Consider the following 144,179-nt stretch of genomic DNA (forward strand, 5'->3'; position numbering starts at 1 on the left):
TTTCGAAAGGGATATCCACGAATGCTAGATCTAAATAACTACGACTGAGAGTTACTTAAAAAAAAAAATAGACCTGAACAACATTAGAATAGTTTATTCAAAAGTTGTCTGGGATCAATGGGCATTAACATTGATTTCTACTTTATTAGCTTCTCTCTCTCTCTAAAGTGCAAATAATGCTTTTCTAGTTCATTTTTCTGCGTCTGAGCTAAATGGATGGCATTTATTGAACTGCTCCAATTAGGTGTGACAGGAGGGGTGAGTTTTGGGGATCTGCTGCTGCTGACGTCATAGAGGAGGAGGGATCGCCCCCATAGCGCGCAGCATGAACGCTCCGCGGCAAAAGGATGTGTGAACAAGCAGCGCGCTACTGCAGGGACGGTGTCCAAAAACTGCTCCACAAAGAACAAGCCAAACTCCGGGCACAGGACAGCAAAGACCAGCCCAAACCCGGGGCTCAGGACAGCGAGACAGCGACGGCTGCACAGTCCGGAAACAGCGGCACTCAGCCCGGTGGAATTGACGGGCTCGTCCGCTGGATAGTCACCAAGATGAGCGACAATAAAAGCATCTCTACTCGGGAATATGAGAAGGAGGAGGCGGCGGTGGCTCAGGAGCAGTTCTTTGCACCGGAGCCCCGAAAGGGCATCTCTGTCATTTTGGATGTAGGTGTTTGATATTTTATTAATGCAGCATGTTAAAAAGAGATATGAAATGCATGCACTCGTTTACAAACTTTATTTAATTGTCTTAATTAATTAAACAGCTCCAGAATGGTGTTGAGTAAACCCATTATAAGACAAATAATATCAAATTGATAACTCGCCAACCTTTGATACTCGATTACAGCAATTATGCATTTTTGACATCGACCTACTTAACTTTTTATGCAATCCAGCCATTTTGCATAATTTGACACTTAACTATCATCCCTGTGTAATATAGCCTACTTTATTACACAATAAAAATATAAAGTAATATAGCTTACTTTATTACACAATTCTCTGGAGTACTTAATTCTGAATGGCTAATCGTGGGCAATCAATTTTTGTATAATAAACGAAATTATAGCCTGTATTGTGCCGTTGGCGACACACCGGCGTTTCTCTCGTGCATGGTTCCGCGCACTCCATGGCTAGATTTTTGGCGCCACCGTACGACTCGAAAGGCTTTCGTTTGTCGCGTGCAATAAAAATGGCCTGTCTTAATTTTAGTAGAGTCCTACATTGTGAGCTTACAACCTTTGAAAAGTAAAGAAACAGAACCGCACGAGAAAGCTACAGTTGTGTCTAAATCATAGATATCTATAAAAACAGGTACTTTTAGTATAATATATTGCTGCAGTGTTATAATGTAGCTATATGTAATGAACTGCTTTTCTTAGTGGAAGCTTTAATATGATCTACAATAACTGACAATGTAGCATAAACTCAAATCAATATTCGCAAATATTGATAATAATAAGTGGGACAATGTATCTACAGCCAGATGGAGAGTATTGCAAAATAACACTGTTCAGGATCTGACAAAGTACTTACCACCATAATAGGACACGTACATACACAGTCATATCGACATACTGTTGAGCTTTTTGATATGTGCATCGATAATCCACCTATAACTGTAAAATAATCTAAACATACTCTAGATTCTCTGGTATGAAACAGCAGCTGAACCTTTCAGCACCTTAAGGTTACACAACAGTTCTTTCGCACAGATTTTAGGGCCGTATCTCCGAGAGAAGCATACTTGAATCTAAATAATTGATTGTGCTTCTCCTGTGAGCCCAGCCAGTTGTGCTTTGTGGTTGGCTGCTGTGGCGAGGTCTCAGCAGTATTGATTTAGTAGGTCAAAGTATTGCCTCAGTATTGTTCATCGGTGCTGGATAATTATGTGTATCTGGTGGTCAAACCTCTTGAGATTTAGGGGGAGAAGTTAAAACATTTAAGAGAGTGATAAGTAGTTCAGTCCCAGACCCAGATACAGTCTCAGGTAACCAGACTATAAAGTAGAGGGGACAAAAACTAATTTAAAACCTCAGAAAAAGACCAGAGGCATCCTAGTATAAATACACAAGTGAATGTGGAGGAAATGAATAAGGGAGGGGTTAAGCAGATAATGAGGTGCTGTAGAGCATTTGTCTTTTATGGAGATTGAGCATGTGCACACGATTTCTCCCGGAGACTTCGGTACGGAGCGCAGGTGCTTGTAGGGGAATTGATTTCCCCTAAAGCTTTGTGAGAGAAATTCATTTCTCAACTCAATCTATCTCTATCTCCAAATAACACGTCTGCTGCCACGTCTGTTCCAGGATCAGCCATCAGCCCTGACCGAGCTTTATAACTGCACTGGTGAACAACAGAGCCATAAAGCGCCATCCAGCATGCAATTGTAAAGACCCCCGTTTGCATTTCAGAAAGCTTTCGATTCACCGGCTAGACCGGTTATGGATTCAGGGTGTGTTGAATTCTCTCAGCACGGCTTCCCCAAACCTGACAGTGAAAAGTGGAGCACTAACAAGCTGTCGTGAAGAAGGCTAAGTGTGTTTCCCAGATCACTATATTTAATTCTTCCATCATCATGTCTCAGGTCCCAGACCTCATCTGGCTTAAGGGAGTAATTAAGTGAATTTAATGTTTTTTTAACATTTCTTTTCCACTGGGGTTTAATGCTGTGCACTAAATTGCAGTAGCGCTCTAGTTCACGCTTAAAAAGTGAGGATGCCGGATGTGTGAGAACAGATGATCAGATGGTCACCGCACATGACATTTACAGTACTAAAGACTTCATTGCACTATTGATTTGAACTTCAAAATACAAATATATTTGCCATTTGTTCAGTAACTGGATTTGAGCCAAAGCATGGAGAATCAATCCAATTGACTTAGCAAGTCTAAATCTGAGTCCACATATTAGTGCCTATTAAACAAGTCCATTCGTTGAGTCACACTCTCTCCATTCTTTATAAATCTTTATCTCCTTTTGTCTTAACACCTCCTCTCTTTCTTTGTTCCATCTTCTTTTGTCAACACAAAGACTGTGTTATTAAGAGTCTTTTAGGCTTTATGGGCCAAAGATGAAATTTGGGAACAAGCTTAATTGTCGTAAAGCAGACAATTAAGCTATTTTATCCTGTGTTGTCTGGATTTGGTCCAGTTGCAGTATTTGATTTGATTATTGTTCTGGATAGATAGTAATTTGGTTCATTTGCTCTAGCTGTTCTTTGTTTTGTAGCTGGTTTCTCCTAACTGTATTTTTCTAAGCAGTTTATTTTTTGTATTCAAAGATATATTAACTGTGAATATGTCTATATATATTAACTAGTAATTATTTTGTTTCTCCCTGTCTTTTATCAACTTGTAGCTTTGTAGTTCACACTGCACACTTTAGATCTTTTGGTGGCTGTCCCCTTTTCCTGTCATACAGAGATATATCTTCTGAGGTGCAAACAAACTGGGTCACCTACATTAAGTGACTTCATATTGTCAGACCATATAAATACCTCATACCTTTAGTGCATCTGCTTGATTCTCAAACTCTTCGAGCAGACAATCACAATGAAGAAAGAGTGATGTAACTTCCAGCTAATGGTGGTTCTGTTTTTATTTTTTAACAAATGTTAACACATCTGGTATTATCTGCTACTGTTACTGTGATGTAGTTTTGTATTCTGTCGTTTAGTGGTTCTCAGCTGGTTTTGGTTTTGTGTACAAAAGGAAACAAAAAATATGTTTCTTTAAAGTATCATATGGACCACTATTAATAATACTAACATGCCATACCATTAATAATCCCAACATTATGTCCAAAATAGGCACAAAAGTTATTAACATGACATAAACTACTATTCAAATGTTTGGGGTCAGTAAGATTTTGTTTTTCTTGAAAGAAATTAATACATTTGTTCATGAAGGACAAATGAATAAGTCAGAAATTATAGTAAAGACTAAATTGTTCAATTAAAAAATTAAGAATCTTGAAAAATAAAAAATTATTACGTTTTCTACAAAATTATTAAGCAGTTTAATTATTGTTATTTATAATAATAAGAAATGTTTCTTGGGCAGCAAATCAACAGAATGATTTCTAAAGGATCATGTGACACTGAAGACTGGAGTGACGGCTGCTGAAAATTTAGCATTGCCATCACAGGAATAAATTACATTTGATTACAGTTATTTTAAACTAAAATATTAATTCACAATATTTGAATATTGTTTTCACCGTTTCACAACATAAATATACTGTACACACTAAAAGACTCATACAAAAACAGAAATACTGTAAACAAACGTAATAAACAAAAAAATAATAATATAAAAATCATGATTAATGACAGAAAACTGGTCTAATTCTAAACCTAATTCTATACAAATTTAAGGCAGAGGTGAGCCCCTCTAACCAAGTAGAATATTTCTATTGTATTTTTGATTAAGCCTCAATGAGCATAAAATACTTTTTTCCAAAAACATAAACAATACGTCTGACCTCAAAGTTTTGATTCATATTCTGGGCCGCCAATTATTAATCACACATTATTATCCTTGTTGCAGGTAAACCTCAATTTAATAGAATCTGATAATCCCAGTTGTTAATCTGTAATCCAGTTTATTTTTATGTATTTCAGTATACTTGGTTTTATTATTTGTGTTGTTTTTCTTCTTCTTTGCAATCCACAAAATCCGAGCAAACCAATATTTGGGTTATGACCCACCAGTCGAGAACTGTTACTGGCGGTTAATGCTGCAGACACTTTTGCTTTAAGATATAAAATGGCTAGGAAGATTGAATACCAATAGTGCTTCTCAAGCGCTTTGTAAAATACATTACAGTATTGATCGAACATGGCTAATGTCACTGTTCCCACAGTCACTCTCCTCTTTAAATGGTTGCGAAATATAAGCCTAGTTGAAAAGAATGAAAAAACCTCATTGTTGTTCTGTTGCAGATGTCTCAGTAGTTGTCCCGATGTCCATTTATCCCTTCTGTGTGGCTTTTGCGTTTGTTCTGTGATGGTGAAGTATCCTGACAGGTGGAATGCTGTTAGCTGTCAGGATTGAATAAAGCAGCTGGCTCATCCCATTGAGAAGTGATTTAGACCGTCAACAGAAAGTGATTACTCATATTGAAGCAAATCAAATTGTGTGCTGTCAATATGGGATGTTCGACACACGCTCCCCCTTCGAGACACAAACATGCATGTCCAATAATAAACATGCACCTCTATTCTTGTTTGTGCAGCGTGGACAACATGATCTGATCACAACAATTCACGCTTCACTGTATTTATTTATTTAGAAAATGAGAAAGGCTGGAAGGATCGACTGCTGTAAAATTAGCCCGTAGCGAGTAACGCTTCCCAGCCCATTCTATTGACTGTGATTTTCCTCTGCTACCGGAGAGTCTTAAGTGGTCCATTTCACATCTGACTGGACCGTGTGATCAAGTTGCTCTTGAGCACCTTACTCAATCTCTCACAAGTTCAACCAATATACAAATTTCTTAGTCTTGATTAAAAAAAAGGATCTTAAAGGTTGTAATGTCATTTGTGCTGGTGGTGTTCTGAATGCAGTGTAAGGATTAATCATTGCAACATGTTAGAGGCCGAGATTTCATGCAATTGCAATGCAGTCAGCCTTTCTGTAGAACCAATGTCTCCTTTAATAGCATTTCTGAGTAGGCTGAGTGACACTGAACTTTACAGAGAGGAGCTTTTTTAATTACTTCTATCCTTCTTTTTTTTTGTACTTCAGTTTTCTACAGCCAGTGTCTAATAATAATTGTTGTATGTACATTTTAGATTAGACAGCTGTTTAATAATAAGTTCGGTTCTGAAATCAAACAGGTTTCTGTTAACAGTCAAGTTTATTTAAGAGATTACACTGTAGAGAATCCTGGAGACTTCAATTCTAATGATAACGTGAATTTAAAATGAATAATTTGTATTAATATATTGTATTTCTGTATGTGTGTATGATTTCAGATTTTCCGGAGAGCTGATAAGGATGGTGAGTTTAATCTTATTTATGTGTTACTAAGACTCTGTTATCTATGTTTTGAAATAAATGTTTCATTCATCTCGCCTGCACTAGAGCTCAAAAGTTTAAGGTTTGTAAGAAAAGAAGTTTCTTATGCTTGCCAAGGTTGCATTTGTTTAATAAAAATACAGTAAAACATATGAAATATTGTGAAATATTTTGACAATTTAAAATAACTGTTTTATATTTTGATATATTTTAAAATTGTAATTTATTCATGGGATTCAAAGCTGAATTTTCAGCAGCAATTATGCCAGTCTTTAGTAACATGATCCTTCTAGAATAATTCTAAAGCTGTCTTTACACAGCCAAGTTAAGGTTGCTCTCTGCCTGCTCAAAAGTTTGTGTAAAGACACAATGCCTCATAAAGGCCAGACTAAATTAAGCTTGCTCTGTGTCGAAAAGTACAAAGTCGAATTGGTGTGTAAATGCATTCATGCCACCTCTGAGCAGCATTGAACAGTATGGAAAGATGCCTAAATGCCATTTCAGAGGCACTTCTGTGCCACCTGTGCAGTTCAATATGCTGATTTGATTCTCAAGAAATATTTTTCTCATAATGTTGAATAAAGTACAGTATTTATTTGAAATAAAGACCTTTTGTAACATTATAAATGTCTTTACTGCCACTTTCATCAAATTAATGTGTCTTTGCTGAATAAAAGTAATATTTTCTATCAAAAGAAAAAAAAATACTGACGCCAAATTTGGGACGGTGGTTTGCATCATTGCATAATATAAAATCTATATCTATTATAGCTTTTACACAGAACTTGACCATCTGTCCTCACACGTTTCTGACAGCTGAAAAGACAGGCCGTGAAGAAACATTCCAGGAAAGGCAATGGAAATGTGCTGCCTTGTGCATAATCTTTTAAATAATTCCCATTTGTGAGGCTTATTAGAAGTTCAGGGGTTTTTTTTTTGTTCTCAGATGCCTAACCAGTATGATTTCTGCATGGTATTATATTAGTACAGTTTTTTCCCTATATTGTAATTCAAATTAAATTGCAGCAAAAAATTCAGATGTATTTGCTAATTGATTTTAGATTAGTGTCATTATGCAAATTAGCCTCTTTATTCATATTCATATCCTGTGTCTTCAAGACAATTATGATTATGAAGAAAGGATCTGCTACATATAAATTCATGAATGAGAAGATGCATATTACTCTACAGTAAATTTCATCCAGTTGTATTTTAATGTATTTTCTGTATGATTTCCGGTTAGCCTTGAGCTGTTGAACATTATTATTGGCACAGGCCTGGTCTCATCTAATCAAAATTTGGGATTGCGATGAAACTTACATGAAACTTTTTTTCTTTATTTTAGCTTTTTAAAAAGGAAAACTCCACTCTTGTACCTGGGCTCAAAAGAGAATCGATACAAATAGAAGAGAGAGAAAACCTGCAACAAACATTGTTAAAGGGAGTAGTGGCTATTTGATGTGTGGTGCTAGTGCAATTTGTGTTATTTTTAAACTACTCCCATGGGATCAACTTGGTGACCGTTTTAATGAGAGAGAGAGAAAGCAAGAGGGTGGAGGAAGAACAAAAGCATGAGTCGGGACCACAGGAGATGGGTGCCATGTTTTTCAATCACAAAACTGTCTAACAAGAAACCGAGCACAGCGGGCTAATTTGGAGCTAAACTCCTGGAAGTGAAACATTATCATTCTTTCTTTTCGAGCAAGGCTGCATGCATAAAAGAGACGGTTCTTTGCAAAAATGAATATTTTGACATCATTTACTTAACCTAATGTAATTTTAAACCTATACTACTTTATTTTTTCCTTTAAACACAAAATAGAAGTGTTCTCATTTCTGATAGTTTAATCATTACCACAACTGTCAAGCAACTATATAATATAATAAGCTACAGGTCAGAAAGTTTGGAATAATTGAGATTTTTAAATGTTTTTGAATATGCCGACTAAAACTTTTATTTGATTAAAAACACCGTAAAAATAGGTAATATTCTGAAATATTATTAGAATTTATAATATATACTTCAGTCTTCAGCGTCGTGTCTTTCTGAAATCATTTTAACTGAGGATTGATTGAGAAGTGACAAAAAAGACATTTATAATGTTACAAAAGTTTTCTATCTCAAATAAACAGTTTTCACCAATGATAATATTAAGAACTAGAATTCGTATTTAATTACCAATAATAACATAATAATTGAGCACAAAATCAGCATATCTGAATGATTTCTGTATGACACTGAAGACTGTAATTGCTGCTGAAAATTCAGCTTTACATCAAAGGAATAAATTACATTTGAAATACATCAAAACAGTGAACAGTTATTTAAATTTACAATGTAAAAAAATTATCTAAATAAAAGTACATCACATGACTGATGCACATATCAATGCCTTGTAAAGTTTAAAACAATATGGTATGTGAATAATTAAAATTTTGTAAATGGACTTTCTTTGAAATCATGGTTTAAGGATCAATTTATCTTCCAGAGTAAACCATCATATTGAGCACAAACAACACACAGAGTGTCATGCCACCCTGCTACATGTCTCATACTGCAGAAGTGATTGGTTACATCATGTGTGGAGCAGGCAGAGAGAATCATTAGTGTCTTTTTTATAGAGGAAATGACATGCTCTTTTGACCTAAGAGCCTTTATGCAAGCTTGTTCTGGCAGGCTCATCCTCCTGCTTTTTGATTACCTGGTCTGTGACCATACGTCTGCAAGGGCAAGTGGATCACGAAATAAAGATAGATGGCACTGCTGCATGATTTGCGTAGTATATAAATAATTTAGTGTATTATATGTGTGTGTATGTATATGGGGCAGACATACAGTCTATGGTGGCAGGATGGCAGTACCATCTGCTGATCAAGCAGGGTAAAAAAACTAAATGGAAAAAAAAATTATATCCGGGGAACGCTGCGGTACGTCGTCACGTCAAGACCATGGAGTCAAATGAGGTCGAAATTGAGGACGGAAAATCTTTTTTGATATCGTATCGTGACGTATCGTATCGTGACCCTGGCATATCGAGGTGCATCGTATCGTGAGTTTAAGTGTATCGTCCCATCCCTAGTTGCAATGTTACCCAAACCTCACAGTCAATTCAACCTTACAAGTAGGCCTAATACTGTATGCAAACAAATACATTTTTTACAAATATTTTATATATAATATTTGAAATATATTTTTGTTAGCTGAACCTCTTTCATCTAAAATATTTACAGTGATTTTAGGTTAATATTTTAATAATTTAACAACCCATTTGCATGTCCACAGTTCTCCGATTTTGGTTAATTGTCATATGCTATGCAGGTAAACAAATTAATCTTCTTCATAATGTGTTTTATTTCAATTTCAATTTCTTTCATTTTTTTTAATTATTTTTATACTGTAGGCCCGGTTTCACAGACGGGGCTTACCTTAAGCCAGGACTAGACCGTAGTTCAATTAGGATTTTTAAGTAATTTTTATAAACATGCCTAGCAAAAGCTTCTCTGGTGTGCATCTTGAGACAAAACAAGGGCACTGACACACGTTAAGATCAAACAGTGCAAGTTTCTTTCAGTTGAAACAGCTCAGACTTACATATCAGTCGGGGACTATAGACTTGAGCCTTGTCTGTGAAACCGGGGGGTCATTTTTAGCTTTAGACTCTGACTCCATTCATTCAGAAGACATCAACAGAGAGTTTGTTGCGTCAAAAACAACTCGATCGTGTATGATCCTCAGTTGTTTAGTGTTTGAGACCCAGTTTTTTCTTTAACCATTTACAAAGTCAGAAATTTTTATGATGATTAGGGTTTTAAAATCTATTTAGGTTGTAAAAGTTGTGAAGTGTATTATAGCCTTGTTTCACACTGACTCCTGAGCAAACAAGTTTGAGATTGTGAATCCTTTTTACTGATTCATTAAAAAGAATTCGGTTCTTAAGAGCCATTTGTTCTAAATCAGACGTTCCTCTGGTGTTTCAAGAGAAAGCAGAGATTTGGAGAGAGAGTTTGTATACAGTAACCAATTATCACGCTTAGATTTCACTGAAAGCGCTAATTAGTGGGTTTGAATGTATAAATACAAGCTCCTCTCCTCTCTATACTCTCCCCCTCTCTGCTCTAGATCTGCGGGTTCTCACTGGCAGTAAATGAGTGTTTGTGTGTGTGCTCACTGAAAATAAACACGCTGACAGCAGCCTCCTGCACAGCATGCAAGCATCAAGACGTCTCGTCTCTAGATCTTATGAATCTTTAAAGTTGTAAAAAGGCCATGATGGGTAAATAATGTCTCCGGTTAGTTTTCAGTCATGAATATTCCTGGTAATAATCTTGTAGATCTTGTTCCAGTATGTTTACTGGAAAGTGTTGTGTACTGCTAAATAGTAAAGTCCTGAAGGATTTGTTGATGAGAATGTAGATTTGTTTTACTTAAGTTTAATGCTTAGTGCAGTCCTGCATAACCTCATTAATAGTAGAGCTTTTGGACACTCTTTAGATCGATAGATGCATATTGCATGGTGTTCTTTGATATTTCATCATGCTTTACTTGTTAGTGTGGATGAGCAGCTTTGTCTTCATGCAAAAACAAGGAGAATGCATGTGCCATTTAGTGTGATTAAGCTTCAGTTAATTCAGTCTCATGTTTATTTGGTCCCACCCAGAGTGCTTTATTAAATTACATTAACGTTTGTGCTGTTTGATCCAGGGTTATTACTGTTAACTAAAACTAGAACTAAAAATACATATATTAAAAGAAAAATATAAATGTATTTCAGTTTATTGCCAAGGCAACATTTCAATTTTTCATTTAGTTTATTTTGAAGCACCAACTTTACTAACTAGAAATATATAAAAACAAAAACTAAAAATGTATGTAAAAATAATCTTAATCAAAATAGTAATTTTACAAAAACTATTATAAATGATTGAAAAAAAGCACATAACAAAATGACTAAATATTTAACTAAAATAAAAACTGTAAGTATAAAATAAAACCTCATACAGAATTTTTATAAAAACTACTAATAACACTGCTGATAAAATAAAAGCTGAAGTCCAGTTCATTTTTTTTTTCCATTTTCATATTAATTTTAAAGTTTTAATTTTTTGGTGTGTGTTTTTATCATTTTAAGTAGTTTTTCTTTTTTAAATAGTGTATATATAAATATAGGCCTGTGTCTGTATAGTTTTTATTCATTTCAGTGTTAGTTATTTTAGTACATTAAGTTAAACTAAACTAAATCTTTTTTTTAAAAATGATTTTAGTTTTGGTTTTAGTTTTAGTTAACCATGATAACCCTAAACTGGGAACATTGCTGTCACTGTCACTGTCACTGTTGTATAGTATATTAGAATGTAAAAACGAATTAAATGAGTGCATTTGTTTTTGCTTTAATGTCTATTCCTGTCTTTAAGACCACTGGACACACAGCAATACACATACAGTATTTTGTTGTTGGAATGTACTGTGTGAGGGCTCTTTACACACTAGGCAGGGCCATATATTATTTAGCCATATTTGCGATGGCATTTTTGACATGCTGCTAAAACAAGAAATGCACACCTATGCTGATTCAGACTTAGGCAGAGTGGCACATTTTAAGTCAGCTCTGAAACAGAAAAACACATGTAGATGTGGCTATATCATACCATAAATTCTGTGATGTTTTATGCCTATATGAGGTCAAAATACTCTTCTTTTAATGTATCACCTCCATTTACATAAACTCATACTGTACACTATAGGTTTGCGTTTCCATGGCAAATAACTGTCAAGCATTGGTATGTGCTGCACTATAAATACCTGTCTTAAACCAAAAACTTGCTTAGATTGAATTACTACTCTTGATGCTCCAGCAAGTTATGTGACGCCATGTCCTAGACAAATCGTGTCACTCACGTTGAAATACAAAAAAAAAAACAGGACTTTATAGTTGAATACTTTAGTTGTGCAAATCCTCGGTGTGCTAGACGCATAAATCTGTTAATATACTGTATGTATGTACTATATTGTTTGTGGTCAGTAAGTTTATTTTTAAATGTTTTTGAAAAAGTTACTTATTTTCACTGAGGCTGTGTTTATTTGATCAAAAATACAGTATTATTGTGAAATATTACAATTTAAAATAATTGTTTTCTATTATAAAATATAACCGCATTTACTTGAAGTAGAAGTCTTTTCTCTCACTTTGAATAAATTAAACGCATCCTTGCTCAATAAAAGTATTAATTTCTGTAAAAGTAAACAAATAATTCCTTAAGACCTTTATAATATAAAATAAATAGATTTTCAAAACCATAATGCATTATATTGTGTGTGTGTGTGTATATATATGTATATATATGTATATATATATATATATATGTGTATATAAGTGTGTGTATATATATATATATATATATATATATATATATATATATATATATATATACACACACTTATATACACATATATATATATATATATGCGTGTGTGTGTGTGTGTGTGTTATCTATACTATATACACACAAATAATATTTTATGTAGATTTTTTTTGTCATTTACAGCATTTATTTAACTTTTATTATAGTTTTGCTGGCTGTTGTTGTCAGTAGGTTTAAAGGCCATCTGTGTACTAAACTAAAAGTTAACAAAACAAATGTCTATTAGATATAGTTTTTAAATATATAACAATATTTATATTTTAATATATATTTAAATGCTCTTAATGAGAACATCCTCTTTCCTTTAATGGCAAGTAGAAAATTGTGTTTATTGCATGAAATAAATGCTATTGGGCTTTAAAAAGAAAAGTGATGAGCCTTCGGTTATGTCCTACACTTTCTGTCAACAGCTGTGCTCATCTTTTAAACTGGATCTGGGTTTATCACTCAGTCTGTAACAGATGAGTAGGAAAATGTCATGTGCCAAAGTCTATATAGCATAATTATCCTGATGTAGGACACAGACAGGTGTAAGCATAGCTAATGCTTTTCACAGTGGGCACCATCCCATTTATGAATGCATTTACAAATAGCCAGCTCATACATTTTCCTCAGGATGAACCCTGCTTTGATGGGAGCTGGCCTGAGATCTAAGACTCCTCCTGTTCTCACTCTACTAATTAAAGCCTGACTGGGACTTCTGGACAGATTTCTGCATTAAAAGATGTCCCTCTGAACTGCAAAACACAGTCTGATGCCAGCTAGCTGCTGCCTTAAAATGGATCTGGAAGATAAATGAATATCCCAAGCCCATATGCTTCTCTGGGCACACCGTGTCAGTCCTCACAGCAGTCAAAAACAGCTCCTGAGAGGCAGCAGGTAGAGAAGGTTTAATTAAAGCACAGAGGAGTTTACAAAGCATCTCAGTCACTGTGAGTTATGAAGGTAGTGCTTTGTTATCTTTGTTTTAGATGCATTTTTCTGGCTCTCTCTTACAAGCTGCTTGCAAGTTTTTCTGAAATGTTTAGCACATCTAAACGGCGTTGCTGAAGATTTTCCATAATGCTTAGATATATTTTTAGAGAAGTTTTAAAGTCACTAGAATTCATTGAGAGAAGAATTTTCTTTGCTAAGATCATTCAGTTGAAAGTGCAACATTAAGTGAAGTCGGCAGGGAATCTTTAGTATTTGAAGTATTTGAAAATGTGTTCGGTTCCCGCAGGTCTGTTCAAATCACAACGTTCCGTCCCAGGTGACTCTGCCTAATTAAAAATATTCAAGGCCTCCAGCTAAGAGATTTGGTTTTGTTCCCATTCTTCCATTGTTTTGTCTTCCACCTCCATCCCACGTTCACTTTTTTACCCCGATCCACTTCTGTCCTTGATGCTAAAGCCAAAGTTTGACTAATTGAGTTTGGCTAAAATTTTTGACTTTTTAAAGCCCTCCTGTTGTGTTCCACTCATAATGACCCAGAGAGGATTTCCTTTTTCTCAAATGCTAGTTAATTTCTCACATTGCTCTAAAGCTTACTGACTTACTGCCTACACAGGATATAATAACTTTCCAAAAACATCCTTTTCTGGGACTTTCCCCCACCTTGTTACACCTGTGGTATTCCAGGTTCAAAAATGACCAACCTTAAAAAAAAAACATTTCTTGTTATAAACAAATATTGGGTTCAATGTTTTTATCAACGTGTTATCTCGGTTGTCAAAGGTTTTGTATTTCTTTTTTAAACTTAGTGATTGTGGCCTTCATTGATCTGAGCTATGCACCTCGTTTTCTTTATGCAATTATCCACAAATAATTATTTTTTCACTCAAAACTGAGGTGCGTAACTCAGATCGATGAGGGCCACGATCAATCACTTCCAAACAGAAATATAAAACCTCTGCTAATTTACAAAAATTTGACAAAAAGATTGAATCCAAGATTGGGTGATAATGTAACCTAATGTGAGATTTGCACCAATTGAGGTAAATGATTTTCAACATAACACAAGGGTTAAAGAAGTATCTGATTAGTTTCCACTTTTTCACATGTAGAGAAAATGAAAAACAAATATTGAATGTGTGCTAGTCTTTAAATTAAAGTAGATAAGCACATACTGTGCCCAGTTGAGGAAGCGGTTGCAGTACTTTGTTCGGTGTGAACTGAGGGTTTTTCCCCACATTTCTCCGTCTACCCGATCGCACGCTGCCACATCAAAGGAAACACTCTCTTTAATGCTTAAGAAAGCGCCGCAGTCACAGGACTGCACTGCAGATAGGGAAGCAGCATGCCAGAATTGTTTTTAGGGAATCCTAGTGCTTTCAGAGGATGTCCCAAGGCATTATGGGAGAAAGTGGATTGGATCCGAGGCAGTGGAGATTGGCTGATTTTTGATGTTAGCGGAGACTCGGGGGAGTTCACCTGGCTGACCTGGCGGCCCACGCTTTGTGCTAAACTTGGCTGCCTGACAGAGAAGTGTTGACGTGGCATGTCAGGGTTTTTCTACAAAATGTCTTAGGCTTTCGTTTTGCTGAGCATTAAGGGAATCTACAGTTTTTATTTACAAAAAAAGGACTACAGTACAGAAGCAGTGTTCTTGCTATGTTATTAGTGGTCACACAATACACAATAAGCATAGCATTTCCTCCTTTCTTAGTACTGTAAAGTCATTGCTGTGTACCAAAAGAAACATGTTAACTGTCACTCTTAGCAGTTGTTTCACAAGGGAGATGCCAGTTGTAACACAGTGGTGCAGCCTGCCAGGAGAACATGGACAGAATGCTGACAGCATTATCAGTTTGCTTCCACAGCAGCGGGAGTGAGATGGCGATCCGGTGGGACTTATTTGAGTGGAGAAGGTGCTCCATATGAATCATGTGCTATCATATGCATTGGGGAATTAAAATGGGACAAGGGGTGCATGATTTAATTGTTTATACACCCCAGGTTTAGAGAGGTAAGGTATTTGTGGTGCATGGACATTATGGGAGATCTTTGTTCAGCATCTGGTGCCAGGCAGTTGACTGTAGTTGTGAATTGTGGCAAAATGATTGGTGTGCATGATGGGTGCAGGAGAAGGAGACTGAGTTGGGGTTACACCTTCCTAGGTACCGTAAAACAGATTTCAAAGGAGTTTTTTTCAAAGACCTTGTCAAGCCTTCATTCAAAGTTTCCTTTGTTGAATGTTCCTTTTCTAATTAAAAATTATTCGTATTGCACTTATGATTTTTTAATTCAATTTTGCTTTAAATTCAGTTTCAAACTGCAATTACGCATGATACTTGCTACGTCAGTTGTAATTACATTTCAATTAAATTGTAATTTAAAAAGCATTCTAATTCTGAATAGTTTGCAACCCTGTTGGATGCAGCACCATAATCATTTTTATTCTCAGTTCTGTAATTTCTATTTATTATTTATGGAAAGCAGCAGAAATCTCTCCTTTCAGCCATTAAATATAAAGTCATAATGGGAGCGATTTGCTCATGTCAGAATTAGCATTGGTATACAGAAACAAACTGGCAAATACATGCAAATAACCTCAAAATGGTTTCATTTTGGAGTGTTTTCAATTTCAAACTCTTGTCTAATTATTTGCTTTTTTAACATTTATTGGAGATAATGTTGGCTGTTCAAGAGTCCCATTGCAGGAATTAGAAACCATTATTGTTTTTAGTTATTCTCCTGTTGTCTCATCTTTGTTTCTCTCCTGTTTTCACAGCCCTCTCAAAGACCAGCTGCTCACCAGAATTTGTTGGGTTTTGGAAGTTGGTGTACTGTTATCTCCACTAATGTCTTAACTAGCTTAACTAGTGAGACTGGCTTGGTTAACCAGCCTTAGACTGTGTTGGTTTACAAGCATTATAGCTGGTGAACAGCATAACTTTGCTGATTTGCTAGGCAAAAGACAGATATAAACCAGCCTGAATCAGCAGCATCAATGTTTTTTTGTTTTTGTTTTTTTCGGGCAAAGAGCTATCACATCTTATGCTACACTATTATTTATTACTATTCTATCACTATTTTATAACATTTATTAATATAAATTAGGTATTATTTTCTATATTCAGTGTTCATATTAATTTTAATTTAACCAATTTTATTGATTCAAATTTAATGTTTTTCCACCATTTTTATTTTTAGAAGTTGAGAAATTGTGATTTTGAATAGAAATATTACCAAATGTTAAAATTAGACACTGACAATATGCCAAAGATAACAGTAAAAATAAAAGAACTATCCAACCTCATGCGCAGATGTGACGTGGGAAGTGGAATAGTAAAAACATGCAAGACAATTAGAGTGAACTTCTTTTAACTTTAGCGCCGCATTTTTAAACTGGCGTTTCATGCATGAGATGCTGCAAGAGTGCAACAGTCAAACACATTCATGTTTACATAGAAGAACAATGGAAAAGCAACACAAGAATTAAACAAAAAAAAAACAACTACTGCATGTCTGATATTTCATGTTTGCATCATGGTGACGGACATGGTTTACAGTAAATGTATAGTTAATAATTATCTACATACCTGCAGTCATTTTGAATTTTAATTAGCTACTTTGACATTTTAGATTTTTTTAGGCACTTTCCTCGTATTATTTCTGAACATATAATATGTATAAGACAAGTTTGTAGAAGAAATAGTTGTATAGAAGATATAGTTCATGCATCTTTGCTGTAAAGATATTTAACAAGTGATTTGTTTTACATTGACATGTTGACAGCGCACCTGTGGTGAACTTGGAATAGAACTAGAGAGTTAATAAAGAAAAATGACTTGAATCATGTTGTAGTTACATTAATTTCAAGTTGAGTAGTAAAATAAATAAATAAATGTCTGTGCCTGTCTGTGTCAGGATCATGTACGAAGCTCTTGTGCTTGTGTTCATGTTGCAGTGAGGTGTAGCACTGCAATCTCATGAGGGATGCAGTTTTGAGGGACTATCTTCCCCAGGCTTACCTAAAGTAAACCCACTTCACCCACTATTCTTTGTAGAAATTCAGTTAATTCAGCTTGTGACCGCAGCTTTTGAATGAAAAAAAGGACATTTACTTTTAGTATGCTTGCATGATGTGCATGTATTGCCTGACTCAAATCACTCAGAACTTCACAGCAGTAGCACATAGCCTGCATACCTATTGGAGATTATTTCTTTCCCCCTCACAACTTGAGTCTTTAGATGCTATTTTCAGAAAGTGCTATCTGGTCTGCACGACTCCAGTGTGTAAAGTGTAAAATGTTGGACTGAATCATTGACCTGACCTTTCCGTTAAAACCTCTCTCCACATGGATGTCACCTCTGACATTCATAATAATGAACCAAATACACAAAACCAAGCACACCGCTATTAGAATCAGGGGTGAACTCTATGCTTCCGTTTATGGAAAACTGAAGACTTAAAGATGAGTTGAATGAAACAGCAAGCAGAATCTCTGTTAATCAGTAATAATCACAACTGTACCTTTGTTCATAATCCAAGTCTCGGTCTCAAGCACCTGCTGATCACCTACCACCATGATTATGACTGCATACACAGCCTTTGAACAGGTGTTGATACGATGTGTGTGTGTGTGTGTTAGTCAGTAATTGCTTCGAGTTCACTATAACTTGTTTTCAATTCTCAACTGCTCACTGCAGACCAATGAGTATGTGATTCATTTGTGAGTCATTTTGAGTGATTCCTTAAAAGAACCAGCTGATAAAGTGTCATTTATTCTCGAATCAGACAACAGTGATTTAGTTACATGCATCTACTTTAGACAATGCTATAAAACATGTTATGTATTTTTTCTCTCTTCTTTATCATGTCTGGTAGCTCTCTTATCACCTTCAGTTGATAAAGCAAGCTCAAAATTCAGCTTAAGCATCATTCATTTTTGTTGCATTATAGAAAACACTTTGTGTCAGGATTATTTTACTATAGTGACTTTTGTTTTTGGCATTACTGCAAAATTGCAACTGCAAATTATGCAGTTTATCTTAAAGCAGGGCATCTAATTTATTAATGAATACATTTTTATGATAATATCACACTGGTTGTTCTAGCGATAACTACCATAATAACGGTATCCTGCGTGCATATGTGAATTTCTGGCCTTTCTCTGTTCTAATTAATGACAGACAGTTAAGCTGTTAGTAATATGGCAGACTCCAAATGTGCAGCTATAGGCTTGTGATATCGTTGTTAAATAGCATTTAAATGTCAGCTAATTAGTGCCTTTATATACAGTATGTTAACAAGGTGTATTGTATGTTCCTGTATGAGTGTCTTTTGAAAGTTGACCAGCGTATGATCTGAACAAGGGTCTTTTCTTTCTTCTGTGGAACATAGAAGATATTTTGATGTTTTAATTACACTGTGTAACACTGTGTTGATATCTCCCAGATTGTTCCTATTGTAGCTTCCAGTGTTGTGATTCTTGACTACAAATAGGGTGAATTCCGTTTTTCCACTTTTGATAGTCAGGGCATCAAAGCCACTATATAGGAATGTTCTCGAGCACATTTAGCAGAAATCAGCAGGTGTGTAATATATACAGTTTTTCCCTACCAACCTCCGTGTAGCCAGTTACCCATGGTTACAGCAAACTGTGATCCCTATATCCCATTTGGCCTCTGGCTTCCAATGTTGCCATGGTGCCATCATCATCTCCCTAAGCTTGTTTCCTCAGATGCCTGAAGGATTTAATCAAATGGAAACCCAATATGGGGTCACATCCATGTCTTCATCTTTTTCACGCATCCTCTGAGCCCTTAAAGGGATAGTTCATCCAAAAATTGATGTTTATCTGCTTACCCCCAGGGCATCCAAGATGTAGGTGACTTTGTTTCTTCAGTAAAACACAAACCAAAATTTTTATCTCAAACCATTGCAGTCTATCACTCTTACACTTATCTTGTAAGTGGATGGGAATCACGGCTAAAACAACTTCTTGCTTTATGGTGGATTGCAGACTTATAAGTGCATTACCGCCGCCTATCTCTCAAGTGGACCATTGACACTCCTAATTGAGATCGTAGATAGAGTGTCAATGGTCCATTTGAGGGATAGTGGCGGTAATGCACTTATAAGTCTGCCATCCGCCATAAAGCAAGAAGAAGAAGAAGATGCCTAATGTGCCTGCTGCTGAGGCCCTGTCCCAAATGGCACACTCCGGACTTATTATTATGTTTGAGATATCAACCACTGCTCGATGACCATAATGTTTGTATAAACTGTAGGTAACAAGTGGTAAAATGTACACCTAGGTCATAAAAACTGTAATGAAACACTTAAATATTTTCTTCTCACCCATGTCATCCATTGCTCTTGAGCGAAATCTCCTCCCATGCGTTGTCTGATTGGCATTTCTGGAGGGTTCCTGGGTAGTTAAAGTGTGTGGAGCCTGCATCTATTCGGGCTTTGCGGAAGACAGCTTCTAGGGTACAAAGGGGGCGCTGCTGAGCACACTTCAGAGTGTTAAAATCCTGAATGGGATGGCCTCCAGACTCGTAGACTCGGCGAGCATGCGCAATTTAAGTCCACGAGACCGAAAGTCCACATGAAGTACGCAGTTTGGGACAGGGCCTGAGAACGCCCTCAGGAGGATGCACCCAGAAGAGTTTTAACAATTCGGACATTGTGTGAATCAGAGGTAAAAAAACAATATAAATACTGTTCAGTTTCTTGCGCAGACCGATCATTTTGTGTCTTTACACATCAATGTATCGTCACGAAACGCAAAGTTTAATTTGGTTTTGTTTGTGTATGTTTTTTTGTTTGTTTTATTGTGTTTTAACCGTGATTCCCATCCAGTTACATTATAAGAGTGATAGACTGCAATGGTTTGAGTTAAAAATCTTGGTTTGTGTTCTACTAAATAAACAAAGTCACCTACATCTTGGATGCCCTGGGGGTAAACATCAAATTGTCATTTTTGGGTGAATTATCCCTTTAAGTCGGCTGACCCAGAAGTGTTCAATAATGTTAAATGTCTATAAAATAAAAGACAAATATTTATTCTTAGGCTCCCACCCAAAGCCAGATCTTACGTCCCTTGAAGCATAAAACAGTGAAAATTAATTGAGAATTTCCAATCCTCAGTGGAAATAAGACAGACTTGCTTGATTGCTACAGTTGAATGTGGGGGTGTGAGGCGCTACTTGCAATGAACTCTCTTCTCTTTCTCTTCTCTTCTCTTCTCGTCTCGTCTCTTCTCTTCTCTTCTCGTCTCGTCTCGTTTCGTCTCGTCTCTTCAATTAAAATGCATAGTATTTATTGAATATCATTATAAGATTTTTGTGTATGCACAATAAGACAGTATTGCAAAATATACTGTAATAATAACAATAAACTTTCAGTTCAATGTGAATTTCTTAAACAGTGAACTCTAGTTATTGTATAGCATAATATAACTGCATAGAGTAATATACAATAAAATTAGACATGTCAAAGAGACCCAACTCCTTGCAGTTAACAAGTGAGCAACAGCACACATTAGCATACTAAATGTCACTTTTCTTTTTACCATATGAAAAATATGACGTTGACGGGAGGCACAAAGAATCACTGTGCTGGCATATGCAGAGTAATTGCTTTTGATTTAAGCAACATCCCCCTCCCAAGATTTTAAGAATTTCAAAAAATACTCTCACCATTCAACATCACCCTCATGTCATCCCAAACAACATGGTTGACTTTCTTTTATGGAACACAGAAATAAGATATGTAGAAAAATATGGTACAAAAAAGTTTAACTATTCTTTCTATAGGGCCCAATTAAATCTATTTTTTTCCCAAGTTCCATTTTCTTTTTTCATTTGTAATTTCTCTGGATGCGGTTTTTTTTCTTCTTCACATTTTAAGTTTTCTGGATTTAGTTTTTTCCAATAAAAATTTTCTATACTCTGTTTTAATAATTAAATTAAATTAAATTAAATTAATCAAAAAGCACATCTAATTAATTTAAATCATGAAACTTAACAGAAATGTATTAAAAGTTGAACAAAAAGAAAAAATTGAAGCCCTATGAAACACTTTTTTCCCCCTCAAATTCTGTTTTCCATTAATTTTATGAATTCCATTTCAGTGGATTTTCTGTATGTTTTTCTGTGTGGACTCAGAATAACAACTAAACATTGCACTTCTGTAAAATAAAGCAAACAGGATGCGCTTTCTTCCATCTCGGTCATGTGAATTTGCATGAGAAACTTCAAAAAAATATATCTATAGAGTGAAAAATGTCTACTTTAAATTGAAAAATAGAAAATATGGTGTTTTGATGAATGATTTAAATGAAATTTAATGTGTGTGCAGTACACACTGTGCATTGTTTAAGCTGGCTTTCAGTTCAATAAAATAATAAAAAACTACATTTTGGATTTTTATTCAACTAAAGTGGGCATACTGCAATTTGTACTGTATTTTTTTTTTTTTTTTTTTTTTTTACTGTAACTGACAGATTCCGTCCAAAAAATAATAATCCAACACGTGAGTGAAAGGGAATGGGAGTAATTCTTCTGGGATTGGGACAGGATTTTACCCCAGTATTTTTGTGTGGTTGATACGGGACTGAATTTTTTATGTGTGTGTGTGTTGGAAGTAAGAGGTTTGAAAATCCCCTCGCGTATCACCCTCTAGTGTAGTGTGTATACTGCAAAACATCAGAAAAGTATAAGTATGCAATTTGGGATGCACCTCATGTTTATGCATTCATCTTTATATTGATGTGACAGAGGCTAAAAACTCTCAGGATTCATATTTAAATAGCCTTTGCAGCTAAATATTCACAGACACTAGTCCATATTGTGTTTTGATTTAAGTGTACTAAACTATTTATTCATCCACAATTTGGCAAATTTTACGAGAAATGACTATTTAATTCACTTACTAATTAATTCAGTGCAATGTTACTTGCCATTCTTTGTCATTATTTGTGAAATGTAGTTAAAAACAGTGAAAATTGTTTAAAAGTAAATCCTACACTACAATTTTTTTCTGTGCATGCTGTAAACTGGAAATCAGTTTCAGTAATGCTATATATTAATTCCAGCCTAAATTATTTATGTAGTCTCAGTGCAAATGCATGAAGTAAACCTCTGTTTTACAAATTTAAATGGATTGAGTGCAGTTAAATTAAGTTGTGACAGAATGCTGAATAGTTGTGTTGCATTAGCTCAGTTTAATTAAGTAAATTGAGCAAGTAGCACAACTCATTTTTAAGTGCAGGGATGAATTTATTTTCCTAACCTCCATTCAGCTGGTTGGTGGGAATAGCTGTGATTAGTTAGCTGTAAGATAGAGCTTGTAGATGTAAGATGTAACTTTTTATAAGTTCATCTTGGATAGTCTCCCTGTACCAGTACTGCCTCTTTTTAGAACCTTTTTTTCCTCCTTTAATTTAATAGCAATTCTATTAATAGATCTCTGAAGGAAAGTACTCAGAGGTTTCCTCCCTCAACCTTCTTTCTCCAAGCAAGCTTTCAGAGCAAAACCCCTCCAGGATACCTAAAAAAGACATGTTATGCATTCCCAATGAAATATACACAATGGAAGGGATAAAACACCTACTGACTTTATACCCAATTCTATACTGATGCTGAATGTTGAAGAGTGAATTTCAGTCTGTGTCTGCTTTTAAAATCCAGATGGCTTTCCTCCAGATTGAACCTCTGAGTATATCAAGTGGACAATTGCCAGTGCCACATATTGGTGCAATGCAGATGTCTTTCTAAAGATAAAGAGAATAATTATGTACTTCCATTAAACCAAACATTGCACTTTTTTCTGATTTGTATTAGCAAGCAGATCCATTTAAACTAATGCATTTTAATAGGGAAACCCCCGTTATAGTTGCTACTTTTTGGGTGGGTGGGGTAGGGTTGCTTTAAGTCAGTTGTTTAATTTTTTTTTAATGGTCCCTTAGCATTTCTGGTGATCACAGTCATGAATCTGCTCTCCTAATAATTAGTCAATTGCAGCATTGAGCTGCATATACATCATACTGCAGTATGCATTACATTAGAGATGGGATTCATGAACTTTATTGACCACAAAACAGGCTGAACTTACATTAGTCGCTTGGCAGACTCTTCATCCTTAACTGATGGCATTGCTTTGAATGGTGCAGTACTAATAGAGCCCCACCCATTTTCCACTCGCCCACATATACACTCACTCATAGACATACTCAGACAAGCTCCACTTTGAAGCATGCATCTAACACTCATCTGAATTTGCCCTTTTGTCTGAGAGGCAGAAAACTATGCTTTCTGTACTTATAACAGGCTCTCCGGTTCCAGTTTGAAGAGTTTGTCGATTGTAAAATAAGAATGAGACAGCAAAGCTTATTAAAACAAATCCATTGAACCTAAATTATATATTTATCTCACTATCCTTAGCCCTCCACATTAAGTGTTAGATAACTTGTAGTCTCCTTTTTTTAATTGAAGCATGAAGTCTCTGCAGTGAATAGGTGCCACCAGAATGCGAGCCCAAACAGCTGATGAAAATATCACAGTAATACAAAAGTAATCCATTTGATCAGTTAAACATCTGGTGAAGTGAAAAGCTGATTGTTTATAATAATCAAATCATTCTATAAGAGATCAAGCACCTTTTACAAGTGAAAACCAGTTCTAAACAAATATGTTTGTGGATTTTTATGTGATAAGTTTATTATGGGTTTTGGACACATTTTGAACAGAAACAATGATTTAAAGTTAAAATACATTAATGATGGATTTGTTTCCTACAAACACAGCTTTTGGCTTCACAAGATGCTGATTGGTGGATTATTTCGATTATTGTGATGTTTACATCAGCAGTTTGGACTCTCATTTTGATGACACCCATTCACTGTTGAGGATCCTTTGCGCAAGTAATGCAATGCATCATTTTCCCAAATCCGTTCTGATGAAAAAACAAACTCATCTACATCTCGGATGACTTGAGGGTGACTGAAGCTATGGATGAACGATTCCTGCTGATTTTCAGATAGTGCTCACCAGTTTTGTGTGAAATATGCATCAGACAGTGAACAAACTGTGGGTGGTCTGTGGACAAAGCTCTAGAGACCGAAACTCATTTCTACATGGCTGTTTCTCTTGAGAAGGTCATTGGTTTGATGCAGAGCTACAGTCTTTCTGAGAGTGTTGCTTTCGAGATTTGCAGATTTGTAGCCCTCGCTTGTCTCTGCTAATGCACTTTTCTGGTGGCTGGGTCACACTAATAGGATTTCCACGTGAAATGCCCACTCAGGCAGCTGAGGTTAATGACTCATTTGAATGAATTGTGATTGAATCAGGTTTGTTAGATGAAGCATTAATTGATTCTGTCAATGGAGCTGGGGATTAGGATTCACTCTTATTCAATCAGATTCTGCTATACTTATCTTCTCCACAGAGATAGAGTGTGGTTGGCTTTTACATGTGCTGTAGTAGCGGATGTCTTCATAATGAGAAATTTAAACATTGCTCCTTAATAGTTTGCATGTCATTTGTTTGACTTATAATAGTTGAGATATTGTTTTGAGTTATTGTGTAATGTCTATACATTCCATTTGACCATAAGTGCCCTACAAAGTGGACTTTACAGGGTATTCCATCATCTTTAGTCAAGATTCCAGTGTTCAGTTTGTAGGGCCACTCTGACCAGCAGGGATACATCATTTCACAGGAAGCAAAGAGGAAAATGTACCCAATAGTCATTGCACATCACTAAAGCACTTAAAGAAATTTGATTCCGTGGATGAAAAAAAAGTTGAAGTTTTTTTTAAACATTTTTTTTTAGTTTAATTAGTCCCATGTGTGTTTTGTACATGGTTGTTAGCTGGTATAAAATGTTACAGTGCAAATCTGGTTAAATATGCTAAAATATACATATATAATATAATGTAATATAATCAAATTAAGTTTATTTTCATATTAAAAATGGCATCAGACATTTATCAGTCAGGTGTGCACTTTTAAATATGACAGTTTAATTTAATTAAATAATAACTTAAATAATTTATTCATTTATAAGATGTGCTTTAGCCAGATCATTTTTAATCGCCTTTTAGCACTTTTGGTAAACAAAACCACATGTGTGGTCGAACCAAACAAGACTGGTGTGAAAACACCCTAATCCTAAACAATTAGTCTGGCCAATGGGACATTATTGTAGAGTGCCTCCCATCCAATTAATCACAATAAGCTTTGTTACTTTTGATATGAAGCAAAATCTCAGATTTCAAATTCTGTCCATTTTATAACAAAATTCTAACAATAAATACCATTTTGGCACTGTTTAACGTGGATATAGTCTATTTGCCAACAGGATTTATGAGTAGCAGAGAAAAAGCTGAAAGACTTGGCAGAAGGATTTAAACGCCAACTATCCACCAATGAGCTTGAGGTTACACATTGCTGAAGTCTGTCAGAACAAAAAGTTTGAGAGTGTGATTCCTTTGGTCAAGATCTATCTAGGATATGTGCTATATGCTATTCTCCACTATTGTTTTAATATATGAAAGAAATGATGACATCTGTAACACAACCTTGTAAATGTTGTTGTTGTAATGCCAGGTTTCACATTATGCTCATTTGAGTTTGCTCCGTGAGATTGTTTTCTTCTTTCTTCTCTTTAGTTACAGTAGGATACCGCCCAAGAGCCTGAGCATGTCGTACAGTCTCAGTAACACCTATTTGTATTTTGGCTCACTGTTACACTGTTAGCAAAACATGTCAGTGCTGGAGACATATGGAAGTGGGAGGATGAGTTGAGTAAATGTTTGGCATGTGCTTATGGATCCTCTCAGGTTTCCATCCCACTGTTCGGACATATGGCTGAATCAAATCCCAACAGACTTCAAAGGTACTGGTGTCCACCTCAGACGGGCAGACACACAGGCAATCTGAAGGCAGATAGATTAAATGATGCTTTGAAAGACAGGCTTTCAGTGCGACAGGCAGGTAGGGCTAGCTTTTTTCCATTCTGATCGATGTTACTGAGCAAGAGAAACTGACAGGCCTGTGAAAGGCTCTTTTACTGTTCATCCATCATTACTCTCAGAGTGGTGTCTTTGGGACGGGCCAGAGGGAGTGTGCGACTTTCATATTAGTTTAGCTTTTGCGTTATTTACTGTTCTGGTAATGGAGAGGGGGGCTGGGCAGTGCAGAGTTTATACAGTCTTCTGCAGCAGAATCTCAACAATCTCCAGCATCATTACACTAGGGTCACAATATATGTGATGATTTGGGTGATTGTTTTAGATGGAGGTTGTTTATAACCATGGGCAGAGTCGCAATGACAAAGTGAGCTTTGGCAAATGAAAAATAATAAATACTTTTCTTCTACAAGGTGATTTGAAAATATCTATCTATCCATCTATCTATATATCTATATATCTATGTATTTTTTTTTTTTTTTTTTTTTTTTTTTCAGAATAATCTTAAAGTTTTAGAAATAAGCGTATGGTATTGTTATTATGTTATGTTGTTATTTTAATAAGAGTAAAAATGCTTAATGTTTACAAGCATAACAATTTGGATATAAGATATTAAAATATTTTGCTAGGTTTCTTGTTTTATTTTATGTAGGGATGCACAGTATGTGTGTACGTGTGTATACCAGTTGGTATTTAATTGTTTACACTGATTTCTCCTATTTTATATTTACATTCTTTACCGTCATCTAATACTCACCTAAAGTTATTATTTTAATAACACTATTCATTCAATAACACTGTTAATAGCACTGTACATGGAAATAATAGTATAGAAACAATTATTACTCTGAAATTGCTTGTAATTTTTTCAAAGAATTACAAAGAAATGGCAAAGTAACACATTGGATTAAACTAAAATAGTATTTTCTTGTAAAACAAGCATCAATAATGTTTTTTCACAACTTTGAAAAATTTATTTTACATTATAAATTAATCTTTATCTAAATTTAAAAGAACAACCAGTTTAATGCTGTAGATAATAGGGTTGTGATATCTACATTTACTTGTAGCATTTAAATGACTGATTGTATTTTTTTGTGACTTATTTTACATTTATGTAGAAAAAAATATAGATAATTTTAATAGCAGCCTTTTATCAGTGCTAAAATGAAAATAATTATAGATTTTTATTGTATCTGCTGTCATTTTATTAAGTAAATTTAGTTTAATTGAATTGTAATTCATTTTAATATGATTACAGAAGTCAACCACATGCCGCTGATGTGGATCGTAGGAGAGGACAGGTGAGACAAGGAGATAAACACAATGAAAGAGAAAAAAATGAGAGTGAGCGTATGTACGATTAAGACATCTCAGATCCCAGAGGTCTGCTCCTGTTCTTTTGGTTACCATGGCAACATGTACCCCAGTTCTTCCCCGAAATGTGGCTTGAGTTGTGAGAGATGGGAAGAGACGTGTTTGCAAGGAGGTGCTAAGATGTGCTGGGGCCATTGGTTGTGAAAAGTGCTAATTGCCTCTTTTTCATGGGAAGTAGGGATGACTGTGACGGTGTCCAGTCCCTGCAGACTCTTGCCTTCCTACACACATTAACTAAACTTCACCTCTTGGTCCATTTCCACCTCTCAAAACCAGTCTCATCAGTCCCTTATCCTGCTCCCAAGGCTGAGCAACAATCGAGATGCCGGTTTGTTTTTCTCACCACCAAATTAAACTTTGCACTCTTTATTCGTACTGAAATACCCATATGTTATCTAGAAGGATGAAGCATTTCTGTCAATCAAGCAGCATCTCTGGAGAATATAATGGTGACAGAGAAAATATGAACAGAAAGAACATTATATAGGGTCATCATTACATGAAGTACAATCCATTCCTTTACACTGCAGACAGAGGCATATTCTGTAGAGGGAACATGTTTGCCTTGCCCAGTGTTCTGTAACAGTGGTCAATAGCTGTCCATCAACTGACTAGTTAGTGGAAAAACATTTTACTGTCTATATATATATATATATACATATATATATATATATATATATGTGTGTGTGTGTGTGTGTGTGTGTGTGTGTGTGTGTGTGTGTGTGTGTGTGTGCGTGTGTGTGTGTGTGTGCCTGAACCACAAAACCAGACATAGAGGTCAAGCAAAATTTATTCAAGAATTTGAGTGAACTTCAAGGAATGGACTGAGGCTAGGGTCGAGGCATCAAAAGCCACCACATGCAGACGTGTCAAGGAATTTGGCTACTGTTGTCGTATTACTCTTGTTATGCCACTCCTGAACCACGGACAATGTCAGAGGCTTCTTACCTTTTCAGATGAGAGCAAGTTTTGTATTTTATTTGGAAACCAAGGTCCTAGAGTCTGGAGGAAGGGTGGAGAAGCTCTTAGCCCAAGTTGCTTGAAGTCCAGTGTTAAGTTTCCACAGTCTGTGATGATTTGGGGTGCAGTGTCATCTGCTGATATTGACCCATATTGTAAATTTTGGAGCACTTCATGCTTCCTTCTGCTGACCAGCCTTTTGTAGATTCTGATTGAATTTTCCAGAAGGATTTGGCACCTGCCCACACTGCCAAAAGCACCAAAGGTTGGTTAAATGACCATTGTGTTGGTGTGCTTGACTGGCCAAAGAAACTCACCAGATCTGAGCCCCAGAGAGAATCTTTGCGATATTGTCAGGAGGAAAATGATAAACAAGAAACCAAAAATTGCAGATGAGCTGAAGGCCACAGTCAAAGAAACCTGAGCTTCCATACCACCTCAGCAGTGCCACAAACTGATCACCTCTATGTCACGCCGAATTGAGGCAGTTATTAAAGCAAAAGGATTCCCTACCAAGTATTGAGTACATGTACAGTAAGTGAACATACTTTCCAGAAGGTCAACAATTCACTTACATTTTTTTTTATTGGTCTTATGAAATATTCTAATCTGTTGAGATGGGTTTTTGTTAAATGTGAGCCAAAATCATCACAAAGAGTTTCACAGTGTGATCTATATATGTTACAAAAGATTTTTATTTCAATTATGTTCTTTTAAACTTTATATTAATCAAAGGATCCTGAAAAATAAAAAAAGATTTCTAAAGGATCATATGAAACTGTAGACTGGAGAAATAGCTGCAGAGAATGTAGCTTTGCCATCACAGAAAAAAAAGAAACATTTTAAAATAAACTAAAATGTATAACAGTTATATTTTAAATTGTATAATATAATGTAATATAATGTTTCACAGTATTACTCATAAGAGATTTTGAAAAACATAAAAAATTCTTACTAAACCCCAAACTTTTAAACAGCAATGTATATATTCATTTCCATTGGATTCAAGGCAGTAAAAGAGTAGTGTTAAGTTTCAAATATGCTTTGGTTTTAAGGCTTCGGTTCTGAGTGAATGAAAAGCTGTCATTGTCATGACACTCTTACTGTGTCAAATGAGATATTGCACTTTAAAATCCCACTGAAAGGCCATCCACATTATTTGGAAGATAAACCATTTCTGTCCATCAAGCAGCATTACATTAGCCCACCTGCAGTTTAGGTAAGTACAGCAATTTCCAGGTAATTGCACAGCAGGACCATTCGCTCTCTTAAATACTGTAGCTCTGCAAGAAGATAAAAATCATTCTTTACAACCAGCATCATGCAAACAATGATCATCAACATAAAATGCTGGTCATATAAGATTAATTTGTCAACTTAACCCAGTACAGGGAGGTTTATTGACTCATTAAGATATATTACAGAGGTAATGTTACTGTTACGCATCAGCTGTCACTAGAGCACAGTGCTGAAATTGGGCAAGAATATGTCTGTTTTCTAAGCAAGCACTCCTTCCTGTGGAAAAGAGAAGAAAAGTGGGTCACTGCCTAATTAAGGGCTAGGTTCCCCGTGCTCCTCAGCCTTTGCAAAGACACGGGGAAAGACAGAAACACACACTTCATTTGTAAGCTATGGTTCAGAGAAAGATCTGCTTTTGATTTTGCTTCCCATCCTACCTTCACTTTCTAACCATGACAAAGAAAGGATGAGGACATAATGGAGCTAGAGAAAGAAGAACACAAATGCACAGATATGTTAGGGTGTTTTTCTATAAAGAGAAGAATAGATAAAGGTCATGTATAAATACAAGGCCATGTGTTGGAGGTGTAGAACTGCACTGACAAGCCATAAGTGGTTCTCATTTCCAGTAAAAGCTTTTGGATTTAGAAACTACAATCCAATACAATCTTTGGAGCCACTGATTGGCTGCACTTCCTTACATATTGTATTTCGGCTCTACTTTGTCCAATAAGCGCAGGTCTAACTTCAAGGGCGAATCCAGGGTGATGAATATTTCATTTCTCCCAGCATTGACTCAGCTGAGACTCTTATTGGTAACATCCCCCTTCTATCACCAACCTTTTCAGTATATTTTCCTGGTAGCCTCCTGTTTCTCATCAGTGGTGATGCTTTAAAAAAAAGTCAGTAAGATTATTATTTGATTTTTTTATTAATACTTTTATGTAGCAGAGACATGTTAAATTGATCAAAAGTGACAGTAATAAAAATGTACTACAAAAGATTTCTATTTCCTTTTGGATTTCTTTTGGACAAATAAACGTATGTTTGCAAAGAGTGACAAAGGGATAAACAGAAGAGACTGTGCAGAAAATCTATAGATAGTGATGGTATAGTAACATACCATATGTTATTTACTAACCTTGGGCTCTTGTTCCCTCTTTAAGAATAATCCGGATTCATAAACATTAGAATGAGGGTTAAGAATAAATGAATGTGTCTACGCACCTAAACCCATCAGTTTTCTGTCCATATTTGTACGAATGCTTTGTTTACATGTAATTATTAGGGAACAAGACCCATGGTAGTGTATGGAACCCACACATACAGAAATAACCATGATGCTGATACACCTTACTAAAGGCTTGCAGCTAAAATCTGTTTCCTCCTGCAGATGATGGAAAGCTCTCCCTTGATGAGTTCCAGGCATTCTTCTCTGATGGGACTCTGAATGAAGAGGAGCTAGAAAAACTGTTTCACACCATTGACTCTGATAAAACCAGGTGATTCTACACACAGCGCTGAATACACGTCCAGTGAATCACAATACAGGACAGAGGGGCAATAAAAATAGGAAACAATAAGACATTGGTTAAATTGTCAGGGAATGAAAAAAAAAATGGATTGGAACTTTTTTCATTTCATTTTGTGTTAGTATACCATGGTCAAGTTGTTATATCTTCCAGTATTTAGAATTATCTCAGTAGTGCAAATGTCAAGAAGTATTATCCATTTCTCTAAAAGAGAATCTAGTCAGTGGCGAAGCATGGATGAGGTGATTTCGCCTAGGGCACAAGCTTCACCTCATGTAAGCTGCTGTGCAAAGCACTGTAACTGTTTCATCAGATCTGGCCCTGTGGGGTTTCAGAAAATAAATTCCAACTTCTCACGCTGTCTCTAATTTATTTAATTAGTCTGCTTTTTGCTAAGGCAAATTTCATAGGTAGCTTTTTATGTATTTTCAAGTAATTAATAAAAAAATATTTTCACAATATTTGTAAAAAATTTATAAAATTAAAACATGTCTGGAAATTACACAAAATATTATAAAATAAAAATATATTTAAATGTAATAAACATAAAAACAGATCATTATAAACAATGTTTGTTTTAAATAAATATAATGTATTTATTAATAATATATTATATTGTATAATTCATAATACATTTAACACAATACAGTATTTTCACACACAAAAGATATATACCAAATACTTCTGCATATTATAATTTTAGCATACTTTCAGAATTATTTTTTATCTTAATTATTTGACAATAATAGTTTTATGATAGAAATGAACATTTCAGATTAAAATTCTGGTTCTGTGTAATAAAAATCACTCCCTGGGACATAAGAGTATCCGTAGCATACTTTTTGAAGAAATAACCATGTAAACAAGACCTTCAGATCCCCTGATTATAGGTAATAGTTTCTCAAGAATCAGGCAGAAAAATAGGGCAGATTTCTTCTCTGGTGGACATAATGAAGGATAATGGATTGTAAGAAAAGGTGAAAGGGGAAAGACAGTGACTTATGAGGGATAATAAAGAGATGAGGTGAACATTAATAGGAAAAGACCCTTTAGAATTGCTTATATATTTGCTTCTAGTCATATAACATTGGATTGGTAGCTTTCTCTCTCAGTCTCTCTTAAAGTTTTGTGTTTGGAAAGTTTCATCATGACTACATCTGTCTCATCTATAGCGTTCTACTACCAGATCTCTTTCTCTTTCTGTTCTTTGTGTCTCACGCACCCCATTTCCTGATGTTTGTGTGTATAGGTGTGTGTGAGCTTGTCTCTGAAGGCAGAGCAGCTCATGTGTGTGTGTGTGTTGTCTTTAATCACATTTCAGAATAAATTATGTAAAAAAGGAGAAGTCTGCAGCTGCTAGGATGCGGTCACTGCTCTGCAGGTCCAACATTGCCTTCTCTCTAAATAATGAACCACCAGAGCCCATAAGGACTGGTGCAGAGAAAAGGATGGAGACAAGAGGGCTAGATGATGAGATGGGGGAGGGCTGGAAAGACACTGGGGTGGGGGGTGCGGAGAGAGACTAAGGTGGTGAAGATCGAATGGAAGAAGAAAAATGAGAGCTTTATGCATGTCCCCTCTTTGTACTTGTTTCTCATTTACACTTATGTTGTGGATTTGAAATGAAACACGAGCCTCTCAGCTTTCGTCTTCCATTCATCCGAATATCATGCTGACATTCGCACACACTTTTACATCATTCCTAACAGGTGTGACTATGATGGAAATCTGATTTTTATTGCTCTTACCATTTGATACCATGATGACCAACAGGATTAGCCCCACTGTGAAATCTCATTGGTCAAAATGATGCTTTTCATATCTGTATATTAAATCATTGTTAATTTCTGTTTGTAAATTATTTTCCTCTATAACTTGACAGATTTTTAAGAGATGCATGACATTTGAACAAAAAAAAATAATTTTATTCACTGAGGATCAATTTATGAAAGTTGTTACATATCAGAATTAAGCCAGACTGAATTCAAGTTTGTTAAACAGTGCTTTTATAGCTATTGTTTAACATGGTCTAATAGCATTTGCAGCCTAAGTGACATCAGAAAAGTCATTTGATGCGAAGAACAAGCTATTATTATTTTTATTAAAAATTGCAGAGATTTTTTTTTAATAACATGCATAGATGAATCATTCACAGTGAGACTAAGTTTTGAAATCCTTTTATTAACATATTGGATGGAAATTAATCACACTGATGAATCTGATCACTAGCTGATCTAGCACAGTGCTAATGGGTATGAATGAGATCAGCCCCTAGCAAAGAGAGAGACTCATGACATTCAGTCTTCCCATCTCTTCTGTCCTCTGCTGAGGGGGACATACTCTTTATTTGACAGGCCAGGCATCAAGAGCTCAGTACCAGTGAAAGGAGAGAGGATTGTTAGCCATGTTCACTCTCAGTGCCCACCATACACCTGTAAATGTCATACTTTATATCTTTTTTTTGTGCTTCCCTTTGCCGGGAAAGTATAAAGAAGTGAGAGATGAAAAGTCCAAGAGCAAAAATAAGATAGAAAGAGGATAGGATGAAGCCCAGAAAGGGTAACAGCCAGGCAGTAGAAACCATTTCTGCAGCTAGTTTCTTTTCTTTTTCCTCTTCTTTGTTTTTGTCTAGTAGTGCCCTGTATGAGTACACTTTATAACATTACAATAGTCATTTTTGTTGGAATGTTTGGCCTATTTTTAAATAATCTAGTCTATTAAATAATTTAAAATGTCAAATGCTTGGCCTCATTTGATTATTTCTTCTTTTTTCTTTTGTTTAGAACTAAATGCAACTAAACTAAATGCAACCTGAAAGATAAGATTATTAATATCCAACTGAGTCTGGCTTCAGTATAAATAACAAAATGTCATATTTTGTAACACTTGAGTTAACCTTTTGGGGTGTGAGGTTATTTAGGGGGCCTGGAGAGGTTTTGACCTGCTCTGACATTTGTGCTTTTTTCAGTTGCTTATAAACAAATAAATGGCTAAAGTCTGATAACACTGTAATCAGCACACACTTGGCTACAAGTATATGTGAGCAATATCTATGTACATAAATGTGTTTTTGAGAAAGCAATGTTTATGCATGGTTAGTAAAAAACGAGGGAACGAGACACTGCATCTCATTGCCAAACAGGTGCATCTCAATTAATTAGAATGTCATAGAGAAGTTCATTTATTTCAGTAATTCAACTCAAATTGTGATACTTTTATTGGTCTTATGAATTATTCTAATTTCTTGAGAATTGGTGTGTTTTTGTTAAATGTGAGCCAAAACCATCACAATTAAAAGAATCAAAGACTTAAAATACTTCAGTCTGTGTGCACTGAATTTATTTAATGCACAAGTTTCACAATTTGAGTTGACAACATTCTTATTTATTGAGATGCACCTGTAATGTTTGATTTGTGTTAGGTCTTCCCTTGTATCTTATCTCTTTCCTCTTCTGGTTCTTCTATTCTGTTTTTCTGTATGCTTCCCTTTTCCTGCGATGTGTTAGTAATGTTGACACCAAGGAACTATGCGGTGAGTATGTTGGTATGTTACAGTGGCAAAGAATATCATTTTCTTCACAAACAAATATTTTTATTTGAATAGATTTGGTATTTACGTGTACAATATGTGAACCTACTCTATGTGTATACTTTCAGTTTTAATATCAATGTCAATGGATAGTGTAACAATTTCTAAAGTATTTTTGGGTCATTTTTGTTGGCAATTAAATTTGTCTATGTTTTCAGTCGTCTGTATGGTTTGTGAGTTTGGAGAAATGCATAATTTTGTTGTGCCTCATTTCTCTGTTCGTCAGACTACTTTGCCAACCACATGGGGGATTATGAAGGTGTTCTGGCCTCCCTAGAGACACTCAATCTGGCCATTCTCAAAGCCATGGACTTCACCAAAAAGGTTAGTGTGCCAAAAACTAAAAATTAAGTGTCTCTGCTTCAGTGGCCTTTTGCATTTGCCATTCAAAGTCCAATAATATGGATTCCGATTTTTAAAGACATGCACATTTCCATTTAAACATCGCTGTTTTTGCTTGGCATCTGCTCCTGAATTATAGCTTCATATGTATCTAAAACATAAAGTCATCTCCTATAAGCATAGTACAGTAAATCTTTCCTCAGATGAGGAACAGATATTGAGAGAGGAGTGTGAGCAAGTTATTGCAGTCTCTCCTACTCGTCTAAATATAACCTTCCATTTCAAAGCTTGGCTTGCATATTCTGTTTGTGGTTTTCTTCTTATTAGCAAGCTGGTGCTCAGATAGACAGCACTGCAGATTACAGAACTGTGGCCATCCCAAATATTTGCCACTCTCTTTCTTTCAGTTTCTAACTGAGTGTGTAATCTGTTTTATAGAAGACGTAAAAACCCAAACGCTCTATATGTTCTTTTTCCTTCAGCTCTTCTTGTATGAGTCTTTGAGTGTATTCCTCCCTGCTCCTTGTATTTCACACTCCACACCTTTTGAATATTGCAAGTTAGAGTTCTTAAATACCTGGCTGAGTGATGGTTATAAAATATCTGGTCCGATACGAACTGAGTTAAAATATATAGGCCATTTGGGGTACAGTTATTAGTGTTTGTTGTATCTGTGCACACATAAGATTCACAGCGATGGTTTCTGGGATCGAAAACCTGCTTATAGACCAACACTTGTGTTTTAATGCGGTTGGCTGATTGCAAACAAACCTACATTGATTTCAGAAAGCGAATTATAACACCCTGTGATTCTTCACCACCCCTACATTTGCATTTCTGGTGCTTTCTTAACAAAGCCACTCACAACTGTAAGTGTGAGTGCATAATTTTGTATTTGAAATCTCCTTTAAAGGGGGGGTGAAATGCTCGTTTTCACTCAATATCCTGTTAATCTTGAGTACCTATAGAGTAGTACTGCATCGTTCATAACTCCAAAAAGTCTTTAGTTTTATTATATTCATAAGAGAAAGATAGTCTGTTTTCCCGGAAAAACACGAGCGTCTGTAGGCGTGACGTGTGGGCGGAGCTAAAGAATCACGAGAGCCAGTAGGCTTTTGCTTTGATAGTGTTTGGAAGCTGTGACATTACGTGAGGACAAAACCAACCAAAACAAACCATTGCTAACAGTCAGATTCAGCGTATATTTATGATCCAGAGGCTGAAATTTAACAAGAGCAGCAGCAACAACAGCGTCTCTATGTGGTATGTACTGAAACGGTATATATTTGCTTAGCGGTTTTGGAAAATGACTAAGTTCCACTTTGTCGTCTTTTTTTTTTTTTTTTTTTTTTTTTTAAGCTGTACATGTGGAAAGTGCAGTTTGATGACAACATCGCATGTTGTTTACTTGATGTTCTTACGCGCCGATAGCTAAGTTAACAACACAGAGATATTTGAAGCAGTTTTACTCGTGCAGTTTGATGACAACATCACATGTTGTTTACTTGATGTGCTTACATGCCGACAGCTAAGTTAACAACACAGAGATATTTGAAGCCGTTTTACTCACCGCATGCGGTTCCAACACACGATCGTGACCCTTTTTCGTTGGGACTGCATTATCCTTAAGAAATAAACGATGTGCAAATCCGTCGTCAAACTGGGCCTTGTTAGTAAAACAAGCATCTTCAAAATGCAGGGAACAAACACTTACACAACTCCGTTGATGCTCTGTAAAAAATAAACTCCATCCACTGGTCCCTTAATGCTGTTTCTCTTTAGATAATCTGTGCAGGGTTGTCTTGCCCTGGCAACCAAAAACACACTCCTTTTGTGACATTTCGCGACGCTCTCGCTCTGATCAGCGAATGCCTGTTGTGCTCTCATTGCTCTGCTATACGGGAGCGCGCGCTCTTCCGGGAGAAGTGCCCTCAGGACCCATATAAGGAAATTCCGCTCCATCTAACGTCACACAGAGCCATACTCGAAAAAAACTTTCCGAAACTTGTGACAAACCGGAAGGAGTATTTTTGTTCCAAAAATACTCCTTCAAACGTACAACTTAATTTTTGAAACTTTGTCCATGTTTAGCATGGGAATCCAACTCTTTAACAGTGTAAAAAACTCAGTATGCATGAAATAGCATTTCACCCCCCCTTTAATCTTTTTTCTCTTTTTTCTTTTCAATTTCAATTCACCGTAGTGCCATTTTGGAGAATATGAGCTGACACAAATAGCGTACATTCTTCTGTGTCAGCCGCGCTGCACGGATGTGCTGTTTTCGTTCAAATCAAAGCGTAAATACATGTAGAAAACGTATCTTTGTGTAGCAGCTGACACAATACCATACACAGTTTGCATTCACAGATATTCTCCAAATGGCGTTGCGGCGATGCGGAGAGACACAGAGGAGACACATTTTTGTATAAAGTCCTTATTTTTGTTTTCTTCGTGTATAAGAAGTATTCTCGACGCTTCATAACGTTACGGTTTAACCACTGATTGCCGATGGACTATTCTGACAATGTCTTTCATGCTTTTCTGGACCTTGACAGTGTAATTTACTAGGCAGTCTATGGGACAGTCACAAGCCTCCCGGTTTTCATCAAAAGTATCTCAAATTGTGTTCCAAAGAACAACGAAGGTTTGGACCGACATGGGAGTAAGTGATTAATGACAAAATTTCATTTTGGGGTGGAGTATCCCTTTAACGTATTAAAATTCAGCCTTCTAACTCAGAATTTTTTATACGGTTAAAGTCTTCTAAGGACTAATAGTGATGAACACATGCTGCATTCTCAGGATAACATAAGGAAATAAGGTTTCCTTTCATTACTATCTTGACCAAGTGCATTCCATATGGCTAAATTATGACACACAGGTGCCCTTCTCCCTCCAAAATCCTCACTTCAACGGTTTTACGCAATATCTAGCGCATAGGGATCCTCACTTCTGATTTGGACTTTGTCATTGGCCTGTCACACAGAAGCCTGTTTATACCTCAAAGTAAAAATTAAAGAAGGTTATATTGTGAATTGCGATTATATGAAGTTTCAGTTGTAAAATATTCTGTTTATTTATTTACTAGTTTGAGGTGGAAATGGGTTTGGATGTAAGATAAACTTTTTTATAACTCAACATCAACTCTCTGCACTGTTCTTCAGAATCTAAACAGTTGGCCACGCAGTAACATCTGTTGTATGTGAAACATCACAATATTATTTGTTCTAAAGGTAATCTAGTTGTTCAGTTTCCCTAAGGAAATATATAATGCCAACTTTTGACTGGATTAAGCACTGAAATGGGATCCTATTTGGGGACATGATAAAGAAACAAATGACAAACTGTCTACTGCACATAAATCTCTTTTCCTTGTCAGGATATCAAGAATAGATCCTTCAGACAGTTTGCTAAAATAATAGCATTGCTGTCCACTTACTGATAAAATGTAACATGCTTTATAGAATTGTTAACTAGCCTGTTTTTCAGCTATTTATAACAAAGATCAAACTACAGTAGTTTATATGACATGATTAACATATTTTCAACAGAAGCTAAACTGCAAACTACATTACAAAGGAATATGCATAACTTCAAATGACCACTGACAAATGGCATGAAATTCATACTTGGATGAGAAAGTTTGGGATACCAAAAATAATTTTATATCTCAGTGGACATTATTTTGATTACAGTCATAAAACGCAATGCCCATGCAGAGGTGTACACAAAATTACTGTAAACTACATAACTAATAACTTTATACATACGTTGATCTGGGGCCAGTGCATTTTAATTTTTTTCCCGTAACTAGCTATTTATATATTTATATATATAAACACACAAGTATTATGCAATCATTTAATAATTTTTCCTTCGAAACTTAAGGAATAAAAGGTTCTTTAAAAGTGAGTAAAGAACCCTAAGGTATATAGAACCCACTGTACTTTTTATGTAAAGAGTGCACCCTAAGGTTTTTGTCTTCTAGTGACTGGGGTACCAGCATCTTTGTAATTGATTTAAGCAGCCCCTCCCCTGATGATGACATCACTTAAAGCCTATAAAGCCATTCTAATAACTATATATTAAATCTTTTCAAGACAATTTTTTGCCTTTAAAAATACCTTTATTGATTTGAGCAGTGTTTCAGTATAGAGGAGAGATTAAAGTTGAGAAAATACTTAAAGAAAAGAAAAGTTTAATTTCAGAATAACATTTGTAAAGATAAGATCAGAACATGTAAATGTAGTGCAATCACTGACACACAAGTAACTGAGGAACAAGATGACTGTATGTGATCTCACAGGTGTTTAGCGCAAACATAACTCAGTGAGGTTAAACAGGCTGCATCGTTCCAGCGGTTATCTATGGGGTGAAAAAATTAAATATGTCATTCTCAAAATTATCATGTTAGAATCAAAATAAAGTCGAATGTTTAAGACATGTTTGACAAATGAACCAATTCATGTTACTGGTTTATGTGAAATTATACAATTCTAAATAATTATTGTAAATAAATAAAAAATCACACTGGATTCTTACTCTCAAAGTTGAACTCTCCGCAGTTCTCAACATTCAGATTGTCAGGTTGTCCAGGGGCCCAGTAGGTGAAGTCAAACGGAGTTCCATCAGTCCAAAACCACTGTCCATCCTAAAGACCAAAGACAGTTATTATAAGACTCAATTTAGAAGGTCATTTAGTTTGGCTTTGAAGATTAATTTAGTTTAGTTTAGTTTATTTATATCAGGACAATGTGCAGATACATTAAAAAAGTTGGCTGCACCAGATTTAGCATTATGCTAATTTCTATCTGTAGTCCTACACAATTAAAATGACATAACAGAGTTAAAATTACATAACAAAGGCAATTAACATATAAAAAATGATATAACAAAGACGGTTAATACGATGTAAAAGATGTCAAACCATCTTCATTACAAATTTTGGAGATTTCAGTCATGACAAACAAACTAGACAAAGCAAAACAAGAAAATCCACATGATTTTATTTACTTGTTCACCATCATGAGTACCAAACCAGCAACGTGTGGAAGATGAAGGCACCAGACTCAGGAGAAAATCTTGTTGTATTTTATTATGTACAGATGCGAGATTTGCATCCAGACTTAGGCAGTTCTTCTAAAGAGGGAGAATGTTTTATTGTCAGTACAAAATAGTCTTTTTCAGCATAAAGCATAAATTACTTTTTAAACAACATTTTGAGTCAAGCTGGGTCTGCCTGATTATTTGCTCAGTATTATTTTTCTGTCAAATCTATTTACGAAAATAATAAAAATCACCTTGTAACTAACAATTTACCTCTGCTGTGGCCCAGTTGACTGCCTGAGAGAAGAACTTGTAGCATTCGACTCCAAAATTTGTCCATCCATAGGGGCATCGTTGAGCTAAATCCAGTAATTAAACATAATAAATATTATAATAATATTATGATTAATATTATTTGGTTGAATATCATACACTTCCTGCTATTCATCTTTATAAAGCTACAAAACGTCAAATGTTTGGCAGAAAAGCTTTTAAAATTAACGAGGATTTTTTACAATTAAACATTTGTTACCTTCTGCGTTCCCCAGAGAGAACACAGTGAAAAGAAGCAGAAGACTTCTCACCAGTGCCATGATGAAACTGAAAAATAAAAGTTAAGTATTTAAAATTAAAAACAGGTATTACAGGTGTATCTCAATATATTAGAATGTCATGGAAGAGTTCATTTATTTCTGTAATTCAACTCAAATTGGGAAACTTGTGTATTAAATAAATTCAGTGCACACAGACTCAAGTAGTTTGGTTGTGATGAATTTGGATCACATTTAACAAAAACCCACCAATTCACCAAAAGTTGGTTAAATGACAATGATGTTGGTGTGATTGACTGGCCAGCAAACTCACAAGACCTGAACTCCAGAGAGAATCTATGGGCTATTATCAAAAGGAAACTGAGAAACAAGAGACCAAACAATACAGATGAGCTGAAGGCCACTGTCAAAGAAACCTGGGCTTCCATCCCACCTCAGAAGTGCAACAAACTGATCACCTCCGTGCCACACTGAATTGAGGCAATAATTAAAACAGAAGGAGACTCTACCTAGTATTGAGGACATGTACAGTAAATGAACATACTTTCCAGAAGCCAGAATATTCACAAATATTTTTTTATTGGTGTTATTAAGTATTCTAATTTGTTGAGATAGTGAATTGTTACACAGTTGTTATCACAATTAAAAGATCCAAAGACTTAAACTACTTAAGTCTGTGTGTATTGAATTTATTTAATACACAAGTTTCACAATTTGAGTTGAATTACTGAAAAACTTTTCCACAACATTCTAATTTATTGAGATGCACCTGTATACTGCACATTGTGGATTGAATGTATTAAAAAGACAAAGATACTCTAAGTAAAAAGGTTATTCAGTAGGTCTCTGTGCCAAAACTCACCTTAGTTGCCTTTAGAATCTCAGAGGAAGATTTTCTGAAGTTCCAGAAAGAGCCCTGCTTTTATACTTTACTTGTCAAGCGTTTATGTCACAAGAATGATACTGGATATGATTGTTTGATATCTAACTTGTGTACATATAATGCAAATATTTAATATGGAAACTTGGGTAAGATGAGCCTGTCTAGAAAGACAATATTAAGTTAACTAAATATTAACTGAAGGAGATAGATTTTAAGGACAAGGAAAAATATTTACGCACATTGTAAATTATAATCCTTTTTATATAAACTTTTTTAGAAACATGCAGTGTTTTCCTTTCTAACTGTTTCTTGTAGAAAGGAAGAATGACAAAGTGTCTTGAACGTGGCTAAAACACAAAACTAACTACTAATGTAACACAAGCAAGCCTTTTTGTGCATGCCTTAGGCAGTAATTATTTTCATTATATTTATTCATTTAGCAAACACTTTTATCCAAAGGGACTTACAGTACAATGCATTGTGAACAGCAGGGGGTGGGAATCACCAGAGGCCTCACGATATTGTCACAATACCAGTGTTAATTTTGGAAGGCATTTTTGATTTAGTCTTAGTCTTAATCTTGAGACAAAAATGCTTAATAGTCTTAGTCACATTTTAGTCATATGAGTCTTTCATAGTTTTAGTCTAGTTTTAGTCGACGAAAAGTCATTGCATTTTTGTCAACTTTAATCACTACTTTTAGTCAGCCAAACGGTAGTTACCAAAATTTATTTTGGTAGCTATATTATATGTAGTTTTCAAATTATAATAATCATTAATTCTTCTCTGTTTAGACCAAATCAATTAAGCTTATGATGAATTTGAATGAAGCAGTGAATTTGGAAAACCTTGAAAAAATTATATGACAGTTTTCATTTTTGGGTGAACTATCCCTTTAAGAGAAAAAGGAGCAACTTATAAAAATATTATAATATATATATATATATATATATATATACACACCTTCTCATTCAAAGAGTTTTCTTGGTATTTATATATATATAAAGAAGCACAATAAGACAAATACAATAGAGATACAAATTAAACTCATTTTTCAGATACTGTAGGTTTTACTTAGCATGTATACATTTATTTAATATCTTTTGTTAGTTAACATTAATGACAGATTGATGTCTAATTTGGAATGCGGTCCCTATTTCTCTGCAAATGTCTTCATGGCTAAAACATCCTACTACCACAACAAAATTAAAAGCTGTTGTGATGCTCGGACACTCTTCAAGACTTTCTCTTTTCTTCTTAATCCGCCACCACCACCTCCTCCATCGACTCTTACAGCGGACGACTTTGCAGATTTCTTCACAAATAAGACAAGAACCATCAGTGACCAATTCTCCACACCGCAGACTGAGAACAACTTCACAATGACCAACACACACACTTTCTCCTCCTTCTCCCCACTCTCAGAGATGGACGTTTCCAAACTTCTACCGTCCAATCATCCTACTACTTGTCCAATTGATCCGATCCCAGATCACATCCTTCAAGCGATCTCTTCTTCAGTCATACCTTCCCATACTCACGTCATCAACTCCTCCCTTCACTCTGTAACATTTCCCTCAGCATTCAAGCAGGCTCGGGTAAGCCCACTGCTCAATAAACCATCTCTAAATCCAGCGCTTCTTGAAAACTACTTCTTCCATTCATTCCAAAGACACTTGAGTGAGCTGTGTTCAACCAGCTTTCTATGTTCCTTGTACAGAACAACCTCCTGGACAAGAGTTGGGGTACTCGAACTTGGACTCGGACTCGAGTCCGGACTCGAGTCCAATTTTGAATGAACTCGGACTTGTCACGCACTCGGATGAATTTGTACTCGGACTTGACACGGACTTGAACATTTTGGACTCGGAAAATATTCCGAGTACAGTCGAGTCCGCGTCATGTGTAACAATAAAACCAGCATAAATTAATGAATGTCTCCCCTTCTGTCATTTTACTGCACCACACCGGCAGGCAGAAGTCTCCTGCTTGCAGACGAAACACACGCACCACTCACTGGATATCAATGTGGATTAGTGATGGGAAGTTTGATTCTTTTCCGCGAACCGGTTCTTTCGGACGGTTTGATTCAATAAACCGGTTGAAAAAAAACAATTCACCGGATACATAATCCATTGCGATGTATTTGTTATTAAATGAACTTACGTTTCGTCAGATTGCCCTTCATTCAAGCCCTCGGTTTACCCGCACTCATTACATTAGCACAAAATCAGTTCAGAATCAATCACCAAAAGAATCAGTTCGGTTCAGACGCGCTGTGAGTCATTCGGCTTCATGCTGAATCACGAATGCGCAGTATCATCAGCTCCTCGGTTCTCGAATCGGACGCGTCCGAAAGAAACGGTTTTCGGTTCAGTTTACTGATGATCTGAAAACTGATACAAGCGGTTCTTGACTCAAAAACGAGAATCGCTCAAAACCCGGGTAGGAAAATCTGACAGGGTAGGATAAAATGTCAGGACACGGACACATGCTGCAGTTCAGTATCATCAGCTGCTCTACTCGTGTCCATGTTCTGTTTACTACAAACTCAGTTTGTGTATCTGTCATCATTAACTATAAATACAGTACAGATATTTCATAAATCATCCCTTATTCATATTAAACATGGAGTCTTAATTATTGTCCAACTTCCCTGAAAACCCCTTTGGCCCATACATAATCTACAATATACAGATTAGAAACATGTAGCCCCTATCTTAAAAAAAAAACGTATATATATATATATATATATATATATATATATATATATATATATATATATATATATATATAGTTTTATCACACTTTGCGATGTTTAACAAAATACTTGAAAAATTACACGCATGCGCAGTATCATCAGTTCATCGGTTCTCAAATCGGACGCCTCCGAAAGAAACGGTTTTCGGTTCAGTGTACTGGTGATCCGAAAACCGATGCAACCGACTACCAAAGACAGCAGCAGCAACCAACAGATGCTGCACAGCTCAGAATTGCAGGATTTGCAAGACCAGAACTGACCAAACAAGCAATGAAACTTTATGATGCAAGTTCTCCAAGACAACATGAAATTCATAATGTCATCATTAAGGATCTCCTCATTGGCTGCACTTTACCTCTGTCAAATGTGGGGGAGAGGCATTAAATAATTGAAATGTCAGCTTTAACGTGAGGACAATATAGTTTGATACAATAATAAAATAGGTTCATTTGTATTTTCATGCACTTGTAATACAATAAAACCTTTGAAACCTTTTTTGATAGGAAACTAGTTCTGTTGACATAAAATAAAAATGTTCAATGGCAATGACTAGATGTAACAGTGGTATTTTTTTTATTACATTTTTATATTGCCATTGGTTTAATGGGTTGAAAGGTTAAAATATTAATAGAATGTAAAAATGTACAATACCAATTTATAATCTTTTTTAATTTAATTACTTTCTGGACTCGGGCGGACTCGACTCGGACTCGGCCTTTAAGAATTCGGACTTGAGTCCAACTCGGCCTCTTTTGGACTCGGACTCGGACTTGGACTCGATGTTTGTGGACTTGGTCTTGACTCGTACTCGACAAAGGTGGACTCGGACCCAACTCTATCCTGGACAGCAACCAATCTGGCTTCAAAAATGGCCACTCAACTGAGACTGCTCTGCTCTCGGTTACTGAAGCCCTGCAACTAGCAAGAGCAGCTTCAAAATACTCAGTGCTCATCTTACTGGACCTGTCTGCTGCTTTTGACACCGTTAATCACCAGATTCTCCTGTCCACCCTCAGAAAGATGGGCATCTCTGGAACCGCACTCCTGTGGGTTAAGTCCTACCTCTGGAAGATCCTTCAGTGTGTCTTGGAGGGGTGATGTTTTACAACACCTTGCTACTGGGGTTTCTCAAGACTCAGTACTTAGACCACTTCTCTTCTCCATCTACATGACGTCATTAGGATCTGTTATTCAGAAGCATGGCTTTTCTTATCACTTCTATGATGATGACACCCAACTCTACTTCTCATTCCAACCAGATGACCCGACGGTAGCTGCTCGCATTTCAGCCTGCCTGAGTGACATTTCTAGCTGGATGAATGACCATCACCTTCAGCTTAACCTTACGAAGACACTGGCATGGCACCAACATACCTAAACTCACTGGTTAAATCTTATGTGCCCTCCAGAAGTTTGCGCTCTGCAAGTGAACGACGCCTTGTGGTGCCATCCCAAAGAAGTTCAAAATCACTCTCACGGACCTTTTCCTGGACTGTGCCCAGCTGGTGGAATGACCTCCCAATCTCAATTTGCACAGCTGAGTCTTTACTCATTTTCAAGAAACATGAAGGTAGATGAGAACTGATGAAGTGGAGCATGTGTGCGTGAGCAAGAGAGAACACTTCTATCAGCGTGATTCCACCTATCCCGTCTTCACTAACTTTAAGTTAATCAACAAAGAATTGTGACTCCCGAGAAAAATGGGACGTCTGGTCACCTAGTCCCTACTCCTTCAGTTGCTGAGGCTATTGTTTCAGATCTCTAATTCGTGTTTATTAGCTTATCCATCCATTGCGGCTGCCATACTGAGGATAGATATGCGAACGGCCCTTATCCAATCACAATCCAATGACGGGGACACCCATTTTGAATGACAATAGCCTATGGGATGCATTTTGAATGTCCAGTAGTCCCCAAATAAAATTATAGTCCAGTCTCGTCTAGTTAATAAAGACGCGGCATACATTTCGTCATAATTTCTTAATCTTAATCATAATCTTGTTTTAGTCACAAAAAATGTAAACGAATATATTTTGTCGTCGTCTTCGTTAACGAAATTAACACTGCACGATACTTGTGTCACAATACAATATTATTGTGATTTTAAATATATTGCGATATTCTGTGATATATTGTAATTTATTACCTTTTTCCAACTTCAAATTATGTCCCCAAAGGAAAACTTTGGCAACATCTGTTTTAACTAAAGAGAAACATTTCTCAGTTTGTTTATCTCACTTCAGTTCTCTTTCTGGGACTGCCTCAGGGCGTGTCCGATCGTGGAAGCACCTATAAAACCACCATGGCAGACCAATCGCTGCAGCGATCAGGGAGTCTTGCCTCCCTGTATATAAACTGCAGCTACCTGCCATTATGTCATTCTCGCTCTATTCCCCATGAAGATTTCGGAAGCTGTCCTCAGCAGACTTTGGGAATTATTGCTAAACAGTTTATCGACGGAGCCACAAGGTAACGTCCCAAATGCAATAAATCCTTAACATTTGTCCAGTGACTCGCCACTTAGAGTAAGATAACTAACGTGTTAAGGCGAGTTTTCTACTTTAGGTTTTTCAATTTCTTTTTCCAAGTTTTTGGCGCGCTCGCCACCAAGCTCTCTGTCACAGCACAGCTCCGTACTAGTTGTCATGTTGTGGTGGGCTTACCGTACGAAGAACGTGCAGGCTTCATGGCCACTGCAAAAGAGCTGGAGAGCCCCAGAGGAAAGCACCATCCTCCTCATCCGTGTGCGTGCGGAATGTGGATTTCTGCGAAAGATTCACATGGTCTCTGCATCTCCTGCTTGGGCACTAAACACACTCAGGCAGCATTGTCAAACCCCGAGAGCTGTCCCCACTGTACGACGTTCTCGGTCAAAACCCGAGAGCAAAGGCTTTGCATTGCAGTAGCTGGGATTCGGACCCATGCCTCTCTGCTCAACCCAGAGATGAACCAATGGACTGTCCACAGGCCTCCAGCTCCTGGGGTGAGATGATGGAGAAGGTGTCACCTGACCTTCCCGCACTGTTTGAAGATCCATTGGTGGGAGAGGAAGAGGATGATGACGAAGTGTTATCGACCATCCTCGAGGATGCTATTCTTCCCCCGATGCAGTCGCGTCCGCTGAGTACACAGAATGAGAGCTCACCCTCCCCTGTGCAGACGGATACAGATCTTCTCGAGGTCTGTCACAGGGCCGTGGCTAGACTGTCAATCGACAGTCCATCCCAACCAGCAGATAAAGGAGCTGAAAGAGACATGTATGACGGAAAAAGACTCAGTCTCCCTCCTGCGAGGCAGTTTATTCCAGCCGTCCTGGCATGTCTGGCTGAAATGAAGAGGTTTTGGGATAAGCCTTTTTCCCACCGAGTACCTGTTAAGGGCTTCTCGAGGCTAGGTGTCCAGGGAATGGAGGATTTGGGGATGGCAGATCCTCCCCCTATAGAATCATCTGTGGCAGAAGTGTCGAAGTCGCTGGTCCTGCCCTGGGACCTGTCCGTGGTTCTGAACGCGCTTTCAAAAGCCCCTTTTGAGCCCACTGATAAAATTGCCTTGAAGCTACTAGCTCTAAAGACACCTCTGTTACTCGCTCTCACTACAACAAAAAGGTTGAGTGAACTTCAGGCTTTATCAGTTCAATACTCATGTATGATTTTCAATCCGGGTGTTCCAAAAGTCATTTTTAGAACTAACCCAGCATTCGTACCCAAAGTGTTTGATCGCGCTGGTGCAGTTCAATCAGTACACCTGCTAGCTTTTCATCCACAACCCTTGGCATCCCCAGAGGAGGAAAGGTTACACAGTCCTGTTCGTACTCTGCATATGTATGTTCAGAGAATACATACACTTCGTAAGCGCAATCAGCTGTTTGTCTCTTGGGCTGACTCTTACAGAGGAAGACCTATCTCCCATCAAAGCCTTTCTCATTGGGTGGTGGAGGCTATCGTTTTATTTTACAATAATTCGAATATGGAGCCCCCAATAGGACTACAAGCACACTCTACTAGAGGCATGTCTACTTCCTGGGCTCTGTTTAGAGGCATCTCTATTCAGGACATTTGCGCGGCAACCAGCTGGTCTTCTCCGCACACATTTGTTTGTTTCTATAGACTGGATGTGACGAAACCCTCTCTGGCCCATTCAGTTCTGGGAGTGAGTAGTCAGGTTGTATAATGCAATTTTACTAAAGGACGAGTTCCTTAGTAACTCGTAGTAGAATATTATTCCAATTTCACCTCCGTCGGGAGCTATGATTCAGATAATTATACAGCCTTTCTTAGTTTGCTTCATCAGCATATCGGCAATACGGGAGTGGTCTATATCCCATAGTGAGATACTGAACGAATGTTAGAAAGAGAATGTAAGTTTACTGACGTAACCCCTGTTCACTGATAACATGAGTGAGGTATCTCACAAACATTGCCTATCCTGCATGGAGAAGAGATATGCAGAGAATGACGAAATGACAGGTAACTGTGGTTTATATACAGGGAGGCAGGACTCCCTGATCCCTGCAGCGATTGGTCTGCCATGGTTGGCAGACATGGTGTTATAGGTGCTTCCACGATCGGCCATGCCCTGAGGCGGTCCCATAGTGACATACCTCACTCATGTTATCAGAGAACCAGTGTTACGTCAGTAACCTAACATTTTTTGGCTGCAGTGCAAAGTGGGATTGTCAAAACAGACAAACTGACAAACACTTTCATGAAAACCTGTCATAACGTTAGGTTACTGACGTAACCCCTGTTCTCTGATAACATGAGTGAGGTATCTCACAAACATTTCCCTCCTTGCCTATCCTGCATGGAGAAGAGATATGCAGAGGTGAGTAGGTGTTAATTCCAGGTGCGGGTTCTGTGGAGTTCACTTTGGTGAGATACAAGTGAGTTCGTCAATTGTCGAAACGTCAAAGCCACACAATTCCGGGACACTTGTCTCTTTTGGTTTACAGGGAAAGCCACTGCCCAGAGAGTCTTACGAGAACACAGGAGATATCGAAGCTCGTAGGGAATTCAGGTAACTGGTTTGTCACAGGCGTCCTGGAGACACAGAACAAAGACACACAGGTTAGCTTCTCAAAGGTAAGTATACGTTACTTCTGGAGGTTTTCCGAAGTCAGGGTGAGCTGGAGACAAGATCATGAGTGTGGCGAGTGGGGCGGGGCCGAGAGGCGTGGGAACGCCCCACTCGCCACAATGAGGTTGATTCCTGTTGGAGGCTTGACGATGAACTGGTGCTGAGGTGAGTGCTTTATAGTGCCGTGCTGAGGGTGATCAGGTGCGAGTGATTAATACTCAGGTCAGCTTGAGCATTGTGGGTTGGCTGGGACCTGACAATAATAAGGCAGAATAGTTTCTATAGTCCAATAAATGCTATGTCAATTAGCACTGCGTTGGTCATATACTTTATTACTTAAAGATTCCTTGAAAAGACAAGTAAATCATATATTATTGGAATGTGAAAGGCAAAATAATATGAACTATCTGCTTAAAAAAGAATGAAAGGTGGTAGAGAATGGGAATGACTTTGGCAAGTTGGTAAGATAAATCAATTACAAAAATTTGTTCAACTCTGACGTTAATACACTTATGAACAGAAAACCATACACCATAATAAAAACAAAAGACAACTATTTATTCTCAGGTGTGATATTTGGTAACACTTTATTTTAGGGTCTCTTAACTAGTTGCTTATTAGCATGTATATTAATAGAATATTAGCCATTTTTTGTAGTAATTAAGCACATATTAATTCCTAATCCTACCCAATACCTGAATTTATTTTTTTAATTTTCTAGTGAATAAGTTTTCCCCATTCTAAAGTGTTACCTGACATCTTTGTAAGCTAATTGGGATTAAAACCATTGATGATTGAGATAATATTATTTGTTAATGTCAGCATATAAAGACATTAAATATTTGCGAAATGTGATAGCACAAAAAGTTTGTGGGGAATTAACTTGATTAAAAAAACATTTTGGCAGCATCATCTAAATTTGCTAAAGAAACAATAAAGTGTTTATTGCATTTTGAAGAAGTATGGTACGAAAATATGCTATATTCTATTTCATTAGATTCACAATTTAAAGGTTTAAAAGATAGGATCTTTGTTAGAGTACTCAATTTGTTTATAGTTATTGAAATTTAATAATTAAACATCTCAGCAAAATTATATTTACACTCATGAACAGGAAACTTGATCCTGTCATAAGGATAACGGTATTTGATATACGGTCTCCATCTTATTGTTCAACAAGGAAGCAAGGAAGTGTTTTCTGTGAATGGGTGAGACTTATGATTTATTAGCCACTTCTGGAAAATAATCAGAAGAATAACAAGGTCTGAGAGCCACAGGAAAAAAAAGGTTTAAAAGTTGTATTTTTCGTCTGGTCTAGCTCAGCAATCTAGCGACATTTAACAATGTTAAAAAGATTAAGTTGGGCCGAATTCCACTGCAAAGCATCAGGTTTAACATTGAAAGAGAGCGAGGTAAAACTTTAAATTTTTGACATTTGTTTTAAAATATGTTAAACAGCTGACCGTAATATCAAGTAATGAAAAGACTTTTCCTCAAACTCTAGACTTTTCCTCAAATATTGCCATTTTGAAAATATGGTACCATTCATGTGATTCGTTTATTTTCAAACTGTATGTCATGAGACATTCAATATTTTGTGTTGTCAACCAATTGGGCATACAAAAAAGATTGAATTTGAAAATAGTTTAAAATGATTACTTATCAATATACTATTGGACATAGAATTTATTGAGCCTTGCACATGACATGCAAGGAAAAAAAATTCTGATTCATTTCCTCGAACAAAAATAATTTCAGTACGCTACTTATGGTTCTAGTTTAAATGGCATTATATTTTTGGGACAGAAATAAACTGCAAACTAAAAAAGAATATGCATACCATCAAACAATCATTGATTGGGCTTCTAAATTATTAATCAGAAATCACCATGCCCTGTGCATCATTTCAGCCAAATCTAAACAATCCATTTCAATGCAATTCAACTGTCCAAAATGTTATATTTTTATATCCACAGTGGAAATAATGGTGATTACAGTAATAAAACATAATAAAACACAGTAGTCATTATTAAGGCCTGAGCACAAAAATGACACAAACTGAAATGTGTTCTTCATGATGAGAGGAATGTTCCCCTCAAATTTTAATGAAGATAAAAGCAACTTTATCCGGACCATGGCATGCATTTTTCGTGAGGTTTCAAGACTGACCTACTTTCCATTGCAACTTGTTACAAAGAATTTCCCAGTGTGGTTCAATAAAGTAATTCTGAGTCTGATTCTGATATTTAAACAGACAGTGTTTCTAATGGTAAAGTTTTTTATCTTCTTTATTAATCTTTTACATCCATGCAGCACTTTTATTATGCAATAAGAAGTCTTTATCTTAATACATGGTTTTGTTTAAAAAAGGAGCTTTACACACAACCTTAACAGAGCTAATGATAATGACCTGTATTGTTATACATTTATGTAGTCTTGATTTGGATGTGTACAGTGGTTTTACATTTAAAAGGGTTGTAAATCTAGTTCAAGTAATTTTTAGCACGCCATAGTCAACTTTTATCAGGTAATTAATTTCACAACAACAAAAATGTGGCTAGTAAAAATGCTGTGTGGCTAGTAACTTTGGAAAACCACTAGCCACATTGGCAAAAAAGTTAATGTCAAGCCCTGGTCACCATACTTGGCTGTATGTCTGGTCACTTTTCACTTTTTTTTTTTTTTTTACTTTTAATTTTGTTGTTGTTGTTGTTTTGCTTAGCAAAGTTTATTAATGGGCTTGTATTTTACAAACACAAGTCATTGTTTTAATGATGATGGACACACACTGAAACAAATTAAATGTAAAAATACCTTTAATTCACAGTGATAAAATCTATCCAGCTCTGCTCGTTTACCCAAAATTATTCTCATTTACTCATATTGTCCTAATGTGAGTAACAAAACAGTTGCTTGTCACCATTGATTTTTGAATGGAGGAAAACATTTTTTTTTTACAGAATTTCTTTAAAGGGGGGGTGAAATGCTATTTCATGCATACTGAGTTTTTTACACTGTTAAAGAGTTGGATTCCCATGCTAAACATGGACAAAGTTTCAAAAATTAAGTTGTACGTTTGAAGGAGTATTTCTGTTCCAAAAATACTCCTTCCGGTTTGTCACATGTTTCGGAAAGTTTTTTTCGAGTATGGCTCTGTGTGACGTTAGATGGAGCGGAATTTCCTTATATGGGTCCTGAGGGCACGTCTGCCGGAAGAGCGCGCGCTCCCGTAGAGGAGAGCAGAGAGAGGCTGTGCACAGACAATCACTGATCAGAGCGAGAGCGTCGCGAAATGTCACAAAAGGAGTGTGTTTTTGGTTGCCAGGGCAAGACAACCCTGCACAGATTACCAAAGAAAAAACAGCATTAATGGACCAGTGGATGGAGTTTATTTTTACAGAGCATCAACGGAGTTGTGCAAGTGTTTGTGTTTGTTCCCTGCATTTCTAAAATGCTTGTTTTACAAACAAAGCCCAGTTTGACGACGGATTTGCATATCGTTTATTTCTTAAGGATGATGCAATCCCAACGAAAAAGGGTCACGATTGTGTGTTGGAACCACAGGCGGTGAGTAAAACTGCTTAAAATATCTCTGCCTCCTTGTTAGTGCGTCCGCCTCCCATCGGAGACCCGGGTTCGAGCCCCGCTTGGAGCGAGTCCTTGCTGCTGCTGCTCTCGTTCAGTTTCAGCCTTCACAGCTGTCACAGCTTCCAAACGCTCTCAAAGCAACTGGCTCTTGTGATTCTTTAGCTCCGCCCACACGTCACGCCTCCAGGCGCTCGTGTTTTTCCGGGAAAAATCGGTACAGACTATCTTTCTCTTATGAATATAATAAAACTAAATACTTTTTGGAGTTATGAAGGATGCAGTACTACTCTATAGGTACTCAAGATTAACATGATATTGAGTGAAAACGAGCATTTCACCCCCCCCCCCCCTTTAATAAAAGAACAAAACACAGAGAAAAATCAGTCACTGCTCTGGACTGAAGAACTTAATACAGTTGTTTTAATAAGAATCAGTCTGTAATTTACACAGTGAAGTGAATAGTGTTTTATTTTTATATTTTTTTATTCAATTTCTTAAAATGTACTGCTCAATACACCTACTGTGCCTGAAATATAAAGCACTGTTTGTTTTATATTATGTGTATGTTTTTTTTTATAACGAAGAAAAATGAAAGACAGATATAGATTTTTTCCCTACTTTGGCCTAAATATCTGCTTTTCTTTTTTACTTTATATTTTGTTACCTTGTGATGCTTTGGTATTTATCAATATTCTATATTTTCTATACTACTCTAATTTAATATTTATTTTACTCATAGTTAAAGTTTATATTTATACATAAATACATATTTGAGAGGTTTGAAACCCCCTGTAGTATGGAATGTAAAATGAGGCAGACAGAATGTTTAATATCCAAGGATGTTGTCTTTTGGTTCAGTTAACACACATTTGTATTTTACAAACTAATAAACATTATTAATTAGGTGAGAGTGTGAACAAAACAACAACAACAAAGCAGCTCTTCATAAGGCCAGTAGATGTTGCACTGGATGTGTAGAAATGTGTTTGTGTGTATCTGAGTGGATGAGATGGAAAGAGAGACAGACACTGTCATTTACACAGAAGTGTAATGTGATATATACCAGATGCTCTGCTAAGTGTTGGTGTAACAGCAACTGTCATCTAATACACAGGGTAGCAGCAAATCCACAGACTGCTTCTCCAGCAATGAAGATGGCAATGTTGTAGAATATATTAGGGCTGAGAAACACTTTCACCTCATAAGAGATCAGCATTTAAAAAATGTAGAACTATTAGCTACTCAGAGTTAAGTTATATCACACACAATTTGGTAAACAAGAATTTTAGATTTAGATTGAATAACTTAGATTCAGGTAAGATGTGTCCGGTTTGTTTTTAATATGTATGTTTAATCTGCTGACAAAATAATAATGAATGAATTTTTAATAGCATAACACTAAGCTTTGTGTGCCAAGTAAAGCATGGACTGGAACGAAGTACTACTGTATGTGAGTGGACTGGAGTAAAAACAGCATTCTGTAATCTCTCTTTCCCATTACTAGATATGAACCTTTGACATTAGACTGAGGAACATATGCTACAGCAGCTTTGTTTATTCACTGTCTTCTCCATTACTGCCAAGTCTCTGGAGATTCAAACCCCATCCACTAGCTTAGTAGCAGAGCCATGAGACTGATGCCTGTCTGAAGGCGGATAATCAAATAGCCCCATAACAAAGCAATGTTTGCAACAGACATTGATATTGATAAGTGTTGGTGTCCCCTTGCGCCTCTTCATTACTCAAAATCTAGTCCTCTGTTCTCTGGAGAAGGTTAAAGGCTGCTGCTTGTTATTAATGTAAATGTGTTATTTTCATACAGCCTATAAAATATTAATGTTCTTGCACACCAGGCATCAATTTGCACTTATGTGCATTCTAGTGGTCTGTGGTGTGTATGGAGGGACACACTTCTATTACAACAATGGTGGAAATTAAATTAAATTAACTATTTTCCCAAATGCCTAAAGCAGATTTTGATTTTTAAAATGCTGTGTATAGATTACCATTCTTTTTATAGTCTCTAATAGGATCTTATGCTTTAACTATGCCATGGTGACTCCACGTGATCTGATGTGTAGCCATTGGGCTAATATTTTTTATAGATTATAGACAGCAATATCCACTCCCCACTCAAAGCAGTCTGTAATTGCTGTGCTCTATTTTGCATTTACCACTCTGAGTTTGCTCATTCATGTTGCCTTTATATCATCACCAAAATGTTTGTGTAAGTATTATGGCTGTCAGATAAATGAATCATGCTTAATCATATCCAAAATAAATGCTTGTATTTACATAGTATGTGTGCTTACTGTGTATATTTATGTACAAAGACACACAGTACACACACATACTATGTAAACACAAACGTTTATTTTGGATGTGATTAGTCATGACACCCTTATGAGTTTATGAAAACTATTATGTAGAATCAGTTTAACGGATTATTGGATCACTTCATTCTAGTGATCAACCAGAACTGAGTTTTTATGAGCAAGACTGATACTGTATATTTTTATGTTTATGCAAGTATCCGATAACTGATTCGATAATGCAGAAGAAAATTTTAATTCTAGTTTTATTCACACATTTTCACTCACAATTTTTTTTTCAAAAATCATCTCCATTACAACTATACTGTATATATAACATGTATTTTAAATGTATTATTATTAGAAATGTATTCCAACAGCAATCAACCAAAATTGGCTTTTTATGAAAAATACTAATTGCAGGTTATTTTTGTTATATGATGTATGTATGATTATATGATATGCAGAACCAATTTAACGTTTTATTTTTATTCTCAAATTTTCTTTCAAAAAATAAAATTAATAATCTATGAATAATACCAGTAGTTTAAAATATATACATGATTAGAAATAGTATTTAGTTATAATTATAATATTTAGTTTAGTGCTTCCTGCACATATTATTAAATTATTACTTTTATTATGAAACCAATTATAGGTCTGTCTGCTGTAATGGCTTATTTTTCCATGTAAAAGCTATAGTTACAGCCAAAAATAAGCAACATCTGTGCTCTTCCACAACATTCACACACACTCTGTAACTGTGTTTTTGCAGTTTTTCTTTTGGGAATGCGTGAAGAAAGAGCAATTCCTTCTCTCGGTTTCTTCTCTCTACCATGCTTCTCATTAAGTCTCTCAACCGCATTTGCTGACATCCCACTGAACAAATGAGCTCAACAGAAGAGCGTTGATGTCAGAAAAGAAGACAGCTCTCTCTTTCTGTCTCAACCTGTCAGAGCAGAGAGCAAAGGAAGTAGATCAGAGCCAGCGACTGCGACGAAAACACTGTCAGCAGACTCATGTTATTTTCACGAGCAACTTCTGTGTCGTTCACACATCATCTTGACATTACCGGCTTGCCGCTTGTCTTCTACATATTTTTCGAAATGAATGGGACTAGTCTAAAACATAGTGTATTGTCAGTGTATTTCCGGAGAACATACAGAAAATTTCCCAAATATCAGCCACACTACAGATCACTGACTGCACATATAGAATGGCAGATGTTCTATACTAGTCTCCCGGTGTGCGCTTTCTTTCTCTCACAAAACATGTATGATTTACCTACTGTTGTAAATACGAAGAATGATGGCAATTAAAATATGAGAAATCATACTTTGAGAGAATTCTGCAACTGAAATTAAAGTTCAACATTTACTGAAGTCAAAAACTCCAGGAAGTGAACCAAATCCCACCCACCCAAAATCCTATCATGCAAATTAATAAAGGCATTTGTTTTTCAAAAATGTGGACGAGTCATCATCACCCCTACCATATAGTGTGCTGAAGCTTCATACGTCAAGAACGTGTTTTTAATTGGCCATTCAGAAACTGGAGGTGGCTGAAGCAGGATGCCATTGGAGGGAAGATGATAGGAAGGAAAGAAAAGCAAGAATTCACTAAACACATTTCATGTTTCCTTAGCCTGTCTTGCACGCACAGTTTTAATGAGCTCTTCTCATTAGCCGCTGCTTAGTTCAATCGCTTGGACTTTGCTCACACATTCACACACTGTGCATCTTGTTAAGTCTTCAAATAGAGAACGCTTACTCTTCAGCTAGCAGCTTGCAGTTTTTTTATTATTATTTTTTTATTTGAGGATATGATTTGGGTTTAGCAGTGTTAACAATGACACATAAGTTGACACAGATTAAATTTCTTATCATCGCTTCTCAAATCGTTCTGTACGGTTTCCGTTCAGTTGCATTTCTTTTAGCTCATTTCTGCCTGCTTCAATTATGTGTGTTTTATCATGTGCTAAAATGAGCACACTTGTCAGTGGATGAAAATCAGTTGTTGTAGGAGTTTCTTTTTAAAAAAATGTAAATGTAGAAGTTAATTAGCATGCTAAGCTGGTAGCTGTCGCGTTTTGAACAGGTTGGCTGTGCAGTGCACTCTGAAGCCTTTGTTTGATGCCAGAGTTGATATTAAAGAGCCTGTCACATGGCAAACAGTAATTATGCTTACAGGAGGAGATTTTGGCAGGTAAATGAGGACTGGGGACTGTTTTACACCAGTTTCCAGTTGTTTTTCTATCTTGACAGGATTAGATTGAGGACAGCGTTAGGTTTTTGGACCCTGAGGTTTCCTGCCAGCTTTGATTCTCTGCATGTTCAAGGGACTGGATAGATGTAGGCTATGGAGCACATCAGCTGGGTTCATTATTAATTTTATCCATATAGACATACCATAAGATACCATAAACTCTAAGATTGTAAAGTGATTATATTACTTTGAGTAATCAACAAATCTGTGTGGCATACACTACAATTAAAACCCATACTTTTTTGTTACTTTATATGCTAATATACTTAACCAAAATGGCTTTGTTTATGTGTATTGGTTGATGAAAGACAAGTTAATCTCTGTGCCTTATTTTTTATGCTCGGTCAATACATACAGTTTCTCATAGACCCCTGCTGTGAGAATCTGAGGCCCCTAATCTGAAGCTAATGTTTTCTTAGCCACAGAAGATGCTACAGATCTTCTCTCCCCTTTCATTTGATGCTGACCTGAGGTGAGGGGGTTTGGACATTGTTATGTTGTAGACATATATTACACATCTCCTGAGTTCAGTCACTCTCACATTTGTTCATTTGCTTCTGGTAGCACAATGTTACCCCGGTTACCTAGTTTCCCTGGTAACCACTTATGGCAATTGAGGGTTATTTTGGAGAACATCATATGGTGTGCTTATAGATCTACTTTGGGTTTTCTTAGATATGTTTTGTCATGACAGTAATAAAATTGATTAGTTGATTCAAATGTTTCTACTCATTGCCTTAAAATCTCTTACTGTAATTTAATAATTGATATCCATGTCCTTATTGAAGGGGCACCCATTTTGTGAATGATATATTTACTTTTGCATTTTACTTCAGTTATACAACCCCAAGTCAGCACTTACAACCTCTCAGATCTGGCAATACAACTTCATATCCTGGCAATTTGACTTTTGCTACTCATTTCGCAGTATTCCTGTTGCAAAACTCACTTGTGCACTTGTACATGCAGACATGAGAGAGCTGAGCCTAAACCATAGATTGTATAAAAATGTGGACATAGTGTCCGTGACGTCACCAGTAGTTTTCTGAAGAGCATTTTTGAAGCTCAAAGTGGGTGGAGCGGGCCGTCGCCATCTTGGCAGCGCATCACCACACATCCAAAATGGGTAAAAAGGCGGGAACTGGTTGCTGTAGCCATGCCCACCTGGCTCAGTGGCAAATAAATAAATGTAGAAATAATTTAGTACGTTCTTCAGTGATTCAACATTCATATCTTCACTGTACCCTACAGATAGCACATTATATTTTTTTTCATTAACATTATAATATTCCACTGTAAAATACTGAAATTATTAAATGTGCACTGCTTAATGTTTTCACTAAAAACTGTGCCTGGTAGAAGTTTAGTTTTGTGATGTCCTCATTTAGTGACTACAGCAGGCTTAAAGGTCCTATGACATGAAAATGTCACTTTCTGAGGTTTTTTAACATTAATATGAGTTCCCCTAGCCTGTATATGGTCCCCAAGTTTATAGAAATTTGAATCGGTGTAAATTGAGATTTTTCTATCTTTCTCTGCCTTTGAGAAAATGGAAGCTCAAACGGGCTGATCTTGAATCTCCTCGTTGTGACGTTGTAACAAGAACTGTTACCTCCCCTTTCTCTGCTTTGCCCGCACAAATATTTACATATAATTCAGTCGCAATGTCAGCACAGGCATTTCAAACAGACTTTTATGATATGGATTCGACAGCACAGGCACAAACAGTGAGTAACAGTGTTCATTAATGCCTGATCTGTGATCAGTGATTTCTGATGGGTAGCTAATCATTCAAGTTCACACAGACTTTCTTTCTAAATCGTTTAATACTGTTTATGCATCAGTGAATCAAGCCAGTGACTAAACGATCAACTTCATGTTGTTTCTCTTAGTAACATGAAACAAATCTGTTATTTAAATTGTGATTTAACTACAGAGAGCGATCAAAGAACGCTCGCTTTTTTCCGGAGCTGTTACACATCGCGAGTATATCTGCACACTTGCCCAAACTGCCGTTACAATGAATGACGCTGTTATGCTGCACAACGGAGCTCCTACTGCATTCATGTGTTTGCTGTTAGCTGTGGTGAAAGCATTTTGTGAAATAACGTGTTGCAATAATGACGAGATCACTGCATCCACGCAATAAACAGACTCCATCTACTCAATGCTCATCACTGCAGCCTTTGGGGAAAAGATAATTATATAATCAACACTTCCACAATTCGTTAATCTCGACAGCTGTAATAGTAATATATATATATATATATATATATATATATATATATATGTATATGTATATATATATATATATATATATATATATATATACATATATATTTGAGAGGGGTTTCACATGTAATATGCATTTCGAATGCAAAGATGTCAGCCAATCACAACAGTTGTGGTTTACTCGGGAGTCTCACAGCAGACACGCCCCTTCAAACAGAGCATTCAAGCCAGAGGGCTAATGTCAGGATATAAAAATGCTTTTTATTTCTACATTTTAAATGTAAAAATCATACTAACAAATATAAATACACCTAAGGAAACATTAAAAAGCATTTAAAGAAAAGGAAATAATCCATGTCATGGGACCTTTAAGACACATGAAACAAACTACAGATATATCTGTGGCCTAATTAAAGTTTTGTAACCTATGCCATTGTGATAATTCTGTGTTGTCCTCAGTTTCGTGTGTAAATAAATTTGACTTGATGTAGTAAAAAAAAAACATAAAAACCAAATGTTGTCTTTGTCATAATTAGGATCACTCACATCAGAAATAATGTGAAGGCTATGGCCCTGTCCCAAATGGCACCCTAAACCCTTGCGATATTCCTCTCAGTTGAGCACTTTCGTGATGTAATGTCGCTTTGACTGTTGGGCAGAAGTCTGCTGCGGTGCTCACCCAATATGGGCTTGGCAGAGGTGCATATATAAGGCACGTAGCGACCACTAACCAGGTGCTCGCGAGCACCCTTCTGAAAGCTAAAATGATGAATGGGACACTCTTAACTGACACGCACGCAGCAGCCATTGTAAGTCCGTAAGACCATAAGTGTATTCTATTTGGGACAGAGCCTATGATGACAGAAATGGACATGAGCGTAGAGTTATAGTTATCAAGGAATTTGTGTTCCTTATGGATAATGAATATTTTTAGTTGAATGCATGATTTAAACAAGTAATACAACACTTATTCACATGCTCTCTCAATAATGCATTCAAATATACGTCATCTTACAGTGCTATCTGTATCTGATTTCGAATGAGCCGACCTATAGGAAAGATAAATCAATAGGGAGGTCTCTTTAACATCTCAAATATTTCTCCTAGACAGAAATGAGGTTACTTTAAGATCGAATGGAGATTTTTGTTTGAGTCTCCTGCTTCTCAAACTTGTCTCCTGAGACAAAAACTCTAAGAATCCCACAATGATCTTATTTAAGGCTTTAAAAGAGATCTCAACAACATTACACACTATGCTCAGATTTTTCTTCTTAGCTAAAGACTCTGGATCTTTCACATTTGACTCTTTTAAAACTTCAGAAGAGATCACAACATAAATCACTCAATGGGCTCAGACTCTGGATCTCTCACATTGGTCTTCTCAAAAGTTTAGATTAGAGATCTCAAGAACATCACACACTGCTTAGATTTTTCTCTTTAGCTAAATAATCTAGGGGTCTCATATTTGTCTCCTTTAATGCTTTAAATTAGAAATCCAAAACTTTACAAAATGTGCACTGAAAGGGACTAAATAATTTCCTGAAGAAAATGAGCCGTACAAGACAAAATTCTATACTAAACAAAGCAAAAAAAAATAAAATAAAAAAAGGTATTGGTCTTACTAAACATCTTGCACTTGTAAGTCATTTCTAGTTTTTGGAAAATGTGGTGTATTTAATGCTGGACACTGAAGATAAATGTAAACATTTAAACGAGTAACCCGTGATATTCTGAAATGTTTAATGCTATTTAAATGATAGTTTTAGTATTTAGGATCCTAAAATAAAACTGAAGTCATCTTAAGACAAAGCTAATATCTCATAATCATAGCCTTGTGGGCAATGCATTGCTGTGAAGCACAACTGCACCTCAGACAACATGGGGTTAAAATCCCAGCTAAAGGTACTTTCTTGCTCCTTTTCAATCTGTCCAATTATTTCCTGTCTCTACTCCTACTGTCCTGACCATTAAAGGTGAAAACCCCCATTGCAATAAAAAAAGCAACAGCAACCTCTGAGCAATAAAACATTTTTATAATGGAGTCTAGCAAGAGATTACAGCAAGACACATGTTTCTCTTCTATTGTCATTTTTGATTCCTTTCTTTCAGAACTTTCTCATGCTTCACTTGTGTCTTTCAGCAGTTTTATTACTCCCCTACCTGCATTTTTATCCTGTTTCACTTTTAATTATGCCTTAATGGCTTTATACTGGCCATAATGGTCATTATATAAAGTGTTTCAACATTACAACCTTTTAACTCTCAGCAATATATAATAAGATAAACATATGAAAGATGTTGTATTATTTGTCTGCCAGATAATACTTGAAAACCAAGATGAATATTGTGGCTTAAAAAGCGAATTATCATGACTATTGCACTGAAATGCGTTTTAAAGCCATATCAATTTACTTCTGATGTACAGATTTCGAAGTGCATTCTGTACATCTGAAGCACGGTCGCTAGTTATTTAGTATTAAACAAAATTCTCATTTATGTCTTATTGTGCTTAAACTGTCAAATACACACGAGGTGTCATTCAGGAAGGATTTTTATTATATATATATATATATATAATTTTATATTTTTTGTACATTCAGACATTACCATCTAAATTAAATGGGATGTCTATGTACATACATTTTGCTTTATAGTCTAAACTTGGGTATAGTAATAAATATATGAGAGTGCAAAAGTGTGAAAGATAGAGCATCACGGACATTAAACTAGAAATGCTTTCAGAAACATATATCTGCAGTATACAGATGGTTTACTCAGATTTCTGGGTACTATGGTGCATTACCACTGTGCTTGGAGGTAATTTAATTCGGTGCTCATTGGAATGTTGTTGCTGATGCAGTTAGTGTGCAGGGTTTCAGTCTCATACACTTGCTGTGTACATTTGTCATATAAAGGATAGGCTGTTTACTGGCCTGTTAGAGGATTTAAATACAGTATTGGGGACAGGATAAAAAAAATACACAAACAATGAGCAGGTTCATTCGTTCCTGCCTTGCTTATCTCCATAGTGTGAATGAATATTTATGAGGTGGAGAGTCTGGAATTCAGATTCTGCATGTTGCCATAATGTTATCCTTGAGCAGGCTGTGTGCTAATGAGCCTGGCTCAATGTCCCAAGCTGCCTTATGTTATGGAATTGCTTTTCAAATACTCCTTTCCTTTCTGGCTTGGCATAACTTGAAGTATGCTGTTGTGCAACATAAGAGTGGCTTTAAAATCCATTTTAAATCAACACCCTATGGATGAATGACAGTTTTTGCAGGAACAAAGTGGTCATAATAGAAAGAAAATGAGAGGAGAGCGGTGGGATACTCCACTGAATCAGAATGTCACTGCTGAATTGAATTTTTGTAGAACAGTTGACAGGAAGCTTTTCATATTCTAATAATTGTTTTACTGAAGTATCACGGGAAATACAGTACTTGATTTACTGAACCTCCCATACAGAATTACATGTTTTAGAACCTCTGCTGAATTGGCCACATACCACGGGAAGTTTATTAGGAATTTTACTTGGAATGGCAGGAATAAGTATTTATTGTAATGTAATTCAAAGAGAAGCATAGGTTAATTTATTAAACAAGATTGTTTTAAATATTTTTATGAAATATTATAATAAGAAATGAGTGCAAGATCAGCATTTCAGAAGCGTGAAGGGTGTGACACAGAAGACTGATAAATAAATAATTAAATAAAAATCATAAATAGAATTCTAAAATATATTAAAATATGAAAGTTATTTTAAATTGTGAAGATATTTCAAAATATTAATGTTTTTACTATATTTTTGATCAAATGTTTAAAATATATATATTTTTTTTATGGTTGTGTACTATACTAGTGATAACTGTTTTTAGAATCAATTCTGTTTCCATTCATTTAATAAGTTTAATGAACATTAAACAAATGACTCACTAACACTTAGATTTTATATTTTTAGCTCTTAGATTTTAACCCCGACAGTTGTGCCTCTATTCACACAGTGATGCCTCTCAGGACGGCACAGGAGAATAACCCAATATTATAATAACTGAGTCAACGAATTTAGGAAATTAAAAATCAGACACTTGGTTTCCAGCTTAGTGTGCTCTCAATTTAGTTTTTCAGTTCCATCCAAGAAGTTTCATTTAGGTGCACTGCTGATTTAAACAGTAAGCAGATTGCTGCCGCCCTTCCAATATGTTCCACTATTTCCATCTCGTACCCTTTCCTGTATCGGAGGTGTGAAGTGGTAATTTCACAGGCATGTGAAGCTCCAGGCATTTTTCTAGAACTCCCGTCTGTTATTCATTACAGTCCTGAGACTCATCTCTCCACTGCTAGTGTGTGAAGCACAGCGTTGGTTCCTGCGCCTGCCCTGCGAGAGCTAAGTGCTGCCACAGCGCTTGTCCTCACTTGTTCATTAAACTTCTGAGGCTCCTTCTATAAATCTCTCTGCCACTGCATTTTAAGATGAAGTGCAGTCCACAGTCCTAGTTGTTTGTCTCTTGACTGCATTTTATGACTGGAGAATCGTGAACTCTATTGCCTGAATCTTAAACCACTTACATTAAGCGTCATCGCTGGTGAAATTCACTGCCTATGTGAAAAACTATGCTCAGGAGTGGCCCTTCCTCTTCCTGTTTATTTTACTGTGAAGTAAAATTAATAATGTTCAAAAAAATAAAACTTCCGTCAAGACTTTCTCTCTTCCATATAACACAAATGGAGAAATAGGACCAGTTGCATAAACCACTTAGACTAGTCTTACATTTTTATTTTATTTTTTCTTTAAGACTGGTCTATCTAGTAGTTGGTAGTTCTAACATAGCGACTGTGTTTATGTGACTGGTTTATATTTAAGATTATACTGGAGTTTTTAAGCTTCAAAAAGGTTGCAAAAAAAAGTGTCCAAATGTTTGGAACAGGTTTGGACTGTTTCTTCTTCTGCTATTTCAGACCACATGACTTTTTTTGTTTGTTTTTTACAGGACAAGCAATATTATGGACAGAGGTTTTAATGATGGATTTGTTTATTACAAACATGTTATTTTTCACTTGGCATTAATTGGTTGATTGGATCACTGTAGAGGATCCATTGATGAGCAAGTGATGCAATGCTAAATTTCTAAAATTAGTTGAAGAAACATGACTTTAGAAGACTTGCAAAATAAAGACATATGGACTACTTTTATGGTGCATTTACGATGCTTTTCGTTGTAATTGCATGGGAAAGAGGAACTAGCATCTCCAAAATCCCTCTTTTTGTGTTCTGCGGGAGAAAGTAAGTGATACAAGTTTGCAGCAACATGAGTAAATTAATGATAGATAGGGTGGACCATTCTTTCACTGACAGTTACCTGCGTCATTTTATCTCATGAATTGTGTGGATTAAGAAGAGATGGCTGAATAAGACTCTGATGATGGTTTGTGTACTTTGAACACGGTATACTTGCCTCATCACCATTATGGCTTATAGAGCTGGGCACAATTGAAACACAGCTGGAGCGCTAGATTTCCCGACTGCTGTCTCAATCAGTGTGGTTACGAAACGCTCCCACCGTGGCATAGATCAGTGGACCTGTGTTTCCTCTGTGTCCAAAGCAAAGGTTGTCACTGTTACACCGAGTCCTGTCTTTGTGATGATAATTCTCCAGCATCAAGGCGCTTGATTAAAATTGCCTGGAAAACTCTGCAAGAGGCGATTATAATTAGAAGCCCTGTGCATGTTTGCTGGTGGTGGCTGCAGCTTGAGAATAACATTGTTCTCAGATGCCTCCCACTGCCTGTGGGGTGTGAATAAAGATTTGCACTTTCAAGTTTTCAAGTCACTGGTTGTTATTCTCTGAGGTAAACTAGAATTAACTTATTTATACAAGTTCTCCTATAAGCCTGCCATGAAGCCTATCCTCTAGAGATGCCCTCAGGAATCGAAATGTCAAACCTATAAAGGTCAAGCCCACAGAGGATTTGATTGACATGTAGTTAGTATTCCAATCTAATAAGGTTTGTGAATAAAGATCTGCAATATGGTGCTTTCTCTTAAGTAAATTATTTCATATGGGTATTGGACAATGTAGATTATTGTTGTGTGATTTTGCTGTTTGTGCTTACTGCCAGCGTGGCCAAATCAACGGAATTTGCTTTGCATAGGCTTAAAAAAGAGACCATGTGTGTCTTGCATTTAAAAGGTGAAACTGACGTTTTTTCTTATAGGAATACTATGAAGAACAATCTTGAAACATACGTCCAACCTTCCAGTCAGATTGTACTGCAGAGTGGTCAAAGAAACATAATATAGCTGACTGTGTGACTATATGTCTGTTAAAAGGATACATTCTCTGCCTTTCACAGCTGTAGTGTCACATTTTGTCTGTTCTTAAAGGATAAAATCCCAACTCTAAGTCTGTCAAAGGACGGTGGGTTAAACTGTTCTCTCTAGGGGAGATGAAAGCGAAAATGCAGTGTGGTGACTGGAACAGATAGAAGCTTTTGATGCCCGAAGTTAGATAAACCTTCAGCATTAACACGGAAAGATGCTTGAGACACCTGCAGCAAACAGCAGAAATCAAAGTGTAAGTCTTTATCTTGTAGCACTGAACAACCCATTTCCCACACACTCTCAGACAATAATGGAGGCACAGCTCAATCATCCTTCTTCTACAATAGGAAGTCTGTGTTCTCATCTCTTCATTTTCTACCAGACTGGGATTTAATCCTGGTTTTGTAAAGTCTCAGCAACTGTGATTTGGGCCTGTGAATGGATGTGTCCCAGGCTGAATCACTGCATTATGCTATGACTTCTGTTTTCAGGCGTGGTTAATGCGATTGTGATTGAATCTCTTCTCAATTCTCGGAAGCTTTGTCTAACTAGGTTGAGCCGCAGGTTTAGAGTGTAGGTGCGAGAAAACCTTTGCCTGGCGCTGTTGTGCTCTGTAATTTTTGGGAGGGTTGTTTACCCTTTCGGCTTATTCTGCAGAACTGTTTAACCCTCTTTCATTTGGCACTTGGAGAACAAGAAGCAGATGATTAGGATTTCATCTCAAAGTATTTGTGAATTAAACTGTATATATTTCATATATATATTAAATAGTTTATATTTAATATGTATTAAAAAAAATTGTTTTGTTTTGTAAGGAATGGCAAAATAACTTGAGTAACTCCCCAATGTCTCAATATTAAAATAGGAAATAACTTTTATAACATATCTAAAATATGATTTTACCTAGCTTTGAATGGTAAAGTCCAGTTTAAAAAAAAAAAAAAAAAAGGGTGGTAGCACTCAAATGAAAACAAGAGTGATAAATAGCAATTTAATAAATTGGATAATGTTATGGAGATTAACAGATGCTTGTATGTTGTAAAATTATCTGGCACAGTATCTGTGTATCTGTAGGGTGTGACTTTTTTTTTATTTTTTTGTAAATATGTTAGTATAACTGTAAGCTTTTATCTATTTTAAGACAAAAACACACTAGAGATTCTCTGTTCAGACATGAGCCAATTAATCGTATCCTAGCAACAGCAGTCAATATGTTTCTTAGCAACAACATTTTGTTATATGCAAAATTGCGTTTAAAGAGGCTGGGACAAATCAGTCAAATTACATGTCCCACTGTAATATGCCATTTTATTCTGGGTTCCTTTGCCGATGGCTGTTAAAATGACCAGCACTGGTTATTAAGCTTGCTATGAGGGTTTCTTTATACCCAGTTTTTTTTTTTTTTTTTTTTTTTTTTTTTTTATGAAATATTGCGTAAGTGGCAGTTCTATCCACTTGTTTATATTTGCCACGCCTATTATATTTAATGCTTGGTCCACAAAGCACAAAAAAAGGTTAGGTGTCAGCACATTCATTTTATTATTATTCTTTTTTTTTTGACCAAAGGTGCCATATATTCTCTGTGAAAAATCTCTATTTATTAGATTATTCCTCACAAGCATCTCCTCAGACCTGATGGTATTTTCATCCTGTATGTGTCATTGTTTATTTTGTGGAAAACTGTCTTTGTGCATCTCATGTAATGCTCTTCTCGACTATTTAGGTCTCGGCTTGAGCGCAGGTGTCTCGGGATGCTTTTGTCCAGTATGTCTCTCATTGTTATTCAGTAATTCTCCTTATCAGTCACACTTTCAGAAGTGCCTAGAGCATATTTTACAGAAGGGTGACGGACCATTTATACATGTGTGGTTGGGTATATGTGTCGTTGGAACCATAATAGAGAAGAATGAATATTTCATGAAACCATATCCTTATGCACTCATGCAGTCTGGGCACCAAATCATTAGATTCGCTCCAAGCAAGGTTTTGACCTGAGAATTCAAACATATCTATACCTCATTAAAGGCCTGTCACAGTTACATAGTTTTGATTTGTTTAGATGTCTTCAGGTTTTTTGTTTTACGGCTTGATTTAATTTGTAAAGTCATCATTGCTGTTATTTGGCTGCATTCTGCAGAATTGGAAAGTTATTTGTTTTGCTAGTTATGTTGAGAAGTCCTGTTTATTTTGGCATGGACAGTAAACCCTGTCTCCATTCTTGCTCATGTGTGTTAAGGCCCTCATTGGCACTAAAGCACAGTGCAGAGCTGCTTACCAGGCATACTGTTAGCATAAATCATTCAGAGTCTTCCCAGCCGCCATTGACACCACCTGGAGACTTCTTGTTCCGGGAGGTGGGAATGACAAAAAAATCTTTATTTGTCAGTACAGTTTTTATGCAACTTTTTAATGCAATATCACACAAAATTAGATTAGGAAACAGTGTTAAAGGGTATCAAGGTTATTAGGTAACTTTAATTAAACTGAATCTAAAATAAACGATTGAAAAATGTTTGTTACTTGGAAAAAAAGTTTAAAACATTACTTATTTGAATTAAGTTTAACGATGTAAACTGCCTATAACTATATAGATACTGCATAGACACTTCACATCATTTTTAGTATTTAAAATGACAAGAACACGAAAAAAAGATTTAAACTAAAATTAAAATGGAAAATCTAAAATAAAAACAGATTTAAAATATAAAAAACTGTAATATATCAATAATACTAAATTAATTTAATATTTATTAGTTATTATAATTAGGGCTATATAAATATTATAATTTTTATTATATATTTTAATATATTATCATTTTCATGTTATTTTTGATGTTATTGTTGATAAGCAGTATATAGCTATATTAAATACTACTTTAAAAAAATCAAAACACACAAAAAAATTAATTGAAGTGTAGGCTACAGTATGAAAAATGTATAGTAATTTAGAAATTTGTGTAAGATTACATTTAACAGTAATACATTTTTAGTGATTTTAAAGATTAATTTTAAGGGAGTATTAGATGAATATATAATAAATAATCTGTTATAGAGTTGAGACCGATAATAGTGTATCTTAAATCCCTAACCTGACAATTCTGTCACCATTTACTTGCCCTTTACTTGTCATTTCAAACCTGTATGTTACCAATAAAGATAACATTAACATAGTTGTTGTTGTAGTTGCTTCTTTCTTTTACTTAGAAACCAAACAAATGTATAATCATAGTTAAATAACTGTGTCACATTTGGCGTTTACACTATTTATCCACTGTGATCTCAGTAAACCTTAACATGAACCACGAATGACTCAGAAACAACAAATAAAATATGATCACCACGCTGGGATCAGGAAAGAATTAACATTTAAAGCAATTTTGATGTTATTAGATCGTTTTAAGTCTTAACAAGCTACACAAATCTCGTTTCTCTTCTTTTGAATGACTCTGAATCATATATGCTCTGAAGGATTTTAAGAACATTAAAGAACAAAGAGCCAGCCAGATCATTTCCATATTGACCAGTACAATCTACCAAGAACAGCACAAATGATCGCCTTAAGACATGCTTTATTGGGGGGGCGTTAAAAAAATGACACAAATATCAGTAATTTGACGAGTGCAAATGTTAGTAAATTGCATTGCGTGATGCATTTTAATATTCTCCTCTCATAAATTTTGAGTTTGAAAAGAAAACTCCTACAAATGCGTATTCAGTAAGATCAGGAACAAAAATAACTGTGTCCAGGCCTTTTCAGCGCTAATTCTTCACGGCTCGTCTTTAGTAAATCCTGTACTATTTTAACACCAAATATGATATTTTAAGAACTATATTTTGTTCATTTAATGATGGTCGGTGTGGTCCAAAACAACAAACCTTCCTCTGTGGAGCAGAAAAGAGGAGAAGTTGAACAGATTTGGAACAACATGAGGTTGAGTAAATTCTGAAATATAATTTCTGGGTTAGCTATCCATTTAAGGCCTATCAAACCTGCAAGCTTTTCATTTCCAGTGCTTAAATTTAACTACTAGGCTACACAACTCCACACTTCACCCCTCTCATTCACTCACTTAATTTGTTTTCTTGGAATGACAGAGCACTATAGACTGCCAGTGCTTCCAGTCTCCTTTATTACTCCTTCTGTTGTGATCTTTTACACATAGTCATCCTAAGTCTGCATGGCAATGCGGCATAATTTATAAGATACCTTACAGAGGCCAGGACTGCAGTCCAATTTTACTCCTTTGCCAATGCTGCCTTTCCATTTGGATATTCAATTACGATCAGTAGTGAAGGCCAGAGTTGGTAAAAATGCTGACCATGACGAACTTTCTGCAAATCAGTGCATAATATCAGTGCCAATGGACAATGACTGAGCAAGCGAAAGATTTTTTTTTTTTACAATGCCCAGGATTTGAGTCTTGGCTGCTACTCAAAGAGTTGCTTTATTGTGGATTTTTTTGCCATCCTGACAATATCTAGATAGGATGGCAATCAGGAATATAATAGAAAATCACAAAAAAATAAAAATGAGACATTTATGGTTGAGAGATTGTAAACCTCTAAACTGAGACTCCACTGTGGCTGCTGGGAGAGTTTGACAGATTCTATGTGTTTATATGTACAATAATTATGCTTAAAGTTCAGCACTAAAGCAGCTTCAGGGCCATAGTCTTTAACACCTTCACAGTGTATTTCTTTCAATACAACACCCTTGTGTGACATTATGCCTCTACGGTGTAAAACCTACCTTGAGTGTTTCGGGAAGTGGTCAAAATGTCACCAGATCAATGGGAGTTGGCTCCTCTAATGTCCAATACCATTACCAGCTTTCAGAACTTAACTCGCCTTGAGCTTTTGGCTACACGAACTGCATCTTGTTTTTCTTGTTTCATTGAGCTCATTCCAGACATGTTCATCCCCCGGGTCCCTCAGGAGATTTGCACCTCTGGATGTTGTACTTAAAGCTGGGGCAAAGTTCACTAGAGTTTCTCAAACAGAACTTCATCAAATATGCATGCTTAAAATCGCCGATGTGCTCTTATCTGCCTTATCTCCTTCAATCTCCTCGTCCTCTCTCGCTTGCTGCAGGTATATGAACGTGGAACTAATGTTGAGCAGTTTGTGACCCGCTTCCTGTTGAAGGAATCGGCCAATCAGATCCAGTCTCTGCTAAACTCTGTAGAGAGCGCTGTGGATGCCATTGATGAGCAGCATTCATCAGTGGGGTGAGTAATAGAGCTTGTCCCATTCATCAACATATATGTCCATTAGGACGTGAATGTATTTATAAGTTAAGTAGATTTTCAATTTAGCAAATGCTTTATGATTACATTACGGTAATTGCAGGATTCAAATGGCTTGTGGACAATAATAATAAGATAGCAGGTTTGGGATCTCACCTGGTTATGGGATTAAAAATGGATGAAAATGTTGCTGCCATCATACATTTAAAAATGATTTGTTTAAGTTACATAAAAAAAGACTATTTATAATTAAATTAAATACTGTTTAGTTGATTTGAGTTAAACATTTTAATCATCTGTATTCCTTGTCCTTGTTCTCCCTGTTATGACCTAGATCCTACCCCAGTAAGACCAGCCCACGCGTCCCAGATAGGCGCTATGAGGTCCCGGTGCCAGATTATCCTCCCAACAACAGAGTCAGTTCAAAGGACAGCATGAGGAACATCAACACAGGTGCAGGTGAGGGGATCACACTAGTATTAAAAAAAAAACTGTCATAACTTATTTAAAATACATTTATTTCAAACTAAGTATACTTCAAATCCATTAACATGTTTAGTGACATATCACTTAAGACTTACTGATATAAAATTATAATTCAACTTTATTTGGAGTGTTTATTTATTTAATAACTGTCTTAATCAATACTGTTCCTCAAAAGCCAGATGTATCATATTTTAACATTAATTTTCTCAAAAATATGTATTGAAAATCAAGTAAATCTAAGTTGCTTCAGTCTAGTAAGTGTTCACTTTGAAATATAACCTTATATAACCTTAATATAACAATATAAAGGTTTTTCTTACATTTACATTAGAAATCCAGCACCGGTTTCTAATCAACAACACATCACAATCTAATGGACGGTTTTACAATTATAATAAAAGCCTTTAAAAAAAGTCGAAAGTACTGTGTCAGGCAGATGACCGAAGGACAGAAACGTGCAAGCTGACTTTTACATACTGAATACACTTATGTCTCCAAGCATCAGCATTAATTCAGCACGCATTTGTGTATGGGAACAGAACCAGCTGATGATGAGACTTTTTGAACAAGGTTGTGATGAAACAGTTGGTTACCTCATACGCCTGAGAGATCTTTTCCAAGAAACCCCTAATTTGTTTTCAATGTTCAAACGAACAGCATTTATTTGGAATAGAAATCTTTAGTAACTTCTCTTTACTGTCACTTTTGATCCTTCTTGCTGAATAAAAGTGTTCATTTCTTTCAAAAAAACAAAGCATGATACTGAACCCAAACTTTTAAACAGTAGCGCACCTAAATATTGGGCAAAATAATATTTGTATATATATTATCCTGTTCACATGTTACACAAAGTATGTCCATCAATACTTTTTCAAATTAAATATTGTTATTATTTATTTATTTGATAATATCTTTCATCATGTCCACCATCTTTGTTGTACTGTTTTTGGAACGAGCATGTCACATTCTGGGATTGCCTTCTTTTCTTTGCTATATCATGTGAATTTGGCTAAAAAAAAAAGTATCTTAAGAGACAGCAAAATTAAACTGCTTACTCTAGTAAAATTTAAAATACATTTATTTCATACTAAGTATAGTTCAAATCTATAGACATATTTACTGACATATTGCTCGAGACTTACTGATATGAAAATTATAATTAAACTTTACTGGGAGTACTACAGTACTTGTGCACAATACACATTTCTTAATATTTAGCCTAAAATGTGTTCGTCACTAATGATGAGGATTGTATGATCTTTGATTAATATTTGTCTTTACTTGCAATAGTTCCACTTTAGTGCAATCAAATATCCTTAGGTACCGTATATCTGGTCTTCTGCACAATAAAAGTGCACCAAGTACAAAATTAGTCAAATTTTGCAGACTTTAACTATACCAGTTTAGTATACCAAAAGTCCATTTGCAGGGTATTTTTATTAAGTAAATAAATATTTAAATGTATTTGTAGTATTTGCTAGTAGGGTACATTTTGTAACTTACCTACAATACCTTACAATGCCTAAAAATACTGCCAGAGTATCAATTAGTGATTCTCAAAAGAATGGAGACATGGTGGAAATCTCCACTGAGACTACAAGTGTGGATGGCTGTTCCTCAGCCAGGGTCTGTGAGAGGAAAAGACTGACTTTAGTAATATTACCTCCATTAGAACAATTGGCACATAGATTAGAGGCGCCACACTTTCAATACAATTTTCCTGCAGTGTTTTAGAGCAGGCTTACTTGAGGACTTATTTAATGGTCTATTTGGTGCATTGCTTTATTGCTTCTATTCATCATGGGGTTTGTTTTTCCAAACCTTACATAAATCAATTTGGTAAGGATCTCTTTTGTGGTGCACAATTGCTGGTCAACTGTATCATGACACAAAACATCCCCATTTACAATTCTGTGTGCCATCTAATAGCCAAAGGCAAAGTTAAAGTCTGTCAAAGATGTGGTTTCACAGGCTTTCCCATGGGCTTTCTGTATCAACAAACTCCACATTTCCATTACTGATGAGATTTGGGCATAAGCTCCAGTGAGTTGGTTATGAAACCGCTCTGAAGAGACACTTAAACAACACAACGCCATTCATGTGCCAAGTCAGCACAAACCACACGCTCTGGACAGTCTAGTATGCATGATGCAACTGAAGAAATGTGTGAGTTTTTAATGAGGAGAGGGTGGGAAAAAGGTCTTCCTCAAAGCATTCCCAAGTTTTAGTTTGAAAAAGGAGTTAGAGCACGCCTGGAGATATGATAGCAAATTAATTCTAGTGTTTTTCTTTTTTCTGTGTCACAGAGAAAGGCAATATACGATTCTTCTTGAAATGCCCATCTCAGTTTCCTCTTCCTCTCAATGCTAATAGAATAGTCATGCAGTCAATTTCTCCAAATCAGCCAAGCAATACAGACATTTCTGTTGCTGTGGATTTATCATTCGAACCGATCCAGAGCTTATTTGGAGTCTGATCTTAGTGTGTCTGCATTTCAGTAGGTGTGTTAAATGCCATTTGACAAAAAACTGTAAAGGAAAGCTTATATTGACGTGCAAACTCCTTATTGATGGTAATTAATATAGATCTCAGTTTTCCTCTCATTCACTTTTATTGTAAAGTCGGCCTGTCCAATATGCCAATATTGTTCAAGTGCTGAATCAAAGAGGTCTGTTTTATCGGTGACGTTCAAACACTGGCACTAGTTTTAAATTTCCCCTTGACACTGATAAAGCTGACTCGGCTCACAATAAAAGCGCCATTCTCGCTGTCAGCTCCGGCAGGGAGAGGCGTGATTGGAGCGTTCTGTCCAAGCTGTAGTTTATGAGCATGAGGATGAGAATATTGATCAATACTTCTGCGAGACTTGCTTTGCGCATGGCACTTTTTCTCCCATCAGTCAATCACAGGCTTTTCTCAAATTGCTTTCCTTCTCTTAGTCTGCTCTTCACCTTATTTCTGCTCATATGTTGCACAAACACAGGTTTGATTCCTACAATTCCATGATTATATGTGGTGATGCTTTCTGATACTAGATTACCAATATTGGATATTTACATTTCCCCTAATTTAGATTACATTTGTAATGCTGTAGTGCCTGAATTCACTTGTAGCATTTAGAATGGTTAATTTTCTTTTTTATGTATAATTTGTAATTAATTTAGACAAAATAGTTTAATAAAATGTAATTATCTTGTCTTTTATTCGTTAGCGACCATAACATTATCAGTAGATAAAATAATTATTAATAATGAAAACATACCAATAATTATCACTTAACTGATGATATCATGTAAGACAGTTTGTAGGATAAAACAGTAGAAACTAATAGAAACAATGTTATTTTGGAAAATCTAGGCATATTGTCAATAGGATAAAAGATTTACTAATAGATATTCCCATACTACCCCTGCTGATCGATTACAATAAGGATTGCAAACAATCAATCAAATGTTCTTTATTTAAATATGCAAATGACACATTAGCTAAATAAATATGCATCAATTTGCATACATTTTCAGAACAGAAATTTGAACACTGGATTTAGCTGAAAAAATTGCCAATGTCAACTGCTAGAAAAAAAAAGGTTTTATTTAGTTCATATTTAGAATATTGATAGAAATGTGTAAGTGGAGATTTCTGACTCCTTCAAATATATTTATTGTAATTGAAATAGATAAAGTGTGATAAAAACAACACTTAAACGTGTATTTTGAATATTTTCTTTCCACTTGTTTGAAACAGCACCAGATCTCACCATTGACCAGTGAATGAAAAAAAACTGTCGTGCCTGTAGTGTATCACCTTAAATTTGCCTTTTTTGCTTAGCTTGCTGAGATTTTTCTCCAGAGAGTCATTGTTTCATAATGTTTCCAACTAAGCAAGACTTTTTCCAGTTTTTCCATAGATACCATATTGGCATGTCATTCATTTGACAGGACTAAATCTGGAAGGAGCAGGTGGTCAGGGAAAGGTTTGGGTTCGGCCCAGCTTGGTCCTGACTGGAGTCTGAAATGATGTTCTTTCCAAGTCAGTATGTCATGGCTAAAGTGCCCATGCAAATTAACATGACAGTCTCATAAACCAGAAGACCATGTGGCAAGACTCCCAGATTATCTTCATTCATTCCAGACTTCTACTGTATGAGTGAAGAAATGTCTGTTGCTCTACTGCTGCTCATATGAAGAATAATAGAGACATGTCATTTGAACATTGTAATCCTGTATGGTTCTGTATGGTTCTGGCCTTACAACATTGCAAATTTAGCATTCTCTTTGCTGATTTTATATACATGTTTTATTTGATGTATTTTTCACAGAAAGCTGTGCTACAGTATGCCCTCATATTACTCATTTTTAGAAAACCTCAAGCTGGTCTCAGTTCAGTGTTGATATACTGATTTAGTGACCATTTTGCTATGCCTTTAAAAGGTTTCAGACCCTGTTCACTTGGTCCCACTATTGCTATGGTAACAATTAATGTGTTCCAAAGTGTCTCCTCTCCCCGTTATGCTGGTCTCATCAACACAAGGGAGGTGCTAGAGTCTAATTGGTTTGGCACCTCAAGTGGGGCTGATTTCAAAGGCAGGAAAACCTTTTCCCTTATTAATAGATCTGTCATTGCATAAAAGAAAGAAAGGAAGGGTGGAAATCATGTTAATCACTCTCCATTTTTGTTTTTCTGTGAAAAACAATACTGTACTTATCATTCCCAGTGGCTGTACCATGGCATCAGATGGTAATACTACGGCACAATTCAAGAAAAACATGGTAGTACTTAGGGCTGCAACTAACGATTATTTTGATAATCGATTAATCTGTCGATTATTTTTACGATTTATCGATTAATCGGTTTATGTACTTATATTTTAGTTTTTTCCATTTTTTCCCCAAGTAAATTATTAATAAAGGGTCTTTATCATTCAGCATAGATTTTTAAGAGATTTTAACCAATTGTAAACAATCCTTCGAAAAAAAGTGCCAATGGCATGAAACCTGAATGGAACTCACAATTTAAAGTAAAATCCATCAGAAAGTTGTCCAGAAAAAAAAAATTGGGACACACACAAAAAACCTGCTGTGTGAAAAAGAGCAGTGAATACTTAGAAAAGAAGTGCATTTTAAATATACTCAAACATTTACCTCTCTCATTCAGTCATAATTAGGCTGCAAGTCTGAATTATGAACTGGTAAACGACAAACTGATCACATAACATGTTTGTAAAGCTTTAAATGTTAACTGTTAAAAAGCAATGTTATCAGCTTTTACGACTAAACATTTGCAAACAACCTTGTACTGGAGAATCTGCACAAATAAAATTCTTAGGGGCCGTTCACATATCGCACCTAAAAACGCGTGGAAAACGCTAGTCGCGCCGCTTTCTCCTTCTTTCCAAAGCGCTCGGGCAGAAGCGCCCCTGAGGCGTCTGCCTTTGCTAAGCAACCATGACGTGCTCTCTCCATGACGTGCCCTCTCCATGAAGACCCGGAAATTTCAGCAAAGGATAAATGGATGCGGTGTGGACGCGCCTGGAAAAACGGGCGCATCGCACCGCGTGGGTGTCGCGACCGCGTCGCTTCCATTATGAGAGTGCATACTGCGCGCCTACATAGGAAATAACGAACTTGAGCACGCAAAAGACACGATATGTGAACGGCCCCTTAAACAGTTCAGTAGTGCAGAGTTTACAGGTTACTCTTCATTTTGAAGGCTCAAAGTAAAGTACTCCCACTTCCCGCTGAATGCTACAGAGACGCTGTTCGGGAAGCACGTGACATAAAACGAGGCCAGCTATTGGCTATTCGCTACTTCACCTGCTGTACTGGCTGAGTAAAACCTCCGGTGGCTCATTACTGCCACACTTTGGTCACCGCAGATTTGAAATATGCACGAAATGAGCCGCTTATGGCAAATAAAATTTATTTAGCGACGAATCGATTACTAAATTAGTTGAAAACTATTTTAATAATCGATTTTAATCGATTAAATCGATTCGTTGTTTCAGCTCTAGTAGTACTTTTCAGTACCTTTTTTTTATATGTGACATCTTCCTTAAGAAACACCTTTCGATGTGTAAAAACTCAAAACAGTCTGCAAATAAGTGTAAACGTCCATTATAATCTTTGTAATAACTTGAGCTCAGTAATAATGTCTGAACGTTTGATTCGCTCTGTCGCATTGCTATGACAGCCACTCTGAGATGAGGTTTCAGGTGCCTGGAAGAGTAAAACATTGCTGAAACTATCTGCAAATGATGCATTGTGCATCTCTGTCTCTGTCAGGAGCTGTGGAAGTGAGAAAAGAAGGACTTGAGGCACAGATCAACCGACTGGCTGAGCTGATTGGACGTCTGGAGAATAAGGTAAGAGGTTCGTCTTATAATACTGAGAGGTCAAGTGCTTCCTGCTGGAAAGCGTCTAATAATAGCAAGAGGTCTAAATCCACTGACCTGTGCAGATGCAATCCAGTGTATTAAGACATTGACAATAAAAACATAAATAGAAAGATATAGCTTAGTTTTTGGTTTTATGGCAAATGATAACATAATAATGCATAGATTTAAAAGGCTTTTTGTATTCGTTTGAAATAAAAATGAAATATCACATAAGTAACAAAAAAGAGTATATGTTTCAAAGAGTGGTAGGTGTTGACTGTGAGGGCTGTTATACTGGTCTGTAAATTGGCCTTGCTTGTTACTGCATTGTTGTAGTTATTTTTTTTAAATGCATAAAGCTGATAAGACTTTGATGCAACTTGATTTGATCAAATAGCATGTCATTATAAGCAAATATTATTGGATGTATGATGGCCATCTCATATGTGACCCTGGACAAAAAAACAAGTCATAAGGGTCTGTTTTTTCATCTGAAATTTGAATAAATAAGCTTTCCATTTATGTATGGTTTGTAGGATAGGACAATATTTGGCTGAGATAAAAATGTGAAAATCAGGAATCTGAGGGTCCAAAATATTGTATCAAATAAATGCAGCTTTGGTGAGTATAAGAGACTTCTTTTAGAAACATAAAAAAAACCAACCCCAAACTTTTGAATGGCAGTGTAAGGGTAACCTGTAAATATCAAATGGGACTTGACGGGACGTGGAATTTTGTTGGTCTAAAAACACAAACCCAGAGAGTGAACTTTTATTTCCTCGTTTTATAAGTCCAATGGATGATTAGCAAGTAAAGGCTGTGACACACCAAAATGACAACAAAGAACTAGCATCGACAAAAGCTGACTGTGGTGTCGCCTCATGCTGTGTGCGTCTGGGCTAAAGTTGCACTTGAACACACCATGACGAACATAGACACCTACGTTTCATGGCTGCATTAGAGGAAATGAGTCTATGTTCATCATTTATAAAGAGAAATTGTAATATATATATAATGGCCAATGTTCGCTGGCCGTCAGCTTTGTGTGTCATGGCCTTAAGACTTTGTTGTGCAGCTTTTCTGTACCTCCTGTACCTAAAATACAGCTCTGTAATTTCTGTTACTACTGCACTTACAGTACATCCACTTGTGCACACACATGCACACTCTGATAATTACACACATTCATATGTAAAGCCCTGAGAGGAGATTTAGATTGCATTTAGCAAAGCCTGTAATCTTTTCCTCCTATAGTTATTACTTTCATGCTTGGGAGAGCAGTGAAGAAGGGCAGGAATGATAGAGTGAAACAAAGAAAGCAATTAAACAGACCTGTCAACCACAGTACTGCTCTAGTAGATGAATGTTTTTACCATTATATTATTTTCACTCAACATCCATGTATCGTTTCTTGGTTAACCATTATTTCACCATCTCTCTCTACTCCGCTTAATCATTTTATTATGTGTCTGATAGACATAGAGCACAGTGGACTAATAGAGTGCCCAGTTAATACTGGAGTTTTTGGCAGGCAGGTTCTTATTTCTGGAGCTAAAATTAGCCAAACCAACATGGCTGGTTTATTCTTCTCTCAGTGGAAGGTAGGTTCTGACACATCCTGGTGAATTGGAGGATATCTGGGGTTGAGCAGCAGAAACTCCTGTGGTACTGGATGATATTTAGATTTTTGTCCAGACAAACTAACAAGGATGTGAGCATATACAATCAATTTTATAAAGCAGGAAGAGAAATATCATGAAGAGTGTCATTTTAATGAATTAATTTATTTAATTAACTATTATTTTCTGATATGCACTTCTGTTCAAAAGATAGGGGTCAGAATTATTTTTTTTTTTTTTTAATTTTAAGAAATGAAAATGTTTATTCAACAGGGAGGCTATAAATTGAGCTGAGATGACAGTAGAAAAAAAGTTATCTTAATAACATTCTGTTCATCAAATACATTTTAAAAACTGTAATCACAGTTTACACAAAATTATTAAGCAGCAAAACTGTTGTCAACATTGATAATAATAAGAAATGTTTCTTGAGCATCAAATCAGCATATTAGAGTGATTTCTGAAGGGTCATGACAGTAGCAGTAAAGACTGGAGTAATGACTGCTGACAATTCAGCGTTGCATCACAGGAATAAATAAAAATGAAAAAATGTAAATAGAAAACTCTTTTTTTAAATTGTAATCACATATCACATTATTACAGTTTATCTTACTGTATTTTTAGTTAATTAAATACAGCCTTGGTGAGCATAAGAGACTTCTTTTAAAACATTAAAAAAAAATCTATATTTTATATAGATATTTATAAAATATCTATATATTTTACTGTCTTTCATCTGATGGACTACGATGCTTTACACAGTAGTATTATTAGCTCATTCTGGTTTTTTATATTGTTTGAATAGAAATAATTGATTGTAGTTTATCCAATGCTACACCTACTTAGACCTAATAGTACTACAAAAAATGTGTGTGTTTATGTGTGTGTGTGTGTGTGTGTGTGTGTGTATATATATATATATATATATATATATATATATATATATATATATATATATTGTTTTGTTGTTATCATTTTTTAGGCATGATAATATCATAGTATCATAAGGTAAAACAACGCAATATTTTGAAATGTTATTCTTTTCTAACCACCCCAGCAATCAATGCAACCTTTTGCAATTGCAATCATTATAGTTTGGCTTGCCTTCAAAGTTCTCAAATCAGTGACATTTTTTTCCAGTTGTCTTGTCGAACCTTTAGTTCTTCTGCACAGTCCCTGTGAGATCTGCCATTGTTGATCAGTACAACCAGACCTGCAGCACAGCTGGGTCTGTGCAGGATTTAACACATGCTCCTCTAAACATCCATCTTCAGAGCCTTCAGTTTAACTGAAATGTCAAACATAGCACTGTACATCTGTCTTGTCCTGTCCCCCATTCTCACTATCGCTTTAGCAGACAGGACAGCCTGATTTTGGTGACCCGCTTTGACTTACAGCTGGATCCAGTCATCAGAACGCTCTTGTTGTCTGCATAATGTGTAGGAAACGCATAATTTCCTTTTCCATCCAGTTGTGGCACCCTGATAGCCTCCGATCACTGTGGAGACTAACACTCAAGCCCTTCCTGCAGTATTCATACTCAACAGTGCGGCGGTTGTCATTCTTGCTATTATTTTTGATGGATAACACGCCATCACTTTTCTCAGTGAGAGAGACAGCTGCACGAATTTGTGGCATCATTACCGGCCATTATGTTCTCTGTCATTCCCTGATGGGAAAGAATATTCCACACTATCCCTGTTCACTTATGAATGGACTGACAGAAGATACCAGCACATCCTTTTTATGAAGCACATAATGATTCATACATTTCGATGGTGTTAACTTTTCAGAGAAACAGTCCCTATTTTTGGTATATAGTGAGAATATTTGAAATATATACAGTTTTTGTTTTGAGCATTTTTTATTATGTGCATACATCATTAGATCCGAGTGACAGTGCTTCTAGCCTCTACATGGAAGAAGGGAAATAATACTTGCAGGCTTTCTTTCACTGCTCAGATTCTTCATACTAGTAAACATGCCTGCAAAGAGCAACATTTCTACCGTATTTTTCAGACTATAAGTCGCCTCAGTCCAAAAATACGTCATGATGAGGAAAAAAAACATAAGTCACTCTGGACTATAAGTCGCATTTATTTAGAACCAAGCACCGATAGAAAACATTACCATTTACAGCCACGAGAGGGCGATCTATGTTTTCAGTGTAGGCTACAGGAGCACTGAGCAGCATAGAGCGCCCTCTGGCGGCTGTACACGGTAATGTTTTCTATTGGTTAATTTCTCTTGGTTCATTTCTCTCAGTTCATGTCAAATTAATTTTGATAAATAAGTCGCACCTGACTATAAGTCGCAGGACCAGCCAAACTATGAAAAAAGTGTGACTTATAGTCCGGAAAATACGGTAGTTTGAAAAGAATCGAAGTCAAGAATAAACTAGTATGTCCTTAAAGGATAAGTTCACCTAAATTGACAATTCTGTCATGAATTACTCAACATTATGTTGTTCCAATCCTGTGAGACCTTCGTTCATCTTTGGAACACAAATTAAGGTATTTTTTTTATTAAACCCGAAATGATTTAGATGAAAAATATCTTAATCTGTGTTTCAAAGATGAAGATGGTCTTATTAGTTTGGAACAACATGAGGGTAAGTAATTAATGACCGAATGCCTGTGTTGTTACTTTTTGTCAGATATTTATGAAAACATTTGAAAAATATTCATACATAAACTACATAAACTTTTTAGTAAAATTGTTTCTTATTGTAAAGTCAGGGAGATGTGTTTAAGTGATTCATCTCTCATGAGCTCACCTGATTGATTGTTCACGAACAGACAGCAGCAGTGAAGGGCAGCTGAGGGGGACAGTGAATTCACTAGTGGCTTTTCTGTTCTGGTTTTTGTTGCAGACATTATGGTTTGACCTACATCAACGACTAACAGACACTGATGGCACAACTAGCGCAGTAAGTACTAAAGCACGTCTTGTATACCAAAGAGCATGATGAAAAATGCATAAAATCCTCAAAGAAAATGCATGACCAATTTCACCTTTTCCCTCTATGTTAAAACACAAAAGCAGCGCTAATGCTAAAAAGCAGTGAATAAACCCATGGCAAATCAAGCTTGACTCCTTGCGGGTCTCTTCAGATCTCTTCATGCTGTTCTACACACCTGCAGCAAATCTGCTACCTGTTCCTCAGGATTTAACCACATTTCTTTCTCAATATTAAAGCACCAGCTTTGCGTTTCATGGCAGCATGCTCTGGGAGTCATTTGTGCTTCAAAAAGATTAGCGGCAGTATCACACTACTCCTCACCTGGCCACAAATCAGTCCAACTCTGTGGATCAGCGATACACACAGCAGCGCATGCACAGAAATATCATACTATTTTGTTCAGTTAAACTGTGGGAAAGCTGGGATTTCATCTCTTGTAGAACTTTGTGATTTAAAAGTTTTTGATCTAATAAAGAAATGATTGCCGTGCTTAAAAATAGAAAAATGCAACTGAGTTCAGTGTGTAACAGAGATCTTAGTTCAAATTGACTCCCATCTTATTGACATCGGAGGGATCAGGGGGAATTGAATCATTCCTTTTTATCCATTAATCCTTGTCAATTTCAGGACAAAATGGGGATTGAGCAGGTTCCACCTGACGGCTTCAGCGTGTGCGTCTGTGTTTGTTGGTTAACACAAGCTTTATTTTGGGACCCGGAAGATATTTCTGGAATGAATTGATCACACCAGTCTTTCCTGCCGTGAATATTACACAGAACAGAAAAGAGCCATATTAAAACAATGACTGTGCCATTTCTGAGCTATTTTGTTTACAAGTGATTATTGCTTCATTTGCGTGTAGTAAATTGCATGCATTTTGACATTTAGATGACAAGAGAACATTTTAAAGAAATGAACCTAATTTTGATAACAAGAAACATTTTGGTATGAACAGTAATGCTGAGCATTTAAAAGAAAAGGGAGCAGGTACAGGTAGCGTTGTAGATCTGTATTACAGCAGTAGTGTATTTCTTCATATATTTGAATATGTATGAATGCATTTATTAGCATATGATTATCGCTACTTGGGTTTTGGTTTTCCTCCTGTAAATATTTAATAATAATGATCTTCACACAGGTTGTACATTTCACACATATATAAGCAAAATGTTCAGGCATCACATCTGCAATGTGTTGCCGCCTCCAAATATAAGAAAACTGTGGCTTTTTGAAATCTATAACACAGTGGAGATGCTGCAAGAAGCGAGAGATTTTATCTTCTCTTCAAGACAGTTTTATAGAGCGTGGACTAATGACTGATCAGTCCAACAGCTCAATGCATCTGTTAGCTCAGCACTTTATACTTTACACGCTGTGTGCACTGACTCTTACACCACCTGCAGTGCTTGTCTTGATTGGCCAGGAGGAATATAAATCAGCTGTCTACTGATAAAACCACTAAAGATAGACAGTAAGAGAAAGGGAAAGCTGTCTGAAGGAGTTATACAACTACATATCTGAAAGCCATCTTTGCTCATTTAGAAGAAATTATCATGGGTTGGACGCAGAGGGGGAGAGCGAGCGGCTCTGATTTATGCCTCTCAGACTTTAACAAAGCAGCTCATTTTCAGAGTTCAAAAGGGGAGAAATTAAAACACAATTTAGTCAGTGTTGCCAGTAAAAAGGAAAATAGGGATAGAAAGATGCCAATCAGAAATAAATGGGATGGTATTCCCCAGTTTCCACGGTAACGGTGAAATTTCTCAAAGAATTGTATTTTTTATGGACTTGTATTGTACCGGAGACACTCTCTTCACTTGCATTGTAGGAAATTGTGCACATAAAATACTCCCTCCTCTCTTAGTGTTTCTGTGTGTGTGTCTGATGCATAATGCAGAAGTCGAGCAGTTCAACTCCACATGGGGGTCTTTAGGGTTCATTAGTTTAGGTTCCCTTCTGAGCTAAAGAGAAACTGAAACACACACATACATACACATCATACACGAAGCACATTCACCACATCAGGGATGGCTAATTCCACATAAGCCCAAATGAGAGACATTGCAGTACAACCAAGAAATATTGCTAAAGGAAATGATAACCGGCTCCAATCAGAGCGAGAGATTTAAGGATTCTAATATTACAATATCCCACTGAGCCCAAAGCCTCTTAACAGTTACACTATGGGTTACATTTGCTTCATCTACAGAGCTTTGTTTTATCACTTTATTCCACAGCGCTGAGTCTGTGAAGCACCCTTGCTGTTCAAACAAACACTGAAGACTAATGAAAGACATTAGTGCAATCAGTCGCATTGCAGCTTGTTCGGATCAGCCACATGTCGAAATGCTAAGAAAATTGGATTCAGAATCCTTGTGCATTCCTCTAATTATTCGTACATACCCATCAGATCAGGCCTCCAGTGGAGGAGAATGGGAAAACACAATGATACTTATTGAGTTTTGTGTAGGTTGGGTAATGTAGTGTTTCTAATTGCATTCTGGCTACTGTTGGGTGGCATAGTGCTCTTGATTAAGTTTAGGGTTTATTACGAGGCTTCTGCTCTTTTATTGCCCTCCCCTTTGGGGAACAGGACGGGTGTCAAATCAAAGGGGCTAATGGTTTTCGCTTGGGTTTTATCTTTCTCACCTGCTGGGGAACAGCACATGCTCCATTAAAGATGTGACGCCTTAGTTGTAGCATAGACTACATAAAAAATACACCCAAAAACATACCCTTTCTTCACTATTTAATGGCTGTAAATTATTATTTGTGTTGCGGTGAGGATGTTTGGTTGTAATATGGCATATGAAAGTTATAGGCAAACCCAGACAGAATCTAAAGACTTTTTCTTTAGGGGAAATCTAAATAATTCTGCTGAGTTCACCAAGTGCAGTGGCCCTGCTTATAGGATAATATACACAACTGTTCAAAAGTTTGGGGAAGCTCACCAAGGCTGCATTTATTTTTAAAATTATAAATTATAAAAACGGTAATATTGTGAAATATTATTACAATTTAAAACTAAACTTTCCTTATTTTACTGTTTTAATATGCTGATTTGGTGCTCAAACAAAATGTTTATTATATATTATTATTATTATTATTATTATTATTATCAATGTTTATGTATCAGAAGTTCTGCTTATTTCTGCATAAACCGTCATCATTTTTCAGGATTTTCTTGATGAATATAAAGTTCAAAAGAATAGCATTTATTTTAAATTGAAATCTTCTGTAACACAAATGTTTTTACAGTCACTTTTGATGAATTCACTGTATTCACTTGTTAAATAAAAGTATTTCTTTCTTTCCTTCTGATACCCAAAAGTTTGAACTGTGGTGTATCATAAACACTTCAAAGGATATTACTTGATTTTATGATTTTTCATTTCAGCATATAAATCCAGATGTTAATCAGTGCGTCGGGCTCCTCAGGGTGCTCTGCAGTCTTCCAAGCAATTATTACATTTAAACCTATAATTTCTTAGTCTGTTGCAGGGTAATATCAGTTATTTAATCAAATCTTTCAGACTTGAAAAAACTGGTTCAAGATGACAGCACCAATTTTGAAAGAAGTGGGAGGTCTGAGTGACATGTTACACGAGAGGTGCAATTATATGAAATAGACAAGTCATTTCCGTTAAGTTCTAGATCCTTCTGGAAATGTTATGAAGTTTTCTTTTCTTCTCTGTTTGTTGCAAAGGCCAGTTTTAAAGCCAGTACTGTCCTTTATGTGGTGGCCAGCCACACTCCCACAATTCTACATCATTTAGATTACACTGGGAATTAATTAGTTACTTAGGCGACAATCCAAAAGAGTTGCTGTATTGATTTTACAGTCTGGTATATATCACATTTATTTCTCATTCTCCTACAGGAATAACCATATGTAGATCTTGCATAACCCTTCAGCTGCAGTATGACCATGGCTCTTATTTAATGAGGCATTTTTCCTTGCTTTTGTTAAACAGGGTTAGACCTACGTGTTCATAACTTATGATTTTTAAACCCTTGCACTGTGATTTCATTCTCTAAATATGTCTGGAGTTATTTATTTAGCCTAAAGAGAATATTAAGTTAATATTAACATCAAGACAAATGTTAATAATATTCAGTGTACATAAACTTTGCATGCATTTTAACCACAAGACATTGCCATTATTATCCCCACAGACTCACAGTTTTCATTATGTATCCAGACTATTGGAAACCAATCTGCTGCTTTGTCTCCGTCTCTTTCAATCTCTTTCCCTTTCTGCAGTCTCTCTACCTGATCCGCAAGGAGATGAAAGTTTCCCAGAAGCAGCTGGGAGACTTCTGCGAGGCCCTGAAACAATACCTGAAGAATGTGTCTGCTCAGAGAGACTGTTTCCAGTGAGTTGAGTTCATGTGTTTGTCTTAAGCTTGACCTTCTAGTGAGTATTTTTTTGAATTCCCTCCTTATGTCTCAATGCATCATATTAAATCCAACCATGCATGTCAGTATGATGGTACAAATGTATTGTTTTGTTTTTTGTGATGTTAGACTGTGTATATTAGGCAAGGCAAATTTTATTTACAGCGCACAAGTTTAACACAAGCGTAGTTGATCCAAAGTGCTTTACAATCAAAAATAAATCAGAATTCAAAAGAAAGAAAAAATATTTCATGTATGTCAAAGTGTCTGCTGCAGGGTAGCAAAAACTATACAGCTATGCGTTTCTTAGAGAATGAACCATGTCTCAACACTGTGTATTTATCCCTGATGTGTTGAAATATGACACTGTATCGTTTAGCCTCCTGTAGATAAAGATGGCAGGCGAGCAGAGGGGAGTGTTGTTCTACTTCATGAATTAATGATGAAACTGGATAAACAATTGCTGTTTTTTCTGCAGAGTTATTACAGTGTTTACAAAGCCCTAAAAGATCCCAATGTGTGTCCTGATTTTTTTTTTTTTTTTTTATCAGAAGGTTATCCAGTTGTGTTCCCTGGTTAAACCTAGATAGGTTACCACATTTATTTTATTTTATTCTTAACAAATGAACACTTCAATTTTTCAGCAAGTATGCAACAAACTGATCAAAAATGCCAGTAAATGCTTAGGCCTACACATTGAATCCTGAGAATTCAGGGGAAAAAGGTTTCTGTTTCTACAAAAAAGCATTAAGCAGCACAAATGTTTTCAACAATGATTAACAGAAATTTTAACTGAGAACAACCTTTTTCAAAAACATTTGAAAAAGGTTACAAAAACTGACCCCAAACTTTTAAACAGTAGTTACTTCATTTAGAATTTTTTGGTCAGGCCACAACAGAGCATTTTTCAGCCGCACAGGATAAAATATTAATGTTAGAGCAGTAAGTAAAATAGGTCCTTTGTAATGTTTCTCAAGGAAGCTCCCCGAGTCTTTTCTCTGAGAGAGGGCTTTGTGTGTGCAGCATTTTGTACTGCCGCCATGATTCACATCAGACTAGTGAATAATTGATCAGTGAGAACATCTGCAAGCTTCTGCAAAGACCCAACTGATGTTGAACTGTCATCTCTGTAGCCTCCCTTTTATCTGCCTGCTTTCTTTCAACTTTGCACCTCTCTATTACTCTCTCTTCATGTTCTGTTTGTGAAAAATTTAAAGGTTCCTTTTTTTGAGGACCCAGTTGAAGGCAGTTGAACAGTGACTGAAATTCTGTTTAGTTTTTTTTACAACCGCTCATTTCATTTAAATAAACTCTTACAACTCAATAACACCAAGCCAAACCAAAACTGAACACATTTACTGTCTTAACACACGTTCTGTGAAAGATTCATCGGACCAAGGTAATGCCATACAGGATAATGTTGATTAAAGTCACATAGCTCACATTTAGTCTGCATTCTGGCATGTAACACCCACCTTTCACCATCCAAATCGTTCTTGTCCTATATTTGTTCTTATTTTTTCTTGTTTCTATCTTATATGCATCAAATTACAGATGTAAAATGGATGGCAAAAACAATTAACATTGACTTGAAGCAGCTACAGCTGCTGGAGACATGACCTGGCAGCTTCTCTAACACGTAGGCGACCTAAGATTAAGTAAAGCTTGAATCATTTCCCCATCCAGAAAGCACTAAAAACGCTACTAGCTGCAGTTTTGCTGCCTCTAATGAAAGTTTGAGGTGCGCGTGGGGATTGTCTGAACTGGCTGATGTTTAGACTTCTGTTGATTTATTGAGCTAATGCTAATCATTGCTACAGCTGCAGCCCTTTAGGCAATAAAAAAGCAGAGCAGGAATTGTGAGGAGGTACTGCCATCAAGTGGAGGGTCATTCAGTACATAGGATAATTATTGTTCTGTTTACATTTTGTATATGATTTTTAAATAGATTTGTTTCTATTTTCTATCAGCCTGCTAAATGTTTTTTCATGGAAATTTTAAAGCAGTGTACGGTTGTTTTTTCACTTTTGTACTTCTGTTCGTCTCTGTCCAGTGTGACAGCTGTGCGGCTGCCTGACGGCCTTTCCTTTGTGGTGTATGAGTTCTGGGACGGAGAGGAGGAATGGAAGAGGTACAGTAAAACACCTTTCCTCCTGTGTTGTGGCTAGAAGGGATTCAGCTACAGCTAGTCTTGCCAAATCTTGTTTAATAATTGTTTTCTTCACTGTCCGTTTCAATTTTTCCATCTGGCCATCTGGCAAGAGTTTAAGAGATTTTGGTACACAGGACTTTGCCACAATTTTTATGTCCATTTAATTTAATGCTTCCTGTCCATCCGGTGAGATTTTGTCACTTCCGTCCATAGTTCAACCATGACTCAGGGTTTATTTCTCTAAATTGTACTCATCTTGATTGCTATTATCACTTGAATTATCTTGAGACAAAACACGAAAACAAACTTTCACTTTGAAGTTCGGTTAATTTTTGTTCAAGCACAAAATGCGTTTCATATATAGTTTCAATTACAATAATAATACGTTTTATTTATATAGCGCCTTTCCAGAGCTCAAGGACACTTGACAATAAACAAACAACAATAAAGGCAATTAACAAAGAGAGCAGACAGAACAACAGTAGGCAATTGTGAGTGAAAAATTTTTTTTTTTTTTAAAACCAACTAAGAACTATAACATTCAGAAAATAGGTGTGTTTTGAGCATGGATTTGAATTCAGAGATAGTGTTAACAGAACGGAATGATCGGGGGAGAGAGTTCCACATTTTGGGCGCAACAACACTGAATGATCTGGTCCCCATTGAAGCAAGGCGATGCCGAGGGACAACGAGAAGGCTGGAATCAGCGGAACATAAAGAGCGAGTAGGGGTGAAGAGGATAAGCAGGTTACAGAGGTAGGGGGGAGCAAGGCCGTGCAGAGACTTAAAAGTGAGAAGGAGAATTTTGAATTTAATACGGTAAGCCACAGGAAGCCAGTGAAGTTCATGCAGAATTGGGGAAATATGTGCAGAACACTTGGTGTGGGTGAGTAGTCTAGCAGCAGAGTTTTGAATATATTGTAATTTGGAAATGGAGCTAGCTGGTAGGCCAATGAGAAGTGCATTTCAGTAATCAAGACATGAGGTGACAAATGCATGGATGACAGTTTCAGCATCTGAGTTACTGATAAAGGGACAGAGCTGAGCGATACGACGTAGATGAAAGAATGCTAATTTTGTGATGGAATTAATGAGAGAGTGGAAAGATAAAGAGGAATCAAAAATTACACCAAGATTTTTAACAGTACTAGATGGTTTGATAAGAGAGCCAGCGATCTCACAGGTGAAGTTGGTAGGAATTTTATTAGTGAGTGATGAAGGTCCAGTGAAAATAATCTCAGTTTTGTCCATGTTAAGTTTTAGAAAATTTGAATGAAGCCAATCTTTTATTTCATGTACACAAGCAGAGATTTTGTCAGTTGTGAAAGATAAAGTTGATTTACAGGTAGTATATAATTGAATGTCGTCAGCGTAAAAATGATAATTGAAACCATGACAGCGGAGGATCTAACCAAGAAGGGATTATATAGATTATAAATAATAATGGCCCAAGAACGGATCCCTGAGGGACACCTTGCTTCAGGGGGACAGTGGGTGAGCGAAAATTCTGAAGTGAAATGTAGAACAGTCAATTCAATTGGTATAACAGTTTCAATACATTAACAATATATTATTGCTGCAACTGTGCATCTGAAGAACTTAGAGGGTTTGTTTTTTTTCGTTCCTTTTCTAACCTTCTCTGCTTCTCTCTCAGGCACCTTCAGACTGCAGCTTGCAAGGCTTTCCAGCATGTGAAAGTGGATACTCTGTGCCAGCCCGAGGCTGTGTCCGCTGTCGCTGTGCCTGGTGCGTTCCACTGCTACCAGGCGTAGGGCTTGGGCATTGGTCCCAAACCAGCCTTTGATGCTACTTTTCTGTGTCTTGTCTAGTCTGCGTGGTGATGTCCTTACGTTTCACAGCCATTATATATTCCTACCTGCCCTACAGCATTACTCTCATTTTCAGCATGCCTTTCCTCTGACATTTTCTGCATTGATACCTTTTGAAGTTCAAACTCTCTCAAGCTTAGTTCAGCTATATGTAAGGAGACAGCTTGTGCAAAACATACAATGTAATTATCCTGCATAGTTGTAAATAGGAGTGGCCTATAACACCATCTCTCTCTTATGCACATTTTAGAGAGGCCTTTTATTGTGACCAGCCTAAGGCACACTGCACACTCATGCTGTCAAATCTGCAACTTGATATACCACACCTGTAAAGTGGATGGATTATCTCGGCAAAGGAAAAGTGCTCACTAACTCAGATTTAGACAGATTTGTGAACAGTATTTGAGAGAAATAGGCCTTTTGTGTACATTTAAAAAGTCTTAGATCTTTTGAGTTCAGCTCATGAAAAATGGAGGCAAAAAAAAAATTATATATATATATATATATATAAAGATGTGTGTGTGTGTGTGTGTGTGTGTGTGTGTGTGTGTGTGTGTGTGTGTGTGTGTGTGTGTGTATAACATAGTAGTGGGCTGTATAGTACCAAAAAATTTAACAGAATATATGTTTTTGTTTAATGTTATTTATAATTATATATTTAATTTATACAATTTTATTTAATGTATAACATTACAACTGTTCAAAATACCTCATATTGAAGATTATCTTATTTTAATAATAAAAGTAATGAATATTGCAATAAATCTCAATAGCTCAGTTGCAATAATCTATATTAATAATTACTTGAATTTGTATGGATTTCATCTGTTCAGTCTTGCCTATTACAATACGAAGAAAACGTCTGATAGACCTATTTTTTCCCGTAAAAAGACCTGCTTTGATTCTCCATCACACATTCTGATATTCCATTGCATAATGCAAACACTTCATCTTAATCACTCTTGTGATGTGAAGTGATATCAACAGCCTTGTGGTGTCGTTTTGCACAACCACAACAGAACGTTGTTGTGTCTAATGTCAGTTGACATATTTGTATAAACAAAGACAGAAAGTTGAGGCATTAAACATCTGTTGTAAACTCTTGTTTCTCTTTAATAATGACACTGACTCTGTCTATCTCTTTCTAGCCGCCTGGTGCAGCTTGAACAGGGACTGAGAAGCGAGCCGGTCCGCAGGTGGAACATTCCCCCTTATGGCTGAAAACCTTCTCTTCTTCTCCTCTTCCTCCCTCTCTATCCCTCTGTCACCGTCCCTGCTATCTTAACTACCCCCTTTCTCTCTGCGCTCTCCCCACTATTATCCCCTCCTCTTTTGTAATTACTTGTTTACACAGTATCCATTTGATATTGAGCCAAATGTAGTGCTGGCATCAGACGCCAGACACAGTATCGTTTCCCTCTTCACCCTCCATTGCAACATACAGAAACAACATTAAAACTCCCCAGAGCATTTGGGAACCTCACCTAGTTGATTCACATTTGAAATATCAACTTACGGTACATAAATAGTCTCTTCTAAGTAAATGAGGCTGATTAATATTTCATCCCCATTCAAACACACATCCGCTGCTTTGCAAACAGTTCCCTGTGGTACAACTTCTGAGAAGACAAAAACTGTGCAGCAAAGTATTTCTACAGCCGTCCATGGACAATAGCATTTCTGTAATGGTCATTTGATACTAGCTATAGGTTGGTGTTATAAGTCCTTTGAACCGTATCTTCATGACACATTTGTGTAACACACTGAGTCACGTAAAGAGACATGAGCATGACGTATTCTGCCAGTCAAAGGGCCTACATTTACAACACACCAAATAAACATCTAGTCCAAAAGCACAATGTACCTGAAGTATAGATGAAATGCTTATGTAAATGAGATTTGCTGATAGAGAGGAGAGAATATCCTGAGTAATAACAGAATTATATTGAATAATTTATGTTGATAATTTCTGAAAGATAACATATGGATCTAGGAAGAGTGCGTAGCGTTAGAGAGTGACATTCAATTATTATTCAATCCATTTTATTGCTTCTCTGCAATTGACCATTTTGGCATCAAATCATGTCAGTTCTCAGCACAAGCAAAAAAGATTTTTCAAAGTAGGTCAGACATTCACATCTCACATTTGCTGATCAGTAACTCAAAGGCTGTTGTATTTGTGGTTGGCTCAATGTGTAAACTACTCAAAACCAACACGGCCCAAACTCAAGCATTCCTTTCCGTTTGCTTTCCCACCAATCCTGCCTTCTTTTTGGTTTGTTTATCCCTCACAGTGAGTGCATGTTACAAATGAATGTCCAGTAAATGATTTGCCGTAGAATTTAGCTATGCTACTTTAAATGGATTTTGTGCATTTCTTATTTTCTTTTATATAACTCCAGGAACGGAACAAAACATCTATGTATGAAATGAATAAACCTTACTATATGAGCAGTCACTTTTAATGGCATTGTTTGATGAAATACTACTTCTTATACCCATGTATGTTTCCGTATACTGGCTTTCTCTCTTAAAAGTGAGTGTAGAGATTTATTGCAGGGATGCAAAGTATTCTATTCGTCTGAAATTTGTTAAAATTCTAGATTATGTAGTGCTGCTATTCAATAAAGTTCTGAAAAAGGATCGGTCATTGCATTTATTTTTTTTCAGTCATTGGCTGTCAAAATGGATTTAGATGATTTACCTTGTCACATTCAATTATTCAAAGACTATTCATACAAAAATGTATTTATTATTTAACAAATTCACTTAGGTGTGCAAAAGCGTTTCCAATGAATTAAAAAAAGAAAAGAAAAAAAAAGGTCTAAATATTAAGGCATAGTTCACCCAAAAATGAAAATCACTCACCCTGACGTCGGTCCAAACTCGTAAGACCTTTGTCTATCTTCAGAATACAAATTATATATTTTTTGATGAAATCCGAGAGCTTTCTGAACCTCCATAGACAGCAATGCAACTACTATGTTCAAGGCCCAGAAAAGTAGTAAGGATATAATTAAAATAGCCCATGTGACATCAGTGGTTCAATCTTAATGTTATAAAGCTACAAGGATACTTTTGTGGTGCATGGTACTCTTGTGAATGTGGACTGAAGACTGAAACAGAAGAGAAGAAATGGTTGAACAAGGTTATTTTTGCTTTCTTTGCTCACAAAATGTATTCTCATAGCTTTATAACAATATGGTTGAACAACTGATGTCACATGGACTATTTTAATTATGTCCTTACTATGTTTTTAGGCCTTGAATGTGTCAGTTGTGTTGCTGTTTGGGTCAGAAAGCTCTTGGATCGTATTACAAAAAACAAAATGTATATGTGTTCTGAAGATGAACGAAGGTATTACGGGTTTGAAATGACGTGAGGGTGAGTAAATTACAGAATTTTAATTTTTGAGTTGAACTATCCCTTTAACTTTAAAAAAGCTCACATCTATCCAAACATGAAATTGGTCATTAAAATTGCAGAACATTACATGACAATATTTCAACGTTCAGATTTACATTGCTTGTTCGTCTGAGGTATTTCACACAAAGCTGGTTGCACATTTGTACAACAGTCTCCATTTTTAAGGAATTATTCCATACATGCAATGTCTAAAATTATTCCAAACCATACAAATAAAAGTCATGGTGTTAAATTTCACTCAGGAGTTGCATGATCGCAATAGAAGTGCTCTGGCCAAAAATATAGGTACCACAGAAAAGTGTGAACATTCCCCACGTGACCAGAAGATATCTGGTGGAAAATGCACAAAAACAAAAGGTTATTGTACATGTAATAGAAAAAGCATTAAACATACAGGATACTTGAACTACAATATTTCTACCCCACTTTACTCACCTCATTGTAAGAGAAACTGACTCTGACTGCACCACAAATATTAGGCAAAGTCCTTCAATAAAAAGAATTAAAGATTATATAATATACACGTAATGCTACAAAGAAAAGCAGTAAAAGATTCACATTATATTAAAATTCAGAGCTGAAACCATTATTCTTTTTTTAAATGGTCATAAAGAGAACTAGTTTTTTTTATAAATCAGAATGCAAATATAAAAATACACAATCCCCTTTACAAATGTCAGTATTCATTTTTCAGTTAATAAATTCATTTCAACACACATCATGTGGCCTTGTAAAATATATCAACAGAAGACACAATGCACAATTACCTGGAAATATAAAGATAAAGAAAGCACCGACTCCTCCGACAATGCCGATCACTTTGCTAATGTCTGGAACAAACACTGCGATGAGAAGAGTGATGGTGACCCAGGCTGTGGTCAAGGCAACACGCGTCCGGCTCTCATAGGTCCCCGTCACTGCTGTGTGTTTGTGTCGTCGCCGCAGCAGCGGATCCTGAATCACAGATCTACAGATGTGTCAATAAATCTATATACTGTATGTGCAAGAAACTATTCTCCTAATAGCCATAAGACACAGTTTGCTGCATACCTTCCGAGCAGGACAATGATGGGGTAGATGGTGATGATTGAGATTCCAAACAGCAGCCTGGCAATGATCATGGCCACATCACCCCCACTGTACGACATCAGAATATCAGGAGTTACGTTCTTCCCAAACATCAGATACCCAAAGACTCCTACGGAATAGTCCTTGTTAACAAATCAGCTGTTCAATATGCAGCAGTACACAAAGAAGTTACACTTTATTTTGTCCACTTTAGACATTCCACTAACGAGAAGTAACTTAGTTCAGCTACATGTCAACCGACTCTCATTAGAGTATTAGTAAACCGTTAGGGTTAGTAGAATAAGTTGACATGTCCTTGTAGTTACTTACAGCCAGGAGAATGTGAGTTGGGGAGCATAAAAAAAAAAAAAATTACTCCAAGGACTGCTATTTGACATGTAGTTACATATAGTTAGTAAAATATTTAAAATGAACTATCAAAATAGAGTGTTACCAACAAATATATGTCTAATCAACCATTACACTCTCCTTAATAAAAAAAAAAGTGATCTAGTATAAGCTAAGAGGACTAATGTCAATATATATAAAACCCAAGTTTCAGTTAAACCCTAAACCTTCAAATCTTTGCACAGCAGCCAGTGCAATGTGAACTAATTTTGTCTTCCTTAAATTCACTTAAATGCTCTTGGGTTCAGTTACTTTAAAGAGGATTCAAATATGTGCATAAGAACTATTGTTCTGAGGTTTGCTGTTGGGAAGACTTCATGTCTTTGAAAGTCTATAATGCTCACCTGCAGTTATTTGATCAAAACTTTAGTAAAAACCGCAATGTTGAGAAATATTATAATTTAAGATAACTTTTCTTTCTTTACTTTAGTTTGTGATGGAAAAGCTGATTTTCAGCAGACAGTCATTAATTTTAAATAGAATTGTCTTTGTCTTTATTCTCACTTTTAATAAATGCATCCTTACAAAAAAAACGTTAACATGTACAAAAAAAAATAACAATAAAAATATATATATACACATGAAGCATGATTCCATATTAAGTTTCAGTAAATACATTGTAATTACTGACCAGTGAGTGAGTAGATGATGAGGCAGATGAACATGGACACCACAGAGATGAAGACCCAGTGTGACAACTTCCTGTTTTCCATACTACTGTAGACAGCAACGCAGGCCTCGTGGCACTGAAACAGACACAGTATGAGCACAAGCACAGCTGTGTTCAAAAATCTGATCTCCAGCGCACTTTGCCTACACCAAAAAAAAGATTTTCTTGTAATAACTTTCTGCACTAGCCCATTTCTCACCGATTCCCTTGCTGCACAGCTCTTTTCATATCTCCATTTCCTCCTCCTCTTCATTCCCGCCTCATAATCAATCAGCCTCGGGCAGCGGACACAGAGTAATTCAGCGCTCTTCTGCCATGCCCGTGGACTTTTATGACATTTTTTACAATCCCCAGGCGTTAACAAATTAAACCCACCTCAAAGATGCCCCATATTTCATGCTTTGCATTTGAATTAAATATTAAAGCGAAAGCAAAAACAATTCGGCTTCCCATCATTTGTGGACCAGAGTGATGATATTCAATGAAAGAATTTCCTCAAATGCGAAATGCCAGTTTGTTGAATAAAAGCATAAAAACTTACCTGAAAGCCAAAACAAATAGTCGGGATGACGCTGAACATCGAAGCCCATGAGCTTACTCTAAATAATAAAAAAATATTATAGTAGTTAAGCAGGCACCTTCAAAGATAAAAGTTCTGTGATTTTTTTTGTTTTCAGTTAAATGAGCCCATTACATTCTCAACAACAGTCGTTCAGCATGACAGTAAGGTTTGTTTAGGCACAGCAAGAGGAAAAGACGGTTCTGAAGATGCTGAGAACCTTAATACAATTTGCGACAAAATCTGAAAGCTCTGTCACTCCACACTCACCCACTGCTGTAAAGAGGAGACAGATTGATCTCATGGACGGGCCTCATGTAGTATTTCACAATGATGGCTACAGTGAGATACACGGCAGCAAAAGTTCCTAGAACACTGAGCAAAAATAAATATAAAGACTATTGATGATGAGAAAATAAATGCTGCGGACATTAAACAAATGATCTTGATGATGTGTGGGGAAGAAAGCTTTGCTTATTAGTCAGAGGAGAGTCATTTTAAAGCTATTCAAAATGCTGTGCACTGCCACAGCAATCGAGCATAAAAGTCCTAATGAAAAACAGAAGCAATAACAGCGCTTCATAAAATTCATGAGAGCACAATCACAGTCTTTTTACTTTCTTACTCTCTCCACCTAAACAGGCGTCCCACAGTTTCGAACAATCAAATCCAAAAACCATTCCAAGTCTCAAAAGAGCACACATTTCACTAAAAAGCACCAATTTAAAATCATTCACTCACAAATGGGACATCACTGGTGACTTTAGCACTTGAAAACACAATAACCTCCATAAAACAAACCTGCTTTGACATCTTAACTGAACCAGGGTTAATTATGTAATTATTTATAATTACAATGATAATTACAACTATTAATATTTTAAATTATATATATATATATATATATATATATATATATATATATATATATATATATATATATATATTTAGTTTTAGTTAACAATAATAACACTGTTCTGAATAATATAGTCAAGAAAATAAGCAAAAAAAACTGTCAGAATACAGTTCCTCACCTGGTATACTTCTGTATGCTGATCTCCTTCGAGACGGAGAGAGGGAAAATGAAGAAGAGACACAGAAGAAACAGAGCAAACCTCTGGTCTGTGTACCAGTAGTAGGGCATCTCTGATTCTGGCAATCCTGTGATTAACTCATATATCGAGACACACACTGGGAGAAATAAATGGAGATGACTCTATGTGAGGTTTATCTTAGATGATTACTTACAAAAACAATATATGAGCAATTAGTAATAATAAAAAAAAAAGTCCGATTAAAGGCTTTACATTGCTTACATTTCTGAAGCTGGTCGGCAACTATGACCAGAAAAGCAACAGATATGAAGAAGAGGTTGAAGACATAGCATATCTCACAGAGGTGTCCTATGGCAGGACCGCACACATCTCTGACCACAGCCTGATATGTGTTTTGTCCACTGACTGAAGATGAATAGCCCAAGATGACAAGTCCACTGACCAGGAACACAAGAGAAATCTGTGTAGAACAGAAATGTATCATAGGCTATAATATCATGAACAGAATGAAAATAAGTGGAAATATGTTATTCAGACATTATAGAGTTAGCAATATGCATCTACTGAACAAAAGGTTCTCTCAAATGATCATTGGATTGGATTTAATAGAAAGATAATTATTTTAGTGTAGCCTACACAAGATCGATTTGGTAGAAGCCACAGTGAAGAAACAAGGTTAAAAGAGCCATAAAATATTTTAACAATCAGTTATTCATCGTAGTAAAGAGTTACTTGCCATTTCTACAAGGACAGCAGAGTGAATTCCTCCAGCTTTCTCAAACGCCCAGGGAAAGATGAGAAGCCCAGCACCCAGCGCGGACTTCAGCAAGATGAAAACCGCTCCTAACGAGCCCAACTTGGGTACGCCTGTGTCCAGACCAGGGTTTGTTAAAAAGTTAATGCTCTCTTTAGCCAGCTCCTCCATGTTCGTCCCTGTTTGGATTGCTCTCTAAAGAAAGCTCAAACTTTACCTCAGGTGAATGGGGGGTGGGAGCTTGATGTTTCAGGCCAATCAAGCGCTCCTCCATGACTTTGAGAAACAAACCCAGTTTGATTCGTCAATTTAGTCAAAAGCATTTGGGTTCGAACAATAAGACAATTTACAATGGCACTACATTAATGTTGATCAGATTAAATTTACTCCACTGATAATGCTGTTCAAAACCCTAACAGTGGTCTTTATGTAGGTAGGTCAAGAACCAACGATTCAAAATAAAATATACTAAACAAGACCAGCTATGACCAGACTGGAAGACCATCTTAAATTGGTTTTAGCCATTTAAGGGAACGGTTAATAAAAATATTTAAGCATTATTAAATTCACTAACAAATTCCCAATTATTTTGAAATATCCAACAATTTCTCCCTTAGAAGTTACATCAAATAGTACATCAAAAGACAAATGATGACAGAAAGTATTGTGTAAAGATGAAAAATGTGCTCCAGGGGTGGGGATTTGGCACTAGTGCTAGAGGCTCACTGACACTCCTCTGGATCCTAAGTCTTGGCAGAAAAAAAAAAAAAAAAATCACAAGCAAGGCTGGGAACTTTCTAGATATGAGGCACAAGTGGAACATGTGACCTCCTTTATGATGCGATTTGGGAAATCCACTTAAGCACAGATAACTGGTCAGGGTTAGTTCCCATGTTCTTCATGTCATTAACTTCTATCACGTTTCGTCACCTGAAAGAGACTGGTGACATTTCACAGGCCATTCTTCCCATTAAAAATGGATCAGGACCGAGATTTAGAGACTTCCAAGCCTCTATCACTTCTAATGGAATTAGTCGATTTCACACTGGCCTGAAGCAAAAGCTCAGGAAACTACAAGACTGCTCAGCAGACAGTGTTGATCCGATTTAGAATGAGGAGGAAGAGGCGTGTTTCTTTTGCCCATCTACACCAGCACTCAATTACTGGGAGGCTATGATTGTGTGGGATAGCCTGAAGAATGCTTTTATCTCGGGAGATTCAATTGGTTATATTTCTTGCCCTTTCAGCAGTAACAAAGATTGCATAATAAATGTTTACAGACAGATCCTGTGATGAGGACAAATCTGAATTTTCAGCAGCCAATCTTCAGTGTCACTTGCTGCATTAAAGTATTTATTTCTTTTTATCTTATTTACCCCATACATTTTTAATGGGAGTGTATGATGGTTTCCACAAAAATATAAGGCAACACAGTCCGAATGTGACTGCTTCATCCATATAATGCACATGTCTCTTATGCAAACAAAGGACAAATTAGTTCATCCATCATCGAAAGCAGCAAAAGTAAAACCAAAGCATTCCATATACAGGTCTTTCTAAAAAAATTAGCATATTGTGATAAAAGTTCATTATTTTCCATAATGTAATTATAAAAATTTAACTTTCATATATTTTAGATTCATTGCACACCAACTGAAATATTTCAGGTCTTTTATTGTTTTAATACTGGTTTTAATACTTCTGGTGGTTTACCGCAATCATCCCTTGGATAAACAAGATAAAAACTGTTCCCATTTTTTCCCCAATTGTAATGTTATATGAAGACTGTCATCTAATATTTATCATAAAGACAGAGGCAGGTTTTTCTTGCTTTATATCGGATAAGATATATTTAAAACATTGATAATTCCACACCAACAACAGTGAAATCATGATGGCTATTTACAAAGGACGTACGCACAACTGCTTTATAAAAACACAGTCTGACTGAATACAAAAACCAGGACATGTGGAAACAAGTCCAATATGTTGATCAAGGAAAACTGAAATGGCTGGTTTCTGATGTCCAATTCGACATACAAAGCAAGGGTCAAGAGTCAATTTTTCATCAATAAATTAAAAAAGGAAACATTCCTCCATTTGGTCACAAAATTGAAAGGCAAGTATTGAATAAAGACAAGATGTGACCGGGAACACTGATGTCCAAACAAGGCCCTGGCTGGTTCATCTCAAGAATGTAGACACAGCCCTTAAAATCTCATTATCAAGGGTTTACGGCATCACACACACCGCAGGGAAGACTGTTCTGCATTACTTTGTCCAGATGTGGTATGTGGCTGATCATACGGTGGGGGTTTTGCCTGAGTGAGGGGTTTGTTGTTGCTGTTGTTGAAGGTAAAGCGGCCGTTTCACTCTGGGTTTCCTGCGCTTGGGCTTGCTCTTGGCCTTGGTCAATTGCACCACAAAGAAGGAAAGGACAACCATGGCACCAAGAAAGGCAAACATTGGGATGGTTTGGCCCACCTCTTGATTATAGCGGCCGGGCATTATTCCTGAGGAAAAACAGAAACATGAATTATGATTAAATGTGATCCTTTGTATGAAATCTAAGGTAATTTGTGGATGACAATTGGTTGATAACTTCCTAAACACACAGCCAAAGTTCCTTCCTCACCTCCAGGGATGTCCCAGGCTTCACTTTCTCCAGGAGACAGGGGTCGAACCTGAGGCCGATACAGCCTCACACTAGGCAAAACAACCTTGTCCATGTCCACTGACAGTAGCTTCTGGTGCTTCCACAAATTGCTGAGAAGAGATAAAATGTAAAAAAAATAAAATAAAAAAATAAATAAAAAAAAAAACATGTCAGATGTTGGTATTACAAGACAATGCATTCAAATTTAAATTAGATTACACTGAGAGTGAAGTAGTTGAGATTGGCAGCTGTCTCATGTGTACTGACCTAGGAGCAGTCTCGTTAAGCGGCTGGGGTTTAGCCCAAGACAGATGAGGACATGCTGGTAGAGGACGAGGCTTAGGGTCACCCAGATGAGCCTCCAGCACTTTGGAGTAACGGTAGAGGTGATTACCTACAAAAAATAAATCACCACCACAGTAATATTAATTTATTACATTTATATAGCGCTTTATTAGGCAATATATATATATATATATATATATATATATATATATATATATATATATATTTTTTTTTTTTTTTTTATAATAATCTAATTCATAAAAATGAACTAAATTCATTAAAATAAAATGAATTCATTAAAATGAATTTAAAAATAATGAATTAAATTAAAAATAAAAACAAATTACAAAAAATATTGATTTAAAAATAATGAATAAATAAAAATTCACTGATAATTAAAAATGAATTTAAAAATGAATTAAAAACAATATAAAATGAATAAGGATTTTTTTTAAATAATGAATTAACTGAAAATAATGCATTAAAATACAAATAAAATGACTAAAAAAATACATTACAAAAAATACATTACATTAAAAACAAATAAATTCGCTTGAAAAAATTATGAATAAAAATGAAACAAAAAATTATGAAATAAATATTACCTTCCAATCTCTGTGGTAATGGCTTGTCTGTGCCTGTTGGGGGCACTACTCTGTTTTTAGAGTGGGTCAGGCTGGGTGGAGTCATGCTATAGGAAGTGTACTGCAACAGAGCATCCAGAAGCCAAAAACAGTCTAAAATGGAGAAAACAGAACCCAAACTCATTGAATTTAATTGATTAAACACATACAAAAATTTATATTTAGTGGGGCTAGTCTTTCTGAACTCTCTCAGACTTGTTTGCACAAATGTCCATTACCTTTCTGTCTATGACTGTCATCAATGCAGTTGGAGTCTCCGTAGAGTGCTATACGGCCTCCCCCCTCAGAGGGTGTTTGGTACAGTCCAAGCACAGGCACATTTTCCACCACTGCTGTCTCTTGTTTCAAGACCTCCAGACCTAGAAATTGGAGGATGTCAGATAACAATAACAAAAGAATTAAGAAAACGAGGGAGCTTTTAGCTGGTCTCCATGGATAGAGCAGTGATGAGATGTGTACAATCACAGCATGTGCCTCGTACCTTGATCCTTTAAGGTCTGAGCAATGACAATCCCATCCTCAGGAAAACGAGCAATGCTGCACCCTGAAGCATAATACACTAAAAACAAAAAGACATGATATATTATTATAAATCTTTTTTTCAATAATATTTTAGGCAAGCTTGTCTCCATTAAAATAGTCTAACTCGCGGAGCACACAACCAAACACATATATTTGCCCACCCCACTGAAAAAAAAATGAACTGACCCCACTATTGTTGGGATAATAACTTAGTACTCAGAAGCTAGATGGTTAACAGTATTTTGAAAGAACTAGGGCTGTGCGATATAAAAAAAAAAAAAAGTGATTTCTTTGATCAATTTTGCTATTTCGATTTTAATCACAATTTTGACACACACACGGATATGCTTTACAGTCATAAATGCATTCAGGATGAATTTGAAACATTTCCAAAAGAAAACCAATTAGAGCTTTATCAAAAAGTTGTAACGCCTCTAGAACAGACATAAGTCAAAATAATCATTATCGTAAAAGTGTAACAAAATTTCTAGACTTATGGCAAAAAAATAAATAAATAAATCTCGTGTTCAGGGACTTTTTTTCTTTTTTTTTGCCATGCATTGTTCTTAGAGCTCATTAATTGTAGTGGTGCCTCAGGTGTTGAAATAGATTTGTTATACATTATACTGTACAGGTTCACACGTAGGCCTACTCCGTTTGCAGTGTGTATACAGCATGTGTATGCGGTGCAGAAGCAGCAGCGAGAGCACATTATTGTAACGCAAAAACAAATGAAAATAATGTACAAGCGCAAATCTCTCTTTTTGCACGCAGATTTCCTTTGCTCTGTCACAAAACCAGACGTGCTTGCTCAGATACATGCGTGCAATGTGAACGCTCTGATCCGTTAACATGGGCTTTGAAAAAGCCGCATCGCAGACAGTGTGTGTAAGCATATGCCCAGTCTGTTTTCGCGCTAGGCGCGTTGCATTCTGATTGGATCTGAAATTTACAGCGGGAGGTTGGGGCTGCGGAAAATCGTGCTATAAAGCGATTTAGAAATCGCTCACACTCAAATCGTGATTTTATGACTATTTCTATTAATCACACATCCCTAGAATGAACTGGCAATGAACAGAAAATAACTCTGACTGGCACCGCTCAGCAAAACGGGAAAAAACAGATCCAGGCAGAGCTCGGCAGCAGGGAGACAGCCAGCGGAGCAAGCAGTCAGGAGGGAATACAACAGCCATTTATGTTGACCTTGTTGACAGCCATTTATGCATGTTTGAATTTGTTGTTCTGTAGCATATGCAGCAAAAATATAAATTGGTGGTTTATTCTTAAACCAATCAGCGAGCTTGAATAGTGGAAGCATAGTTACAGTTTAATATATATTTTTTGTTATTTAATTATATATATGAAATTATGTTATGACTTAGATATTTTTACATGAATAAACAATATTATTATTTCTTTTAAAAGTAATTGGGGGCCCACCTGCAATACCCACAGGTTGTAAACCACTGGTCTACTCGATACTGAAACTTTAACAGGAAGCTATGTTTACTGCGGACCGATCTTGTAACACAGCATCTGAAAAGTTTTTTTGATCATTCTGAAATGCCAAAGTAAGTCTGTATAATTGTCTTACACCACTGCAATTCCTAAACAGCAGGCATCCACCTCCGAAAGCAATGACAGCATTTATTGTGTTTCGTTTTTATCATATATGAAAGTGATTTTATTTAGTGGCTTCTACAACTTATTACTCCTCCAATTTATCAGGAAGTGACTAATCGATTTTGTTCTCTCCGACTTGTTGGATTGAAACAGTGCTTTATTCGTAATGTTTTATGCAATGTTCCAGCATCTTTGGATGGAAACATAGCTATTAATATAGCTATGTTATAGTGAGAAATTAGGCTTACTGTCATGATCTGCCATTGTGAAGTCTCCCTCATACAGACCATCACTGAAGGCCATACCCCACACTGAGATCAGGTCATTCAAGGCTGGCACGTTAGCTCCCCCTGTGTCCGGCATCCACCATTGCCTGCAAATATGTAACGGACCTTTAAAAATTTGCCTTTTTTTTGATAAATAAAACTTGTTTACCCTGAATTGGACACTTTACCAAGAGCCCCTCATAAAAAAGTATTTGTCAGAGACAATAATAGAGCCCATACAATTAAAATCCTCCCAAAATTACATTAGTTTTGAATTAGGGCACTTGCCCTAATGAGAAGCACACTTTAATTTAAATTAGGACAAAAAAAAAAAGAAGAAGAAAAGTAGATGGCAATTGGAAAATTAAACAAACATTACAAAAGAAAAAAAAAAATTTGCAAGGCAGTCTTGACACAAATGATTGTCTATTGAAATGATAACTTTGTGCAAATGTTTTTTGTTTTTAACCTTAAATCTCGTATTTCAGTTGTTCTCAGACTGTTTGGACACCACAATATATCTAAACCTAAAGAATTTCTAAAAGGTCTCATGATTAAGGTTATAAGAAAGTAAAAAAATATTAAATGCATAACCATTATTAATATTATAAATGTAATATGGTTTTATACATTTCTTTCTATAAATGTAAAAAATAAAAAAGAGCATTTTTACTCGTGGACCCCACTGAAAAATTATCAATAGATACATGGAGTAAGGTCTTCTGTTAAATGTAGAGATAGTGACACAAGATTACAGTGACCCTTAATGTTCTCAGTACCTGGTGTTCTCATCATAGAACTTCACTTTTCTCATGACTGATGTGTTGTACCATTCACTGAAGACGATAAGAGACAGGCCGTTATCTATGTCTCTCCTCAACTTGGTGATTTCTTCAGGAAAATACTCTTCTTCACTGTCTACCATCAGCAAGGTCCCTATAAACACACAGAAACAGATCACAGTTGATTTCCATCATGGCTTACACCACAAAACTAATTAACCTTTATACAGAAAACAGTCCAAGAGATCAAAGCCTACCATACTGACTGGCATCAAAGCATGTGATTGGTGCACCCAAGACTTCGACAAAGTAGCCCATGCTGCGAAGATGCTGATACATGTCTCTAAAATTAGTGTGAATATGATCACCATTCCTTAAAAAAAAAACAAGAGAAAAACAACATCATATACACACTTCTAAGAGAATAACTGCAGTAGACCCTCACTGCAGAAAACAAGATCCAGGGGGCGTGGTTGGATCCACATCTAGTGGGTTGAGATGGGTAGGTTTAGGGGTGGAGATGGGTGGGTTTAAGGATCAGGGGGTGGAGACGGGTGGGTTTAGGGATCAGGGGGTGGAGATGGGTAGGTTTTAGGGTGGAGATGGGTGGGTTTAGGGGTCAGGGGGTGGAGATGGGTGGGTTTAGGGATCAGGGGTGGAGACGGGTAGGTTTAAGGGTGGAGATGGGTGTGTTTAAGGATCAGGGGTGGAGACGGGAAGGTTTAAGGGTGGAGATGGGTGGGTTTAGGGATCAGGGGGTGGAGAAGGGTAGGTTTAGGGGTGGGTTTAGAGGATTAGGGGGTGGAGATAGGTAGTTTAAGGGGTGGGTTTAGAGGATTAGGGGGTGGAGATAGGTAGGTTTATGTATAAGTTGGGAGGAGTTGGATCTGGATCCATACATGCCCCCTTGGATTTTGTGTTCTGCAATCTCAAAAATTTGGGTAAAAAAAAAGAAATTCTAGAAACAAGATATTAAATGTGCCTTCTACAGATTCTTTATTACAGTGCAATTTATTTTCTAACAACTGATTGAATTAATTATTTTGGGTGGTCGAGGCTCACCAGTCAAGCGGATCGTTCTTCATGCGCAGGTTGTCTCGAGGGAAGTAGCCAGGCGGGTAGCGTAGGTTGTGGTACTGATCCCACAGAATCCTCTTACTACGTGGAGGAGTGGGGACAATCTTTACCTTCACTGGTAACTTCACTGTAGAGGTCATCTCACCACCTATTGCTGACTGGTTACAAACAAACACACAAAAAACAGACCACAGCAGGTCATGATCTCAAATTACACTAAAGCCAAAATGAAAGCAGTTTAGACATATTCTAAGCAGTCTGAAAGCCTTCTAAGAAACTCTTAGAAGTGTACCAATAAAGTGTGGTCATTAACCAATAAAAATAAATTATGACTTAAGCAGATTATAACCTTACTAGAGATATCAGGGACAGTACTGTTACTCACATCATTCTCTGCTGGTGAGGCCACTGTAACCATGACATGACCCTGAGCAATGCCTTCCCACGATGCAGCTTTCTTGGCCACAGATATGGAAACAGCCAGGTATCCGGACCAGGGCCAGAGTACAGGAGAGTAAGACACCGCCACGTCCACATAATCCCCATTCTGAGGAAGGTAGGGCTGCCAGATGGGCTGCGGATTTAAAACATAACTGAGATGCTTCAAATGGACCACAGATAGTTGAAAATACATTCTAATGTTTGAAATAAGAGATTAAACTGAATTGCAAAGAGTCTATTTTTTTATTGCCTACCTTGTCCACAATCCTTCCAGTCACACCCATGCCATTAAGAATGGTCACGTTGACAATCGTCGGCATGCCACCATAGTAAATAGGCTGAGAGCAGTAGGGCCACATGTACGGGCACTCGGTCAGATCTATGTAGCTCGGACTCAGGCTAAAGAATTAAAAACACCATTAGAAATTAATAAGAGGATGATGGCCCTCACTGAGAGCCAGTGCAATATAATGAACCGGGTCAAATCTACTCTATAATCAGGCTGGGACATAATTAAATCTTAATGAGAATGCAATAGAGAAGCTAGCTACATTTTAAATGGACTTTTATAAATCAGCATAAATTAATAAGATATTGAAATCACCCAGACGCGAGCAGAATGCTAGTCAAAGAGCAGAACACTATATTTGTGTCTATGCAAGAGACATGCCTGGCTTGTGGCTTGTAGCTGTTAAGGACCTGGTAGGCTCGGAGTAAATCGAGTTTTCCATGGCCCTGCTCAAACATGTTGACGCCTGGTAGCCTGCGTGCTGAAGCGATCAGGGCCTGCTTCATACTGGCCGGGTTCACCAACTCTCTGTTCAACACAGTGCTTGAAAGACAAAAGACAATAAAGATGGTTCAGTTAAATGGATGAGAGTTGATGGGCTATCATTTCAGTGCAACCGCAGGTTAAGGACCAGAAAACAGACTTGAAAGAAACACAGGCACATTGCGACTCAGAGGCCATAAAGCAAAGAGGCAGATGGGGTCATGTACCTATGAGAGACTAATACAAACGAGAGCAATATATATGAAAGAGATAGAAAGGAAGGAAACTGAAGGAGGTGAAATGAAAACCTTATAAAGTGGAAACCCCAACAAATTATGTAAGCCCATCACAGTCTGAGAGTACATCAAATATATAGCAAAAGCTAAGACAGTAAAAGAGAAACTATGCCATTGAATTTCCTGTGGAAAATAAGATTGATTCTGTCAATTCATTTGTTTTTTTTGTTTTTCTTTTCTTTCAGGATCAATTTCATTTATTTTTCTCTCACAAGGACAAAGGAAAAAAATAAGGCACTTACGCAGAAAACCATTGGTTTCGGGGACCAATTTATTTAGTTCTACTTCATATCAGTTGTGTGTGAGTGGTGTTTATAGCAATAAATGTACAAAGTACAGTTGTGCCCACTATCAATCACTATCAGCAAACACGGACCTAATAATGAAACTCTGATCTGAATCACTGATAACCTGCCACACCTGACATAAAGTGCACTCTCTTTTAAGTATACAGGTCCTCAGACCAGAAGCACCTAATTTAGGTGTTACACTGTTACAGTTAGATTTAGTTCTAATAAATGCTGCTCTTTTGGACTTATGAATCTTTTTTTAATATTATCTTAATATTTTTGTGAAAAGTGCTACTTTTTTCCCATAAGCACTCAATTAGAATGATTTCTGTAAGATCCTAAGAGTGGAGGAAAGGCTGTGAATGTTTGTGCAAAGCGCTATTTTGTTCATCTGTCTCACCTGGCCAGTAGCGTGACAGCCCCGGCCACTACAGGTGATGCAACACTGGTGCCAGAGAGAGAACGACAGCCCTCCTTCAATCCTGAGCCACGCACACCAGAGCCGTATGTCACAATGTCAGGCTTCACCCTGCCATAGCCACCTGGCAGCTCCTGATCCAGACAGCACAGAAAGCAAAACTATGATAAAAACTGAGCTGACAAGACAGATGACAGATATTGTGATGAGTGGGAAAGAGAGCAACACGTTACATTCAATGCCTCAGAGGAGACTAAGTGAAAATTCAGCATGCATACATAGCCAGCACTATAAAATGGCTAATGGGATGTTGGCAAGTTTGCTAATAAATTGATTCACAACTCGGATTCAAACATTTATTTGCATCACTGACAAAAAAAATGAATTCCAAAAACAATATATTTAAATAAATATATATTTAGTGTATCTAAATAAAAAGGGTAAGATATTCATCTTTGTTAATTTAGTGAAAAACAGTATGAAAACATGACTTGAATATTTTATCAAGAATTCCTTTTTTTTTTTATTCATATTATATATATAAAATCACCTAGTTCTTTACCTGGGGAATATTTTTTTTTTTCCAAGGACATTCATTTATACGCAACTTTTATTGTAAATCTACAAAGCTGTAATTCTTTGAACCACTTCAAAGGTGCAATAGAGGGTTTTTACTGAGTCTTTTGAAGTGCATGTGCATATCTTCAATTTATTCTCCTTCCTAAAGCAGGGGAGGCCACGATTTGTGTAGCAGGAGGTGTCGGTCTGCCCTTTTTAGGTCAGATCAAAATGCACAGACATGTTCTAACTGGCCTCTTCAGGAATCAGCACAGGAAAAACGCAGTAATGTGAGGTCACCAAAAGAAAGAACGCACCCATGTTGTCATGCCTCGGGATGAGAATCTGGCAATGTTGTCCTCAAAATCAATCCCTCCAACACCAATAACATCCATCTGATCTGCTGGATTGTTCAGGGTTCTGGAAGACAAAAAGAAAATCTATCAATATCAATAGATATGTTGGGAATATTGGCCAACTGGCTTTTATTGGCTTTTCTTACCCATAGAGTGGGCCATCATTGCCGATAGCAGATACCATAATCACCTTGTTGGCTGTGAGCTCCCAAACCTTGTTAAACACAGAACAGTTAAGCTTTTATTAGAGCAATACATTTCAGAGAGCATAAACTCTGATGTACAGGACAAAATACACAGCACCTTTATTAAAATGTGCTCGTCTGTTGCTTAAGAGGTTTCTTATTTGTAGCTTGCTTTGGACAATAGCACCTGCTGAGTAAATAAATGTCGGTTTAATTTGTCCATACCTTATCAACAAATGGATGGTCCATAAAGTCTGGTCCCCCTATACTGAGATTTAAGACGTCTATCTTCTTCAGGATAGCATAGTTAAAGGCATCCAAGAACCAAGAAGTGTAGGACACCTAAAAAGAAACAAAAGAAAAACACATATGTAAAAATGTATAATATAAAAAAAATTATAACTGAGGCCAGTAATAGAACTGGGCAATATACAGGTGCTTCTCAACGAATTAGAATGTCATGATAAAGTTCCTTTTTTTTCAGTAATTCAACTCAAATTGTGAAACACTGGTATTAAATAAATTCATTGCACACAGACTGAAGTAACAAGTCTTTTGTTCTTTTAATTGTGATGATTTGGCTCACATTTAACAAAAATCCACCAATTCACTGTCTCAACTAATTAGAATATGGTGACATGCCTCTCAATTTGATTTGGTTCACTAGGCTACACAATCATGGGGAAGACTGCTGATCTGACAGTTGTCCAAAAGACAAACATTGACAACCTTCACAAGGAGCCACAAACATTCATTGCCATAGAAGCTGGCTGTTCACAGAGTGCTGTATCCAAGCAAGTTAACAAAGTTGAGTAAAAGGAAAAAAAGATGCACAACCAACTGAGAGAAGTGCAGCCTTATGAGGATTGTCAAGCGAAATTGATTCAAGAATTTGAATGAATGGACTGAGGCTGGAGTCAAGGCATCAAGAGCCACCACACACACGTCCGCAGCACCATACGTCAACGATCACAGCAGTAGAACTCACAACAGACCCGGATGAGAATACAATGCTAAATAAAGTCGTAATTTTTGTTATTTTTGGACCCAAAATGTATTTTCAATGCTTCAACAAATTCTAACTGACCCTCTGATGTCACATGGACTACTTTGATGATGTTTTTATTACCTTCCTGGACATGGACAGTATACCGTACATATACGTTTTCAATGGAGGGACAGAAAGCTCTCGGCCTAAATCTAAAATATCTTAAACTGTGTTCCGAAGATGAACGGAGGTCTTATGGGTTTGGAACGACATGAGGGTGAGTCATTAAATAAATTTTTATTTTTAGCTGAACTACCTCTTTAAGCTACTCCTGAGGCATCTTACCTACGCCAAGGATAAGAACTGGACTGTTGCCTAGTGGTTTAAAGTCCTCTTTTCAAATGAGAGCAAGTTTTGCATTTCATTTGGAAGCTCATAGCCCAAGATGTTTAAAATTCCAGTGTTAAGTTTCTACACTCTAATGCCGCGTTTCCACCATGGGAACTTTACCCAGGAACTAGGGACTTTGGTACTCTGGTACTCTGTGCGTTTACACCACAGGAACCAGGAACTAAATAAAGTTCCGGGTAAAACAATGCCCCTCAGGAAGTCCCTGCTGGTGAGGTAATACTTTTTATTTAAAAAACTTTCACTGATTTAGGAGACCCTACAGCTCCACGTGATCAGCAGGAGCTCAGTGCTCATGTATCCGCTTAGAGCACTCTCAACTTGGCTTGTCCTTCTGACATTTGCCGCTGGCTCTATGGTCTGTATTAAATTTATCTATATGTTAAAATGAAAATAAAGAGGTAATTGATAAAATATTTAGCTTCATTGTAATGGCTGTATATATATACACATTTCCCTGAACTCAGTAAATTTCTGTGGCTATTATTACGTTGAAATGGAAAAATGAAAGGAGGCAGTGGTATTTGATATCCCATTTAATTGTATATACAGTGAGGAAAATTGCAGTAGCCAAGGCGAGCTGACTGAAGTTATCAAGTACACTACTGTTTGCAGAATTACTGGATTTGTGTCGTCGCGGACGTCACACTCCTGAGTCGAATGCGCAAAGTCCGAACTACAGAGGATGCAAGTCTGAAATGTGTGTACTTTATATTGAGACCTACGTCACCAGACTATTTTATAACTTTATTTTATTTTATAATCTTTCCGGTACTTTAGACCGCGGTGGAAACACAGAAAGCAACAGGTCTGTGGGGGACAACAGTTCCTGGGGAAAAAAAGTTCCTGGTACAATTGTTCCGGAAAATGAACATACTTTCCAGAAGGCCTTTTTTTTTTTATTGGTCTTATGAAGTATTGTAATTTGTTTAGATAATGGTTTGGTGGGTTTTTGATAAATGTGAGCATAAAGCATCACAATGAAAAGAACCAAAGACTTAAAGTTCTTCAGGCGGTGTACATTTAATTGATTTAATACACGGGCTGAATTACTGAAATAAATGAACTTTTTACGACATTCTTTTCATTCACAAAACTTTATTTTATTGTTTTAAAATGTGATTGAAATGTATTCCTGTAGTGACATAATAGAATTTTCAGGAGCCATTAGTCTTAAAAGGACAGTTTACCCAAAAATGAAAACGTATCATTTATAGAAACTTTATAGAAACGTATACATTTATAGAAACAGTTCCCGGTCATCACTGACTTCCACAGTATGAACAAAAATACTATAGAAGTTAATGGGGACCAGAAACTTTTTGCTTAAGACACATTCTTCAAATTATATTTTGTGTTCAGCAAAAAAAGAAAAAAAGAAATTGATACATGTTTGAAACAACTTTAGGGTGAGTAGGCTAAATGACAATTTAAATTTGGGTTAATTATCCTCGAGAATCATTTCTTATTATCAATGTCCTTTTTTAAATTAATAGAAAGACCCAAAAGATTAGCATTCATTTGAAAGAGAATAATTTAGTAAGATTAAACATTTATTTACTGTCATTTTAATGTGTAAACACATTTTGGTAGTTGTACATGATCGTGGATTTGAATGTTGTGTGCTACCTGGTTATTAGTAAAAACCCTGAAGATATGAAGCTCAGAATCAGGAGCGAATCCCTGGCACTCTCTCATGCTGGCAATAACCCCAGCTACAAAGGTACCATGACCCAACCCTGAAGAAAGAATGTGACAGACAAAGATTGAAAAAAAAATAATTAATGCTTGTAATATGAACAATTAATCTAGGCTGATTAAATCAACTCCACTCAGAGTGCAATAATGATTGATTAAACCCATTTCATGAAATTGTTTTATGTCTCACCATCATCCAGTGTTTTCTCATTGGTCCAGTTGGTTCTTTCTTTAACATTCTTAAAGTGAGGGTGCTTCTCACTCAGCCCAGTGTCAAATACTGCTACCTTCACCCCAGAGCCTGCAAACGAACACAGTAACATGCTTCATCGTAATCCCAATCTCCGAAAGTAGTAGAAAAAAAATTCATACAACAGCCATTTCTTTAGCACATACCAGTGTATCCCATCTGCCAGAGCACATCTGCTTGCAGTATCTGGGCGACATGTCTGGGGATGGCCCGCAGGAGACGGCGACTGGAGTGTCTTCCTGTAGCATGCCAGAATCCAGAGCCCAGAGAAAGACTGGTTCTCCTGAGTGGCCTTGATGACTGCCACTTCTGCACCCAGCGAGTGTCATTGCATGGTGATGCCCCATCAGTGCCCGCTAAAGAGCAAAAGGAATGAAAATTAGATTTCACCCAATTCGATATATTTTTTTTTGTGTGCCAAGGATATACGTTTATAAACAGTATAAAAAGAACCTACTGAATGACACACTTCTGCCACCCGCATTAATATACCATAAGACTAGCTAGTTAACACGGCAACGTATTTAAATCAGCCGAATTCAACACAACACTAAGCCCAAGTGTGACAATACAGCAAAACCAGTAAAAAAAACAATTGTCCATTTATCTAACTCCAACCTAATCACACAGTATCAACCTCTAAACCTTCATTACCATTTTTATTGGCTCTTTGAATAACGTCTGGTGAGACCAGAGATGGGTAGCCATGTGCTTTCATTAATATTTACACTTTTCAAACAGAGCAGATTCAAAATAACAGTGATAAAACCTTTATACAGACACTTTTACATAGAAGAGTTGAGGTAGAGAGTAAAAAATACACTCGTAAAGCGCGGGTGCAAGATTTGGAAGGAAATCGTAGGCTTTAAGCAATCCAAACACTTCGACTAACTCTGATATGTCAGTCTTCCTTTCTGGCTGATAATGCTCATTAATTCCCCCTAAAGCTATACAGATGTGACTAGCGCACAGTGTTGGGGCTAGTTACTCAAAAAAGTAATATATTACATATTACATATTACTCTCAAAAATAGTAATGCCTTACTTTACTTTATTACTCCCTGGAGAAAGTAACTAGTTATATTACTAGTTATATTACTAGTTACATCTTTTTTTCTTAATTACTCTATGATTGCCTGAGATGCATCAGATGGAGGGAGAACATACAAAGGAGGAGTGTTCTTTAGGGTCTTTATCAGTGGCGGCTCCTGCCAAATCTCTCAGGGGGGGCAAATGTTTGCTCTATTAATGAGGATAGGTCAACCATTCAATTGATAAATTAACGGGTAGTTAAAGATGTAAAGGGAACCGAACTACTGTAGTATTAATTAAAAATAAACTGACATTAGGAATCAATCTCTTGCACTCCTTATTTTTCTATATCCGTGTTAACACTATTCAGCAGCATATGAAGACTAACACCAGGATGTGGTTTTTCCAAAAAATACTTTTTACTTTTCGATTTCAGTTTAATAAGAAATAATTGAAGTCACATAAATCACTGTTTACACAACTCACTTATATTACTGCTCGTCAGTACACCTGTTCTCTAATCAGCGGTTAATTCCATCAGGTGCGTGATTTCACATAGAGCAGCTGTTACTACACAGAGCCGTTATTAACTGAGAAGATGCGCAAATCCAGTTCATTTTCAGCGTTTATTGGCACGGTTGTATGAACATATGGTTCACGCACCTGATGGAATAAACCGCTGATTAGAGAACCGGCTTTACTGAGATGCGCATTAACGAGCGGCCGATCGTGATCGGAGCACTCCTACAAAATAATTACTGAATCTCCACCCGTCGAAACTAGCTTTCTGTTGCTGGGAACCTTCCTCTGAAAAAGAGCTAGCCATTGTTGACGCTTCCATTTTTTTCCCCATCTGTCTGAGCGTGCCGCTCTGCTGCCGGCTGTCGACCAATCAGTGATGGTAAATGATACCTCGTGCCAAACCCAGACCAATCACTGTTCCATTCACGCCCTCCTTCCCTTCCCTTCTGTTCTCTGTGTTGTGTGCCTTGTGTGTGTGATGAAGGTGCTACTGGCAAATGTAACGCAAGTAACTAGCTTGGGAAAACTGTAATAATATTACCATTTTCAGACGAGTAATGCCTTACACTACTAGTTACTGAAAAAAGTAATATTATTACAGTAACGCGTTACTTTGTAACGCGTTACACCCAACACTGCTAGCGCATATACTGTAATTATGTTACTTTTCAATCCCCCACTTGTGCTCCTGTGGCACTGACCCCAACATCATTTAAATGATAATTACTTGCATATATGCTCTGAAACTGTGACCAGGGGTTATTCTTAGAGGCACTTTGGTTTCAGTAATAAGAACAAAAATACATCATTAGCTGCTATTAGTTGAGTTCTCCAAGCTGTGCTATGTATAGACCATGGTTGAAGAGGGAGATACGCTTGCGTGTGTGGGAGCCAGACTGATAAGCAGCTCCTTGAGACTTATTCTAGAGTGGTGCTGTCTGCAAAAATACATTTCAGCTATACTGTGAGAAAGTGAATTGCTTGTGATGGGAGACAAACTGACCCCAACGAGCGCAACCACTGATATCCGATTCAAGAATGGACTTAACAAATATGGCTCTTTAAAAAAAAAAAAAAAAAAAAAAAAAAAAAAAAAAAAAAAAACTGGAAATCAGACAGCACTAAACAAGATTCATTGACTCAATCAATCAAACAACTTTCTGATGGAAAATATTAATTTTTTTAGCCATTACTCCGGTCTTCAATGATTCTTCAGAAATAATTCTGATTATTTCTTGGTGCTCAAGAAAGGGCTTTTTTTAATTCAACAAATTTGAATGGTACTTTACACTACAAAATAGAAAAAAATTGTCTCAACCTTTTTTTGGGTTGACACTACAAAATCTTGCAGTATACACTGGAAAAGCATTACACAGAAGCCGTGCAGCCTGTTTAGGATGCTGGTAAAGGAAGACATGAATAGAGGAAGTCATTCTATTATTATACCAATCACTCTCCCAGAGACTCAACACTGAGAGCAGATTTGCATATAGGTGCAATTTCTTTTTTTTATTCTAATGGTAGGGAACTCACACAGAACATTCTTTCACCTCAAACACTTCTGAAAGCCATTTCCTTCACCCCATGCAGTAAATAAACACTTTCTATTTGGTTCACCGCCTGCTGATGACTTTCCTCTCTGCAGTCACCCAAAGAGAGGCGGGGAGGAACAAATTGCATGTAACCTGTGTGACCTGTGCACAGCAGGGTTTGATTTATAAATATAACGCTATGTACTAAAGAACAGTATGTTTTAATACATTACAGTAAGGCAAAGTACAATATTATAACAGTATTATATTCATGATCTTAATGCTCATAAGTGTTATGAGAGTAAAGCACTACTTACAGTCAGTCAGTTTGAGGCTGCGGAGGACCATGCGCTGGGGCGTCACTCGTTTGATGTAGGGGTGGTCCTGCAGGGTGAGCAGGCTGCTGCGGGTGTCCTGCCGGATCTCCACCACCTCAAAGTCACTGGGGTAATCGCTGGCAGGATTGTCTCGCCGTATGATGCGCCAGTTCACCGCATCCACATCTCGCAGGGCGCTGGTGATGAAATCACTGCGTGCTTTGGCTGTGAAGTATCCATTAAATGCAACAATGTACTCTAGAAAAGACAAAGAGAGAACAAAAGATATGTCAAAATCTCACAGGACAACTGAACTTGTATTTACTGAGGAATGCAACTTCAGCAAGGCTTAGTATTAATTTAGGCTCAAGACAACGGAACTGGTTTTGTGCAGTACATTTATGGCTATAGAGCATAGGACTATAAAAAAAATTAAGATGAACCACTTAATTTATATCTCCTGAAGGGAACCAGAAATGCAGTCAGATTAGCAGACAATGTGCTTTGCTCAAAATTGAATTTACATGAAACTTAATGCCTTACAAATAAAACTATTGCTATATAAAATCTCCTTGGAACAATTCATAGCTTAGGGCGAGGGAAGTGGGAATGAATTAAACATTAGAAGATGGCACAAAGGCCACATTCATAGAGCAGCAATCAGGCCACTATAAATAAGGTGTAACATTCTGGTCTTGTATACCCACATCCACACCACACCCAATCTAGTAAAATGTGCCCCCTGTAAAAACAACGCTGGACTCTGATTAAGTCTTAGGAATGTATTGCAAACAGTCTGGCCCACCTGCCAGTAAACACACACAAACACAGAGCAGAGGGCACAATCCAGCCAATGAATGGACGGAGCTGCAGCACAGTGGAATACATTACACCATTGCTGTTTGTCCTGAAACACTCACGTTTCGTCCTGCCCTAAATTACAACAGGAAGGGCAGCAGCTGCTTTAAATCCTCAATAAACTAGCTGAATTTCAGTGCAATAAAATGTCATTATCAACACAAAGTAAATTACAGCACTAAATGACATACTAAAACGCAATGTCTGAACATGTTGTAGTCAACGAGGAATTCAATGTTCTCCTGCCGGTCAAAACACTTAAACCTTGAACAACTGGCTAAGTATAAGCCAAATTAATACTAATTTTGTTACAAACACAAGACGACAACATTCTTAATTTACAACAATGACATTGCTTACCATGCTTGACCACTTTGGTAGAAAAATCCAGTTTCAGTGTGAGCTGCGAGCAGTTTGAGCTTAAGAGTGCATCAGCATTTAGAGGAGAAGGAAAGGGTGTTGAAAACGGTCCATTGTCTTCCTCTGTGCCCACCACAGGCAATCGACCCCCTAAAAAGGCCACAAGCAAGCACAGTCGTACAATCATGGTCCCTGCAGTCCGTTTCTGGTCATTGCCCATTTAAAGACACATGTGTCCTCAAACCTAACAAACGTGAAAGGGCATTTGCAGTTTTGGAATGGTTTAAGTCCAGAATGCAGAGAAGCCTGAATAACACATGGCTCAAGTTTTCATTTCTTTCGTTGTTCTCTCTCATCTCTCTGTGTTTGTGGTCCAGTGGAGTTGATCAGTGTGGCAGCCTGAGGAGGAGGAGGAGGGGGGCCATATTCACAGAGAGTAAAACCGTCTACTGGAGATCAGGAGGGGTGTTCATCTGGTGACGGGATTCCACACAGTGAGCAAAGGGTTTTATGCTTTCTGCAGTCAGAGAAAAGACAACAATAGTTATGATTAGCTAGCTGCTGGAAAAACAGTCAACTGATACTTTTACTTAGCAAGGAAGTATTACATCTCAACAGTAACAGAAAATACATTAATCTTGTTCTTAAAACTTACTATTCAAAGAATCACGAATGTCTCACAGTTTCAGAATAAATGTCTTGATAATAAAATGAAACGTGCAGCAAATCAACATATTAGATTGATTTCTGGGTAATTATGTGACACTGGTGACTGGAGCCATGAAACCACATTCTAAAAAATATTAAAAGAGAAAACAGTTACTTTAAATTGACGGTCATTCAAATAATCCAATGTTGGTGAGCATAATAGATTTTCAAATATGAAAATAACTGATTTTTGAACAACAGTGTAGACATTCAAAAGGACAAGGACTATTTATTGGGCTAAATATTTGATGCTGATTGTGGGACTTTTTGTAAAGATGTTTATATCTTCCACTGAAGCTCAAGATGCTTTTTGGCTCATCTCAAACTATGCTGGAGAACATGATCATCAGGTTTTACACAATCTTGTGGAGTTCATGCAGGTCAAGCACTGCCATTATTAAATACATCTAGAATGGTGCTTAAAATTCATCACAAAATGTCAGCCTCATAATATCAAGAGGCACATTTTTCTGAAAACATGGTCCCCCACCCACAGGCACACATCCAGAGGCTTAATTCACCACTAACTCTGGGCTGTGAATGCCTGTCCCGCAAGAGGTGGGCTTAACTCAGATGGGCTGAGCTGTTATGCAACTCAGTTTTACATCCCTAAGACCTAAGCCCCGAATATGCACATCATATGGTTCTTTACTACAGACAATGCCATCCTTGCTAGTCACAGATACACGCAGAATGGGTGCAAGGCTGTAAAATTATTTTTAAAACAACAAGACAAGAAAAAAAAAAATGCTTTCAAAGATGCCTTGAAACAGAAGTTGTGTTGTTCCTTTCTTGTATATCATGGTGAATTTCTAACAAGAGGGGTAAAAAAGGAGTACAAGACTTCCTTTTGTCTATTGTAAATTAACTGAATCGTTCTCGTTTGATATCGGTGCAGTATCGTGTGTGTGACAGGCTGTCCCGACAGATTTCCCTCTTATGATGCATGTGAGACTTTTCCATTCATTTAGTTCATTTAAACACTGTTCCTGCAACTTCAAGTTTATTAGTCTGTTTTCGAGTGTAACGGGCACATCTCAAACTCTATGACAAATTTACACTGAAATGTGTAAATGGTTCATACAAAGAAAAAAAAACGGTTCTCACTGCATCCATTTCATTGCAAGTTTAAAGATGGCCAAAATAAAGAGAATGTGAACAAAATGTGTTTACTTTGATTCTTTTTGTGGATAAACTCAGTCTAGGATGTTAGTGTAGCAGGCTTAAGTAGTAATTCACCCTAAAAACAAATACCCAGTTTTAATTGTTTTCTTATGTAGAATGAAGCTGTTATTCTTTGTGACATGTCCTTTTTGTGAGTAAATGACAATTTTCATTTTGGGTGAATCATCCACTCAGGAAAAAAAAAAAATCTAAAAGCCACTAGACTCTACTTTTTTTTTTTTAATCGAGCAAAAGAACAGCAGTCACTCATTCCAAACAGTGGGTTAATTATTTTCAGCAAAAGTAGTAGGGGAAAAAGGGCTTTCTTAGCCAAAAGCATTAGTCTTTTAACAACATACAGAAACAATATCATTACTAAATAGTAACGTTATCTCAAGTAATAAACTTCTTCTGACTTCTTTTATTAAAAATGATAATAATAACAAATCTGCATTTTGAACAGTCCTTGGGACAAAACCAGAAGGACTGACAGTATTTGTATTGGATGCAATGTTCAAGTTGGAAGTGGACTTTGAGGTCAGTGTTTAGTTGGACTGTTTCGGTGCTGTAAGCTGAAATGATTCAATGTCTTACTTTTAGTAATACATTGCACACAAGCTAATGACAATAACACTAACGTTAGCAGCCTTGCTAGCTAAAACCACCAACCAAACAATCAATTTACGCTGCACAAAACAGTTTGCCAGAATACCTAGCTATTTACGACCCCCTTCATCTAAAAAAAGAGCTTCAAATGTTTTTTTTTTTTATTTTCCTCTTGAACAGACAAACATGTGGTCTCGCTACCTTCCTGCTACAAGCTAATAGCTAGCTGAGCAAAGCACGACTCTAAATGTTTCAACACATAACCAACAACCTAATATTATACTTACAATGAGCAGAATGTACAGTGATGGTGCTTGAAATGTTTAATTCCCGAAATATGTCGTCTAAAATATATTGTATCTTGGCTTTATTACAAATTAGAACTATACACAAGCTAATGGCGTAAACTGTAAGACTGTAACGTGAGAAACTGGTATTAAACAAAACAAGCAGTAGCCAATTATCAAGAGCTGCGTCACGTGTCGACGAGGGAGGGATTAGCGTTCAGCCAATAGAAAACGTTTATAACTTTATGCTTCTATTCGATTGGTTATTGAGATAATATAATAACGTGCTTTAGAAGCAAGCATGTTAAAGGTGGATGCAGTGATTTGCCCTCACTTAAAAAAAAAAAAAAAAAAAACTCTTAATTCATATAAGTTTTCTGGAGTTGAATTATTCTGTTTTAGCCCGATAAGTAGCCTAATAAAAGCGGTTTTATTTTTCATGGAGCGGTTCAGATTACATGACAAGCTGAATACAGTTTAGTAGTAACGTTAATTTGCTGCCAGTAGTTTCATGATGATTTCACTGGTCTAATCTGGTGTTCATCAGGTCCAGTTGTTAGGTTCCAGCCTGAAGTTACACTACTTTATGTGGTCATCCAGTCTGGCTTTGCTAGCAGTGGAACAATAGTCTATATATGAAGTTGTACATTTGTTGTCAAGAAGTCCCACTAATATGTTCAAAATCTTACTCATAACCATCCATTTATTATTTATACACACACTCAAGTTTCACACAGTCATCAAAGGTAGCAGCTGAAGCAATGTACATCCAGCTACATTTTTACACATATACATAAATACTTTTTCATTTTATGGATCAGTTTTGAATGTTTCCAAATTATATCTGCAATTCCTTTGGAATGTATAAGTAAACAATAAATACCACATTTGACAAGAATATCAGTATTGTAACATTTAATGAGCAGATTTAATAAATTAATAATACAAATTATTTTAAAAATATATTTTTTAATTTTCAGTGACTGCCTACACACCCATTCGCTACAAAGATAATAACTATAACAGTCACAATGCAAAGGGAAATGATTGGAATCACTTTCAGAATGTTATATACATTAGTTATTGTTATCAGTATCTATTGTTAATTCTTGATAACTCCGATTCTCTGGCCTGCAATGGACATTAAGAAAATGTTATAGTGTCCTTGTATTTATGTTTCATGTACTTTACAGCAGCATAATGTGCAAACTTCAGAATTTATAACAATTAAACTGAAAAGCATGATTTATTATTTTTGTTCTGTGTGTCAAACATGAAAGATACACTTAAGTGTGACATGCAATGAAAAGGCATTTCAGTCTTGGAAAGAGCTTATGCTGAGTTTTTATTTTTATTTTTTTAGAAAATAACAGATTTTCCATGAATATTTAAGCATTTGTATCATTATATAAACAGACAAAAACTTTTACATTTTGATGTTTTTAATATATTTAAATTACTTAGTCCAGAAATGATACAATTTAAAAAGAATCTGTTATTAAAATATATTGCCACTTCACAAATAGCACAGGAATAAATTCAGTCAATGCCATGAAGTAATTTAATCATTTTATGTTTCTGATTGAGAGAATAAATACTTTTGAACTCCCTTACAGTGCATAATAATACTCTTCTCTTACATCACCAGATTAGTGATGTTGAATTGAAATTGGAAAAACTAGCGGAATGCATAGTGGATATAAAAACCTGGATGAGGAGTAATTTCTTGCTGATAAATTTAAAAAAAAACAGTTGTTAATTACAGGACCTAAAAACTCTGCATGAAATAACCTAGAATGCTGTCTAAGTCTTGATGGCTGCTCTGTCAATTCTTCATCATCAGTTAGGAAACTAGGTGTACTATTTGATAGCAACCTTTCCATAGAAAGCCACATTTCTAGCATTTGTAAAACTGAATTTTTCCATCTTAAAAATATATCTAAATTACGATCTATGCTCTCAATGTCAAATGCAGAAACGTTAATTCATGCATTCATGATCTCAAGGTTAGATTATTGTAATGCTTTATTGGGTGGTTGTTCTGCACGCTTAATAAACAAACTCCATCTGGTTCAAAATGCAGCAGCTAGAGTTCTTACTAGAACCAGGAAGTATGACCATATTAGCTCTGTCCTGTCAACACTGCACTGGCTCCCTCATCATATCGATTTCAATATGATGCTTATTACTTATAAAGAAAAAGCCCTGAATGGTTTAGCACCTCAGTATTTGAACAAGCTCTTCTTAAATTATAGTCCTCCACATCCACTGCATTCTCAAAACTGGCAATTTGATAATACCTAGAATAATAAAATCAACTGCAGGTGGAAGATCCTTTTCCTATTTAGCGCCTAAACTCTGGAATAACCTACCTAACATTGTTTGTGAAGCAGACACTCTTGTAGTTTAAATCTAGATTAAAGACCCATCTCTTTAACCTGGCCAGACAAGGTGGTGGATCAGCACCTAGAGGACCTCTACAGCCCTGAAAGACAGTGGAGGCCAGGACAACTAGATGAGCACCAGATCCCCTGTAAAGAGCTAGTCTCAGATGGCCACCGGGACAAGATCACAGGAAATAGATGATTCTTCTGCACAATCTGACTTTGCTACAGCATGGAATTGAACTGCTAGTTTGGTCTGGCCAGAGGAGAACTGGTCCCCCAACTGAGCCTGGTTTCTCCCAAGGTTTTTTCTCCATTCTGGATGGAGTTCCTTGCCGCTGTCGCCTCTGGCTTGCTCAGTTGGGGACACTTCATTCACAGTGATATCGTTGACTTGTTTGCACAGATACTATTTAAACTGAACTGAGCTGGATGATGACATCACTGAATTCAATGATGAATTGCCTTTAACTGAAAAATAAGTGTTTACTATTGTCGTTTTGTATTACTGACACACTATTTTCCTAATTAATGCTGTTCAGTTGCTTTGACAATCTGTACTGTTAAAAGCGCTATATAAAGGTGACTTGACTTAACTAGGACCAAGCAGAGGTTTTAATACCATCATTAAATCCATCCTGTGTTTTTCAAACATTTCTTACTCTGCGTGCTTGATGAGACATGCAAGCATGCATGAATCTTCACTCTCAGTGTGACAGCAGCCTCACTCCCGTCGAGCCCCTCGTGCTCCAATGGCAGTGACATGACAAACTTCTACATCAGCCCCAAGCTTTTGCAGCTCATCCAGCCAGATCTGTTGCTTCTGGGACAGACGGTCATTAGGACCCTTCACTTCCACCAGCTAGAAGAAAACAACTCAAATGAGCAACGGTTTAAAGGCCCCTACTTTATAGATCTAATATTTCCATTGTTTCTTAACATTATAATCTTATTAAAGCAGTAAAATAAGTCACATAGTCAGCAGCTGAATAAAATCCTAAACATCAAGCTACATCTCTGACTCACCTTGTACTTCTTGTTGGATGTGCTCCAGACTACTAGATCTGGAAGTCCTCCTCTACAATGCCTGTAGTCTTTTGCCATTCTGAGGACCACACCGCTCAGGAAGTGGCCACCCAGACATGCCACTAGACTCTAGAACCAGACAAAGAAAGCAAAGCAATTACACTGTGCTTGTGTATGGTTGTGGATATAATCTGGCATACACAGTATAGTCAATTATATATTTCTAATAATACAAATACTATTAGTAATAATGACATAGGAAAATGTTAAATTCTAAAATACGCCAAAAGAGCTGCCGGAAAGATATTACCAAGATGGCTGCCATATATATAGTCTCCGTGATTACCTGTGCCTGCTGAAGAGAGGAGAAGCGCTCCCAGTTTATCAGCACACACACTCTCCCCTCCTGTGTGTCCCACACATCAGCGAGCAGCTCCTGGAGCGTCTCGGCAGACGCCTCGCGCAACATCTCAGCACGCGCCTCGATGCTTTCCCGCCGGTTACCGTAGAAACAATCAGTGTGCAAATCCAGAGGACAAGTCTGGGAAAGGGCATGCAGTCAGTGATCACTGATCTGTTGGGGTGGTATGCCCAAAGCGCACAGCATTTATTTCTTAATTATTGTGTACCTGGTAGGGGTTTCGGAAGACATCAGGAACCCCATCGATAAAGATGATGTCCCACATGAGGAGTCCAAAAAGGGTGGAAAATGTAGAGCCTTCTCCATGAATACCTTAAAATAGGATTTCAGAAACATAAAATGAAAGCATAAAAGGCACAGCAGGATGGATGTGCTTGCGTGTGATGTTATGAAGAAGTTTAGTATATGATTTTGAAACTATTTATTTGTAAGGAACACAAAATAGTGAATCTTGAATGATGTACTGGTTGTTTATTTCCATGCAATCACAATGAATGAGGACTGGAGGTTTCAAGCTTTTCAGGAGTTTAAATGCATCATAAAAGTGATCTACAGGATTCATCTGCTATATAAGTTTTTTGAAGTCATAAAATAGCTTTAGAAAAGAGAAACAGCTAAAAAAAATGACTTGAGTAGCAATGTCAAAAAAAGCATTTGGTTGTTTCGGATCTTCTCAATTAATCACTTCTGGTTCACAAATCTGATTCAGACATCTGTACATCTCTTATGAGAGCTACAGTAGACTGATAGGAAACATGTCAGGCTTTCATCTTAAAAATGAGATTTTTTTTGTGTTCCACGAAGAAAAAACATTAAATAATTTGCCATGATGAGGTTTCATTAATTGAGTGACCAATTCCTCAATTTCCTTCATATAATGGTGCACAAACAAAGTGATGCCAGACCTTGATCAAAACCAAGTGTTCTGTAGTGCTCCAGAGCCAGTTCCTCAACAGAACACATGACCATAGTCCCTCGACCCTCTGTGGAGCCTTCATCCTCTTTGGCCGCTCTGAGGAACACTGATTTCCCCATACCACCCTCATGAGGAAAGAGCTGGCCTCGAATTGTCACCTGTTAAAACACTCCTGTTAAAAAAGATGCATAGAATAACACAGTATTACAATGTTCCCCACTTTGAACTGAGCACTCACATGAGTGACATCCTGTACGTGCACAGTGGGCAGATCTCGGAGCAGCAGACGGTACTTCTTCAAGCTAGCCGAATGCTTCATTCGGCAAGCTCGCTGGTGAAGTGACAATTTGTGGCCTGTTCGGACCAGAGGGTCATTCAGTCCATCCCGGATAGCACAAATGGCCTTGATACAAAAGGTGTCAAAACTATCAATCTTTTGGAAGAATGCTTGTGTATCCCACACAAAAGTAACGTTTAATCAACTTAATCAATCAGTACCTGCTCATGTTTTTTAAGATGTTGCTGGAGATTGAGAGCAAGTCTGTCCCACCAGCGCCCCCTACTGTCCACACAATACACTGACTGGGACAGAAGAATCCTGAGCTCCTCCACAGCGTCCTACATTGCAGAAATGAAAAGATAAGTAATTGAACAAACTCAATGTATAGGATAAAGTGTTTAAGATAGCATCATTAATTCCAAGTTTTTCACCCACCTCATAGCGGCGAAGTCTTTGTAAGATCTCGACTCCTCGAGACAGTATCCGAGTATAGGTCCAGCCCACGGTGAAACACCGCAGAAAAACAGGCAGTTGTTCTTGATGACTGCACGTATATTAAGACTCAATCCATCTTACAACAGCTAACAAATTAAATGAAAGAAACAAAAAAATTCAATTAAACTTCCTTTTCAAACCTCAGGTCACAGGAGTCTTTCATCTCCTGCCAGGTGGCTTTTGCTGTGACATAGAGGACATGGGCGTCCTCCCAGCTGCCTGTCTGCATTGCAGCAATCACTTCCTGCAGCGCACGCATCGCCGTTTCATACCTGTACAGAAGAATATGTACAGAATCTAACATCTTAGAATAATAAAAGAGATAATAATGTACCTAGACCATAATAACAAATATTGACAATTTCAAATGTATGTTTTCTGAGCAAATCTCACAAAACCTGTCAAGAACATATACAGAATCAAAATAAAGAAATAAAAAGTAGACACTTTAAAATCTTGTTATAATGTTTATGTAAAATTATGTTTAATTGAGTATTATTCAAATATTTACATATCATGGTAGTATTAGTTCTATTTCTAGAATTGTCATGGTTTAGCTTTTAAATAAATATCTGTATCTGTGTTTATTTTTTAAGTACTGTACATGAAACTAATATCACAATGCCAACAATCATAATAGTCTTAAAACAGACAAACACGATCATCTTTTATAAAATATTATTTATTTTTCTTTTGTTCAATTTTTGAAGTGAAATGTGATCTGAATGTTAATTTATTTTATTTTTTTTAAGATGTTTTTGTTTATCTATACACCATTTTTCAATTCAGCAATGTATGAGTATAAAAAAGATATATAAAACTGACCTGATGAGGTCATCCCTGTCTTCAAACAGCCTGGTTGAGCGATTTACTGTGTATTCTGGGAAAGCTAGGCGGCCAGAATTGACAAGCAGAATGGTGTAGAGCTGCCCCTGACCTCCAGCGGCCATCTCCTCCTCCTCCAAAGTGTCTGTGAGGGAGAACAGGAGCAGGACCCGGGAGAACACGGCACGTGACCTGCGGCACAGACGCACACAGGAACCTGCAGCCAGCTTGGCCCTGAAAAAGACAAGCTGGTGTGTAGAATTCACTTACATTACTCATAACAGGACTTTTTTATATATATCTCTTGTGGCTGCATTCATTCGATCAAAAAAAACAGTAATGTTGTCAAATAAATCTTAAAATGTAAAATAACTTTTCACTTTAAATATATATTTAAAAATGTAATTTATTCCCATGGTGGACAAGTTGAATTTTCAGCAGCGATTACTCCAATCTTCAGGGTCACATGATCCTTCAGAAATCATTCAAATAGTCTGTTTTAGTGTTCCTGAAACATTTATTATTATTATCAATATTGAAAACAGATTTCACAGAAAATTGTGATCACTTTTTCAGCATTATTAGATGATCTTTATTTTTTAAAGGAAAAAAAGTACATTTGAAATATAAATATTTTATAATCGTAAATCTTTACTGTCACTTTTGATCAATTTGCATCCATGCTGGATAAAAGTATCAACATTTTATTGACTTTATTGACTATCAATGGTACTGTAACTGTATATGTCAGTGTCACCTAGATCAATTTTACATCTGTGATGTTTAAAGCTCCTGTTGTTTCTCTAGAACAAAGTGCAAACCTCTGGCCAACGTCACTCTCCTGGTGTATATATGTACTGATCATATACTGTACATCTCACCTCTTGAGAATGACTGCAGCCGTGTTGTTTTGACCGACAAAGAAGGATCGCTGTTTCCCCAGCTGAAGGAGCCCTTCCACCAACTGCTGTTTCTGAGTCCCATTCCCTCCACGGCCAAGGTGAAAGGTTTTGGCCAGGTTTCTGAGCTCCGGTGCAGGCAGCAGATCCAAAACCTCTTGGATGTCGTGAAGCTCGGATTCTGTCACAGGGAAGAAGACATGAGCTGTAGGTAAATATATGTGGCTTGATACTGAACTACAGCTACAGTTTCTAAACTGCTGACATTTTGGTTGATAAACCTCATGACTAACCTGTTTGTAAGAAGCCACATGCAACCAGCTCTCGAATGACAGGTCTGAGGTCTGAGCTGATCTCGGTGTATTCCAACTTACTGACCTGAAGCCATTTCAGCTTCCTTTGAAACAGACGGACATAAAGCATCTGACCAGGTACTACAGGAAAGAGAGAGACAGGTCTGCATTAGGACAAACATACACTACTGTTCAAAAGTAGGGCAAAGCTGAATTTTAAGCCGCTATTACACACCACATAACCTTCTGAAATTATTCTAATATACTGAATATACTGAGAAACGAACCCTCACCCTCATGTCGTTCCAAACCTGTGTACGTTTTTTCTTATGTTGAAAATAAAAGAAGCTATTTTGAAGAATACCGGTAAACAAAGAGTTGATGGTCCCCATTGACTTCCATAGTATTTCTTTCTCTACTATGGAAGTCAATGGGCCCAGCAACTGTTTGATTCTTCAATATATATATATATATATATATATATATATTTTTTTTTTTTTTTTTTTTTTTTTTTTTTTTGTGTGTGTGTGTGTGTGTGTGTGTGTGTGTTTAACATAAGAAAGAAACTAATAAAGGTTTGGAACCACATGAGGGTGAGTAAATGATGACAGAATTTCCATTTTTGGGTGAACTATTCTTTAACATTTTCATGAAAACCATGCAACACTTTTTTCAGGATTTTTTCCCTTTTTTTTAATAGACATTCTTTGTAACATTATAAATAATTAGACTAGAACTGAGACATCAAAGTGACTTTAAAGTAGTTCCTCTACCTGAGAGCTTCTGAAAAGTGTGAATGATTGAGAAGTCTTCCTCATTGAAGAGCATCCTATCATCCTCATTCTCCAACACCGCCTCGAGGACAGTCCGAAAGTTCTGCAGGTAATACGGCAGTCTGGTGTGCGGATGCTCTGATCCCTCGCTGACTTTCTCTACGCCAAGTGCTTCGGATACATTGGCTGGTGGGGCATCGGGCTTCCTCTCAGTGTCCTTGCTTTTGATTTGACTCTCTGATAATGGAACAACATCAGATGAGGCCTCCGTTGGATCTGACTTGACATTCGTTTCATGTCTGTTTTCAGTTTTACTTTGAAAATATCTACTTTTCTTCTGTACAGCAGAGGTTACTGTAGTGTTTGTGTCCTTTTTAGACAAATCGTCTGATTTACGCTTTAGGGCCCTGGATGAGGATGACGATTTCACTGACTGAATGTCAGCGCTGCTGCTTGATTCTGCCACAGATTTCTCCATGTTTTTCACTGGAGGTTGGTTTGAAGCCGCTGGCTCTGTAGGGAATGTATTATCTGTATCCATGCCACTGGCTTTAGATTCAAAAATTAAACTCCTCGTGCAATTTTCCTTCTGTGAACTGCTCAGTTCTGCATCATGGGTCTCTTCTTTTCCAGAGGCACGAGTATCATCCATCTCAGATTCACCTGAAAGTCTAAGTGCTCTTCTAGACAGTTTAGAGGACAAACTTCCAAGACCAACCGTTTTAAAGGGTTTACCTTGTAAATTTGTTTCAGGTGAATCACGCCTCATCACACAGTTCTTTTTAAAATACGGACTTGTATCAGCATCTTTCTCTCCTGGGATTTTCTCTATTCCATCATTTCGAGATGCACCATTAAAGGGTGTTTTGGTTATTTTCTCCTGCAGGTCGTCTCTGACAGTCAGTGCATCTTCATGATCCTCTCCAAGAAACTTCTGACATTGAGAGTCTATATGTTCATTAATCTTGTAACGAGGCACAAGTCTGCCACACAGAGGACATGCCAGTTTACACGGTGGTGTATTCCTGAAAAATGAAGTTATGGAAGCAACCCCACCTCCATTGCTTGTTCTCTCTTTGATTGCACTGACTTTCTGGCTCTTTTTCTTTGTCACTGAGAGTCTTCTGGAACTGCCTCTATTTGACGAACTGCCTTTGCCCGTCTGAGACTCCATAACTGTTTATATAAACCAGCTAGACAACGTCGAATGAAGCATCATACTGAAGCAGTTAGATGTGAAGCAGGCTGCATATTTGTTTCTGAACCTGAAGGGAAGTACATAAAAAAAAAAAAAATCGGTAGGAGATGGTGGAATTCAACATACATTGCCTTAATTAAGTAAAGAAATGGTGTTTCATTTTATCTTATCTTATCTAGTCACAACTGATTTGCTTTGTCCGAGATTTAGATTCTGCAAGACTGACAAATAAGTCATTAGACATGCATGCCACCAACAAATTAAAATAAAAAACTAGCATAATATGAGACAAAACAAAACTGTCAAATACAGATTAGACTATACATAAAAATAATTACTATACAATTATAAATAAAGCTTCTGCTAATTTAACAGACCTTTCTGGCTCTGAGATTAAACGTGAAGCCTGTCACAGGAATACATGACGTCAGGAATGTTTTGCTTATTTCAAAATAAAAGTCAGCTCCAGTCAAGTATTTCCCTGCTGAAAATAACAATAGACACCGTCACAAAATTGGTAATGGTTTTACTAGATATAGTGGGACTTAATTTAATGGAAACTGTAATGGACCCTGTGGGTCTCTACTGGTAATTGGTCACCTTCTGTTGGTGGCTTGTTAAAACCAATTAATCCTAATGGAAAATTTCCTAAAACACTCTACAGAAAAGCATTTTTAATGGTTTTAATGGTTAAAAGTTGATGGGTTGTTTAGGCTTGTAATGGTGTTTGTAGTGGTAACCATTAGAATTTTCTGTGATGTTCTATTGTTTTATCTTTTCATCACAAAGTTGACTTTTCGTTGTATTTTCTCCAGTAAAGAAGGCTGTTTATGTTTTAAAAACATTGGCTTCCAAATATACTGTCTTATATCTGAGGATAGACTAGTTTAGCTTAAAGTTTTTTTTTTTTCAAGTAATATTGGGTTACTTCACCTAAAAATAAGAATTCTGTCATTATTTAGTATTTCATAACTTACTTCTCTGGAACATAGAAAAAAGCTTTTTAAATAAATGTTTCTTTTTTTCCCCCCTCAACATAATGGAAATTGGTTCCCAACTTCCCAACATTCTTCAAAGTATATTTCTTGTGTTCTGCAGAAGGAAGTCATACTGATTTGTAATGACATGAGTGTGAGCAAATGATCCAACAATTTTTGGATTGGCTATTCTTTTTACCAGACCTTATTTTAATCATAAATCAGAAACTAGTTGGCCTCCAAATTGACGTCATGACTATTAAATTCACCACTGAATCACTATTTCGTGTCAAATCCCACACAGCAGTAGAACCGTTTACACAATGTGAAAACATCTTGTTTTATAAAGATAACAGTGACTAACATGACTAAATTGTGTCCCATCCATAGGAAAATGTATCATAGTTTATAAGCATTGGAAATCATATTGTTTATGTTCAAATAGTATAGCAATCTTCAATTAGGATAGATTTTCCTAGAGTTGAACAAATAGGTACAGACATATTCATGAAAGTAAGACCATGTCGCGACATTTGTTATTATATGAAATATTAATGATTTCACTATTTGGAAAGAATTCTATAATTGTTCTTTATTCAAATTAATAAGAAGGAATGAAACACTTACTTTCAAGAGACAGTGTTGGCTTGAATTCAACAAATGGACAACAGTTGCAGTTTTATTTCAACTGCAGCTACAAACAAACACTCCTTACATTAATGTTGTTGATACACTAAATAAAAAATATATTTTTGCACTTTTAAGAACATTTTCTTTTCTCAATTTGGCATGCTAGAGGATCAGATTAATTTTAACAAGCACATATAAAATAGCTTTTTTTCTTGAGAGAAAAATATTTGGGGTATAAAGGCATATACAAACAGTGGTCTTCCCAAAGTCTTTTTTTTATTTCTAATAAAATATTTTAGCGGATTCTACTGAATTAAAATGAACATGTATGACAGCCTTAATACTCACATGTGAACCCTCAAAAATGGTTGAGTTTAACCAATAAATGTAACCAAAAAGTCACACAAGCTTAAAAGTGAGAGAATGTGTAAGAAACCAAAAACAAGAATATTTCTGTACTCAAATACTGTTTCCAATGTGATCGTACTATTACTTGTAAAACAAATCCAAGGCAGTTGCTGTGAAACGGGACACAACTCAAATACACAAATTCCTTTTCACCTTAATTATTTGATCAAATATTTTATATATATAAAAAAACAAAGAACAGATTTAAGAAGATGTTTTGAGAAGTCCTCATGTCATCACAGTTTTAACAGTAATTATTTTCATGGGGAATCATATTTCAGATCTCACCAAATGTTCCTTGTTAATACAGGCACACAGGAATTTCTTTGGCACATCTCTACTAGTTTCTATCAGAGGGGGGTGAGAGTGAAAGGGCTGCCAAAAGGCCTTCATGGTGGTTCAGTGCCTTGCTCAAGGCACAACAGCTGGTGACAGAGAAAGTAACCGATTCTGATTCAGGGCTTCCCGATACTGGCTGCCCATGCTGAGAGAGCAATCAATATCAGTTAGTATGATTAATTACTACAACACATGTACAGACAGATCCAAGAGAAGAAGTCAAGAATCACGGTAGGTTCGTTCACTGACCAAATCTAAAGACTTAAAGCCAAGTCTTGGACTATTTTTCTGTGTATTTTTCCAACCGGGTTTTTTTTACAGCTGATATTAACATTAGGGTCCATGTTAGTAGGGTTGCAGAAAAGGCTAGAAGAAGGGACAATTGTTTCCCATTCAGGATAAACAGATATTGGGCAACGTGGCGCTCTTTGATACAAAAAAATGAAAAAAATCTGATTTCAGTCAATTTTTTATCACCTTCATACGAAAGCCTGTTTCTGGCATAGAATGACATTTTAATATAAAGATATAAGTTCAAAAAAGTCTGAATTTGCAACTTTTTATCTCACAATTTAGATGTTATAAAACAAGCGCAAATTGGGAGATATAGTTAGAATTGTGAGATAAAGAGTTGCAATTATCTTTTTTTTTTATTATTCCTTAAGTCATTTCTAAACCTGTATGACTTCTTCATTTCTACATAATATGAAAGAAAGTTATGAAAATCTTTTTTGGCCATACAAATAAAGTCTATACAGTTGTTTTGAACCCCACTGACTGGACTCTTTGAAAAAAAAAAAAAAAAGTTCTTCCAAATATATTTTCTGCTCCTTTCAGGAGTAAACGAAGACAGAATTTTTTTTAGATTTGTGTGAACTAACCTCTTTGAGGCTCATAACTAACCAGCCGCAATATTAAGAGATTACAATGTGTGTATCATTACAAATGTGATATATACGTGGTTACTTCAAAAAGCAATTACCAACTATTCTTACCTTTCCATCATTTTCAAAGTGATATTAAGGAACAATAAACTATCACAAGGTCATGTGATTTGTTGCTAATAATGAATAAACAGCATATTTCCCCCATCAGAAGAGCAATCTCCCGGGTGGGTAACATAATTCACAGCAAAAATCAGGAAGGTGTATTCTTAGTCCTTCCTGGAACTTTTGTAAAATTCTGTTCAACAGATACAATCAGGTAAAAGGCTGAAGGGGATAAATTTCAAAGACAACATACACATGAAAATACATCAACAATAAATAAATAAAACACTCACATATAAGGTAATGAACGAGAGAGAAACAGCAGAAAAATAGAAAATGAATGAAGTTTAGAAGGAGGTTTTCTGCTAATTGGCTCTGTGGTGATGGAGCAGGAAGCTGACGTCTAAATTGAGGCTAAATGTTGTTCTGCTCTTTCTGATGTTTGTTGTTCTGTTAGTCATGGTTCTCGCTCTCAACCATTACACTGCTGCTGGTAACGGCGATTGAGTTCTCGCAGCTCCTTCTCGCGAACGCGTCGCGCCTTGCTGGACTTCGTGGAGCGGCTGGAGCGAGTGGACTGTGCTGATTTGGTGCTGTGGCAGCGTGATGACGCTCTCTTCAGGAGGTTCTGGGAAATGGACCGCTGCAGGTTCTTCATGGAGGAGGAAGCAGCCATGCTGACAATCCAAGGGTGTTTAAGTGCCTGGCCTGCAGTCAAACGCTCACTGGGATCCACCGTGAGGACACGGTCAACGAAGTCCTTAGCAAGGTTGGAAACACTTGGCCATGGCTGTCAGAAAACAGAAGAGAACAGAATATAGCTTAGAAATATTCAGACATTCTCAAAAGATTCTAAGACTTTTATAAAGTTTTTTTATACAGTGTAGAGGAAAAATAATGAAATAAATTGATGACAAATTTTAAAAGTTGCAGCACTTATGTATACTGTACATGACAACATGTAATAACCCAGCTAATAACATATATATAAACTATCATTCAAATGTTTGGGACTGGTAAGATTTTCTAATGTTTTAAATGAAAGAAACTCATCAAGGTTGACCTTTAAAGCGTACTATAAATGCATTTATTTGATCAGAAATATAGTAAAAACAGTAATACTGTGAAATATTATTGATGGCTAAGCTTAATCATTATTAGCCATTGCTTCAGTCGTAAGTGTCACATGATCCTTCAGAAACCATTCTAATACACCAATCTGGTGCTTAATAAATATTTTCTTCTTACATTAAAAATTAATATAAAAAATGTTCAGGACTCTCTGATCAATAGAAAGTTCAAGAGACACTGCTCTTTTGAATTTTCTATTCATCAATCAATCCTGAAAAAAGTCAGGATTCATAGTTTGTAACATATTAAAACTGAAACAATAACAATTTAATCATAATATATGTTATAAATTGAACGATTATATCATATAATATAATAGTTGCTGATTTCTGTATTTAAAGATGAATATTTTGGATAACCATTTCATTAAAGGGATAGTTCACCCAAAAATGAAAACTCTGAGGAACCACTGATGTCACATGGACTATTTTAATATTGTCCTACGTTTCTGGGCCTTGGAACATTTCAGTTACATTGTTGTCTAAGCTCTCGGATTTCTCAAAAATGTAATTTAAGTTAACTAACATTATGATGTGTAACCAGCTTTCATTTTATGTTGTCCTGGAAATACATAGATTTCAATAAGTATTAAAGAAACAAAGGCCAGTCGATTATAGCAATAGCCAATATTGCGGACTAGAGTCCTGCAACGGGTCGTGTACCCGCAGATACCCGCATAAAATTGGCTGAAACGGGTGGATTTTGACATTCCTAAAATTCACGGGCGGGGATGTGGGTGGATAATTATCTCCTTGCGGGCGGGTAGTAGCGTGGATGAAAAATATGTGCAATATTTGTATGTATAAATTACCATTACACATATGCATCAACCATATGACATTTGACCCATCACGTCACCACCACTGCGACAGTGCGACAGCGCTGCGAGAGAGAGAGACTTTTCCACAGATAGATTAGTAATTCAAGAATGGAGAAACCAATTTAAACCTGGGACTGTGGACGATATTCTTTGCTGCACAATACCTTAAAGCTGCGGTAGGGAACTTTTGACGCTCTAGCGGTTAATAAACAGAACTGCTTGCGTCTTGCGGAAGAACATCGTAGCCGGAACTACTTCTCTCTGTTTATGTCTATGAAGAATCACAAAGGTACTGGGTTACTCCGCCGCGGTATCCCAGAAGCAATCTAAAATATTCAGAATATAAACACTTATTATAGGTTGTAATGGCGATCGTACCACAAAAAAAAACATTTGAGGGAATTTGAAGTCGTCTCCAACGCGTAATGGTGCAAGAAATCAGGTCTCCCATGGCACTCGATTAACACTTTATTCAATGAAGAATATAATTACTTACAAACACTGCTGCTTGCATTACTGATGTCAATTGAGCTCATCCATATACAACATTAAACATAGTGCCAATAGCTGAACATGATCAAACCACCTGCACGCATGCACGGTTGAAAAACTATGTGGCTTCTCCTGATCGTCCTGCTGGCTCACCTGTGTCTTAATCATATAGCCTCCACAACTAGCATAATGCCATGCCTATGCCCCCTAGTGTGCAGGTGGAAGAACGTCACCCCCATGCAACTTACCACCAACAAAAAACATAACACATCAAAATTGGCTACAACACACCGGCCCCTGATTGTTACTCTATAATAATGTAACAATTAAACACCATACAAACAATGGAGCCAATAAAATATCCATCATGCACATATGGGCTTTTAGTTCATAATGTCCATGTATACATCAATCTTTATCCCGCTTCTTGCAGAAGACAAATCTTTGTGACTGGTCTCTCCAGAATGTTGCATTTGGTCTGAACTTTAACAGACCGCACAAGTCCCCGTGGGTCAGGAAAGGTCTGCAGTACTTTCCCTAACATCCAGGATCCACGAGGGGCAGTAGAGTCTGCCACAATGACTATGTCTCCAATGATGAAGCTTCTCTTGTCCTTAGACCACCGTTGTCGTTCCTGTAACAGAGGTAAGTACTCCCGGATCCATCTGTGCCAGAAGAGATCCGATAAGAACTGAACTTGCCTCCAACGTCGTTTTGTGTATAAATCACTCTTCTCAAAAAGCCCAGGTGGGAGTGCAGGTTTGCCTTTCAACAAGAGGATGTGATTTGGGGTCAAGGGTTCCAGATCATTAGGATCATTTGACAATTTAGTGATTGGACGGTCATTCAATATGGCTTCCACCTCACATAAAAGAGTCTGTAATCCCTCATCATCCATACTTTGCTGATGAAGGACTGAGTTCAGCACCTGTCTGACCATACGAATGATTCGTTCCCATGTTCCACCATGATGTGATGCAGTAGGAGTGTTGAAGCTCCATTTCACTCCTGACTGAAGTAATGCCTTTTGAATTTTTTGATGATTAAGAGCAGACAGAGCCTCTCTTAGCTCACGTTCTGTACCAACAAAATTAGTTCCATTATCTGATCTGATGTGCGATACCTGGCCTCTTCTAGATATGAATCTGCGCAGTGCATTGATACAAGAACTGGTATCCAATGAATATGCCATTTCCAAATGCACTGCCCTACTGGCCATGCAGGTAAAGATAACACCATAGCGCTTTATAAAGCTGCGGCCTCTCTTCACTTCAAAAGGCCCGAAGTAGTCAACACCCACACTTGTGAATGGTGGGAGGTCAGGTTGAATTCTGTCTTTTGGCAAATCTGCCATCTTTTGTTCACCCAGCCTCCCTCTAAAGCGTCTACAAATGACGCAAGATGAAATAATCTTTCTAGCAGCAGCATTTGCACTGGTAATCCAATACCGCTGACGAAGTCGAGAAAGCAGGTGATTTCTTCCACAATGTCCTAACTGCTCATGAATGTGGCGAAGAATGAGAGCGGAGATATGTTGGTCTTTAGCTAAAATGACTGGATGTTTCATGCCCTCAGGCATTGCTGCTCTACTGAGCCTTCCACCCACTCTCAAGAGCCCCTTTTCTAATACTGGATCAAGTTTGTAAATATGACTGCTTTTCTTCACTCCAGATGTTCCCTCTTTCAAAACAGTTATTTCCTCATTGAACCGGTCTAATTGACAGTATCGAATGATGGCATTTTCAGAGGTTTCAAGATTTTCAGGGGACATGATTTGACCAGTCAGTGTGGTTCTGAATATTTGCATCTCCTTTTCCACTTTGTTCTTTTGTTGAATTATATCAAGTCCACTGCTGGACACAGAAGCTTGTATTTCTCTTCTCTTCTGACTTAACAGCAGCAACATCTTTCTCACCTGTAGAAAACAAGCAGCTGAAATCTTTAGCCTTTTCCATGAAGAGAAATAATTTATCAACTGATTTGTTGAATTCTGTGCATCTGTGTTGACAGTGTTTGTTACATTTAGGACATCTTTAATGACTACAGCATTAACTGTAGCCTCTCTTTTGACCTCTGGGTCATCACTGCTGACAGAGACAGAATCCACAATGTTAACAGGCCATTCCCTTTCATTCTTTAGAAGAAAATCTGGGCCATGGATCCATCTGCTGCCTGTGAGCAGGTACTCAATTTTTACCCCACGTGAAGCCTCATCAGCAGGATTCTGCTTTGTATCAACATACCTCCACTGTGAAACAGCAGTGGTTTCTCTTATTGTTGAGATCCTATTGGCCACAAAGGTATGAAAACGCTTTGTTTCATTCCTAATGTACTTCAGTACAGTTGTGCTGTCGCTCCAAAAAGTAGAATTCTCCAACTCCAGCTGCAATTCTGTTTTCAACATCCTATCAATTCGAACTGCAAGCACAGCAGCAGTTAGTTCCATCCTTGGGATTGTCACTTTCTTTAATGGAGCAACTCTTGCTTTTCCTAGAATAAAGGCAAGATGAATTTTCTTCTTGTCATTCTGCATCCTCAGGTATGATACTGTACCATATCCGTCCTCGCTGGCATCAGAGAAGTGATGTAATTGGGCACTGGTAAGCGGTCCAAAATCTTTTGGCTTAATGCATCTTGGTATGCTAAATGTACTAAGCTTTCTTAAATCTTCTAGCCACCCTACCCACTGTAGTTGGCAGTTTGGGGAAATGTGATCATCCCAACCACAGTTCAACCTACAGAGATTTTGCAGCATCAACTTGGCAGGTAAAGCAAAGGGTGCTAAAAATCCAATGGGATCGTACACGGAGCTTATTACAGACAAGATACCTCGTCTTGTCAGTGGTCTTTCCTGGACTGCCATTTTGAACCTAAAGGTGTCAGTTTCTGCACACCATTGCAGTCCAAGTGTTCTCTCGACAGGGAGATTATCTCTGTCGAGATTCAATTGTTTCACTTCTTTAGCTCTTTTTTCCACATCAATAGATTCCAACACTGACCTGCTGTTGCTAATCCATTTCACCAGCTGAAACCCCCCTGACTGGCATACAGTTGTCAGATCTCTTACCAGGGCTATGGCCTCTGCTTCTGAAGGTAGGGACTTCAAGCAGTCATCCACATAGAAATTGTGCTTGATCGTGTCCGTCACGTGTACTGGAAACTTTGCCCTGTTGTCCTCAGCGGTTTTTCTTAGGGCAAAACTGGCACAGCTGGGTGATGATATTGCACCGAACAGATGAACAATCATTCTATATTCAGTAAGATGTTGTGTTAATTCGCCAGTTGGCCACCACAGGAAGCGAAGAAAATCAACATCCTGTTTTGTCACTTTAACTTGATGATACATCGCCTGTATATCAGCCATCACTGCTACAACTTCTTGACGAAACCTAATCAGAACTCCAAGCAATGAATTTGTCAAATCAGGTCCCTGAAGTAGCTGACTGTTGAGCGACATCCCCTTAAAGCTTGCACCACAGTCAAATACTACCCGCAACGTTCCCTTTTTTGCATGGTACACGCCATGATGCGGGACGTACCAGACTTTTCCTTCTTTTCCTTTCCTTTGATTTTCTGGCACCTTTTCTGCATATCCTTTATTTATGACATCACTCACAAAGTGAGTATATTCTTCTTTAAAGGTAGCATTTTTCATTAATTTCCTTTTCAAACAGAGGGCCCTTTGTTCAGCAACATGACGGTTGTTGGGCATGATAACATTTTCCTCCCTGAAAGGTAATCTCATGCAGTAATGACCATTGCAGAGTTCAACTGAACTGTTCATGATCTCCATAAACTTGACATCTTCTCTAGACATTTCTGGCTTTTCCTCTGTTAATTTCTCATTAAAGTCATGGTTATATTGCTTCACCAACAGTTCCTCTATGTTAGCAATAGATATTCGATTGACTGTACTGGTAGGGTAGCTACTTCCAGTCTCATTGCCTCCTCTTAGTGGTCCATTAATAACCCATCCCAATAGGGTTCTGACAGCATAAGGTCCTCCATCCTTGCTGTTTACCACTTGCCATGGTTCCATTACTTTTGAAACGTTGGTTCCAATCAATAGATCCACATCCGCATTGATGACAGGAATTTCCACAGAGTGTAAATGTGGCCAGGCACTTAGCTCTTCTTGTCGTGGAATGTTATCACGAGTCACAGGCATCACATATTGTGTAAATACATCAGGCAATTCAAAGAAAGTATTACTATTGAGTGCAGATACTTCCAGTCCTGAGATGATATGACTGTCGACAAACTTTTCTTGACTCATGGTTCTCAACAGGATCTTGGCATTTTTTCCTCTCACCTTTAGTTCCCTCATGAGTCGCTCAGAGCAGAAGGTGGCTGTGCTGCCTGGATCTAAAAATGCATAGGTTTTCAGCACCTTACTACCTTTTACAGCCTTGATTTGTACAGGCACAATTGGCAAAACACAGTCTTGCACACCGGCCCCTATATGGCCACAAGTCTTAGGAGAAACTACATGACTTGTTTCTTGGTGTGTGTCCTCTAATTTGATTTCCTTTTCCTTTGAATGAATATGGAGGCAGGTAGGATGTTTCAGGTTACACAACTTGCAAGATAGACGTTTATGACAGTCTTTGCTCATGTGTCCAACAGTCAAACACCCAAAACAAACACCTTTCACCTTTAGAAAATCTATTTTCTCTCTGTGCAGCTTATTTTCTAGTCTGGGGCAACACTCCAATCTGTGACCCTCCTCACACAGCAGACACGTCACCTTTGTTGACTTGGTTAAATTTTTCTCTTCTAAGACTGGATGTGTGTTTCCAGTAGTAACAGCTTCCACAGAGGTAGCAAAACTGCTTCCCCTTCCCTTGAAGCGAACATGGGGAACTTTATGGCCAACATGATATTTTGATGGTAAGATGGATGCATCCTGAATATTTCCAAAGAGTGGATCAGAGGCAATAGATACTTGCCTCTCAAGAAAACTGACAATGTCACTGAAACCTGCTTGACGACAGTGCCTCTCCTGCAAGTCATAAGCAGTGTTTCTCCACCTTTCCCTCAGTTTATATGGTAGCTTCAAAATTATAGCACGCATATTGGATGGCATATTCATCTCTGTCATGTAGCTAATGTCCTCCATTGCATTACAACAAACCCGTAGAAACAAAACAAAGGCTTGCAAGCCCTTGACATCTTCTGCTTTCACTGGTGACCATCCCAGAGCTTTCTCCATGTAAGCTGTGGCAATTCTTTGTTCATTTCCAAAGCATTTCTGAAGAAGTGTCTTAGCTCTTTGATACCCCCTTTCAGGTGGCATGTGTTGACAGCCCTTGACCAGCTCCTTAGGTTGTCCTTTGGTATACTGCTCTAAAAAGTACAAGCAATCTTGATTGCTAGCAGCCTTTCCTTCTACTCCATTTTCAAATGCTCTAATGAATGCTCTGTACTCGAGAGGATCTCCATCGAAGGTTGGTATATCCCTTGGGGGTAATGATAGTGAAGACTGCTGCTGTACTAGCAAAGCAGTGATGTCGTTTTGCCTTTGCATAATAGTGAGAAAATTTTGTTGTTCCACGTTGGTTTGCACTAAACCATCACGCTGCATGGACTCCTGCGTGGAAAGCATAGCCGTTTCCGGTGTATGATATGTGGTGTGATTGGTTTGTTGAGGTTTATGAAGCAGAGCATGAACCTGTGTTCCACCTTGTTGAAAACTGGTTTCTTTAGATCGTGCCTTAGTTGACACTGTGGCTTTAGTGCCTCCTTTTGGTGGATAATTTAACTGATGGCTTGAATCCTTGAGACATGTTTCCATTGACACTGAGGCTTTACTGCCTCCTTTTGGTGGATGATTGAAATGATAGCTTGAACTTTGTGGAACAAATTCCATAGCAGAGGATCTAAGAGAGGATTTGTACTCTGACCTTTTCAGATATGAATTCATTCCATCAGAATGTGCACTGGAGCTTTGCACATCAGAACCTCTGTACTTAAGCACCGTAACCTTCGCTGTGTGAGCAGCAATTTGACTTTGCAATTCAAGCACCTCCTTCTTTTGTCTAATTTGTTCCTCCTGTACCTCCAGTTCATGCTTTTCTTTTAGGGTAGCTGCCCTAGCAATAAGAGCGGCTCTTTCAGCCTCTGCTTTAAGGTACGCAGAGGAGGTTGATGACCTTAAAGACCTATGGCTGGAGCAAGAAGCTGATGTACACCGTTTTTCATTAACATTAGAAATACTGTCATTTGGACCGATCTCATCAGTGATCACAGTTGTATGTTGCACAGCGTTATCAACCTCACCATCAACAACATCATCACCACCATCATTTTCATCACCCTTGCATTGCTCCTTGAAGTCAAGCAACCACCCTTCAATTCTTTTTATCATTTCTGTATTACTGTTCATTTCGATTTCAAACCATTTATTTTGTTTTGACATTTCCTCACTTGGTAACAAAGGTTTCAATGATTCATGCAACTCTGTTGTTTCCACACTCAATTTTAAAAAGGTATCATATGTCATCTGTACCTCAGACACATTGGGTTTTGAAAGCATCCATTGCTCAACTTCCTTTCTTAGTTTATACAGTTTTTTTATCCTAAGGTTCCTTTCCTTTTGATGTAATATTATTTTTTCTTCCAAAGCTTTAACAGTGAGTTTAACTGGTCTTTTACCAAGTTCATTCTCCGTTTCACCTTGATTGACAGGTGCATTCAAGTCCACGTTACTCATTATGATGATTAGACAAGCTGCCAAAGACTTTATTTTAGAATTGAGACAGAATTTACCTATATCCTGATTGTGAGAAGTCCACTCTCTTCCACACAACTTATAACAATTCCAAAACAATCCTACCGTTATTCTCCAGCGTTGTTTTTAGCCACTTTCATTTCTCAGCGTCCAATTTCACCTGTCGGTGTTCAATCATTAGAATCAGCTGGAGTGCTGTGCTTCTGCCCTCCAACATCCCTGCTATCCGTCCATTGAAGCGAAGTTTTTCAACTTAATGTAATGGCGATCGTACCACAAAAAAAAACATTTGAGGGAATTTGAAGTCGTCTCCAACGCGTAATGGTGCAAGAAATCAGGTCTCCCATGGCACTCGATTAACACTTTATTCAATGAAGAATATAATTACTTACAAACACTGCTGCTTGCATTACTGATGTCAATTGAGCTCATCCATATACAACATTAAACATAGTGCCAATAGCTGAACATGATCAAACCACCTGCACGCATGCACGGTTGAAAAACTATGTGGCTTCTCCTGATCGTCCTGCTGGCTCACCTGTGTCTTAATCATATAGCCTCCACAACTAGCATAATGCCATGCCTATGCCCCCTAGTGTGCAGGTGGAAGAACGTCACCCCCATGCAACTTACCACCAACAAAAAACATAACACATCAAAATTGGCTACAACATAGGTGATTCAGGTGATGCACCCTAGTGATTCAGGACAAGCCAAAAACACGGTTTGGAAAATGGATTCATGGTGTACTCGCTTATTATATAAATTTTTCTACATTTTGAACAAACAAAGTTACGGACCGCAGCTCTGATTGGTTA

General features: G+C 36.9%; 6 protein-coding genes across 11 annotated transcripts in view; 1 reads left to right on the forward strand and 5 right to left on the reverse strand.

Moving 5' to 3' along the window:
* The first annotated feature begins 300 nt into the window (after positions 1–300).
* LOC127976968 (N-terminal EF-hand calcium-binding protein 2-like) lies at positions 301–94,134 on the forward strand. Of its 4 annotated transcripts, none has more exons than XM_052581564.1 (13): positions 302–665; positions 5,984–6,008; positions 31,320–31,428; positions 34,965–34,990; positions 35,274–35,371; positions 71,517–71,653; positions 72,006–72,130; positions 78,442–78,518; positions 83,022–83,078; positions 87,376–87,488; positions 89,564–89,641; positions 91,317–91,408; positions 92,640–94,134. In XM_052581564.1, the coding sequence occupies exons 1-13, from the start codon at positions 348–350 to the stop codon at positions 92,666–92,668; spliced, it is 1,284 nt and encodes a 427-aa protein (XP_052437524.1). In that variant the 5' UTR covers positions 302–347; the 3' UTR covers positions 92,669–94,134. The 4 variants fall into 4 exon arrangements, with proteins under 4 accessions (XP_052437526.1, XP_052437524.1, XP_052437525.1 ...); XM_052581563.1 differs by having other exon boundaries at positions 304–665; positions 78,439–78,518; XM_052581566.1 differs by lacking the exon at positions 83,022–83,078 and having other exon boundaries at positions 301–665.
* LOC127976969 (galactose-specific lectin nattectin-like) lies at positions 39,289–71,324 on the reverse strand. The gene is made up of 6 exons (XM_052581568.1): positions 71,176–71,324; positions 40,968–41,035; positions 40,709–40,794; positions 40,403–40,528; positions 39,932–40,040; positions 39,289–39,754 (listed from the first exon to the last, which is right to left on the reverse strand). The coding sequence occupies exons 2-6, from the start codon at positions 41,026–41,028 to the stop codon at positions 39,690–39,692; spliced, it is 447 nt and encodes a 148-aa protein (XP_052437528.1). The 5' UTR covers positions 41,029–41,035; positions 71,176–71,324; the 3' UTR covers positions 39,289–39,689.
* A 152-nt stretch (positions 94,135–94,286) lies between the features above and the next one.
* slc38a8a (solute carrier family 38 member 8a) lies at positions 94,287–99,602 on the reverse strand. Its single transcript, XM_052581569.1, has 10 exons — positions 99,414–99,602; positions 98,939–99,137; positions 98,657–98,813; positions 97,893–97,997; positions 97,605–97,662; positions 97,025–97,139; positions 95,968–96,115; positions 95,685–95,884; positions 95,353–95,404; positions 94,287–95,247 (listed from the first exon to the last, which is right to left on the reverse strand). The coding sequence occupies exons 1-10, from the start codon at positions 99,600–99,602 to the stop codon at positions 95,145–95,147; spliced, it is 1,326 nt and encodes a 441-aa protein (XP_052437529.1). The 3' UTR covers positions 94,287–95,144.
* Positions 99,603–101,120: 1,518 nt separating this feature from the next.
* LOC127977671 (membrane-bound transcription factor site-1 protease) lies at positions 101,121–121,500 on the reverse strand. Its single transcript, XM_052582657.1, has 23 exons — positions 121,333–121,500; positions 118,568–119,084; positions 117,350–117,607; positions 114,093–114,302; positions 113,887–113,997; positions 113,628–113,737; positions 110,828–110,944; positions 110,564–110,631; positions 110,379–110,481; positions 109,486–109,637; positions 108,398–108,559; positions 107,982–108,126; positions 107,672–107,860; positions 107,272–107,444; positions 106,467–106,582; positions 106,207–106,363; positions 105,410–105,534; positions 103,498–103,575; positions 103,235–103,375; positions 102,978–103,109; positions 102,355–102,481; positions 102,067–102,197; positions 101,121–101,944 (listed from the first exon to the last, which is right to left on the reverse strand). The coding sequence occupies exons 2-23, from the start codon at positions 118,785–118,787 to the stop codon at positions 101,733–101,735; spliced, it is 3,237 nt and encodes a 1,078-aa protein (XP_052438617.1). The 5' UTR covers positions 118,788–119,084; positions 121,333–121,500; the 3' UTR covers positions 101,121–101,732.
* A 1,151-nt stretch (positions 121,501–122,651) lies between these two features.
* LOC127977862 (fanconi-associated nuclease 1) lies at positions 122,652–131,353 on the reverse strand. 3 transcript variants are annotated; one of them, XM_052583038.1, is made up of 14 exons: positions 131,220–131,353; positions 129,645–130,909; positions 128,872–129,012; positions 128,561–128,759; positions 127,680–127,913; positions 126,995–127,126; positions 126,795–126,903; positions 126,578–126,697; positions 126,318–126,482; positions 126,069–126,237; positions 125,372–125,475; positions 125,089–125,283; positions 124,743–124,871; positions 122,652–124,578 (listed from the first exon to the last, which is right to left on the reverse strand). In XM_052583038.1, exons 2-14 carry the CDS (start codon positions 130,816–130,818, stop codon positions 124,441–124,443), a joined length of 3,009 nt encoding a protein of 1,002 aa, XP_052438998.1. In that variant the 5' UTR covers positions 130,819–130,909; positions 131,220–131,353; the 3' UTR covers positions 122,652–124,440. The 3 variants fall into 3 exon arrangements, with proteins under 3 accessions (XP_052438998.1, XP_052438999.1, XP_052438996.1); XM_052583039.1 differs by having other exon boundaries at positions 129,645–131,063; positions 131,220–131,280; XM_052583036.1 differs by having other exon boundaries at positions 129,645–131,283.
* Positions 131,354–132,391: 1,038 nt separating this feature from the next.
* The window catches only part of LOC127977800 (serine/threonine-protein kinase H1 homolog), a 22,561-nt gene continuing 10,773 nt past the window's right edge, over positions 132,392–144,179 (reverse strand). Inside the window, exon 3 of the mRNA XM_052582936.1 lies at positions 132,392–134,975. Within this exon, the coding sequence (XP_052438896.1) occupies positions 134,658–134,975 (318 nt within the window). The 3' untranslated portion in view covers positions 132,392–134,657. The remainder of the gene's footprint in view (positions 134,976–144,179) is intronic.

Source organism: Carassius gibelio, chromosome B18, assembly GCF_023724105.1.
Source record: "Carassius gibelio isolate Cgi1373 ecotype wild population from Czech Republic chromosome B18, carGib1.2-hapl.c, whole genome shotgun sequence".
Taxonomy (NCBI): Eukaryota; Metazoa; Chordata; class Actinopteri; order Cypriniformes; family Cyprinidae; genus Carassius; species Carassius gibelio.

What these genes read in the sequence shown, in the direction of transcription:
- LOC127976968 (XM_052581563.1), top strand. Translation starts at nt 348, where the DNA reads ATGTGTGAACAAGCAGCGCGCTACTGCAGGGACGGTGTCCAAAAACTG. An exon ending in CTGATGGCACAACTAGCGCA is followed by an intron (nt 83,079 to 87,375) that starts GTAAGTACTAAA and finishes CCCTTTCTGCAG; the next exon opens with TCTCTCTACCTGATCCGCAA. An exon ending in GGAGAGGAGGAATGGAAGAG is followed by an intron (nt 89,642 to 91,316) that starts GTACAGTAAAAC and finishes CTTCTCTCTCAG; the next exon opens with GCACCTTCAGACTGCAGCTT.
- LOC127976969 (XM_052581568.1), bottom strand. Translation starts at nt 41,028, where the DNA reads ATGGCACTGGTGAGAAGTCTTCTGCTTCTTTTCACTGTGTTCTCTCTG. An exon ending in TCAACTGGGCCACAGCAGAG is followed by an intron (nt 40,529 to 40,708) that starts GTAAATTGTTAG and finishes CTCCCTCTTTAG; the next exon opens with AAGAACTGCCTAAGTCTGGA. An exon ending in CGGAGAGTTCAACTTTGAGA is followed by an intron (nt 39,755 to 39,931) that starts GTAAGAATCCAG and finishes TTCACCCCATAG; the next exon opens with ATAACCGCTGGAACGATGCA.
- slc38a8a (XM_052581569.1), bottom strand. Translation starts at nt 99,602, where the DNA reads ATGGAGGAGCTGGCTAAAGAGAGCATTAACTTTTTAACAAACCCTGGT. An exon ending in TGCCGACCAGCTTCAGAAAT is followed by an intron (nt 98,814 to 98,938) that starts GTAAGCAATGTA and finishes TATTTCTCCCAG; the next exon opens with TGTGTGTCTCGATATATGAG. An exon ending in AGCATACAGAAGTATACCAG is followed by an intron (nt 97,998 to 98,656) that starts GTGAGGAACTGT and finishes ATTTTTGCTCAG; the next exon opens with TGTTCTAGGAACTTTTGCTG.
- LOC127977671 (XM_052582657.1), bottom strand. Translation starts at nt 118,787, where the DNA reads ATGGGCAATGACCAGAAACGGACTGCAGGGACCATGATTGTACGACTG. An exon ending in GGGTTTTTACTAATAACCAG is followed by an intron (nt 110,945 to 113,627) that starts GTAGCACACAAC and finishes GTTTCTTTTTAG; the next exon opens with GTGTCCTACACTTCTTGGTT. An exon ending in AAGAACGATCCGCTTGACTG is followed by an intron (nt 106,583 to 107,271) that starts GTGAGCCTCGAC and finishes TTTTTTTTTAAG; the next exon opens with GAATGGTGATCATATTCACA.
- LOC127977862 (XM_052583038.1), bottom strand. Translation starts at nt 130,818, where the DNA reads ATGGAGTCTCAGACGGGCAAAGGCAGTTCGTCAAATAGAGGCAGTTCC. An exon ending in CACTTTTCAGAAGCTCTCAG is followed by an intron (nt 129,013 to 129,644) that starts GTAGAGGAACTA and finishes TCTTTCCTGTAG; the next exon opens with TACCTGGTCAGATGCTTTAT. An exon ending in AAAGACTTCGCCGCTATGAG is followed by an intron (nt 126,698 to 126,794) that starts GTGGGTGAAAAA and finishes TCTGCAATGTAG; the next exon opens with GACGCTGTGGAGGAGCTCAG.